General features: G+C 36.4%; 19 protein-coding genes, 1 long non-coding RNA gene and 1 pseudogene across 34 annotated transcripts in view; 11 read left to right on the top strand and 10 right to left on the bottom strand.

The window, feature by feature from the left end:
- Window positions 1–1965: 1965 nt before the first annotated feature.
- On the top strand, window positions 1966–7937 carry LOC111783923 (annotated as a pseudogene).
- Window positions 7938–10524: 2587 nt separating this feature from the next.
- LOC111783921 lies at window positions 10525–14272 on the top strand. The gene is made up of 6 exons (XM_023664733.1): window positions 10525–11225; window positions 11299–11446; window positions 11530–11706; window positions 11793–11876; window positions 13302–13383; window positions 13510–14272. Exons 1-6 carry the CDS (start codon window positions 10864–10866, stop codon window positions 13965–13967), a joined length of 1311 nt encoding a protein of 436 aa, XP_023520501.1. The 5' UTR covers window positions 10525–10863; the 3' UTR covers window positions 13968–14272.
- A 3613-nt stretch (window positions 14273–17885) lies between these two features.
- Window positions 17886–18891, top strand: LOC111783920. Its single transcript, XM_023664732.1, has 2 exons — window positions 17886–18173; window positions 18263–18891. The coding sequence occupies exons 1-2, from the start codon at window positions 18054–18056 to the stop codon at window positions 18386–18388; spliced, it is 246 nt and encodes an 81-aa protein (XP_023520500.1). The 5' UTR covers window positions 17886–18053; the 3' UTR covers window positions 18389–18891.
- A 1944-nt stretch (window positions 18892–20835) lies between these two features.
- LOC111783918 (granule-bound starch synthase 1, chloroplastic/amyloplastic-like) lies at window positions 20836–25100 on the top strand. 2 transcript variants are annotated; one of them, XM_023664728.1, is made up of 15 exons: window positions 20836–20890; window positions 21316–21445; window positions 21556–21795; window positions 21874–21954; window positions 22042–22140; window positions 22228–22317; window positions 22850–22913; window positions 23016–23116; window positions 23194–23303; window positions 23392–23635; window positions 23712–23888; window positions 23971–24162; window positions 24257–24343; window positions 24427–24555; window positions 24644–25100. In XM_023664728.1, the coding sequence occupies exons 2-15, from the start codon at window positions 21323–21325 to the stop codon at window positions 24758–24760; spliced, it is 1854 nt and encodes a 617-aa protein (XP_023520496.1). In that variant the 5' UTR covers window positions 20836–20890; window positions 21316–21322; the 3' UTR covers window positions 24761–25100. The 2 variants fall into 2 exon arrangements, with proteins under 2 accessions (XP_023520496.1, XP_023520497.1); XM_023664729.1 differs by having other exon boundaries at window positions 20875–20897.
- Window positions 25101–26850: 1750 nt separating this feature from the next.
- Window positions 26851–30217, top strand: LOC111783919 (glucan endo-1,3-beta-glucosidase 11-like). 4 transcript variants are annotated; one of them, XR_002813446.1, is made up of 4 exons: window positions 26851–27150; window positions 27261–28363; window positions 29212–29420; window positions 30077–30217. XR_002813446.1 is itself a non-coding variant. In XM_023664731.1 (3 exons), the coding sequence occupies exons 1-3, from the start codon at window positions 27090–27092 to the stop codon at window positions 29281–29283; spliced, it is 1236 nt and encodes a 411-aa protein (XP_023520499.1). In that variant the 5' UTR covers window positions 26851–27089; the 3' UTR covers window positions 29284–29590. The 4 variants fall into 4 exon arrangements, 1 of the variants encoding a protein (XP_023520499.1); XR_002813447.1 differs by having other exon boundaries at window positions 29912–30217; XR_002813445.1 differs by having other exon boundaries at window positions 29841–30217.
- A 664-nt stretch (window positions 30218–30881) lies between these two features.
- Window positions 30882–42967, bottom strand: LOC111783917 (ubiquitin carboxyl-terminal hydrolase 9-like). Of its 2 annotated transcripts, none has more exons than XM_023664726.1 (13): window positions 42477–42967; window positions 41839–42093; window positions 40357–40501; window positions 38826–38885; window positions 38630–38728; window positions 35729–36106; window positions 35469–35609; window positions 34235–34405; window positions 33675–33932; window positions 33440–33588; window positions 32151–32696; window positions 31772–32042; window positions 30882–31494 (listed from the first exon to the last, which is right to left on the bottom strand). In XM_023664726.1, exons 1-13 carry the CDS (start codon window positions 42629–42631, stop codon window positions 31378–31380), a joined length of 2745 nt encoding a protein of 914 aa, XP_023520494.1. In that variant the 5' UTR covers window positions 42632–42967; the 3' UTR covers window positions 30882–31377. The 2 variants fall into 2 exon arrangements, with proteins under 2 accessions (XP_023520494.1, XP_023520495.1); XM_023664727.1 differs by having other exon boundaries at window positions 38630–38725; window positions 42477–42631.
- A 2086-nt stretch (window positions 42968–45053) lies between these two features.
- On the bottom strand, window positions 45054–48783 carry LOC111783963 (alcohol dehydrogenase-like 4). The gene is made up of 10 exons (XM_023664787.1): window positions 48696–48783; window positions 48479–48615; window positions 48357–48406; window positions 47934–48268; window positions 46860–46942; window positions 46696–46771; window positions 46495–46556; window positions 46301–46396; window positions 45330–45491; window positions 45054–45263 (listed from the first exon to the last, which is right to left on the bottom strand). Exons 1-10 carry the CDS (start codon window positions 48760–48762, stop codon window positions 45153–45155), a joined length of 1179 nt encoding a protein of 392 aa, XP_023520555.1. The 5' UTR covers window positions 48763–48783; the 3' UTR covers window positions 45054–45152.
- Window positions 48784–58593: 9810 nt separating this feature from the next.
- Window positions 58594–60128, top strand: LOC111783961 (NAC domain-containing protein 12-like). Its single transcript, XM_023664785.1, has 3 exons — window positions 58594–58909; window positions 58999–59267; window positions 59341–60128. The coding sequence occupies exons 1-3, from the start codon at window positions 58723–58725 to the stop codon at window positions 60028–60030; spliced, it is 1146 nt and encodes a 381-aa protein (XP_023520553.1). The 5' UTR covers window positions 58594–58722; the 3' UTR covers window positions 60031–60128.
- A 5778-nt stretch (window positions 60129–65906) lies between these two features.
- Window positions 65907–67740, bottom strand: LOC111783959 (uncharacterized protein At5g39865-like). Its single transcript, XM_023664780.1, has 2 exons — window positions 67140–67740; window positions 65907–66550 (listed from the first exon to the last, which is right to left on the bottom strand). Exons 1-2 carry the CDS (start codon window positions 67733–67735, stop codon window positions 66034–66036), a joined length of 1113 nt encoding a protein of 370 aa, XP_023520548.1. The 5' UTR covers window positions 67736–67740; the 3' UTR covers window positions 65907–66033.
- Window positions 67741–68967: 1227 nt separating this feature from the next.
- On the bottom strand, window positions 68968–74025 carry LOC111783915 (protein BRANCHLESS TRICHOME-like). Its single transcript, XM_023664725.1, has 3 exons — window positions 73808–74025; window positions 70677–71053; window positions 68968–69509 (listed from the first exon to the last, which is right to left on the bottom strand). Exons 1-3 carry the CDS (start codon window positions 73856–73858, stop codon window positions 69050–69052), a joined length of 888 nt encoding a protein of 295 aa, XP_023520493.1. The 5' UTR covers window positions 73859–74025; the 3' UTR covers window positions 68968–69049.
- Window positions 74026–83173: 9148 nt separating this feature from the next.
- LOC111783927 (probable lysophospholipase BODYGUARD 3) lies at window positions 83174–86636 on the top strand. The gene is made up of 4 exons (XM_023664737.1): window positions 83174–83994; window positions 84803–85131; window positions 85469–85668; window positions 86311–86636. The coding sequence occupies exons 1-4, from the start codon at window positions 83427–83429 to the stop codon at window positions 86633–86635; spliced, it is 1422 nt and encodes a 473-aa protein (XP_023520505.1). The 5' UTR covers window positions 83174–83426; the 3' UTR covers window position 86636.
- Window positions 86637–94434: 7798 nt separating this feature from the next.
- On the bottom strand, window positions 94435–96556 carry LOC111783976 (methionine gamma-lyase-like). The gene is made up of 4 exons (XM_023664797.1): window positions 96011–96556; window positions 95167–95371; window positions 94665–95072; window positions 94435–94583 (listed from the first exon to the last, which is right to left on the bottom strand). The coding sequence occupies exons 1-4, from the start codon at window positions 96554–96556 to the stop codon at window positions 94435–94437; spliced, it is 1308 nt and encodes a 435-aa protein (XP_023520565.1).
- Window positions 96557–99235: 2679 nt separating this feature from the next.
- On the bottom strand, window positions 99236–99824 carry LOC111783942. The gene has a single exon (XM_023664765.1). The coding sequence runs from the start codon at window positions 99810–99812 to the stop codon at window positions 99348–99350; it is 465 nt and encodes a 154-aa protein (XP_023520533.1). The 5' UTR covers window positions 99813–99824; the 3' UTR covers window positions 99236–99347.
- A 603-nt stretch (window positions 99825–100427) lies between these two features.
- On the top strand, window positions 100428–101643 carry LOC111783941. Its single transcript, XM_023664764.1, has one exon. The coding sequence runs from the start codon at window positions 100779–100781 to the stop codon at window positions 101523–101525; it is 747 nt and encodes a 248-aa protein (XP_023520532.1). The 5' UTR covers window positions 100428–100778; the 3' UTR covers window positions 101526–101643.
- A 1636-nt stretch (window positions 101644–103279) lies between these two features.
- LOC111783939 (serine/threonine-protein kinase WNK8-like) lies at window positions 103280–107304 on the bottom strand. The gene is made up of 7 exons (XM_023664763.1): window positions 106692–107304; window positions 106298–106335; window positions 105927–106154; window positions 105611–105831; window positions 105362–105519; window positions 104266–104674; window positions 103280–104164 (listed from the first exon to the last, which is right to left on the bottom strand). The coding sequence occupies exons 1-7, from the start codon at window positions 106779–106781 to the stop codon at window positions 103470–103472; spliced, it is 1839 nt and encodes a 612-aa protein (XP_023520531.1). The 5' UTR covers window positions 106782–107304; the 3' UTR covers window positions 103280–103469.
- Window positions 107305–108767: 1463 nt separating this feature from the next.
- Window positions 108768–114982, bottom strand: LOC111783952 (plant UBX domain-containing protein 10). The gene is made up of 4 exons (XM_023664773.1): window positions 113996–114982; window positions 110065–110235; window positions 109720–109923; window positions 108768–109239 (listed from the first exon to the last, which is right to left on the bottom strand). Exons 1-4 carry the CDS (start codon window positions 114815–114817, stop codon window positions 109009–109011), a joined length of 1428 nt encoding a protein of 475 aa, XP_023520541.1. The 5' UTR covers window positions 114818–114982; the 3' UTR covers window positions 108768–109008.
- Window positions 114983–115846: 864 nt separating this feature from the next.
- On the top strand, window positions 115847–119710 carry LOC111783970 (BTB/POZ domain-containing protein At3g05675). The gene is made up of 2 exons (XM_023664793.1): window positions 115847–116030; window positions 118282–119710. The coding sequence occupies exon 2, from the start codon at window positions 118688–118690 to the stop codon at window positions 119573–119575; it is 888 nt and encodes a 295-aa protein (XP_023520561.1). The 5' UTR covers window positions 115847–116030; window positions 118282–118687; the 3' UTR covers window positions 119576–119710.
- A 1665-nt stretch (window positions 119711–121375) lies between these two features.
- LOC111783955 (dof zinc finger protein DOF4.6-like) lies at window positions 121376–122716 on the bottom strand. The gene is made up of 2 exons (XM_023664777.1): window positions 122529–122716; window positions 121376–122300 (listed from the first exon to the last, which is right to left on the bottom strand). The coding sequence occupies exons 1-2, from the start codon at window positions 122550–122552 to the stop codon at window positions 121590–121592; spliced, it is 735 nt and encodes a 244-aa protein (XP_023520545.1). The 5' UTR covers window positions 122553–122716; the 3' UTR covers window positions 121376–121589.
- Window positions 122717–126914: 4198 nt separating this feature from the next.
- LOC111783949 lies at window positions 126915–131588 on the top strand. Its single transcript, XM_023664772.1, has 8 exons — window positions 126915–127154; window positions 127475–128691; window positions 128787–128877; window positions 128965–129122; window positions 129219–129270; window positions 130277–130356; window positions 130437–130530; window positions 130617–131588. Exons 2-8 carry the CDS (start codon window positions 127498–127500, stop codon window positions 131195–131197), a joined length of 2250 nt encoding a protein of 749 aa, XP_023520540.1. The 5' UTR covers window positions 126915–127154; window positions 127475–127497; the 3' UTR covers window positions 131198–131588.
- A 3050-nt stretch (window positions 131589–134638) lies between these two features.
- Window positions 134639–135430, top strand: LOC111783943 (transcription repressor MYB5-like). The gene is made up of 3 exons (XM_023664766.1): window positions 134639–134945; window positions 135017–135363; window positions 135398–135430. The coding sequence occupies exons 1-3, from the start codon at window positions 134810–134812 to the stop codon at window positions 135428–135430; spliced, it is 516 nt and encodes a 171-aa protein (XP_023520534.1). The 5' UTR covers window positions 134639–134809.
- An 83-nt stretch (window positions 135431–135513) lies between these two features.
- The window catches only part of LOC111783950, a 4274-nt gene continuing 874 nt past the window's right edge, over window positions 135514–138913 (bottom strand). Inside the window, exons 1-9 of one of the 10 annotated variants that reach the window (XR_002813449.1) lie at window positions 138316–138484; window positions 138099–138196; window positions 137813–137896; window positions 137444–137525; window positions 137265–137361; window positions 137035–137130; window positions 136155–136466; window positions 135911–136058; window positions 135514–135594 (exon numbers count right to left, since the gene is read on the bottom strand). This is a non-coding gene — a long non-coding RNA (uncharacterized LOC111783950). Of the gene's footprint in view, window positions 135595–135910; window positions 136059–136154; window positions 136467–137034; window positions 137362–137443; window positions 137526–137812; window positions 137897–138098; window positions 138197–138266; window positions 138485–138913 lie in introns of those variants that run through there. The other 9 variants (XR_002813450.1, XR_002813451.1, XR_002813454.1 and 6 more) reach the window with 9 other exon arrangements.

Here is a 138913-nt window from a genome sequence, read left to right as displayed (position 1 = left end):
GTCATGTTGTGAACCATACTATGTTTGGTCCGATGAAGGAGGAATAGGTAACCACACACCAAGGAGAACAAACGGGTCAAATTGCGGTGTGGATAGTTTGAGTACGAGTCTGGTTGTGGGTCGTAGGGCAATTCTTTTGGTTCGTATAGATTCCGTCAAAGTCAAAGTGTATGGATAAAGTCATCGTTCAATAATCAAAGTCAACAGTCAATGGGGACAGTCAACAAGCAATTTTGTCAAAGTCAACTATCCATAGAAAATTTGATTAAAGGAATTAGACTATTTCAAGAAATTTTGACTAGTCTAGTCTCGTCTCAACTCGAATCTCCTAGTTTAGGTCGAGTTTATTTCTTCCTTTTGATTATGGTTCGATGTTTTTAGCTCGAATTGGGCTGTTTTCAATTGTTTTGTAGTTGATTTTAACGATACTAATAATTATGAGAAGTGCTAAACAATTAAAGTAGTTACAACGGTAATCAAGGTAAGTAAATTCACTATTAAGACGTTATATACTTATCCCTGGTTGGATGAACTATTTGCTATATGTTATACCATGATACTATTCTCGTATGAATGCTCGTTATGATTTTATTAGCCATGCGACTGATGTTAACGTTTCTATGTAAAGACAAACACTACCTATGATTTTAAATCATGCATGTATGCTATTCACGAGGTTCATGTGAACGTTTTATGAAATGAAATGATTACAATAATACATCATGAGTTACAACGTACGTTTTCTTGTCTATGAGACCCCATGTATATGTACGATCATGATAAGATGAGTTTATATAAATTTGACGATATGACCATTCTATGCTTTCGTGACGATATAATCATAACTATGGCGATTTGATCATAATGGAGATTAGCGATATGACCTTTCCATGCTTTCGTGATAATATGGTCAGAATTATGGATCACTTACAGATTATTTTATAAAATTTAACATTTTTCAAAACATTTTATTTTCAATTAAGAACAAAAGCATCCTAAGCGAGTGACGTTGTTTACTACACATGCCATGAGTAGTCACATTATAGAGTTAGCTTTCCGATAGTTTTCACGTCTAATTGTGTCATTTAAGAAATTATTGTGCTTGCATTTAAAACGGAGCAGGTAAAAAAATAATTTAAGAATTATTTGTGAGATTTAACCAACTGGAGGGGTTAAATTGAAATTTAATCCAAATTATAGAGACCAAATCGAAACTTTTAAAATTATAGGGAGAGGGACTCGGATTCATTGAAGTTGCTACCATCGGAGAAACCAAATTAAAATGTTAACTTACATACTGTCGATGTTTCAAAAGTTTTATTATATTTATTTTATTTTTAATTAAAAAACACTTTCAAACGTATTTAAAAAGTTAAAAAATATATTTATTTTAGTATATTGATGAAATTGTTACCATCGAGCGAGGCAGATAAACGGTCTATATTCATATCGACGATATGAACATTTTTTTTTAATGAAGATTAAAGATTTTAATACTATTTTTAAAATTATAAAAGTATTTTTTAAGTGTTATTTTTTTAACTTTTTAAAAAAGTCAAAATATATTAATTATATTTTTTTAAAATTAAATAATATTTTTAAAACATTATTAAAAATCATAGATATTTTTGAAATAAATTATTAATAGTTTTCATTTGGAAGCATCTTTATAAGTTTTTAATTTTTTAATTTTTTTGGGAAGTGTAAGAATATTATTAAATGTTGAATTGTATTTAAAAATATACTGTTTTGGATTATTATTATTATTATTTTATTAATTTAGTGTAAAAGTATATATTAAAATTGACATTAAATTAATTTTTTTTTTTTGGGTAATGTCTATTTTTGTGTAAAGTATATATACTTGAATTTATTGTAATTTAACGCTATCAAATAAATGTTTGAAAATAGAGTTGAAAGCAGCCTAAAAGATGCTAAGAAAAAGACCCCAAAATCAAGAGCTATTCATCTGCTGCTGCTGCTTCAGATACTGCTCGACCTTGACGGCTACGGGCAGATGGGGCCTGGCAGAGGTACCCGAGTCCAATTCTTTTTGAATTATACCATTCTTTTAAGATTCCCCATGAGCCAGCGATTCAAAGAATGCCCAGAACAGCTCAAAACAGAAGAGAACAGCAAAAGGATAACCATTCTTCAATTCCCCATTTTGGGATGCCAATCCCAATTCTCTGTCTCCTTAGGACACTCATTTTGTTCATTCTTTGATGGGTTCACTTCGTTTATTCTTTCTGGCGTTTTTAATCTTCAGAGAATAGCTTAGAGGCGCTTTGTTGAGCTTTGAAAGCTTCTGGGCTCTAATGGGTCTGAGCAGACCTCACAAGGTTGCCAATGGTTTCTCTCCCAGATGGGTTTTTCTATTTTGCATTGCTAGCTTCTTCTTGGGTGTTTTTGTTGTCCACAGGTACTTTTTCTTTTGTCGTTTTTGTGTCTGAGATCTTGTACTGAATGGTATCGTCTTGTTGGGTTTTGCCATTTTCAATTTGGATAGTGGGTTATGTTCTTGAGTGGATAGTGGATTATTTTCCTGTAGGTAGTGAAGCATGCTTATTGTTGAATCTGATATTGGATGTCTACTTACTGAGAAGAAATGCATGAAAATGGGGAACTTTTGTTCTGTTTTACAGGCTTAAATCCTTCCAAATTTGGTCCATAGGACAGATCTGCAATGTGGTTTCTTTTCTTTTTTTTTTTTTTTTCTTTTGCTTGNTAGTGTGATATTCCACGTTGGTTGGGGAGGATAATGAAACATTTTTCATAAGGGTGTGGAAACCTTGTTACTGAAGTGGATTGTGAGATCTCACATCGGTTGGGGAGGAGAACGAAGCACTCTTTATAAGAATGTGGAAATCTCTCCCTTCCAAATGCGTTTTAAAAACTTGGAGAAGCTCGGAAAGAAAAGCCCAAAGATAACAATGTCTACTAGCGGTGGGCTTGGGCTGTTACAAATGGTATCAGAGCTAGACACCGGACGGTGTGCTAGCCAGGACATTGAGTGTTGAAGGGGGTGGACACCGGACAGTGTGCCAGCAAGGACGCTGGGCCTCGAGGGGGGGTGGATTGTGAGATCCCACATCGATTGGAGAGGGCTGTTACAAATGGTATCAGAGCCAGACATCGGATAGTGTGCTAGCGAGGACACTGAGCCCTGAAGGGGGTGGACACCGGGCAGTGTGTCAGCAAGGACGTTGGTCCTCGAAGGGGGGGTGGATTGTGAGATCCCACATCGATTGGAGAGGTCTGTTACAAATGGTATCAGAGCCAGACATCGGATAGTGTGCTAGCGAGGACACTGAGCCCTGAAGGGGGTGGACACCGGGCAGTGTGTCAGCAAGGACGTTGGTTCTCGAAGGGGGGGGTGGATTGTGAGATCCCACATCGATTGGAGAGGTGAACNCTGTTACAAATGGTATCAGAGCCAGACATCGGATAGTGTGCTAGCGAGGACACTGAGCCCTGAAGGGGGTGGACACCGGGCAGTGTGTCAGCAAGGACGTTGGTCCTCGAAGGGGGGGTGGATTGTGAGATCCCACATCGATTGGAGAGGTGAACGAAACATTCTTTATGAGAATGTGCAAACCTCTCCCTAGTAGACGTGTTTGGAGAAAGGAAAGCCCACATCAATTGGAGAGAAGAACGAGTGCCAGCAAGGATGCTGGCCCCAAAAGGGGTAGAGTATGATTGGAGAGAGGAACGAGTGCCAGTGAGGACACTAGCCCCATAGGGGTAGATTGTTTTAAAAATCGTGAGGGGAAACCTGTAAGGGAGAGTCGCTGGCCCCAAAGTGGTAGATTTTTTTAAAAACCTTGAGGGGAAAGTCCAAAGAGAACAATTTCTCTAGCGGTGGGGTTGGACGGAATAAAACGAGTTCCCTGTGCTCTATACTTGGCTAGATTTGTTGTGCTCTATACCATGCATTTAGGTGTATAAGTTGGTAGATTAATTTTCGTTTTCTAATATTTGTGTTACAGGTTTTGGGGTGTGCCTGATCCTGTTGAAGAAACAGATGAGGAGGTATCTATAGACAAAGTCCAATAAAAAACATCTCAGCCCATTGTTAACTGTGAGACGAAGGCGAGTGACATAAATGTTACAAATTAACTTCACTACAATATCTTGACGACTGTGTTCATATTACAGGAAGCCTCCCTACAAGCTGATATTCTTTCTCAAGTATCGCAGACCCATGATGTTATCATGTGAGTTTTAGTCTCTTGCTTTCAAAACGTACTTTCTTCATTCTCTATATTCTCTTTTAGTGTACGTACTTGAAGTCATCAATACAGATCATTTAGCCAATATTCCTCCGTGCATTTTCTCTCTCTTGTTCTTTATGTTCATTTAAATTGAGTGTGTGCGTTGTTGTGCGATCTTAACGATATTGTCCATCCTACATTTGAAGTATGTTATGAGATGAGTTTTTCAGGACATTAGACAAAACAATCTCATCATTGGAGGTGCAGCTAGCTACAGCTAGAGCTTCTAAAGCAGACAATGATGAAGGATCTCCTATAATTACAGAGCTCGGAATCGAGAATTTGAAGGAGCGGCCGAAGGTTTTCTTTGTTATGGGAATCATTACGGCCTTCAGCAGTCGAAAGCGTAGAGACTCGATTAGAGAAACATGGATGCCTCGAGGTTCAAACATAACATTGTCATTCTGTTGCTATGTTTTCTGATTTTGGATCAAACTTGTTCCTTGTGACACATGGTTTTGTTTCATTTAGGTGAAGATTTAAGGAAGCTAGAGGTCGAGAAGGGAATTATAATACGCTTTGTCATTGGACATAGGTAGAGTTTTCAATAATGCATGAGTTTTCTTTATTGTAAACTCTTGTGTTTCGTAATCTAATAGTTAATTCTGTATGCTATGGTTCTTAGTGCAACTCCTGGTGGCGTATTGGATCGTGCGGTTGATGCAGAGGAGGCACAACACAAGGATTTTCTAAGACTGGTATGTAACTGTTAGTATTATGATACAAATAGCGCATAGGTGGCGTGACAGCCCAAGTCCAAGCCCACCGCTAGTAGGTATGGTCTTTTTTGGATTTTTCCTTTCGAGTTTTCCCTCAAGATTTTGTAAAACGCGTCGGCTAGGGAGAGACTTCCACACCCTTATAAAGAATACTCTTGTTTTGTAAAACACGTCTGCTAAGGAGAGGTTTTGACACCCTTATAAAGAATACTTCGATCTTCTCCCCAATTGATGTGGGATCTCACAGTCCACCCCGTTCAGGGCCTAGCTTTCTTGCTGACACTCGTTTCTCTCATCAATCAATGTGGAATCTCACAATCCACCCCCCTTCGGGGCTCAGTGCCCTTGTTGGCACACTGTTCGGTGTCCTCCCCCTCTTCAGGGCCCAGTGTCCTCGCTTGCACACCGCTCGGTTTCTATCTCCGATATCGTTTGTAACGGCCCAAGCCTACTGCTAGCAGATATTGTATTCTTTGGGCTTCCCCTCAAGGTTTTTAAAACGTGTTTGCGAGGGAGAGGTTTCCACACCCTTATAAAGAATACTTCGTTCTTCTCCCTAACCGATGTGGGATCTCACAATCCACTCCCCTTCAGGGCCCAACGTTCTCCCTGACACATTGCTCGGTGTCCATCCCCTTTTGGGGCTCAGCGTCCTCACTTGCACTCCGCATGGTGTCTAACTCCGATACCATTTGTGATGGCTCAAGCATACCGCTAGCAGATATTGTCCTTTTTGAGTTTTTTCTTTTGGGCTTCCCTTCAAGGTTTTTAAGACGTGTTTGCTAGAGAGAGGTTTTCATACCCTTATAAATAATACTTCGTTCTCCTCCCCAACCGATGCGGGATCTCACAATCCACCCCTTTTAGGGTCCAATGTTCTCGTTGACACATTGCTCGGTGTCCACCCCCCTTTGGGGTTCAGCGTCCTCGCTTGCACACTGTCTGGTGTCTAGCTCCGATACCAATTGTAATAACTCAAACCCACCGCTAGTAGATATTGTCCTCTTTGAGCTTTTCCTTCTAGGCTTCCCCTCAAGGTTTTTAAAACGCGTCTACTAGGGAGAGGTTTCCACACCCCTATGAAGAATGCTTCGTTCTCCTCCCCCACCGATGTAGAATCTCACAATTTACTCTCAGAGACTTGCACAAGGCTTGATAAAGCCATGAACCATTCTATTTTCTCGACACGTATTCGCAAATAACCAGCTCGTCATCACTACCTTCTTCGTCGAGGAAAGCTCCCTTTCTCAGCTAGTCCTTTTTTCCCCTAATATGGGGGGTGGGGGTTGGGAAACAGAGACACTTTGAGGGAGTGATTTGTACCAAATGTTATTCAACCCTTCTCAACCAGAGCTTCAAAAAAACAGCAACCACCACATGTACACCATAATGTGCCAGCTTCTCTTATTCTTGATATAACACTAACACATAGCTAATATCTGCTTCAAGGCATATCTATATCCAAAACTAAAGTAGCTAATATGTACTTTGATTTGCTGCATTCTTTGTTAGATAAACCTCTAAACTTGGGTTGTTTTCTTACAGAACCACATAGAAGGATATCATGAATTATCCTCCAAAACCCAAATATACTTTTCAACAGCAGTTGCTAAATGGGATGCAGATTTCTTCATCAAAGTTGATGACGATGTTCATATAAATCTTGGTTAGCATTCTCACATTCTAGGATTATTGCCTCTATACCTAAATTGATTGTGAAAATCACAGGTATGGTTGGTTCTACCTTGGCTCGTCATAGATCGAAACCACGTGTTTATATTGGTTGCATGAAGTCGGGTCCAGTTCTTGTTCAAAAGTAAGCAAATTAGACAATATATACTCGTAAATGTTACGTCCTTCGAACGTTACGCCGTAAAATCTTTGCAGAGAGGAAAAGTATCATGAACCTGAATACTGGAAATTTGGTGAGGAAGGCAATAAGTATTTTAGGCATGCAACTGGGCAAATTTATGGCATCTCCAAAGATTTAGCTACCTACATTTCAGTTAATAGGTAAGTCCGTTTAGACACGGCATGTAATAGCCCAACCCGACCTACCACTAGCCGATATTGTTCTCTCTGGGCTTTCTTTCAAAGTTTTTAGAACGCGTCTGCTAGGGAGAGGTTTCCACGTTCTTATAAAGAATGGTTTGTTCCCCTCTCCAACCGATGTGAGATCTCATAATCCATCCTTTTGGGGCCCAACGTCCTTACTAGCACTCATTCCCCTCTCCAAACGAGGTGGGATCTCACAATTCCACACCCTTATAAGGACGTGGAAACCTCTCCGTAGGAGAGGGGTTTTAAAAACTTTAAAGAGAACTTTCTCTTGGCATTTTAATAATTATCTGTCAGAATTTGCTTCTTCTTCTTGTAGGCCCATACTACATAGATATGCAAATGAAGATGTTTCCTTAGGTTCATGGTTCATTGGTCTTGATGTCGAACACATCGATGATAAGAGCCTTTGCTGTGGCACTCCACTCGGTAAGACAACGACCATTCCCTTCACCACCGTCTCATCGTGTCGAAATACGCTTTGTTTTGATTCACATTTCATGGATGCAGACTGTGAATGGAAGGCTGAAGCTGGGAATCCCTGTGGTGCATCATTCGATTGGAGTTGCAGTGGCATCTGCAAATCAGTGGAGAGAATGGAGGAGGTTCATCAAAGGTGTGGGGAAGGTGAAGAGGCAATCTGGCACACCAGTTTCTAGAAAGCCTTTGAATTTGATATCTCCATCTTAGTCTGTGTATATCATCGTTACAAGGCAATGGGTATTGATTAACTTTGGAGGAGGTACCATCTCCCACTGCATTCATATGCCTGCCTTTGAAAGTGTGTGATTCATGGAATCTGGGCTATGTGTTCATTCTGAGTATGGAAATTTGTTGTGTTCTATTATAGAAACATAATAATTTTTAAAATCATGTGTTCATATGATTCCTTTTCTTCTTTTTGTTTTTTTAACAATGTCAAATGTTTCACCAAAATTTGACCAAATATGTTACAGTCTTTGTTCTTGTAATCAGTGCATGCCATTCAAAGTGACAGACTTAGTGTTGTTCATTCTCTTTAATGAATCATTTTTTAAAAAAATTCAAATTATGGTAATTTGTTAGGTTTTATTAATTTAAAATTCTATGATTTTTTTTTTTAACAAAATTAATTATTTACTTTTCTTTTAAAATGGGTATAAGAAAATTTAATAGAAATTAAAATGTATCGGTTAGAATTAAGAGTAACGGAGCAGAGAAATATAGAGAAATTTCTCAACTAAAGGGATTGAAACATGAATTATATTCTTTGTCCCCGTCCCTAACCAATCCTTCGCCCCAAATATATATATATATACATGTAAGAAATTTGATCTCTGAAAATTTACGGTAAGGAATCTTCATTCCAATTTTCAAAAAAATAAATGAAAAATTTACGAGAATTGAGATAGAAAAGATTTCTCGTCTCCCATTTCGTAAACGTCTCTAATTGAAAGTGGTCATCTAGCTAGAACGAAAACCGAGAAAAAAAAACGTGTAAAAAATCAAAATAGTGGTCGGTAGTACATTTTCTTTTTGGATTGTGACCTTTTGTTATGATTGTTATGAGTTATATATTCAACAATGAATGGACATTTGGAGAAGTTTTATAAGCTACTTTTAAAAAAGTATTTCAATTTTCATCGACTTCCAAACTAAAAATCTATGACTAAGATTCAAAAGTTTATTAGGTCGGTCGGGTATTACCACCTGTTTCGATGAGATCGTAACTTACTTTAACTATGATTAAATGGCTTACCGCTAGCAAATATTGTCAGTTCTTTTCGCTTCCAGGTTTCTCTTAAAATTTTAAAACACGTCTATTAGGGAGAGGTTTCCACATCCATATAAAGAACGTTTCGTTCCCCTCTAACCCTAATCAATTTTTGTCATCGTTCGAGTTAACTCTTTAAATAAAATGTACTTACTCAATCTACGATACAAAAATCGTGATTCTTTATATATTTAATTATTCATGACTTATAATTGTACGTGTTTAATAAGTCTCTAAATATTAAAAAAATATCTAATAAATCCCTAAACTTTTAAATTTGTATTTAAATCTTACGGACATATTCAATATTTTTCTAAATTTATAAAATCTATTAAATACAAAAGTGAAAGTTTAACGATACATTATTAAATATAAATTTTCAGTCTACACTTTTAATTTATTCATTAATGAATTGAAAATATTGGATTTTAAAAAGATTTTATTTGAATTAATATTTCTAATAGATTTTTCGTGTACAAATAAAGACGACACCTACCTTATATACGTACGTAAATTGACATTTGGCAGAAATGTATGAATATATTGAGTAAGAAGATTACTTTCCATTTAAGCTAGGTGGGGGAGGGAGACGTTTTTCCCGTGACCTAAAGAGGAATAGAGACATTGAATAAGTGAACTTTTCCCGAGACTAATACTTTGAACAAGGAAATAATTCTCGGTGGGAAACTTGAAATCTCTATCCTGATTCTCACAATATTTAATGAAAAAAATTGGCTGAATTATAATATGAAAAGAAAAGTTATCGTTAGTTCTACTTTGCATCGAGCTGATATCAACGATCTTCGTTATACAATGTATCTTGTTCTTAACCGATTAAAGGCGAAACTTTAATTATTTAAAAGAAAGTAAGACGTTGAAATTCTATTTTATTATGAATTTATCTACTCAAAGTTAATTTGGCAAGTTCTTTTACGTTACAAATTATTATTTCTCACGATTCATAAAAATTTGGTCTTTTTTTTTCCCTTTTAAAAGTATAAACAAAAAAACAATACTCACCCCAATTATGGATCACAACACACGTGTTTTTTCGTGCAAAAAAAGAAAAAAAAATTGTTTTGATAATGTTGGTGTTCTACGAATGTAGACTTTTGGTTAGATAAACTAAATAACTCGAACCCAACAGTTGAGATAAGCTCATATGAGAGATACTTCATGTTTACAACGAGCTCATACGGGCTAACTTAACCAAAAATATGACTCTTATGTTATAGATGAGCTGACCAAGCCTTGACGAAGATAAGAGTAATAGTCTATGACCTACGAGAGTCCTATGTAGGCTTTAAAACTCTTAGATATGTATATATCGATATTTTTTAAAATTGTTTCTCGTAAATTACGTGCTTTTAATGTGTTCTTAATCTTATTTAATTATCTATGATTTATATATACATATATCAAATCGATCTTTGTTCATTAACCTTAAGGATTCAAAGGACAAAGTTTAGTCTGTTGGATGATTGAAGTCCTACATCGGCTAATTNCTGAAAAAAGGGGTATTCAGTTCTTAATTTTAGCAAAAATAATTTAGTTTCCTCCTTAATCTTTTGATTATCAGAGAAAAAAACAACCCATCTTTATTAACGCCCCAAAAACTCACTAATTCGACTCGTAATTATGGTCAAATTTTCAGGGAGTTGAAAAAGGGAGAAGAAATTTAGTTTGAAACGTGGAATTTGGGCATTTTAATGGCGTTTTGGAGAAAGACCCACCATACCCACCTGCCCTTTCAGCCTAAGTTCGGCCAAAATCCTTCACTCTTTTGGGGATTTTGAGAGAACCCTTTATTTAAGTCACGAGAGAGACCCCAACTTTGTGTAATAACCAGAGGAATTCTTCTGGTTCTTACGACTTCGCCGCCTATCATCGCTGGATTCTTATCCATTTCTGATGCGCCTCTGCTGAAAACGAGGCAAAAGGGGAAGAACTATATCCGAATCCCGGTATTCTTTCGTGTTCTTCAGTTCTTTGATTCTCTGTTGGGTTCTTTCGATTCCATTCGCTTTTTGTGTTTGTGGGTCATTTGATTTTGGTGGGGATGATGGCGGTGGACTCGTTCTTGTTGGAGTCGGCGGGGCCTCCCACTGCCTACGATTCAGTGTTCATGATTTTGATGTTTGTTGCTCGTTTGTGGGTGGGGATTATTGTGGGAGTGCTTGTGGGATGGATTTGGAAGCCCAAATGGGTGGATTCCCATAAGGGTTTGTTCATTTCGTCCCAGTTGAAGGATAATCTGCCGACATCTTGCTTCGTGGGATCAATTTCTAGTTTGAATTCCTTGAACATTCTGCCTAAATGCTTGAATTTGACGTCAAATTGTGGAGATGAACAAGAAGAACAAGAAGAACAAGAAGAACAAGAAGAACAAGAAGAACAAGAAGTTGTAGCTTCTATCTCCAGGTTTGTTGCTTAAACTCTTCCATAGGATGAAGAACAAGTTATGATGATTTCTAATACAAATTGTTAACCACAGTTCATCAGCACCAGCTGAGCTAACGGAGGAGGATTTTAAGTATTTGTACAAGCTTGTTGAGGAGAAAGATGGAGGGCCGTCATGGATTCAGATGATGGATCGTTCTACCTCTACCATGAGCTATCAAGCATGGCGGAGAGACCCTGAGGTAGCTAGCTCAGCTATCCATTGTTACTGTATTGTTCTTGTGTTTTATAGTCCTTATGGTGTTGTTTACTGTTGTTTTGGCAGAGGGGGCCGCCGCAGTACCGAAGTCGAACGATTTTTGAGGATGCGACGGCTGAGATGGTGAGGGATCTGTTTTGGGATGATGAATTTAGAATGAAATGGGATGATATGCTTATAAGTGCTCGAACATTGGAGCAATGTCCGACCACAGGGAACATGACTGTCCACTGGGTGCGCAAGGTGAGTGAAGTTCCATTCTTGTCTCTGTGTTTGTTTAACATCATGTGTATGGTTTTCTCATTGATTTGTTGTTGTTGTTCCTGCAGTTCCCTTTCTTCTGCAGCGATCGAGACTACACGATCGGACGAAGAATCTGGGAGTCGGGACAGTCGTATTACTGTGTGACGAAGGTAAGACATACTGTGCCTGTCTACCCATTTCTCCATGTTCATCTTTTCTTCGGATCTTCCATTGAAATTTTGTTGAAGTTTGGTATTTTTATATGTTTTAGGCTTCAGTCTATTGCACTTAATCATAAACTTCACAAGTTCCGGGTAATTCTTCCATGTGAGATCCCAGTCGATAGGGGAGGAGTACAAAATATTCCTTACAAGGGTGTAGAAATCTCTCCCTAGTAGACATGTTTTAAAACTAGGAGGATAAGGCTAATCGAGAGCCCTTGGACTGTTACAAATGGTATCATAGACATACATAAAGTGTTGTGCCAGCGAGGATGCTGGCTCAAAGGGAGTGGATTGTGAGATCTCATATCGATTTGAGAAGGGAATAGAGCACAAAAGAAAAAGGAGTCGGGACTCGATTAAGGGGAGGCGTACTCATCGATTTGAGAAGGGAATAGAGAACAAAAGAAAAAGAAGTCGAGCCTCGATTAAGGGGAGGCGTACTTTGTTCGAGGGGAGGTGTTGGATGATCAAAGTCCCACATCGGCTAATTTAAGAAATGATCGTGAATTTATAATCAAAGAATATTCTCTCCATTGGCATTAGGCCTTTTGGGAAGCCCAGAGTAAAGCTATGAGAGTTATACTGAAAGTGAACAATATCATACTATTATAGCGAGTCATGGTATCAGAGTCATGCCCATAAACTTAGTCGTGCCAATAGATTTTCCTCAAATGTCGAACAAATGACTCCAAAAGAAAAGGAGTCGAGCCTTATAAGGGAGTGGATTGTGGGATTGTGAGATCTCATATCTGTTTGAGAAGGAAGCAAAACATTACTTATAAAGGTGTAGAAACTTTTCCCTTGTGGGATTGTGAGATCTCATATCTGTTTGAGAAGGAAGCAAAACATTACTTATAAGGGTGTAGAAACTTTTTCCCAGTGATGCGTTTTAAAATCATGCGGCTAGCGGCAGGCCAAATTAGACAAATTTGCTAGAAGTAGGCTTAAAANAAGCTTAAAACCAGGCATCAATGCTTGTGTCAACGAAGACGCTGGTCCTCAACGGGTGGACAATATTTACTGATGGTGGCACCATCTAGGATGGTCGCAATGGTCAACTTTTCAAGCCACTTGTCTATAGAAATTATGATTATTTTGAAACTATTGGATGTTCAAAAGTTGGAAATAATATCTATCTTGGTTTAATGTTGATTCAGAGCNAGGCTTAAAACCAGGCATCGATGCTTGTGTCAACGAAGACGCTGGTCCTCAACGGGTGGACAATATTTACTGACGGTGGCACCATCTAGGATGGATGGTCACAATGGTCAACTTTTCAAGCCACTTGTCTATAGAAATTAGGATTATTTTGAAACTATTGGATGTTCAAAGGTTGGAAATAATATCTATCTTGGTTTAATGTTGATTCAGAGCGTACCTTGTTCCTTGATACCAAGACAGAAGAAGCCAAAACGAGTTGACCTTTACTATTCAAGTTGGTGCATCCGTGCAGGTAGAGCCAAGTTCATAGTCTTCTTATTTATTTTACTGCGTTGGTCATGGTTGAATTCTTCCCCCCTTGACATTCACGTCTCCTAGACAACTAAACATCTGTTTCTCTGCTGCTCTATGGAAACAGCTGAATCTAGAAGGGGCAACGGCGAGCTGAGTGCGTGCGAGGTGATACTATTTCACTACGAAGACATGGGTATCCCATGGGAAATTGCAAAGCTGGGGATCAGGCAAGGGATGTGGGGAGCCGTCAAGAAGATCGATCCCGCTTTACGTGCGTATCAGAAGCATAGAGCTTCCGAAGCGCCGCTTTCAAACTGTGCTGTGATGGCTAATATCAACACAAAGATGAGTTCAGAGTATGTGATGAGATGCTCAGAAGATGCATCTGATAATGATGATGGTTCCTCAGAGGTCAGAAGTTTGGAGCAGCCCTCTGAGAAACCAGCAGCAGGGAAGAACTTGCCAAAGCTTATTATGGTGGGCGGAGCGATCGCCCTGGCCTGCAGCCTCGATCATGGCCTCTTAACCAAAGCGGTCGTGTTCGGAGTCGCCCGAAGATGTTTGAACATTGCAAAGAGATGATCAGTACAACAAATCTCATAATCAGATTCAGCTTAGCATTGTTTTCATGAGTGACACACAAAGAGAAAGCCCTTTGAAGGTGGTAAATTTGGTTTTGGAATTTCCCCTTTTGAGTTGTAAAAAGAAGCTTTAGATTGTAGGGAAGGAGAGAAGATTGAACATAGATTTAGGCCTCATATAAACCCTCAATTCTCTGTTCTTCTTACTCGGATGGGGGGAGTGTTTATGGAATAAATAGTGGAAATTAAGAAGCTATCTTGTTTTATTGCCATCCTTTTTAGAATATAGTTTTGGATTAAAGCTAATCGTGATAAATTGGTTCTTGTAATTTGGGCAAGGAATAAAATAAAGTGTTCAACCTCGTAATCTGGAAATAAAATAAAACTTTAAAGTTAGATTTTATAATGAGTGAGTTCTTAATAATTCCATAAAAGGAGATGAAAAACATGAAGAACAAGGAAGAAGGAGAAGAGTAATTAATTTCATATCGAAATTCCAAAAAAAACCAAACGCGGAACGGAATCAATCATCTAATTCCGTGTAACAGACGAAGGAAGAACAAGAAAGCACTCTGTATTTTGATTCACATACTAGAATCCCTAAATCTCGTATAACCTAATTTAAACCCTAAAATTGAAAGAATCAAAAGAATTTCCTAAAATTGAAAGAATCAGAAGAATAGAGTAAGATATAATAACAGAATCACGATCAGAGGAGACCTCAATTTGGGACGAGAGTCTCAAAGCAATTGAGGCCATCGAGCTCCAGAGCGAATCTCGGCTTCATCGACGAGTTCTTGGACTTGGCTACGGCGTTAGCTTCATCCTTCTTTCCCGGCATCGACTTCACAGGAGCGGAAGAGGCAGAACCACCGCCGCCGGTGTTGGGAGTGAAGGAAGGGACAGAAGTAGAAGCCGTAACGAACTTTCCGATGAGGATCTCGGCGGCGAAGGCATCGAAGAAACTGAACATGGAATTCATCTTGGAATTGATGCGGCGGTTGATTGCTGGATCGGCGGTGGTTTGGTTGTGGAGAAGGGAGGGAGGGCGGAGGGGCTTATAAAGGGAACAAAGCGGGAGTTTCCTTCCCTTTTCTGGATTCCAAATTCCCAGAGGTTTCTTGAAGCCGCGGATTTCATTCTATCTTATTTTGTTTTTAAATTTAGCGTATGGGGTCCGTCAACTTAAGACCGAAGACTTCCAAATACCCCGAATTTATTCTTTCCTTTAATTATTTTCTTTTCCTTTTCTATAAAATTAGATATTTAATTTTAAATTTTATTAAAAATAGAAGACTAAATTTAAATATTAAAAAATATAAAATAAAGTTAATTGAATGAAAATGCCGTTTTATTAGAGTTTATAATATAAGTTAAATTGATAGGTTAATTCGATATTAATTAATTTGTAACATTTAGAACCATTTAACACAAAAAATAAATAAATTTATATTTGATTAAATTGATAAAAAAAAAAAAAAAACTTTTATATTTTACCCTTTTAAATTTAAACTTTTAAAATTTCAATTAACATCTTTAAACTTTAAAAAAATATATATATTTTCGCTAATTTTAAGGAGAAACTTTCAAATGTTTTAAACTTTAAAAAATAACTAATTTTGTAATTTTAAGTTTTCAAAATTTTAATTAATATTTTAAATTTTTTTAAAATTTCAAAAACACAATTAATTTTCTAAAAAAGTTTCAAAAAATTTCATCTCTTTATTATTTCAAAAATATTGATGAAATTTTAAAAATAATTTAAAAATAGAGATAATTAATATACCGTATTTTTAAAACAACACTAAAAATTAAATATTAACCATCTTTATCTAAAATATTATCATTAATTTTAGATAAAAAAGATGGTTTTATTAAATTTTTAAAAATTAGGGGTATTTTTTTATTATTATTAATTTAAGCTTTGTAATTTAACTGGAAAATCTATTTATTTGTGGAAAAGATAAAAAGAAATATTAAAAAAGAAAGAAGAAAAGGTTGGTCGTTGGAAATTGGGCGGCGGTGAGGTGACTCATGTGGTCCCGCAGCTTGCATTGAACGGTGACCGAACCCTCGCGAACAGACTAGAATATCGCGTAACGATGGGGTCCACGCTAAAGTAAGTTCGGGTCAACCAACGCAATCGATTCACATTTCAATACTTAGACCCATTCAATTTAATCAAATCTAATCTAAATTTTTTATTTTAAATTAAAATTAAAATAAATAAATATTTTAACCGTGATTAAATATTTTTTTAAAAATTAAATTAAAATTATTAAATTATTTATTAAAATTTTATTTTATAATCTCATTTTTGAAATGTGGGTGACATGTCGTAGCTTTATGAGCATCAATCATATCATATGTTTTGATAATAACGAACTTTTTAATTTTGTGTTGATTTTAATGCTTCAAAGTATTCATCCAAATCTCGAAAAGACAACGTGGAAGCAAAAGCCAATGTGACATTGACAAATGGCACCTTGAAAATGAGTTTTTTTTTTTATTTTTTTAATAAAGTTTTCTTAGCATTATCGAGGTAAATTTTTTGAGAATGTCCATATTTTATTAAACCTGATCCCATACAATCGTACACAAATAAATGTGATCTCCTACATTAGTTAGAGAGGAGAACAAAACACCATTTATAAGAATGTGGAAACCTTCCCCCTAGCAAACACGCTTTAAAGCTTTGAGGGAAAGCCCAAAGAGGACAATTTCTGCTAGCGGTGGATCTGGACTGTTACAAATAGTATCAAACCCAGACACCGAACGATCTACCAGCATTCTCGTTGTTCCTCAAAGGAGGTAGACGTGAGGCAGTGTGCCAGTAAAGACGCTGGCTCTGAAGGGGGTGGATTGTGATGTCTCACATTGGTTGGGGCAAAGAAAAAGAGAGGAAAAATCGCCAGTAAGGACGCTGGCCCTGAACGGGTTGGATTGATATAAAAAACTATATTTCTAAATTATTTTTCATGAAACTAATAATGAATTTAACATGTTAACTATTTAGGTCATTCTTTTTTTTTTCCTTTTCCATAAATATATTATCATCTCCAAATTATTTCCTAAAATCTGGTCGGCTTTAATGGGGACCGACCGTCGGGGACCAAACCGGTCTGCCGAAACCATACGTTAAACGTGTTTCCAATCACAAATCTCAACCCCTTGCCGTTGTCCCTGGTCCCACCACTTTCAGCATCACTCAAGCATCTTCAGAGATTTTATTGCCTACTGTCATTCGTACCGTGTTACCACGGTGGGACCCGCTTAACGTCCCATCCAACAGCTGCGGTGCCGTCAACGTCAACTTCAACAGAACAAACGGTGTTAATTTATTTTCCTTTTAAATTACCATTTTATCCTTGCCATTTGTTTATATTTTCAATTTATTTTATTGAAATTTCAACTCTGAATTTATAATATTTTTTTTCACGTAATATTACACGCCATGATATGAGTGGAAAAATTGAAATTTGATGTTAAATCTCAATTTATTATAATTAATTTAAAAATATGTTGAACGGATGAGGATTATTGTATGTGAGTCCCACATTGATTAATTTAGTGGACGATCATAAATTTATAAGTGAGGAATATTATCTCATCGGCACCAGAGGTGCCGTGAAAGCTCATAAATTTAAAAATTTGAAAGAAAAAAAATGAATAAATTAAAAAAAAAAATCGAAACTTGGCACAAACCGACCAAATTGGCCAACTATGTTTTGTATTTTTTTTTTCTTTTTTTTATTGTATAAATATGGAGCGCCACGTCGGCAAGCGGGGTCCACGAGATACGAAGTGAATGGACAGCGTAGAATGAGGTAGCTGGAAAACAAAGCGAAGGAGCGGATCTTAAATCCAAATTCAATTTCGTTAAATGCGAAATTTCCGAACACACATAAATACACGCGAGACTCGAAGAATATAACAACAAATCCCTCCATCCCATTTTCAGCGCTCTGAGGTCAATATTCCGCGGCGTCTTCTAAATTTCATCTCCGATTCTCTTCCCCATTCCCCCCAAATCCGCCGAGATCCGGCGACTGTCGTCGGATTTCCTCACCGTCCGCTCCGACGAATCATGAAAGGCTCCTGCACGTTACTCGCTTCGGTCCTCGCCGCTTCGACCATGGCTTTCTCCTCCTCTTCGTCCTCCTCTAATGAAGATCGTGACCTCGCTCTTAATCCTCCCTCTCGAGAGGTAAAATCTTAATCGCTTTCGACTTCGAATGTTCCATTTTCAATTCTATTGTCCCGATCGGTTTTTGATCTGCTGTATTGTGTTTTTAGGGCTTCGTTTCGGAATCCGGTTCTAACAGAGGTTGCGGTTCGGATGCGTCAGCGGAGAAGGAGAAATTTGCGCCGAGGTTCGATGGATTGAGGTTCATTGAGACTTTGGTAACTGCTCATAGATAATCCAATCCCTAAGGAGCCTGTTCTCGTTCTTTCTTATGATCTTCTTTTTGTCATATTAATTTTTCGGATCGTGTCCTGTTTTACATGATTGTTAGGAACAGAAATTTTGTTCTTACATTGTGGAGTGATTTTACTGACTAAAAATCAAGAGATTTTGTGCGAGTTCCTCTTGTTTGTGACGGAGTCTCATTGTTGTAGAATTGCAATCCATTGTTGAACCGTCTGTCTGTGTGCGAATATTAAGAACAATTCTCAGAAGTATATGCATCCGTATAAGTTAGTTATTGAAATTAGCGGTTCGTCTTGGATTCTCCTTCGCTGTCAAAGCTTTAGATGAAGACAAAATTGGTAAAATGAAAGCAGAAGCATGAGGAATCATCAAATCCATTGATGCCTTTCGAACAACTCATTGTTGGTGTGTGTCTGTGTGATGATGACGATGAATTCTCGGGAGCTGATTGCAATAATATATAATATTTAAATGTCAAATGTTATTGTTTGATTACATCCATAGTTTGATATATTTGAATTACGTATTTGATAATTTGATCCCTTTTGTTTCTAGAATAATTTAAGTGAAAAATTAACTATTTAGTTTAAAAGTTTTAAATGAGTCAACTAAGTTTTTTTAAAAAAAATTAGAACCTAAATGAAGAATAATTTCATTTTGGAACTCGATTCTCTTTGTGGAGATTTTGGTTTCCATTCGATCTCGAATTTTGTAACTATGAAGATATTAACTATTAGTGTGTATCATGATCATGACATGACCTTAAAAAGTGCAATTGTGATTGAGTAAGCACCTTTGATCTCGACATGTTCACTGCTGCAAAAGTGCAAAACAAACAAAATTTTGATCGATCTAGTAAGATTTTGATTGAGTAAACACTTTTTGTGTGTTTATTCTTTATCTTAAAAGACGGAGACAAAATGGTAAAGTTGAATCCTTTATATAGAAATTAAATATTCCACAATGTTTATGACGTTATTAATAAATTATTTAAATTTCAACTTTGTGTTTAATATATACATATGTGTATATATATATATATATATAACACTCGTTCAAGAAATAAAAAAAGTCGTCAATGGTACCTCTATCGAAAATGACCCAAAAATAGTTTGAGAGTGAAACAGTTTTTTTTCTTACTTAAAACGTGTGTAGATTTCATCAAATTTGAACATTTTTCACAAAACCAAAACCATTAGAAAACTATGTCTGTGACGTTAATTCATTCATGTGACTGTTTGAAAATTTTGCTTCCGGCACCATTAAATAATAATAATAAAAAATGTTTTTATTTTTATTTATAGAAAGCAATTATAATTATAAAAACAAAATTTTAAATTAATTTAAATATTAAAAATTGATTATAGCTATGGTAATAACGAATTAACATGCATTTATGTTGGTAATTTCCAAAATGCTAAGAATCTTTTTCCATCAAATATCACTTAAAAGAGGAAAGTTTCTTAAGGAAGTAAATTAAAAATAATAAATGTTATTTAATAACGGTGCTTAAAAGTTATTTTTTAAACCAAATTTTGCTTTTCTAAATATAGGAAACTACCTGAATTAAATACTTAATATTCCAAATTTGTATTTTTTTAATTAAATTTTGATAATATAAAATATTGTTAACTTCAAGATAATTCAATTAATTTAGTCATTAAATCTGATATTAATATTTTTTTTTATTATTTATACATTATCTCAATTTAATACTCGACTCAACCATACGACCGAATTCATAAGAATGAATAAGGTACGGAATGAACAGACAAACTAATAACATAAGATTTAAGAATAAATTAAGAACGACGAACAAACTGCTTACTGAATATTTTTATATTGTTCNTTTTTTAATATTTTCGACAAATCTTTATTGGTATATTTTTTAAAAAATTTTAGAAATATATTCTCCATGAATTTTTATGCTTATTGAATTAATTTTTATTATAATTAAGTATTTAAATTTAAGAGTATTGAAAATGGAAGAATTAAATTTGGATGAAATTTTAGTGATTAAAATGATATTTTAAATAATGAAATTTCTTTTTGTTAATTCTTACACGTGGGAATGAAGTGGGACTTTGCTCGTGAATTCTCCACCGTTCATTCACCAATCATCGTAGTAATAATAATATTAATATTAAATAATTAAGCAAACTGACAATAACTAAAAATGAATAATAATAATAAAAACTCACAGAAAATCTTAAAGCGCGTGTCCATTCCTCTTATATTATTACGTCCCATCAGTGGGACCCTTTCCTTGGCCTTAAACGACATCGTCTTGGCCCGAATAGCTCCACAACCACCGATGCCGCGGGCCCACACTTCACACGTGCCAACCCATTTTTGAGGAGCCTGGCCTCGCCTCGCACGCATGACCTCTTCAATCTTCGCCACGTGTCTGCTCCTGAAAATCCTATAAATTCCCGTCGTCCTCTACAGATCTGCAGTGTCCGTTGCTTTCTTGCGGCTGGAGTTCATCGCCGGTGAGTGGTCGGACTTCTTCTTCTTCCCTAATTTTTGGCATTTTGCTTTTGAATGATTTCTTTTGTAATGCTTGCTAGTTTTTGTTGAGGCGTTTGAGTTTCTTTTCTGAATCTGCTCTGATTCTGCGTTTTTNTTTGGCATTTTGCTTTTGAATGATTTCTTTTGTAATGCTTGCTGGTTTTGGTTGAGGCGTTTGAGTTTCTTTTCTGAAGCAGCTCTGATTCTGCGTTTTCGTTGTGTTTTCTTCTTGATCATTTCTTGNGTTTCTTTTCTGAATCTGCTCTGATTCTGCGTTTTTGTTGTGTTTTCTTCTTGATCATTTCTTGATTTGTTTGTATGGATTCTTAATCTCAATATTTTTCTTGCTTTGTGTGACCGATCATTGTATGGATTTTTGTTTGTTGTTTTGAATGCTGGTTTTTAGATCAACAATGGCGTCAATGGGAGCGGTGACTGTTTCCAATTTTGTGTCGAGGAGCTCCCTCATCTCTAGTCATGGGGCTACAGGCTCAGAGACCAAAACGAGCCTGTCGCAGGTCGGACTGAAGTACCGTNAGCGGTGACTGTTTCCAATTTTGTGTCGAGGAGCTCCCTCATCGCTAGTCATGGGGCTACAGGCTCAGAGACCAAAACGAGCCTGTCGCAGGTTGGACTGAAGTACCGAGTAGAAACTCACAAGGGGTTGAAATCCTTGAACAATTTGGATGTGCTACGGAAGAAAACCCCTGCTGCAAGTGCTATTTGCAGGAGTGCCAGTAGGGGAACTGATGGACTCGGTAGAACTGCTGCGAAAATTGTGTGTGAACAAGGGATGAACATAGTGCTTGTGGCTGCTGAAGTTACTCCATGGAGCAAAACTGGTGGGCTGGGTGATGTTCTTGGAGGATTGCCTCCAGCATTGGCTGTAAGTGATGCTTCTCGCCTTATTTTCAGATGCAATTTCGTCATAATTTTCTGCTACAGCCTGATTTTTGCTTTGTAGGCTAGAGGACATCGTGTCATGACGATAGCTCCTCGCTATGACCAGTACAAAGATTCTTGGGACACTGATGTAACAGCCGAGGTAAATAAATTCATCTATGAAAAATGATCATCTATTGTGGGGAGGAGCGAAGGAACAATTTCGTAACATTTTCATGAACATGACCAGGTAAAAGTTGGGGATCAAATGTTTACTATACGGTTTTTCCATTGCTACAAACGAGGAGTTGATCGAGTATTTGTTGATCACCCAATATTTCTTCAAAAGGTAATGCGAATTCCATAACCAAAGTGTGTATACATTGTTCTTATGCGAGATCCTTCTTCTGATGCTCTACATTGTGGATCTCAACAGGTTTGGGGCAAAACTAAGTCTAAACTATATGGGCCTAATGCGGGAGTGGATTATGAGGACAATCAGTTGCGGTTTAGCCTGTTGTGTCAGGTGACTAATCTTGTTATGTTTCAATATGATTGTTCTTGTTCATGCTGTGCTATTCATTGGCATCAAATCAATATAGAGACAGTCAATGGAACTCTGTAATCTAGTTAGTTCGTTTTTATTGAGTGCCATTTTGTTACATCGAGAAGTTTCTTTGGTAAATGTCATTTACCCGTCATCCAGAAATGCCAAATGACATTTATAAGTAGTTTATGAACAAAAAAACCCAATTTGCTTGTATTTCACTTACTTCGATTGAGCAATGTTGAGGATTCTTGGGGAAGGAGTCCCACATCAGCTAGTCAAGGGGTTGATCATGAGTTTATAAGGTAAGGAATACATCTCCATTGGTACGAGGCCTTTTGGGAAAACCAAAAGCAAAACCATGAGAGCTTATGGTCAAAGTGGACAGTATCATACCATTGTGGAGATTCGTAGTTTCTAACAATCAATTGATTAATATCCTCCTAATGACATGGTTTCTAGTTTTCGACATCGATTTTTTGTTTGACCATCGCATGTCTGTGCTCATCAGGCTGCTCTGTTGGCGCCTTTGGTTCTAAATTTGAACAGCAGCAAGTTCTTTTCAGGACCATATGGTATGCATTCGCTTTCTTTCCCTCAGTAGTCTCAAATTGATAGTTACTAGTTAATGGCTAACGCACAGAGAAAATGTAAATGTGGTTTGCTACTCATTGCAGGGGAGGATGTTGTATTCGTTGCCAATGATTGGCACACAGCTCTTCTTCCATGCTACTTGAAAACCATGTATCAAGCAAAGGGTATTTATAAAAGTGCCAAGGTTGGTTTTGTGCCGAATGGTTCTGTTTAATTCAGTAGACATGAGCTGATATTGTACTCTTAAATGCTAACAAACAGGTTGCTTTCTGCATTCACAATATTGCTTATCAAGGCAGATTTGCTTTCTCAGACTTTTCCCTTCTGAATCTGCCTGATCAATTCAAGAGTTCCTTTGACTTTACTGATGGGTTAGTGCCTCAGTTACTTGTCCATTTGATCTGCATCCCCGAAGATATTATTTTCCCATTGTGTGTTCTTAGAAATCTTGGTTTCTAGGTATGAAAAGCCTGTGAAGGGAAGAAAAATCAACTGGATGAAGGCTGGAATATTGGAATCTGACAGTGTTTTCACTGTTAGTCCATATTATGCCCAGGAACTTGTTTCGGGAATTGATCGGGGTGTTGAATTGCATACCATTCTTCGTTTGACGACCGTTACGGGTATATTGAATGGCATGGATGTTCAGGAGTGGAACCCTACAACTGACAAATACATTCCCATCAAGTTCAATGCTGAAACCGTAAGCTAACTGACAGAGTTCATATTTTGGTTCTCAATTGATTGAAGAAATTTCTTAGCTAGATCTTCATTTTCAGGTTGAGGAAGGAAAAGCGCTTCTGAAAGAAGCTCTTCAAGCGGAAGTTGGGTTGCCCGTTGACAGGAACATCCCTTTGGTAGGATTTATTGGTAGACTCGAAGAGCAAAAGGGATCTGATATCCTATCAGCAGCTATTCCAATGTTCATTAATGAAGATGTTCAATTGGTGGTTCTAGTGAGTATATGTTAGCTTATTTCTTTTTCCAAAACGACTGTTGTAGTTGGTTGAAAGTTGATATCCATTTTCTTTCTGCTAGGGAACTGGCAAGAAGTATTTAGAGCGACAACTTGAAGAGCTAGAGATAAAATATCCTGACAAAGCTAGAGGGGTGGCAAAGTTCAACGTTCCTTTAGCACATCTCATAAATGCAGCTGCTGATTTCTTGATGATTCCAAGTCGATTCGAACCCTGTGGTCTCATCCAGTTGCAAGCTATGCCTTACGGAACCGTAAGTCGCCACTTTCTGATAGCTAGTAGCTCAACTGGTTAAGGCATACACCCTATCACTTCATATATTTCAATTTCATATATTTCAATTTCAGATTCCCTTGGTAAGCACAACTGGTGGTCTCGCCGACACTGTTATCGACGGTTATACAGGTCTCCAAATGGGCGCGTTCAGCGTTGAAGTAAGTACGGATAGTTTCAAATCCGCTTCATATAATTGTTTGGGTTCCTTTTGTGATTAGAGTTGGGTGGTTGTGTTTGCCAGTGTGAAACTGTTGCTCCAGCTGATGCAGCAGCAATTGCTAAAACTGTCGTAAGAGCTCTATCACTCTTCAGCACCGCTGCCCACAAAGATATGATACAGAACTGTATGGCTCAAGATTTCTCATGGAAGGTAAGTACCCTTTCTCATCATACTGACCGCGCCATAGCTTCTTATTTGGCGATTCAACTGAAACGGAACGATGTCGATTCCTATGCAGGGTCCAGCTAAACTATGGGAAGAATCTCTGTTGGGATTGGGAGTCGATAACAGCCAACCTGGACGAGAAGGGGAGGAAATCGCTCCTCTCGCCAAGGAAAACGTTGCCACTCCTTGAGTCAGATATAAGTTTTCCCAGTTTCTCTTAGTTTATGTTGATTGCTAATGAAGAAGGAAGCACAGAAGCTGTTGATATCCAGCTTCCAGCAGGAGCAGGCAGGTGGGGCCACTTTTCAAGTGATGGCTGCTGCTCCTCCTCGGACATGACACGATTGAGAGGTAGAGAACCCTGTGATTGTGTATGTCCGTCTAGGAAAACTACATCTACAGCTTCTGTTTTTTTGCTTTTGATCTCTTAGTTTTGTCCTTCAGCCACCCTCTCCTGCAAAGGCAAATATTACACTACTGAGTTGTTTGTTTCTAAAATCTCGTGCAAAGGAATTCTATCACAATGCTAATCACTATAATAATACCACCAAATTGACAATTTTGTGGCGCGTAAAAATGATCTACGAGCTCTTTCGAGTGAAACTCGAAAGCCCAAAAACTAAAATCACATGTTTTCCTCCTCCAACTGAGGTGAGATTTCACAATCAATCTCCATTAAGGTTCAGCATCCGTTGGTATGCTGCCTAGTGTCATCTTGTTTGCTTTTTGCTCGTTACATATCGTTGTCACCCTTACGATTTTGAGGCTACACATTACTAGGAATGTCTCGTTCTCTTCCCTAACTTAAGTGGGATAATTTCGATTGTTACGTTACTATGAGCATCACCGGCTCTAATAGCCATTCCACTCTTGAAGTTTGATACAAATATAGTGACTTCCAAAAGGAATAATGCTTTATTGGGCCAATCTACAATGAAAAAGAGAGAATATGTGCAAAATTTCACGTGGGATGAGAATCATTAAAACATAGGGTTATTAAATTCTAAGGAATTTTTTACTTTCCTTCAAATTCAAACTCTATTTATGTCACTAATTTTAGCATATATTAAAGTTACATACACAAATATTATGTCAAATAGTAACCGTATCTAATTAAGAATTTAGTCATTGAATTTCTGTCCCAAAATGTAAGGGGGTGATCTCGTAGTTTTTGGTCTGTGAAGATACGTTGTTAGGTGCTCCGTTTTACTTTTCCATTGAGGCCAAACCTAAACCTGTACTCGAGAGATAGCTGTCCATGTTATGTGCTCTGTTTTACTTTTCCATTGAGGCCAAATCTAAACCTGTATTCGAGAGATAGCTGTCCATATACTAATAAGGGATGTATGGATTATCGAGAAAAGAGGAACCGAGGTAGTCCCCCGGACCCCGAATCCCACGAGTGAATAGAAAGTGAACATACTACTCCATTCAAAATTTAGGGTTTCAAGAAACCTAAAATTTAATTTTATAACTATTAAATTAATTAATTTAGTTTTTTTTTAGATTAAGATGGCTAATTTAACCTAATATTAATAATAAAAATAATAATTTTGTTTATAGTGTGACTAAAAACAAAACCTTTTGTTGATGGATCGATATAATTAGTCTTTTTTTTTGTAATTTTTTTTAGTAAAAATTAAAATAATTATTACCAAACTTTTAACAAATGAAAGTAGCACGTGAAGATGTTTGTTTCAATCACATTAGAAGAAAAAAAAACATTATAATAATTTTTTAAAAAAACTATTTTTTTAATGGACAATTTAAGTTTTAATATAAATTTCAATATTACGATATTAATACATATATATTTTATTCATATTTATAGTGAGCATGATGATGCAAGAATTTGTGTAGGTGTGGGAACGAGAATATAACCTCATTCTCGGGTACCCTTTAGCTAAAGGAAAAAAATCTCGATTTTTCATTTAAACAGGGTTGTATACTGTGTGGAGACGAGAATATAATCCCATTCTCGGGTACCCTTTAGCTAAAAGAAAAAAATCTNAGACGAGAATATAATCCCATTCTCGGGTACCCTTTAGCTAAAAGAAAAAAATCTCAATTTTCCATTTAAACGGGGTTGTGTAGGTGTGGGGACGGGAATAACCCGACAAACTGTAGTTGGACAATTGAGTATTTTTTCAGGTATTTTAATTAATGAAAATAATAAAATGGAAAATAAGAAATGATATATATATATATATATATAAAAGTTTTATTAAAAAATGTATAGAGCGAATAGATACTCACACTTTTTTTCTCTTTTTATTTTTCCTTTTTCCGCTTTTTTACTTTACGCCGTCCATCTCAACGTTCTACAAAATGACCACTCCCGCACGGCTCTTCCCCTTGCTTCCGCCCCTCACTCAGCTCGCCGTTCACACTCAAACCAGACGCCGGCCGGCAATCGCCTCTCCGACGGCTCCAGATCACTCCACAGTCTCACTCTTCAGTGCGGTGATTCGCTTTTTCGGACTTCGAATTTCACCTAGGCTATTGAAACTTCAAGCTCCATGGAGCTGAGAAGGTTCGGATTCGAACAATGCAGTTCGTGCATTCTGTTTCTGGTTTCAGGTAATATGGAATTGTGCTTTTTTCTTGGTTTAATATTGTGGATTATTGTGGAATTCTGGAGTGTTGTGAAGGTTTGTGAAATTCTAGCTTGAGATTGTGATTTTGTGAAGGTTTGTTGTTGCTGCCTGTTATGGTGAGTTCTGTTGGAGTGAACTATGGTCAGATAGCGAACAATCTTCCTACTCCGGAGAATGTAATCCCGCTGGTGAAATCAATTGGAGCTACGAAGGTGAAGCTGTACGATGCGAGTCCGAAGGTTCTTCGCGCATTTGCTAATACGAGCGTGGAGTTTATAGTCGGACTTGGAAACGAGTATTTGGCCAAAATGAAGAATACGGCGTGTGCTCAAGAGTGGGTGAAGAATAATGTTCAAGCGTACTTGCCTGGCACTAAAATCACTTCAATCTTCGTCGGAAATGAGGTATTAACCTTCAATGACACTTCTCTTAATGATAATTTACTACCGGCGATGCAGAGCGTGCACACGGCGCTCGTAAATCTAGGGCTAGATAAGCAGGTGGCTGTGACGACAGCGCATTCTTTGGCAATACTTGAAACTTCATATCCGCCTTCCGCCGGAATCTTCCGGAATGATTTAGTTGATTGTTTGGTACCAATCTTGGATTTCCAAGTCAAGATCGGCTCCCCGTTCTTGATCAATGCGTACCCTTACTTCGCGTACAAGGCGAATCCGAAGCAGGTTTCGCTTGATTTCGTCCTCTTCCAACCGAACCAAGGGGTTTTAGATCCCGGTTCGAATCTTCGCTACGACAACATGTTGTTCGCACAGATCGACGCGGTTTACTCTGCTCTCGACGCTGTTGGTTACAAGAAACTTCCTGTTCACATCTCGGAGACCGGATGGCCGTCGAAGGGAGATGACGACGAGGCCGGTGCGACCCCGGAGAATGCAAAGAAGTACAATGGGAACCTTCTCAAGTACATCTGCCAGAAGAAGGGAACGCCATTGAGGCCGAGCTCGGACCTCAACATTTATGTTTTTGCTTTATTCAATGAGAATATGAAGCCTGGACCAACTTCGGAGAGGAATTATGGGCTCTTTAAGCCTGACGGTACGCCGGTGTATCAGCTCGGATTTTCCCATACCGACGACGTTGGAAACGGGACTCATGGCAGTTCCAGCGCGCAGCCTTCGCCGTCGGGATCTCCCACTACCTCCTCAACTGGTTATTTGGCCATTTCCTCCGCCACGGTAAAAATTTTCCGTTACCTTTGTTGTTTTAATGATTATTGCATCTTTTTTGCTTGATTTGCGTGTTTGGTTCATAAAGTGACAGAGATAGAAACAAATATTGGGTTAAGAAAATGGGCTATTACAGTTTCTATCTCGTAAGCCATACATCTGGGGGTGCACAATTGTCAGCCATGCTTCATCCAATCTATAAAGTGAAATGGGTTTATTTCTCAATCTTTCCCGAAAATTCAGGGGAGATTGAAATTTTCTTGTCATTGGAAACTGATAAAAATGGGAGAATGAATTAGAAAGAGTTGAGTTGGGGGGCATCTCTGTGATTGATCAATAGTGGGAGCACAGGCCCAATCTTCATTCATTGGATTCTCATCAGTTGATTTTGAGGCCATTCTAACATTTTAATTTGAGCCATATGCATATTCCTATTCCTTGTGTAGTCCACAACAAAAATTCCTGTTTTATTTTCATTTTTTACCTTGAAAGCACGAGAGAAATGGGTATAATTTAGCACAATTTAGCACTTATTAAAATTCTTAAAAGTCGAATGGTACTTTCTTTAAAAAAAAACATTCCAATTTGATTTGGGAGCTCAAGCTTTCAAGCTCAGTAGGCTGTTAAATGAGCTTTAGTTCAAACTTTTATACTAGGATCCTTGTAGGCGATGCCATTTTGGAGATGCCCACCTATCTTAAGGGCTCAAATTTCCCCCTTTTCCTGATGCATGTTGAAATTTTACTTGCAAGTGATTTGATACATTTGAGTAAATTCCTGTGATATAAAATCATTGATGGATCTGTTTGAATTCCTGTTTATGGAGACTGAGAAACAGCGGTGGTTTTTGGTGGCAGGAGAGAAGCCATTGGCTTGGTTCCTTCTCAGCGAGCCTGTTTCTGATGCTGTTCAAGTTGCTGCTACTTTGAATTTAGGAGATGATTTGTTTTTCAGTATATTTTTCCGAAAGATGCTTTGGATTTTATTTCATTTATCAGAATCAGCCTTTAAAAGCAAATTGGAAGATGCCAAAGAGAATAAGAGGCAGCGTCGGACTTGGGAAAAGGTAAAAATTCTGTTCCTTTCCTTGTACGCGACTTCCTTCTCTTTTATTTCTCTGCCTTCCTTTTTCCCATTCTTTTGTATGTGACCATAACGAAAGTTATTCGGCTTCTCTTTTACTCCGAACAAAAGTTGGAAATTATGAATGCAAACCATTCTTTTTAGTATCTAAAACAGATAAAATCTTCAGTCCTGTTCAATTTTTATAGAACAATGCTCTCCCTGTAGGCCATTTAGTCATAATTTTTGGCAAGAAATCATGAAAAATCAGGAAGAAGAAAGGAAAAAAAGAAAAAAGAAAGAGAACCCTATTCACCATACATTTTTCTTTTCAGGTTTGTGTGATTTATATCTTCTTTGATTGTTTATGTAAGATGATGAGTTGCCTAAAAATGAAGATTTGATAATGGAAAACTTTTTGTAGGGATTATTAGGATCTTATTTTACAATGTAAAAGCAACAATATCATTGAAAGTTTCTTGAATTTACCAATAGTCACTTAATGGAGTGGGGGTTGAAGAACTGACAGGGCCATGTGACAAAAGAAAAAGCTCAGCTTGGAATTTTTATCATTTCCTTTTTTGTATGCATTCCATTTCATATTCTGAGCTGGATCTGATCTGTTAATCTCTTCTTCTTTTTTCATCCTGCTTTTTACAGGGAGATTACAGTGCTTTAGTAATTAATAGTTTTGTATGTGAATTGAGTTCGTGGATGGACATAATATCTGGTGGATGGATGATCCAAACTTGTTCTTTGTAATCCCATTTGCTAATGAAATTTTATTAATTTGCAATTTTAGTTTTTGAATTTTTCTAAATTTTACATTCTTGTTCCAAATTTATTGCATCTCTGTATCTTGCTCCATTGTTGCAGATGGAGAATAAACTTACATATTTTTTCTCATCTCACTCAATTCCTTTCCCTATTTTTTTTTTCTGGTTGAGCTCGATGATGCATCATTATCATCATGAGTATGAAACGGTCGTGAGGCAATAGTCGACAAAGATACGGGGCCAAAAAGACAGTGAATATACATGTAGGTCAATTGTCATATAGAGACACGTCACATATACATATAAATCAAACTTATAAACTACAGCAAAACACTCATCTAATGAACCAAACCGATCGACCATATACATGTACATGTAGGTCAATTGTCTCTCGGTTCGGTTGAAGCAAAACAATCCAACCCGATAACTATCCTGTCAAAGAAAAACCTAAGGATACTTCCTACTCAAAAGTGAAGGCTCCACTAATCATATTGCTCATAAAGTTCATAAACAAGAAATTTAGAACAGAAATAATATTCAGAAGTTCAGAAAGGACTAAAATTGTCATTCAAAATGATAACAAGGGTAATGGGTTAGCACAAATCAGAGGGTTAGTACAGATATTTAGCATTACACTAAAAGTATCCTTGATGACATGACAGAGGCGCCTATAGCAACACTATGACATGTGATGCATGAAAAGTTGGGAATTTCAGGCTTTTCCAAATTAAATTAATCAGTAACAATAGGAGCATGTAGAAGTAACAACAGAAAGTGGCCAGCAGCCACCATGGGAACAGCTAACAAACAAATGAATGGCAACTGCCACTTCGCCTCTAGAGGCAAGCTTTGCTACAATCTACACTACCCACCTAATCACACAACAAAATTTCTCTCAAAAAGTTAATGAATAGACGAGTATTTTTAATAAAATTAATCCAGTTTTGATGATCAAATTGTATACGCTGCTGAAAACCAGACTATTTTTATGTACCTCCAACTGTAGAATTCCACGTTTCTTCTGCAAAATCAGATCTATTCTATTTCTTTCCCCTTAGTTTGGCCTGATTAATGCTTAAACCATGAAAAACTAAGCTTCCTTTTAGCCGCCGGAATGAAGCTGAAACACCACAATCCAGAGTCGTTGCCTCTTCTAGTAGAGGACTTGTGGAGCTTTGTTCCAAGTCAATTTTCAACTCTTTGATAGAACAACAAATAAGCAGCCGATGTCTTTATCTCTTCTTCGCCAACTGGGGAAACATGACTGTCATCGAAGTGGTACCATCTCTTCTCATCGATTAACTGCACATATGAATAACAAAGATCTGAGACCATTATACAAAAATATCGAAAATCAATTCTTGATGGTTTGGTTAGACAATTTAAAATGGGACTAGATTTACTGTTCCAGTAACCGAGACCAGACAAGTAGAGTAGCTTAGATGATGGATTCATCAACAAAAAAGAAAAGAAAAGAAAAGAAAAGAAAAAGGAGAACTCGGGCCATGAATCTTGTCTTGCAGAGTCCAAGTAGTCAGTCCATGTTCGGGGATACATAGAAAGAATTTAAATTCCATACCTTTGCGTATGCAGTGTAGTGACCACCGCCAAGACCACCATAATGGTTGCTAATGGCATATAGGTTGTACAAGTAAGACTTCCCATCATTGCTTTTGACATATTTACTCAAATCAAGATTGTGAATAGGGAAATCCACAAAGGTGTCGAGCTTGTTTTTGAGATATCTGCTGTATGAAAAACGTTTCAAGTGAAAAACAATAATCTCTGGCAACTTCCACAAGTCTAACTTCTTTGTAGCCTGTCTATGCTCCTTGCACCTAGGGCAGTACCTGCGCAAGAGGAAATTTAAGATGTGAGTAAGACAAACTAGAATATTAGTAGAGCCACAATATATCTTGGATATACAAAATAAGATAAACTAAGGGGCATCAACCTACCACATATCATCAGGACCTAAAGGCTCTTCAGTAAGGAAGGCTTCCAAGCAAGAAAATAAAGATATTGCTTCCTGCCGCGTTTTCTTCATGAACCTTGTCTGGTGAACGGGAGGAAGATCCTTGATGTAGCTCACATCATATAATTCATGTTCTCTGTCGGTCCAATCCAAGAAAACCTTTATAAGTGGACCATACTTTATAGCAGAATCCTTGTCAATTGGCTTGCAGCTCAAACCCCTATCATCTGTTAAAAGAAGTTGAAAGGATGGCTCTTTCTCAGATGATGTTTCCTCTTCTTCAATGTCAATTGACTGGGAAACAGACCGAGGACTGCAGTTGGCTGGTTCATCATTCATTTCAGAAACGAAGCCATTTTCTTTGCTACTATGAGCTTTAGTTGAAGAGTACGTTCTTTTCAAAGGAACGAGGATCTTAGACACAGCTGCATTAATGTCGGCTCCACTACGGAACTCTTCTCCCAAATATGTGACTAGAGGAGTTCCAAAAAGCTTTCTCTCCATTCCCTTCAGGCGGTCAGTTGAGCATCTACAGACCAAGTGCCACATTAACAACATTCAGGAAAAATGAAAACAAATAATATGGAATGAAAAAACAACTAACTGATAAGTACCGATGTATTTTCTACCATATGAGAACTTGAATTGGACACAAAAATTAATACTGAGCACATTCACTTTCTTGTTTGAAACACCAAAAATAATAAAAGGAGCACCAAATGATAACTTCAAAGCTGGCTGTACCACACACTAGAAGAATGAGGAAACATTGAGCCACTTATTAACGTGATTTCATTTCAGAGGAATGAACTTATATCCTGCAATTGGAGCAGTCTCCACTTGAAGCAATCAATATAAGATCATTTGCAATTAGATGAACTCTTTGGTCTACCTCATCTGGGGGTTGGTTATTAATATGCAATCTTTCGTGGTGGTGGGTTTACTCTTCCCTCTGCCCAAGGCATTATGTTCTTCTCCATCGAATCATTGATGAGTAATTGTTTCTCATCACTTGAAAAATAAAAAAATAAATGTTTAACCAAAACCAGAGAAAAAAAAAAACTTGAGGCAGACACTGAACTGCAAAAAGGAGTAAGCAAACATCATGAACTTGAATAGAGTCTAGAGCGTCCGATTGCAGGTAGTCCAGCTAAAGTGGGCTTAAAGATGATGTGGCTTATTTAATAATCCCAGATTCAATATGCCTAAAATTCATACTTCATAACCAAACACGCAGACAACTACAGATTAGAAACTTAAAAGAAAGCATACCTTTCCAGCGATCTGTGAATGATCTCGAGCTTTGGTCTTCCAGACTCCCTTTTTGGAAGGCGATATGCAACTAGATACTCTTCATCTTTAATAGAAGTCACAGATTCAAGAGGGTTATCAAAATATTTGTAAATACGGTGATCATAAACCTGACAATGAAAAATTCAGAAATAAGAAGTTTTACTACAATAGAAGAAATAAGAATGCAGAAACCAGATGAATATCATATGCTTACCTCTGCAAGCAGAAGATTTTCATCAATCGTCAAGCAGCATGCAATAGTCAATGCAAGGGTGAGATCTTTGATACAACCATGTCTTTGCACTGTCACAGTGTATGGCATTGGAAGACCACTACCGTCACCATAGAACACAGTCACTGTCACACTGCGAGTGACAGTTGAAGGTAGCGGCAATGATAAATACATAAATGGATCAAAAGTAATTGAGATTTTTCCACATACTGGACAAACCAATGTCGACTTATATTGACCCTGTGAGTTTAACCAGTTGTAAATTATTAGAATATAAATTAAATCATTTAAATCTTAACTAAATAGACCAAACCAGAAACAAACTTAAGACATCCCACCAATCTCTACTAAATTAATAATACAGCATGTAAATGACTTTAATCAAAATAAAAAAGGATAATGTTACTTACGAGAATGAACATGAAAACTTCTTCACACAATTAACATTTATACAACATGGAACTACCTACAGTAATTAACATAGAAACAGTGCCAGGCAGGATGATATGCAATGAGATTCAAATATATCAAAAGCCACTTACTTGACAAACATCTACAATCAAAGAATCATTTCGTGCTCTATGGTATCTCCAACACTCATCTGCAACTTCTGCATCTGGACGACCATCATAATCCTTTGTTTCAAAATAAGGCTTCCGTTTAACACGATTCAAATCTTCATGCAGTCCATCCAGTAAGAAGGCAAGAAGTTCCTGTAGACAGGCATCTTATCTAGGTTTAATGATATAAATGAAACCAGATTGACCAAATTCAACATTTTGAAAGAGAAATTATTAAAAAAGTAACCATTGTCCCTTTCATATCTCTTTCATCTCATTTTTCCTAATCACAATATCAGCAGAACACTAAAGTTGATTAATTACGCATAGAATTTGTGTTAAGAGTTTTGCAAACAAAATGACAACTTCAAAAAATAAAGAAAGAAAATGGACATTCTGAAAGTATGGAGACTAAAATAGACAAAAACTGAATGTATAGGAATAAAAATAGGATTTAAAACGTACTTTGTAATATTAGGACTGATTTAAATATATTTAACTTTTATGCCAGATCATCGTTTAAATGTTCACTCAAAAAGCACAATACAACTATATATTCAAACTAGTCATTCTAAAGCATAAGCCATACAGAAGGACAAAATTGTGGGGTTTTGTAGTAAAGCAGAAAGTGAGTTCAAGCCTGAGAAGGGTGACAGAATATATTTTTTCAAAACACTATATACTTGAAAATCATTTCTTTTAAGCATATAAATATTTCAAATTGTAAGATCTCTTTTACGAAGTTTCTAAAAGGACGATCAAAAGAAAAAGGAATAAAAGATGTATTTAGATGACAGAAGAAAAACAAGACAAAGAGAAGAAAAGATAAGAAAACAGCATTCATACATGTCCCAATTGAGATCGCATCATCAAATACTAAGCTTGATAGTTAAAATCTCGTCAGAGGATGGTAGCTTATTGTCCAAGTACCAGAAATGACATAATTAATTCTAAAAGCTTATCAAAACTGTCACCTCAGTATCTTTCTACATTTATCTTAGCATCTGAAGCTCTAATTGCCATTACGTGAATGAAATAAAGCATATGGAGCTTCCAAAAGCTATACAATTATTCACAACTACAGTATCTTAAGAAATTGTTCGATAAATTCAGCTGTTCACAACTAAAGGAAACAATAGAGCATAAAGAGATCACTTAGGAAATGAGAAAGACCATGTAAGATAAAAGAATACTACAGATATGTTATGGTACTAACTTGGGAATCATGCTGGTTATAACCACTGAACTGAGGAGCAAAACGAGCCAACTTCCCCTTAAATGCACGTGGTGCAATTGTGGTCTGTCCCAGCGACCATAATTTCCTCAACAAGTCCCCAAAAGCAATGGCTAACTCTCCCTGCAGAAGCATTGAATATACCCACAAGATCAACAAAACCTTACACAACAAAAATAAGCAAAGAATGACTAAACACATATTTTAGAAAAGGAAGATTGAAAACAAGAAAAGACACCTACGTGCATTCCCAACGGATTATCTGCATTGATCTCTTCAGAATAATCTTGTAAAAAATACTCTACAAGAGGTGGCGTGTGAACTAAACATTGAAGGGCACTGTTCATGAAACATGTATTTCCTAAATTCTGCAACCCTGCCAAACCACCCTTCTCTCTTTTCTTTGCAGTATTACTAAGATCACTTCTGTCATCCATGTCAGAAACTGATGAGCTCAAAGAACTTCCCTGATAACCATAACTGGATGAATGTCCATTTGACATCACTGGCCCCCCTGCAATTGACAGAGATGATCTTGAAGGTTCAAGAGCTACCAAAGCTAACTCATTTCGAGTGGCATCCATGCCAGTCTGAGTAGGTCCATCAACTTCAAGGAGGATCTGCAGAGGAGGGTGTACAACTACATGAGAATAGATAATTTTAAAATGAACAACTCGAATAAAGTGAATGTGAAACCTATGTTCTCAGATGCATTGCTGATGTATAATGTAATATTTCATAATGGAAAAGAAAGAACAAGAAAACTTAGAAGTACATGAAATGGGTATATGCTTGATATCCTCAACAGAAAACAAACAAGACAATGTAATATCTCCTCTTGCTTGCTCTCCAAAATTCGACTCTCCCAATATGGATGCTACTTTCTGGTGGTTCAATGATTCAGGATCCTATCCTCATAGTCCCTCTCCAGCTTCCTTACAACCAAGGATTAGCTGTATATTCTTCCTCATCAATTGTGCAAGGTGACTTGGAGTCTCAAAATTTCTAAGATATAAAGTCATCATATGGACTCTCCTCCATTGAGCCTTGAACAACAGCAGATGTCATTCGCAAGAGCCATCCACACATGCTCTCATCTCCAAACAATGTGTTCTCTTCATAAACAGCAATGATGACTATTTCTACATTGTCTCTACAGTATAAAGGGTTGGAATAAGTGGCTGGGTTGTCTTCGAGGCTAAGTGGCGCTTTCCTAAAAGCACTAAAGCTGCAGTCTGAGCAACTTCTTTGCCTGCTTCCATAGTTAGCATCTTATGTAGGGATGGCTATGTTTGGAAGATCTAGATTAAAAGGCATAGAAGAACTTTTAAGATGTTTTAACAACTAGGACATGCAGGTTATGAGGGTTCATTATACTCATGACTTCTACCCTTTCTAGTTATTTGTCTTCCTGCAGTCCAGAGGTTGGTGGGGCCCAGTTTTAGTTAGTGTCCTTCGCTTGTACTTCCATTATCTTAATGAAAAGTTGGATCATACATAAAAAATAATAAAATGACTACACTGTAGTCTATGATTATTGTCGATTGTAGACAACTTTTTGTAATCCCTTGTCCTGGTGGTTATCCCTCAGCTTTTGTACTACATCTCACTTATTATCAACAGTTTATTTCTTAAAAAAGAAACACCTTGTAAATTCAGGAAAATGAAGAGGCCACAAAAGGAATCATACCCTATATGCTCTCAAAATCACCATGCTTGTTTTTTAATTTATTCCACTCTTCTCCTTCCAAATGAAAGAGAGAGTTCGTCCGATATTGTATACAAAGAGAGGGTAATGGATGATATGTTGTAAATATTAGCCTTTGAACTTTCACTCTGCAAATATTTGAGGTGAAAAAAACACATCATGGTCGCAATCAACAATGCCACTAAAGGTAAATTTTACCGTTTCAAACACTTGTTCTTTCCATATCAACTAACTAAACACATAAGTTAGATCCTAACAGTGTTCAAATGTTATTCAGGAATTTACAAGAATAAGATACCCAAATGGTCGATTATCCAAATTTTGAACATAAAAAATAAGCATCTGATAGATAACAAAGATGACAGATGGTGTATGATAGACACAATCAAAGACACCCAAAGCAATACCTTACAAGAAACACAAGGTTTAATTATGCATTCACCCTACAAAAATGTACACATTCACCCAGAACCAATAAACAGAATATTCAATTCACAAAGCCCAGCCACTCAGAACTTCGCTTCAAAGATCAAAGTCACTCTTCATGGACTCAAGCTTCCACCAAAACACACTACACAATTGTCAATTTCATGTTCAAGCCATATAGGCTTATATATGGGGCCACAAGCTCCAATCAGTTACAACTCCGATGTAGGAAGAGGGCAACTAATTCTCCTAAAAATTGCATTTCATAGGAATATCCATCTTTTACTCACCAAAGAACATGCTGCTCATGGCATACCACAAAAAATGGACCCAAGCTTTCTAATAAACCCACCAGAAATTTAAGTGATGTACCACATTCAAATTTCATGATCTTCACTACCATTCACGCTTTCTAATAAAAACCAACATTCAAGAAAGAATAATGGTGTCTAGCATGAATGGTAAAAGTAATCAGCTTAACAAGGAGTAAATGTTTCCTTAAAATTTCATGATCTTCACTACCATTCACGCTTTCTAATAAAAACCAACATTCAAGAAAGAATAATGGTGTGTAGCATGAATGGTAAAAGTAATCAGCTTAACAAGGAGTAAATATTTCCTTAAAATTTCATGATCTTCACTACCATTCAGGCTTTCTAATAAAAGCCAACATTCAAGAAAGAATAATGGTGTGTAGCATGAATGGTAAAAGTAATCAGCTTAACAAGGAGTAAATATTTCCTTAAAATTTCATGATCTTCACTACCATTCAGGCTTTCTAATAAAAGCCAACATTCAAGAAAGAATAATGGTGTCTAGCATGAATGGTAAAAGTAATCAGCTTAACAAGGAGTAAATGTTTCCTTAAAATAGCCACTCATAAGGATTGAACGCAACGTAGAAAATGAAAGCAAGAAAGAGTTATCTTTTATCCATACACACTCCCCAAAGCTAATCCTTCTTGGATCAATGCCCATACACTAAATACATTGATAGAATAAGTACTCACATGTTGATCCATCTGCAAGTTTAGTTCTTCGAGGGTTTGGCTTGTCGCATCCAATACTGATTGTTTATGCTGGTTGAAGTAATCCCATATACACGCCTGCTAGTTGCCCAAAAGCAGTGATCCAAATTAGCTGTAAGAGATAATACTAACATCTTTCCGTTTCTACAAAGAAATGTAAAGGAAGAAGCTCAAAAACCTTTTCCTGCTTTATTCCTTTAAGTGCAAACACCTTCTCACGAAGATCAAATACGGTGGCCTGAAAAGCAGAAAGTGAGTAAAAAGAATTCTGCAATTGCTAATAGTATACATGCAGAGAAGAGTAAGACAAATATGCACATTAAATAAATACGAGGACACACAAGCCAGACTTGATCTGAGACCTAATTAAAGTCTGAAACATCAAAAGTCTATTATAACTGCTGTCTCTCATAGGAGTTTTTTTCATGTACTCTAATCTTACTCGTGATGAAATGAAATGTTAACGCAAATATCACAATCTATTTTCATCAGGAGAAAGCATTGCATTAACAAAATTAACTCATGGTCTCAAAAGACCATAGTAACAATTACAATCCACAATGCTTCTGGAGCTAAAAGAAGAAAGCACAAGCTTGTAACCCTAAACGATTAGATGAGAACAAAGTATGCCCAGAAATCAATCAAATACATTCCGGGAAAACAGAAATCATATATAAATTAACAGTAAAATGGACAACATTATCTTTCGTGTGATAAAATCTTATATTCCACCAGTGAGGTTGAAAAACTTTCTGGAATCAGAAGACCATATTAACATAATAAAGGCACACAAGTAAGGAAAAAGATACGGTAAAAAAGACGTTATATCTTATAAAAAGAGGCCAGTAAGTTTTATTTAAAAACAAAGAAACATGAGCACAAGCACAGTACAGCGACACACCATTTTTTTAAATGAAGGAGTCAAACACGTCGGAGACACATTATCTTTTTTTTTAATATTATTTAGATTATTAAAAGATCCAACCCAAAATACTTAAAGATTTAAATGGTGCATAAAACTCTAGTCATATGAGCCCACTAAAATCCATAAAAGACAGAAGTAAAATATCCCATTAAAAGGCCACAAAAATAAAATTTATTAAAAAGTTTCTGACTAAATTATATTTTTTTAAAAACTAACCTATCCCTAATCCTTTACCCTCCCCCACCCCCACAATCTTCTTTTCATCCACAGCCCACTTTCATTCGATCTTCCTCCCTCTCCGATGAACTTCACCGCTTCTCTCCAGCACTGTTGCCACCAATTGCTTGATAGGTTCGGGTTTTTGATGTGTCCATGTGTGTGAATGCGTGTCCGAAATTTTTTTAAACGAAAGAACAAAAAAAGAAAGAGGCACGTATTTTAGCGTTGTATCTGTGTCCCAACACATGCCTGACATAGACAATCTGTCCTTCCTAGGGGGAGCTGAAGATGGATTAAAGACCATGTTCCAATTCAAAATTTAGTATGTGCTGTTTATTTAATTAGTATTGGGATTACATGGTCTAAAATTCACAAATACTTCTTTATCAACCAAGTTTTGGATCCTCATGCAGAATAAAAGATAAATCAGAAAAAAAAAAATGAATATAGCTGCATTTCTTTTTAATTGAGATCAAATAAATACTAATAAGGATAGAATCTTACGACCACCATGCACCATCCAAGTTTTTAATGAATCAAAGGATATGTAAAATATGAAGAATACCTTCTTGCTCAATCGTATGATACATTCACTTCCATCTCTGGAATCAATCAATTTTAGACAAAGTAGATAAACCTCCACAAAAAAATTCTTTTGAGTGACACCTTGGGATATCAACTTTCTTGGTAACGGTGGCCCCCCTTTGTACCTAATGTAACAAAATACGTATGTTACAACAACTCTAGCTTCCAAATTAGTTTTGGGTGAGGAAATCATGTTCATAACAATAAGACAAACACACATACAACTTTAATTCCATAGAAAATTGTAATATAAAACAGTTCCATTTCAAGAAGCAATGTACAAGTAGAGTACATAAAAGAATAAAGAAACAAAATCAAACAAGAGATAAATTAGGAATTGTAGAAAGTGAAATTTGGTAGTTGCAAAAAAGAAAAAAAGAACATCTTAATCGTATGAATATCCAAAATCTTCAACCGTGATAATAGTATCAAAAGGCACTCAATCCAACCTCTAGTGCTTGGTAAAGACACTCAAATTACCTTGGTGGATTTCTTTAAACTAAAAGGCCATATTGAGAACTACTCAGTAATCCAGACTGGAAAAGGTTGACATACTTCCTTTTGAATGATAGGCAGGAAATCAGCTTTTATGTAATTTCCGGGGAGAAAAATACCTCTGTTTTTTATGCTTAGAATGAAGACATCAAGACAAATGGGTGACTCAGTGCAAAGAGAAATCTTGGTGAAGGGAAGACAAAAGATGAGTCTATTACACATGATTGATGGTCTCCTGGTAGAAGGGGAAAATGAAAAATTCTGAAAATTACATCCCCTGCGTACATAAGCATTAATCTTTATTTCAGGAACTAAAACTTATCCATCATCCCCTAAGGTTCTTTTGTATGAATTAAGCAAGCTGAGAAGTCCAAAGAAGGTGGATACTTTGACTTGGATTCTTTTTCTGAAAGGATATAACGCAGCANTTTTTTTTTTTTTTTTTTTTTTTTTTTTTTTTTTTTTCTGGGAAACTACATTACTATAGGTTTCAAGCCATTGTGTTTTGTGAATAAGGGCAGGGGTGGTTCAGTCACAACTACTTTCTTCAGCGTCCATACAGTAGAAAATGGTGAGATCACTTGTTTCAATGTTTGAGATGTGTTAGATGCTTGATTTATCAACCTAAGGCAGTGTCCTTACTCCCTCAGTTGTTGTGTAAGCATGGACTCAAAAGGATAGCATACAATACTAAGGAAACAGTATATTTCTAAAACATCATACAACTTCTCAGGATGCGGCAACATCTAGTTCATTTTGCAATCAAATTCCTAATGCAACTAATAAAATTACAGAAGTTTGGTTGCTACTTTTCGGTTCAACCAGGCTCATATTTCAAGTATATAGATTATACAAAGAACCATAGAAAAATATAAATAGGACTTGAAGCATGTTGCCTTAAAGATTAATTCTTGATAGAGGGAAGAAGAGGCAACACAAGAACAAATAGTATGAGTGGACATCTTACCAATCATACAGTTTTTCCCAAACTGCACTGGGAACCAAAACATAATCCCGTCGTTCCTCCAAAAATCTTTTTAGCTCTAAATCATTATTCTCAGAATCACTTCCATTAACGACTATATCTGAATTGTCAATAGGACCGGGCCTTTCTACCACGTTTGAAGGAACCATATTACAGTGTTGGGAATCAGAAGAATGATCTTTGCTAGGAAATTCTTCAGTAGGCTGTCCAACATATAACTGCCATCTTCTAAACCACCTGCATGTACAACAAAGTGAACATTTCTTGCATTCCAATGAATCTTTACAATCTACGTGTACAAGAGTTCATTCAAGTAAATCTCAGAGAAAAACAAGATCTCCCAGGATAAAGAAATCGGACATGATAGGAATTCCCCATAAACATATCAAACATTAACACGCTAGGTACGCATTGAAAAGTGCAGATACGTAAAGCAAGGGCATATTTTTGGACTAGGCTTGAAGAAACGAAGCTCATGAAACACAGCACCGTAGTAAAAAAGTCAAAATTGAACCAAACCAATTTCCAAAACCCACCACGAAATCTTAAAATCCCCCCATCAACAAACTCCTATATTATAATACATTACTACAAGCCACGAAAGGCAGAAGAAGCAATACCGATTAGAAACAACATAGTAGAGATTGCCTTCTTGCAAATTAGACTCGGATTCCTTCCCCAGGTCGGTGACGATCCGATTCTCGACATCTGGTGGGAGTGGCAGGCAGCTTGATCCGCCGTTTTCCATCATAAAACCGGAAGCAGGAACGGTCATGATCAATTCCGCAGGAAGATCCGGAAAAGGTAGGAATCGGAGGAAGAGAGTCCAGATATGGTCAAAGTTGTTGAGAAAAAACGATTTTGAATTGTGAATGGGGAACGAAACAGAATGAAAAGAAAAATGGAAGAAAAAGGAAAGAGATGGCAGACGAAAAGAAAAAAAAAGTATGGATCAAGCGGAATGGTAGGAAGATAAGCTCCGATCTCAGTGCAGAGTTCGAGGGATACGAGAAAAATGGGCGAAAATGGAAGAAAGAGCAAGAAGAAAGGGATATTCGAAGGAACCCTAGCCTAGATTGCAGGGGAAGGTGGGTGAGGAGTCGAGGGGCCGAACTGGAAAATAATAATTATTATTAATAATAAATAATAAATAAATAAATAAATATTGAAATCTCAACCGTCATTTTCAACCATAATTTGTGCATGAATCTCATTTCAATTTGGCCTAAATATTATGTGGATTATTCCCTACCTTTTAATTATATTCCTTTCATTCCAAATTTTTTAGAAAACTTTCATCTGTCTCTCACTGAAACGTGGTTAAGGTCGATACGTGTAATTGGGACCTAAATTATTCTACATCGAGTGATTGTATCGCGGAAACCACTACCTTAACTCTTGATAGTAAGATACACATAGATACTGTGAAATCCTACCTCAATTGGAAAGAGGAACGAGTGTAAGCGAGGATGCTGGTGGCAAATAAGATGAATTGTGAGATTCCACGTCAGTCGGAGAGGGGAATGAAGCATTCTTTATAAAGGTGTGGAAACATCTCCCTAAGAGACAGCGTTTTAAAAACCTTGAGAGGGAGCCCAAAGAGAAAGCCCAAAAGAAGACAACATCTGCTAGCGGTGGGCTTGGGATATTACAAATGGTATCAGAGAATGCTAAGTCCTGAAGGGGGTGGACACCAAGCGGTGTGCCAATGAGAACGCTAAACCCTGAAGGGGGTGGACATTGGGTGGTATGCCACGAGGACACTGGGCCTAGAAGGGGGTGGACTGTGAGATGAAAGAGAAAGCCCAAAGAGGAGAATATCTGCTGGTGGGTGGGCTTAGGCTACTCCAAATGGTATCATAGAACGCTAAGCCTCAAAGGGGGATGGACACCAAGCGGTGTGCTAACGAGGACGTTGAACCCTGAAGGGGGTGGACACTAGGCGGTGTGCTACGAAGATGCTGAGCCCAGAAGAGGTGGACTGTGAGATCTCATGTCGTTAGAGATTACGAAACTTAATTGAATTATTAATTTAATACCGACAAGATCCTATCATATTTATTCGAATAACACATGGACTAAATAAGATGCAAATAAGTCTTCAATTACATAATAAAATAATTAATATATTAATTACAAATAGTATAGAGTTAAATTTTCAATATGCTTTAAATTGCATTTAATATCATTTTTTTCTTTTTGAAATATATTATTAATAATATAATTTTGACAAACCATTAAGTATCATAAAAGTGAAGTCATATGTTTGATAGTTTTGTTTATATTTAAATTGGATAAGTTTATTCTTTATTATCAATTTATTGTACAAAATCACTATAACGATCCATGTCTAAGATAAGGGTTAAAATTCGGAATCCAAATTTAGCATTTGATGGGTCCAATATTTCCGTGCAACATGGTCACGTTACCTACTACAGACCAACACGAGTTTTATGCATGCTTTGTCCTCACAGGAGGCCATCTAACGTAAATTTGTTCAATGTAAAACACGCTTAACCATAGAGTTCTATGATTGAGTCACCGAAAAGAAGAGTACATATTATTGGTATAGTTAGTAACTTTCATTTCTGGGCCCAAGACACGTGGCACACCACCCAGTGTCCACCCCCTTCAAGGTCCAATGTCCTCGTTGGCACACCGCCTGGTGTCCACTCCCTTTGGGACTTAGTGTCCTCGTTGGCATACGGCCAGAAACCTATATCTAATACCATTTATAATACCTCAAGCCCACCGTTAGCAAATATTGTCCTCTTTAGGCTATTACTGTCGGCTTCCTCTCAAGGTTTTTAAAACACGTTTGCTATGGAGATGTTCCCCTCTTCAACTAACGTGGGATCTCACAATCCACCCTCTTTGCCACCAGCGTCCTTGCGTATACTCGTTCCTTTCCTTTTTATGTTCTAGTCATCTTATTATCAGGATCTCTCTCGTTCAGATGTAGTATCGGTTTATTCATGTACCATTCCTTTACTCAGCTGTCACAATCACGATTTTATTGGATGACAAAATTGTAATGTATATTTAATGAATATAAGTGTCGTTTTTTGGACTGAGTTCTTAGCTCACTGAATACCCATATACAAAGAATTACTCGAGATTGAACGAACGGTCAATTCTATGCGTATAATCATTCAGCATAGCTTAACGGACCTAAATAGAAAAAAAAATTGCAAATATTTATTGAATATTATCAGCGGTATATGTCTAAAGAGATCCATAAGAGCAAATTATAAAGCGATCGCGTTTCAAATTAAAAAAATACATCACGACATAGCTTAAAATTGCAAAACACATCGTAGAGATTTTCCATCGATAAGTAGCTGAAACGCGTCGTTTATCTGGTGAAAGGGAAGTTGATGTGTTATGAATTCATCCAATTTGACCACCTGATACAAAGGTGAAGAAGTTAGTATTATTGTGTTAAGGCAAAGAGAGGAGAGTTCTTGAGTTACCCCTTTGATGCATTGCTTAGCAAAGTGAGGCATGTGAGTCCTGCCTTTGAACCCTCCAAAAACGGAAGCCACCACCTTACGCCCACTGAACAGCTCCATGGGATGAAGTGGTAGCATTTTTGGGCTTGTATGAACTCCCAACATCACCGTCGTTCCCCATCCCTAATCAAAACGTCGAACCAAATTCATTTGTTAAACTTGTGTTTGTGACTGTCAATCTAAGCACAACTCAATTCAATGAGGTATATACTCGTTATGTTATCGTTGAACTCGAGAAAAAGAAGAAAGTTAGGTACCCGATTTCGTTTTCATTCGAAGCACCCTCGTCTAACATCAATATTATCGACTATCGACTAGACCGACAAGGTTGGAACTAGTTCATTGTGATCATGGATGTCTCTCTATCCATCACTTACTTTTTCTTATTCCCACCCGTATTTTAACTAGAATCAAACTCCTCACCACTAATGTGAGATCCCACATCGGTTGGAGAGGGTAACAAGTGCTAACGAGGACGCTAGGCTCTGAACGGGGTGGATTGTGAGATCCCACGTTGATGGGAGAGGACAACGAAACATTTTTTATAAGGGTGTGAAAACCACTTCCTAGCACGCATTTTAAAACCTTGACGGAAAGCCTGAGAGTAAAGCCCAAAGAAGCAGCTAGTGTTGGGCTTGGGTTGTTACAACAAAAGTCAACAAGATTGTAGCGGTCATTGCCCCTTGGATCTTCCCTCACATGAGACTTACTTTTAAGAGTCGAGTTCGTAGTTTTTATGATGGTGGTCACTCGATCTCGAATAATTTAGTTATTTATTGTAACGCAACACACGATTTTGGACATGTATGACAATTTTCTAGCGTTGATTGAAACAGAAACTTAATCGACAGTGTAAATTGCTACACTCGTTCAAGTATGAGGTTTAAATTGATTGAATGAAAAATTTGAAGTTAAATGGTAATGTTACTTACAATGTGAGTAGACAAGAAGGCCGTGCGCAAAATCTCTCCATTCCCGACACATTCAAAGCTGTAATCCACACCTCCGTCTGTTTTTTCTATAATTATCTACGATCAAGAATATAAAAAAAAAAAAATTGAAAATTTGAAAATTTGAACCCAAATGAAAATTTGAAGGAATTTGTGGGGATACCACCAATACCGACCTCATGAACAGGGTTGTCGGAGTCTCTAGGGTTTATAAAGTCGGTGATTCCGAATTGCTTTCCTATATAAATATAAGTTGCTTTTAGGTTAAATTAATAAAAATACTCGTAAGTTTTATACTTTGTCCAAAAGTACCAACGATAATTAAAAATAATTATCAACGATAGACTTGAGTAAAAGAGTAAAAGAAAGGAAATTACCAACGATAGACTTGAGTGGGTTGATATCGACGCCGATGATTTTAGAAGCACCACGGGCTCGTGCTCCTTCAGCCACCTACAAAGCCAACCACCACAACAAGTTACAAAAAATAGCTCCAATTCGACTCTACCATCGAACCATTCCACACAAGAGAATTACTTACCGCAAGTCCTACTGCTCCCAATCCAAAAATCGCCACCGTCGAGCCAGCTTCCACGTTCACCGTATTCCATGCCGCTCCCACTCCTATTTCCATCGTTTACATAACACATTAATTATCATTTTAATTGTCTTAAATACGTTCTCCCACCTATTTATGAATCTAACAAGCTTTATCGTCTCTATCCCTATCACCTATTATCCTCAATTTCACAATTTTTTTTTTTTTTTTAAAGGAATTGCCACAAGAAATTTTTTTATATTTTATTTATTGAATTCATTTTCACTCGTAATAAAATTATTAAAAAAAAAACTAAATAAATGATATGTAAAGAAAATATTATAAGATATCATAATAAAAACCATAATATTCCATAAGAAAAAAATATATAATTATAATATTTAAAAAAACATATCTAAAAAAAAAACATTGACAATTATTGAGCAGAAAACGACAAAAAGGTTTTTTTTTTCTGACACACCATGTTCTCTTATTAATTTTGTGTGTGTTTGTTGTTTTTTTTTTTNTTTTTTTTTTTTTTTTTTTTTTTTTTTGTTCGTATGAAAAAGTAAGAATTAAAAATTCGAATAAATTAAACCTATTATTAAAATCCAATTTTTATTTATTTTCTAAATTTTGTATGAAATTGTCAAAGTCGTCTCTCATATTTTTAGTATTCTTTATTTGTATTTAATGGATTCAAACTTCTTGATTAAATTATTCCGTAATTTTTAAAAATATGATTACTAACAAAATTGATTTAATATTAAATTATTATTTTAATCAACCCATTTAAATGATTGTTATTTAAAAATTGACATTTCATTTTAAAATAGAATAAATGGACCTAAAATTTTGAATTACCATTTTACGGGACAACAAAGTAAGATATTCATATGACTCGAGAATCCGATCAATAGAACTATTTAACCCAAATTATAAAATATTAAATTGAATTATATTTTTTAGATTTGAGTTAAGTTGAATTTTTAAAAAATTAAAAATTTGGGTCGATCGTAGTTGGCAATAAGAAATTAATGAATTAAAAAAAAATTATATTGTAATTTAATTACGTACCAGTAGAAAGGCCACAGCTTAGCAAGGTCATCTTCTTCATGGGAGCTTCGGAGTCAATCTTAACGACACAGGCGGATTCCAACACCGTGAACTCGCTGAAAGTGGACGTATTTAGGAAGTGAAAAATCGGCAGCCGCCGCTCGTCCGCCGTGGTGAACCGGGTTTTACCGTCGTGGGTCATCGTTCTTTTCATCGGATTCACTCCCATAACCTCGCAAGCGTTCGTTTTCGGGTTCTTGCAACACCGGCACGTGCCACACTCCCCGTGGAATAGCGGAATCACGTGATCTCCGGCCGCCACCTCCGTCACGCCCTCCCCCACACTCTCCACAATTCTGCATTAATTAATTCTTTTATTAGAAAAATAAATAAATAAATAATTTATTGAAAAATAAAAAATAGGATTTGAAATTATATAATGACCCGGCAGCTTCATGGCCGAATATACGAGGGTAAGCCCTTTGGGATTCATTCTGCAATTTCAAATAATTCAAGGGCTAATTAGCAAAAGGACTAAAAAATAAATAATTTAAATTCTTTTTTACCTCTCCTTTCCAAGCGCTGAGATCCGTGTGACAAATGGAAGTGAAGAGGATTTTGACTCGGACCTCCGTTTTCTGTGGCGGGTCGACCCGGACTTGTTCGATGACGAGCGGCTCCCCCGGACCCCAAGCCACGGCGGCTACAAGAAAACAAAAACCAAACAATTACGGCGGAGAGAGAGAGAGAGAGACGGCGGCGGCCGCGGCGGCTGTTTATTACCTTTGCAGATGATGACTCTTCCAGCGGTGTCGCCGGAGCAGCCGTTGATCGGAGAAACCGCCTCCATTTGTTTGTTTCTTTTGGGAAATGAAAGTGGCAGACTGTTTCATTTATCTCATTTATCTATTTAGAGAAGTTTGACTTTAAATAAGAGGAAAAAAATTATTATTATTTTGATTTTAATCAATTTAGTTATATAATTTTATATTTTTTAAAAATTTAAATTTATTTTATGCAGATAAATATATTAGATTATCCATGTATCACTATAATATATAATACAAATATTAGGTAAATTCAGAATATATGTCTTTTTTATAGGGAGTAAAAGATTTATCTTTAAATTAAGTGATTTTTTTAAAAATAATTTTTAAAAATTTAGAGAATAAAATAAATATTTTAAAATAAAAAAAATAAAAAATAGGAGCTAGACCGTAAGGAGGCATAAGAAATTGAATGGGCGGTGACCCAACGGTTTAGTAGGCTCTTTAAAGTTGGTGGTGGACCCGCTTGTAGATCGAATGAATGAAAATAGCTTATATTTAAAATTTAGGCGGCATAATTTCTTAAATATACACGTTTTGATGTTTAAGTTAAAAAGAACGAAAATCGGGCTTATATTAGGTCCTATGAGTCAAAGTCATGCATGATGAAGATCGAGGTTGAAATTGGGCTAAGAGGCTCAATTTCCTTTATGGGTTCATCGATTTCAAGCATATGTCTAGGTCAAGGTAGGGATTAGGCCTAGATCTACCTTTCCTATGTCTTTTGTGAGGGCTCCCCATAAAGTTCAGATGGCGAAAAAGAACGAGTTTCTCTAGAAAATTAGTATTGCTATTGGCAAGTTAGGGCTCCTCAAATCATGGATGACATACCCTCCGTTTAACATAATGAGCTCTTCGGTCTCATGTCGATGTGAGGGTTTGGGTGAGAGGCCAATTCTCTTTCTTCGCACGACTCAATTACCTCCTATTCAGCTTCAAAGTTCAAATTCATACCCTAACCAAAACACGTTGCAACTCGTAGTGCGTTGTTTTTTTTTTCTCCGTCGTAAAATAGTAACATAAAAGGAAAGGAAATTATTTTCCAAAAATGGTAGGCAATATCATAAAGTTGACAGATGAAATATATAGGAAGCGGACCATATGTTCAAATACATTCATGAAAAATGGACCAAATATTCAATGATTCAAATTTTTTTCTTTTTTCTTTTTTATAATTCTGGTCTCATTTTAGCTTAAAATTTTTAGTTTTTTTTATTCCCAGAATTAAACATAGAATTGCTTAAAATTTAAACGAGCTACCAGAAAAAAAAAATAAAAAAGTGTAACTTGTTGGTATAGACAGTGACTATCAAGACTAAACTCCAAAGCTTATCGGGAGAGAAAAATAAAAATCAACGAGACCCATTAACCAAAATTCCGAGAAACACAACGCACCAAAATGGATCCAAAGAGGACGAACCCTCGAATCAGCGACAAATAAAATTAGAGTAAGGTTAAAAAATTTACTAAAAAACATGAAAGATTTTGCAATAATATAATAGAATGAACGTAACCTTAAAACATATTATATAATTTTTTTTTGTTTGGAAATTACATGAAAATTTATATTTTTCATCATTAAAATTTTCAAAAATTAGTCAACGAAATTATATAATAATTGAAGTTGTTTGTTTCCAAGGATTGTTTGTGTTTTATACGCATATTGAAGATAATAAAAAATTTCACAATTTAGTCAAACTTATCCACCTTATATTATAAATAAGAATATCATATTATTGATAAAAAAAATATTTTAAAATTAAATATATATATATATATATATATATATATATTTTGTGGATCTCTCGGTTTAAATAAGATTAAATTAAACTTTCATAAATTTCAACGATATCCTTAAACTTTTAAAAAATAAAAAATTTAAATATATATTTACGGTTAGTTTTGGATTGAAACTCTTAATACACTTTATTTTACGAATACTTTTAATGATGTTTTAAAAATATCATTTTTAACTTTAAAAAGTTTCATTAATATCCATTATCTTTTAAAATAAAATTTAAAAATACGTTAGTATTATGTTTAAAATTACGGACGTGCAAAGACCGAAGTATGTGCTACTCTTATTTTTCAGGTAAGGATAAGACACCTCTGTACAGATGATGACGTCCCAAAAAAGGAAAAAAAAAGCCCAACATAAGGCCCACTTATTGTTTGAGAGGAAAAAAAGGCCCAAAATGAGAAGCCCACTAACATTGATGTAAGAGTTGGAAAGTGAGATATTGCCTCCCCCACTAAATCTATAATATGGAACATTTCAAAATGCCAACTCACACCTGTCTCTATCTTTTATTTTCTTTTTCATTTTCACCTAATTTTTTTTATTCTTTTTTTTTATATATCTAGTCGGGTAGGCTCGACTGTAGCTCTGAAAAAATATCTACGAATTCTTCTTTACAAGAACAACCCTAACTGGTTTAGTGATGTCTCTGCTATTGGATGAAAGTGTCCCACATCGGTTAAGTTTAGGGTATGACTCTGATACCATATTAGGTTGAATGACACTGTCATCAGTAGGGTAAAACTAACCTATCTCACGACGGTCTAATCCTAGCTCATGTTCCCTATCATTGTGAAGCAGAATTCACCAGTGTTGGATTGTTCACCCACCAATAGGGAACGTAAGCTGAGATTAGACCGTCGTGAGACAGGATTCTTGTGCACACTGTTTTTCAGCCAAAAGACCGACCCTCCTCCCGAAAGCTTCGTGGGGACTACTTTACGACGACGGACGACCGCCTGTTGATCTTGACCTACAGAAAGAAGGGAATCAATGTTTTGATTCCAGAGTCAAATTGGGGAGACAACTCGTTCAAGGCTTTGACCTACTGATGACAGTGTCATTCAACCTAACATGGTATCAGAACCATGCCCTAAACTTAACCATGTCAATAGATTGGTAAATCCTCAAATGTTGAACAAAGTATTGTGAGCCTCGAAGGCATAGTAAAAAAGTGACCAGAGAAGACTCCAAAGGAGCCGAGCCTCGATTAAGGGGAGGCATACTTTGTTTGAAGGGAGGTGTAGGATGAAAGTGTCCCACATCGGTTAATTTAGGGAATGATCATAGATTTATAATAAAAGAATACACTCTCCATTGGTGTAAGATCTTTCGGAGAAAATCCAAAACAAAACCATGAGAGTTTATGCTCAGAGTGAACAATATCCTACCATTGTGTACAGTCGTGTTCATTCTAACATCCACAACTTTGCTGAATATATATATATATATATATATTTAAAATATTTTAACGAACGGGTTAAAAATAAAAATTTATTTTTATTTGTTCCTCGTATAATGAAAAATTATTATATTAACCATAGGTTAAAGATTGATATTGATTAGATAATTATTTTTACTTGGGAGATAACGTAAGAATTTATTTGAATTTTCATCTCTAAACTGGCACAGTAAAAAAGTGAAAGTTAGGTGAGAAAAATAAAGAAGGCAATGGAAAAATTAGATGTGTGGTCAATGATGGACACATGGTAACAAATAACAATAAAATAAAAATAAAAATACGACGGCGTTTGACTAATGTTTTTCTCATTTCAATATTTAATAATTTTAAAAATTAGTTTTAAAACCTTTTATTTTATTTTATTTTAAAAGTTTTAATAATATTTTTTAAGTTTTTTTTTTTTTAAAATATATTTAGTTATTTATTTATTTATTTAAAAAATACTCATGATTTTGATAAATTACAATAACATATTGTATCCAATTTCAACCTCCTCATCTACATTTCCTACCTAACTTTCCTTTTTAATACATTTTTTTTTAATATTAGAAAATATATAATAAATTATTAATTTAAATTAAGTGTTCGAACTTTAAATTTTGTGTTTATTAGGTCATTGACTCATGGAACCTTTTTCGGTCACCACCCACGATACGATTATTCCAAATCAAACACGCTTAATTATGAAGTTTTCTGTGTAACGGCCTAAGCCCACTGCTAGCAGATATTGTCCTCTATGCGCTTTTCTTTTCGGGCTTTCTCTTAGTTTTTAAAGTGCATATGCTAGGGAGAATGTTTTGTTTTACTCTCTGACTGATGTGGGATCTGTCATTGATTGAAGAGAGAAACGAGTGCTAGCGAGGATGTTGGGTCCCGAACGAAGAAAGATAGTGAGATCCCACATTGTGAATCCCACTTTTATTTCTTTTAGGTCTTTTTTAGTTATCTTATCCTTAAGATCACTCTCATCCGGATGTAATCTCGGTTAATTCATGTACCTCTCATTTACCTCGGTGTCACATTTTTTTTTAAATGTTAAGGGACTAAATAGATATAAACTCAAAAGTTTAGTGATCTATTAGACATATTTTAAAGCTGAGAGACCAAATAGAAATAAACCATAAAATTTAAGGCCAAACAAAATTTAGTAAATAAATTAATCAAAATCGTATAAATTTAAAGAATTTTTTAACGTTAAAATGAATATCACTCAATTAATATAAAATGAGTGATATTTTTTTAACAAAATATTTGAGGTTCGAATCAGTCCGACAATATTTTCTCATGAAATGACGTAAATGCCCTCTCTCTTAATTTTCACTCAATTTCCCCCTTATTTTTATAAATAATTTGAGGCCATTTTAGTAATTTAGAGTGGTTAATATTACATTTGACATTAAGATTTTCAAAATATTTTATAAATTCAGAAAAATATGATTTTGGTACCAAAAAATTATTGGATCATATTCCATTAAGAAAAAAAAAATTATTGTATCATATTTAAATAACTATATAATATTTAAAAAATTATTGAATTGATCTATTTAATAAAATTTTGCATGATAGCAAATAAAAGATGTGACATCAATTATTTTGTTTCATATTTATAATATCAATGCATATGTAGTTAAATAAATACTCTTTTACCTTAAATTTTACATAATTAGTTAAATATCTTAATAATTGAGTATGTATCTTTCAATAATTATTTAGTGTATGATTCGTGTATAATTCAATAATTACACAAACTATTAATTTATTTTTCAAGTACGTATATATATAAATACGTGTATATATATATATATATATATATAAAATAAAGAGTGAGTAAGAACAAAACATGTTAAAATGACACGTATTGATAAAATATTTGTAATAGCTAAAGTTCACAGCAAGTAGATATTGTCTGATTTAGCCCGTTATATATCGCAATCAGCCTCCTGGTTTTAAAACGCGTATACTAAGGAGAGATTTTCACACCCTTGTAAGGAATGTTTCGTTTCATTTTTCAACTGATGTGGGATCTCATAGTATTTATGTCACAGGAGAATACCCACTGTTTAAATTGTGGGGATAGTCATCACTATTTGAATCAGTTCGGGATCTCACAGTATTCATGTCACAAGGAGAATACCCATTATTTGAATTGTGGGGTTAGTCATCACTGTTTGAATTCGGGATCTCACAGCATACATGTCACAAGGAGAATACCCATTGTTTGAATTGTGGATAGTCATCACTGTTTGAATCGGTTCGGGATCTCATAGTATTCATGTCACAAGGAGAATACCCACGGTTTAAATTGTGGGGATAGTCATCACTGTTTGAATCAGTTCGGGATCTCACAATATTCATGTCATAAGGAGAATACCCACTCTTTGAATTGTGGGGATAGTCATCACTGTTTGAATCAGTTCGAGATCTCGCAGTATACATGTCACAAGGAGAATACCCATTATTTGAATTGTGGGGATAGTCATCACTGTTTGAATTCGGGATCTCACAGTATACATGTCACAAGGAGAATACACATTGTTTGAATTGTTGGGATAGTCATCACTGTTTGAATCAGTTTGGGATTTCATAGTATTCATGTCACAAGGAGAATACCCACTGTTTAAGTTGTCGGGATAACCATCACTGTTTGAATCAGTTCAAGCCAAGTAGGTTACGTATTCATGTCTTAGAAAAGGGAATGCTCGAAAAAGATTTTGAATCATTAACCGAAAAACTAGAAATTAATCCAAATTAGGCCCTAATTAAAGTAGAGAAAAGGGGATTATGGATCCAAAAAGTATAATATAAAAAAAAACATAATCTCTCAATTAATATGAAAATGAAAATATGTTTACGTCACAACAAACGTCACCCAAAATTCCACAAATAAATTGAATTATAAAAAGAGAAGCATATTAATGGAAATAAAGAGAGAAATTATAAAATAAAAAATAAAATAAAATGAAAAATTGTGTACTAAATATTGGAGGTTAGTGAGAATTAGTTGGTGGGTCAATTTGCCGCCCAAACTCCATCATTAATTTCCAGAATTTTAATTTTATAAATATAAATGTTTTTAATTTAATAATCATTACACTTTAAGACATAAATTTGCTGTCTCATAACAGAAACAATCTTAAATAAACACATTATTTGTTTAAGAAAATCTTTGCCCTCGACCTGCTCTTGTTGTGAGTGCCCAACTTTTTCCTTTGTGCGTTCAAATTTTGAATCATGTTTTTCGGATTCTCAACCGTTCGAGTTATCGAAAATATAGGGACTAAACTTGATTATTATCGGTTCATTGATCGGTTCATTAGGACGAGTTCGGATGATATGAGAGGACGGCTACTACTTCCTTATTACCATTTAGACAATCTCGATATAATCAATTTTGTTGTTCTTATAATGGTTGTCAAAAACTATATCTTTACACTTTGCGACCCTTTTCGAGTATCTGCTTATGCAAGACCTCGTAGAACATAGAACAATGAAGTAATGTATTTTTATTAGCTTCGATCTTCAGTGGGTCGAAGACAAATCAACTTGTTTGTTTATGTTACATGTTGTGGAACTTCAACGTTAACGTTTTCTAGATCTAGGAAAGGTTGTTTTGGTTTGGGAAGTGACGTTGAGACTCAGTCAAGACTCATTTAGCTCATCTGAACTCATCTACATTATGAGAGTCTTATTTTAGGTTGTGATTATCTAGGGTTCCCCTACGTCCAAATAATCTAGCTATACTTCTCCCTATCATCGTTTCAAATTATATATACATACATACAGAGATTGTCAATCGAGATAGTTCACTATTAGAGATTAGTTGGCGACTCCCTATCAGTCCACGTATAGTACAATAATGATATTCATGAAGGAACGATCTTCATATCTACCAACTACTACGATATTATGTAGACTTGTGCCAACCGAGAGAAATTCAGTATAAGAGGATAATTGGAGACACTCTAACCATCCTACCCTAACCGGATAACAGTGCATATCATAACAATAAAAATCAAGCAATAATCTCCCACATTAACGTCGGTGAACATTTTTAAACAACAAAATCCATCATTTCGCCACAGTTTACCACGACTCGGGCGTGGTTTTTTCATTTTTTTTTCTCTTTGCTGACGGCCAATAAAAACGATCGTCGAAGCTTCTGTTTTTTTTTTTCAATCTTTTAATTTGAACATTACAAAAATAGAAAAATACATACATAGGTATAGTGATTTTAGTATTTATTATTTGATGTGTATTATTAATGTGTTTCAATTATGTTGAGTGGTTATTGAATTAATGTATTAAAAACTTTGGTACATTATGAATATATAAAATGTTGTGTTTTTAAAATGAAATATTATTAGATTTAATTAAAAATTAGAAATTACCCATTAAATTTTTTTAAAAACAAATATATATATTAAAAATGGGAAAAAGTGGTCACGTAGAATCCGACGTCCCGAGTTCCCTACGACTGCTCCAATTTCTGCAAAAATAAACGGAACATTTCACGAGAATTGAAATTGAAATAGGAGGCGGAGTAGGAACGGGAAACGCTTTCCTGCCCTCCACCCTGCTCCGTATTCCTCTCGAGTTTATAATAATAAACGCTATAACTTTTTACGTGATTCCTCTAGTAAAAACTTGAGTTACTAAAGTTATTCTCCAACAAAAATAAGGTAAAAAGTACAAATTTTGAGGTAGTGTCATTTCCAATAATGACTTCGGCATACACGTAATTGACAACAACCTAGGATGTCATAGCTCACCAAATTAAATGTCGTAAGGATAAGAAAATAAAACGACATTACATTCAGTTGAGTGGTTCATGTGATTCTTAATTTCAACAAAAAGATAAAGCTTAGATTTCATTTATGTGAAAACTTAGATTTATAATCTTAAACCTAAGCTAAAGCTAAGACCCTATAAAGTAATGCCTAACTAATGTCCCCTCCGTCCAATATTATCTTTGCATGCATACGACACGAAAAATCGAAAGCGATATAAGTATCTGACACGAAAAAGAAAGAGTCTGATCCTTAGAAAACTGTATCAGAGTGAGCATAACTCAGCTATAATTAACCCGTTTAGTCTCACGACTTTTAATTTTATGTCTATTTGGTCTCTAAACTTTAAAAAATGATTAACAAATTTTTAAATTTTTAATTTTGTGTCGGATAAATCTCTGATTATTTTTATTTTCTATCTGATAGATCCGTTTCAACTCAAAGGAAAAGATTAATTTAATAATTTTAGACGAGAAATAAAATTTTTAGAGACCTATTATATATTTTTAAAATTAAAAATTTATAGACCTATTTTAAATAATTTTATAATGACTTTGAAATTCTTATTTTTTTTTTAATTTTTTTTTTTATAAATTAGAAGTCATTTTCAAAAATTATGATCCCAAATGATTTGATTTTTTGATTCTTTTTGTCTTTAAAAAACATCTATACAAATCAGCAAATATTATATTATTAATTATATTTCTAACTTCGTGTAATTACTTGTTTTGAATTTAGATTTGACATGTTAATTGTCCCGATATTTTTATGTAATATAGACACGTTAGCAACTTGTCTTGAAATACTTATAAGAGTGAAGTTTTTCCGATCGGCACATGTTTTTTTAATTTCATTATGTGGGTTCATATCAGGTAGGGCTCGACCCTATAGCTACCAACTCTAGTACATATACGAACTTTCTAAATCTAGACCGTTCATTACTAGATATTAGTTAGCCACGCACTACTCGTTCTAACTTCATACAATAATCACGACCTTTGTCCCTATATATTTTTACTCACGATACAATTATATATACATATATTTTATTATCATTTTTAACTACTCGGAGTCAATTATTTAAAATAAATAATANTTTAAAAAAAAAAAAAAAAAAAAAGCATTTTAGGTTTTAATTTTCCTTCACACATCTGTTTGATAGCTCAGTGGCTCCGACCCCATCATCCCTCCTTTTGCCTCTCCTTTGTCTTTCAAGGTGGTTGCATTTTCATCTTTTTATTTTTTAAAAATAATAATAATAATAAAAAAAAAAAAAAAAAAAAAAATCTCTTTATTGAGAAAGTGGTTGTTTTTGGTGTGGCTTTCAAATAGATTTTTAAGGTCAAAGGTCATGGTTTCGATTGAGCCCTTTCTTCTAACCCTTTTCTTCCTTCTAATCGACCCTAGTTTTGATCTCACAATCCACTCCCTTAGAGGCTCAGCATCTTCGTTGACACACCGTCTAATGTCTTGCTCTGCTGTAAAGGCCCATTACGATTGTCATCAGTCTCACTGTTCTAAGACACGTCTATTAAAAAGAGACTTTCATATCCTTATAAGGGATACTTCGTTTTTTCTCTCCAATCGAGCGTTCTCACTGACACACTGTCTAGTGTTTATAAGGACTAAATTGTAATTTAATTATTGAATATTATGTGGGGTGTGTGCGTATAATTTTAGGTGGTTGGCTGTTCTTGAAGCTAATAGGCTCAATACCCTAAGTACACTAATGCCCTATCAGACATAAAAAAATGTAACCCTTTTCATCAATTTCAGGGCCTTACCATCCTCCACTTGACACCTCTCTCTCTCTCATTATAAATTATCATTGCTTCATTACCCTTTACGCTCAGCTTTGCCCTTAAAAAAACCCACCTTTTCTCTCTCTCTCTCTCCACCGTCTCCACAGCTTTTCCGGCGGTTGTTTTTTGCTTTCATGGCGGAGCACGACATGACACTGTCGGTCAACGGTCACTCTCAAGTTCCTCCGGGCTTCCGTTTCCACCCCACTGAAGAGGAGCTTCTACATTATTACCTTAGGAAGAAGGTTGCCTTTCAAAAGATTGATCTTGATGTCATTCGTGATGTTGATCTTAACAAGCTCGAGCCTTGGGATATTCAAGGTTTCATTTTTATTTATTTTTTTTTTGTCTTTTTAATGTTCTTCTCGTTTCGTGTTTCGATTTCATTTTTTTTTTTTCGTTTCGTGTAGAGAAATGCAAGATCGGATCCACCCCACAAAACGATTGGTACTTCTTTAGCCATAAGGATAAGAAGTATCCAACTGGAACTCGCACGAATCGTGCTACGGCGGTTGGATTCTGGAAAGCCACTGGTCGTGATAAGATTATTTACACTGGATCTAAACGAATTGGGTTGAGAAAAACTTTAGTCTTTTATAAAGGACGAGCCCCTCATGGCCAAAAGTCTGATTGGATTATGCATGAATACCGTCTAGACGACTGTGACCGTGACAACAATGTAAGCTAGTAATGCAAATATTTGATCTCGTTGTATCGAATGAGAATGTTGTCATTCATTTATGCTTCTACAGATTTGTAACTCGATTGGAGAGCCACAAGTGTCGGAGGACGGGTGGGTCGTATGTCGAATTTTCAAAAAGAAGAGCTACCAAAAGTGCGTAGATAGCCCGAAGGCAAGTGGGTCGGATTCCGATGTTCGTTTACTAAACGCGAACAACGATGGAGTTTTGGATCAAATACTTCATTATATGGGAAGAACATGCAAGCTAGAAATGGAGTCATTTTCCAATATCAACTACAACAACCAATCTTCAAGATTAATACTCAATTCAAAGAACAACATAGAAGATCAACAACAAAAAGTTGACAAATCATTCATGCATCTACCAAGGCTAGATAGCCCCACAACCGTCCCTTCAATAGTCTCCCACCACCAACTCGAAACGACACCGTTCGACTACAACATCATCTTCAACCACGAGATGCTTTTAGAACCAACAGAGCCAATGCCAGAGCTCGTCCACGACCGACCTATGGTCAAGCTCGACAACTGGGTTGCCCTTGACCGACTTGTCGCATCCCAACTGAACGGTCACAACGAAAGATCCATCGAAGACGGAGAACACGAACACGAACAACAACATCATCATATGCAAGTATCGAGCAGAGGATTGGGATATGGGCATGAGAATGATATCTGGGGCTTCACGAAGTCAGCGTCTCCCTCATCATTAGACCCACTATCCCATTTCTCCGTTTAATTAGCCTTAGTGTATATCAAAATATCCATATTTATATATGCATCTATGTATTCCTAATAAGTTCTTCTCCATATTTATACACTGCCCAACTTTTCCGAGCTCGTACGGATTAACCTTATAAGTTGCAATTTGGTCGGGTTTAGCCAAATTTCTATAGTTCTCGTCGTTACCACCCTTATTTTTTCGTATTAGTTGACGATATCAGGTGTTCGGGTAAATACAATAGTTTATAGACGATTCATCTGATGCATCGAAACCCTAAAAATAAAAACGATATCCAAATTATACTTCGAAATTTATGTAATTATTGAGTTAAATTTTGAAGATTGAAGGATAATTAGGGGAAAAATGGAGTGTGGTAGCTGTGTGAAGAGTGAGTCAATGGGTGAAATGAAGTGGGGAAAGCTAATGGTCCAAAGCCGATTAATTCGTAACTAAATTGACGAGTTTGACACATCAATCATAGCATCGCGTTGACTTTATTGCCGACTTTGTGGGACCCAGATTTCGGATACCGACAAATGAGAAGCTGACGTGGTATCCTCTTATTCGCAGGTTGTCATTCCTATGTGTGTACAGTTGGCGACAACGTGTGCAGCGGTGGGGTCCACTGGAAGGTGTCTACCAGAAAAAAAAAATGTTTTATTTTTTTTTTCGTTTTATTTTTTAATTTTTTTAATTTTTTATTTCCCTCATCAAAATAATAATAATAAAAAAAGGCGATTGCCTTTTGGAAAATCAGGTACGAATTTGAAACTGATTGTGAAGCCTTTTTTTTTTTTTTTTTTTTTAAAAAAATAAAATTATTATTATAATTTCATCCCTCTAACTTTTTTTTAATCTCAAAATAAGTTTATTTGCAAATACTACACTTCCATGTTTAGAATCATTCATGCTTGACATGATTGATCTTACTTGTGTAGTGATTCAAATCTCAAACAAATGTTCTTGCGTCGAGATATTTGATCAATAAGGTAATCTGAATCTTAATTTACCTTGAGGTGATTTTCTTAAAACTGTTAGAATCGATACCAGTTGTTAGCTCTGATACTAATTGTTAGGATTGCTCAACAACGCACACACTCGATCAAGATGAACACAAAGAACGAGAGAGAAAATACAAAGAGGAATATTGACTAAAGGTTTTATATTGGTGACTTCAGTTATTGTACAACAACAGAGAATATTGAGAGCCGGTATATATATATANTAAAGGTTTTATATTGATGACTTCAGTTATTGTACAACAACAGAGAATACAGAAGAAAGAATCTTGAGAGCCGGTATATATATATGGTTTCAATTTACTAAATATATCTTTCAAAGATTTAAACCTACGAGTCTACCGAATATACCTCTGTCAAATCTTTACCAAATATTTACCATATATATGTCTATCAGATCTTTACAAGTTATCTTCCAAATATATCTCTACCAGATAGAGAGACTCCATATCCGAACAAAAATCCTTCTCATTCGAATGTGGTATCGGTTCATTCATATACTTCTCATTTACCGACTCGAATACAACTGAACTTGATGAATAAAAGATATATATTTTTTAAATTTAGATATCGCATATACTTTAATGATTAAGTTGGCCCTACAATCTAAACCAATTCAATGCCTTATATAAACCTCTAACCCTTTGATAAACATAGCTTAACAAACTTCTTGACCTAACATAACCCTTTGCTCTTTATTCTTTGTCAACACAATCACCTCCTACCTTCTAAAACATCAACTTAAATGTTGTTTAGACATAAAAACGATATAAACCATAAAAGTTTACGAACCCAACTTTCGATAGACCCATTATTAGAGATATCTACGAGACGGAGCAAGATGAGGAAGCCTGCCACAGCCACAGCCACATGTTACAATCATCATCTCGCACAAAATTTCATTGATTTTTGCGAATATCATGTTCCTAGTCAATTCAATAATGTCTATCAACATAATGTTTTATCTCGTTTAGACAAAGATTCTCTACTCCGTTTGAGACCGATCCCTACGGTCAAATAGATATCTCTATCTGTCTATTCTCATTCGTCTCGTTTTGAATGAATCTACGTAGGTTAAATGAACATTTCTACCCGTGATAAACGCTGTGTAAAATTAATCCAAACAAGATAACTGAAAATAATTTTTAAAAATTATCGAATTGATTCAAAGTCATTCAAGAACACACGACACAATTATGTCAAAGATTTAGACGTTCATGGAGAGGTTAGAAGATCAATTCGAAAGCTCAAAATTAAGAGTTATCGTAAACCTATAAAGTAATAGTTAAAAAGGAAAAAGAATATATTGATTATCCCTAGAGATTACTCATGTAGAGTGACTATTTTTTTCTTTTCCTTCTAGAAAAACAAAGACTTGGTTTCATCATTATTTTTGGTATATTGAGATATGGCCCTCTCAAATGTTGTGCTATAAATGATAGGACATATGAAGAACATCCTTAACTTTTAAGGATGTTTTTTTGGATGGAAGATTCTCGATAAAAGTAGAAAATGATGTGTTCGAACTCCTCCTATAATGTCTTTTCTTTCTAAATTAATATCAATTTTCAACCGTTCGAACATTTTATAAATTTTCAAGCTCACAAGGAAAGGAGAACGTTGATATAACATACAGAAGACTCGCATACCACCACCATAAATGCAACAATTCGAACATTTTTTTTGCCCTAATTTTAATCAAAATGCACATTTTGATTTCATGAAGAAAATTTGAATGGAGTTATCAATTAGATTATTAGGGTTTATATTTGAAAAATTGTTCGTGATTTTGAAATTAACACAAGTTTCAATCAATTATACTATTGGTATTAAATGGGTACCAATTTGAACAAATGACCTCATGTTTTTATATGATATTAAACTATCACATGATTAATCAATTAGTCCCTAGAATTAGAGTTTAGTAGTATTTCGGTCTCAATTGTCGATTTTTCGTGGCTATTTTGTGACAGTAGAGCTAACACAAGCTGGCGTGACATTATTTATTACTTTTTTGTATTGAGGTGATAGGAACTAAGAGACATCAATCATGCAGTATACTTCAATGGAGATGTGAAGAAAATGCTGTGAAATTATCAAAACATATTTCAATTCATGTCACGTTGAAAAATAATGAAACTTCATTGTTATAAATTTTGGGTGGATTACGGTTTAGAGTAATTTAGAGTTATTGTATTTCATTAATGTATTTTAAGACTTTATTTATTTTAAAGTTACATTTACATAGTGGCTCATTATGACCATAAAGTATGAATGTTACAAACTCTTGAAATGTCTGATGTAAAGTCAAAGAGTTTCATTTTGAGGCTGTATAAAGTCATGTATGTTGTATTTGTAAGAGACTTGGAAAATATAGTAAAAGAAGCATTCTTTTAGCCAATGATTAAGTTTCTTTGCAATTCGGTGTAGTTTAGGTTCGCATGTAGAATCATTCAAGCTCAACATGATCAATCTTGCTTTGTGGAGTGATTCGAATCTCAAACAAGTGTTCTTGTCATGAGATATTTGATCAACAAGAATCATTCAAACTACATATGATCGATCTTGCTTGTAGAGTGATTCGAATTTGAAACAAGTGTTCTTGCCTTGTGATATTCGATCGGTAATTCGAATCTTACTCGCCTTGTAGTGATTCCATATCACGAGGTCTCATTGTCGGCTTTCTATGACTTTTAGCGTGTTCTGCTTGGANACGTGCACCTTTTTAACATCTTATTCCATTTGTTCTTATAATTTTTTTTTAGTTTTGTTCGTTTTTCTATTGTGAGCTTTCGTATGATTGAACTAAATGAGTTCGAAAACGTTTTGTTTAGCGGAGAAAGAAGTTTAAATGAAGAGTGTAATTGAAGCTATCCTTGTTCATTTGATGGGTTGTTTTCAACTTCTCAAGAAAGTAATTGATGATATTAGTAGGGAAATTTCATGTTTTTGGTGGGGTTCGTTACACACTTATAACAAAATTCATTGGCTTACTTGGGAAACCCTTTTTTATCTCCCAAAAAAACATGTTTGTGAGATGCGTTTTAGAGTGTGGAAATCTCTCCCTAGCATACACGTTTTAAAAATCTTGAGGGAAAACTCGAAAGAGAAAGGTCAAAGAGGACAATATCTATTGGCGGTATGCTTGGACTGTTATAAAAACCAAAAAGAAAATGGCTACCAAACGACTATAAACTTTTACAATACTCATTTTAGTTCTTGCACTTAAAAAGAAAATAACAATTTGGTCCATGCACTATTATTTAACCATTTAATATGTAACGACTCATGCCCAGAATTCGAAATTTGGATTCGGTACCTGATCACCCAGATATTCTCTTGCATCCCTTGTGACATTGTTACGTTGCTTACTATTTCTTCTAAAAGTGAAGATTATCCCCATAAATCAACCTATGTCATTTGAGCATGTTTTGTCCTTACTTACATGCATTCTACGAAAATTCCTAGGATGTTACCCAATATAGAATTGCTCCAAATAAAACATTAGGGGCGGTGACTTTCAATTCTTTTAAGCCTTTCTTAGTCATGCTCTCGTTCATCCTACTTCTTATAAGCCTTAACTTCTAATTATTGATTGAGCCTTATTTTATTTGCTAATGAATTGACTAATTATCAATAATTGATTACTATTACTCTAAACTTTATTTTAAATATCGTTTAATGATTAATATTTTTATCTTCGAAAAGTAAGTTTGGTTACGACAACCTAATTTGATGTTGATGAGGATGATATATATGTATTTTTTTTTTCTCTTCGTTGGAATTATTTTTATAAGTTTGAGCCAAAACTTTAGCTACGACCGCCTATAAGGGGTTTACTTCACAAGGCCTTCGCTAATGAAAAGCTACAATATTTCCGTTTTACAGTGTAACGACTCAGATCCACCGCCAGCAGAAATTGTCTTTTTTGGGCTTCTTCGGGGCCCAACGTCCTCGCTGACACTCTTTCCTTCCTCCAATCGATGTGGGACCGCCCCCCAAATCAACCCCCCTTTGGGTCCCAACGTCCTTACTGGCATACCGCCCTGTGTCTACCCCCTTCGGGGAACAGCGAGAAGGCTGGCACATCGTCTGGTGTTTGGCTCTGATATCATTTTTAACGGCCCAAATCCACCGCTAGCCGATATTGTCCTCTTTGGGCTTTTCCTTTCGAGCTTTTCCTCAAGATTTTAAAACGCGTCTACTAGTAGAAAGTTTCCACACCTTTATGAATGGTGGTTTGTTCTCCTCCCCAACCAATGTGGGACATCACATACACAACTTAGAGATATGGGGACATCACATACACAACTTAGAGATTGACACGCAGATCTGTAGAGGATCTAGCCTCTAGTTTACTTTTTTAAGTTGAATTATTAATCAATTAAAATTTTATAGGCTTTTGATCTTTTCAAAAAAGATAGAAAGAAAGAAAAGACTTGTGATGGCTAATAATTAGGGGAAAATTTTGCTTCTAGCTCTTGACATAACGTCTCTAGATATTTTCTTTGATGGGCCGATGATAATGTCGGCCCAAGTTCTCGGTGGCTTGATCCATAATATAGCCTACGATAAGAATAGTTACTATCTATACCAACAAAATTAATTTTTTTTTGGATGAATCAGTCATAAAAACTCTAAAATCATGCATGTTTAGCTTGAAATTATGATATGAATCTAGGCATGAGGCGTTTCACACACGATTAACCCAACTCAACTCCGGTTCGAGTTAATGACCGGAAACATTTGCTAACAATTTGCTTATCATAACTTGTTCATATTCTTTCAACTTTGTTCTTAGCAGAGTTCATGACAAACAAGTATGAAGACCTTGAGGTGTTAGACAGAAAGATTGAAACCCATTTCTTTTTCATAAATCAGCAAAGAACTGACCTCAGATTTATTGTAAAAACCACAAACAGCTCTGTATCAGATTCAACAGAGATCATCATATATGTATATTAAGATTTGGAACTCAGAATGCTCACTGTTTTAGGCATCAGCTGCATATGGGGCAAAGGACAAGGCCATTTTCATTGCAATCAGGGCATTTGACAACCACAGCCTTGCCATGGCCAAGCCTTTTAAGCCCTCCTTCTTTCACTGTCATCACCAATTTACAGCTCCCATTGCACTGAAAACATGGCAGAAACCTTGCATTCCCACACCCTTCACACACCGACCCAGCTTTGATTTTTGGTAGCCCTTCAAGTAATTCACCTAAAACTCCTTCTTCTACCATTTTCAACACTTTTTCACCATTCCCTATGTACCTTCCTCTTATGAACACTCTTGGAGGAATCATGCCTTCTTCCCCTCTCCCTTTCATCAATTCCTTTAGCTCTTCTCTGAATCCTCGATCCATCGACACGTCTCGCTCGCAGATTTGAACTCCGGTGCCTTCGATTGCCGCTCTCACGGCGTTGCATTCCTCAAAGGTCTTTCTTATCCCACGTAGGGTCGTCGTGTATACCACCACTCGATGCTCCCCGCTCGGTGGGCAGAGTACCTCAAATCTGAATAACAATATGAATAAATGATTAAACACATTGTACCCATAGCCTGCAGATTTCCACACCCTTATAAGGAATGTTTCGATCTCCTCTTTAACCAACGTGGGATCTCACAATTCACTCCCGTTCGGACTTCCCTTCAAGGTTTTAAAATGCATCTACTAGGGAGAGGTTTCGACACCCAAGAATGTTTTGTTCCACTCTCCGACTGATGTGAGATCTCACAATACTAGAGAGAAGTTTCCACACCCATATAAAGAATGTTTCGTTCCCCTTTCCAATTGATGTGAAATCTCACAATCCACCACATTTCGAGCTTTCCCTCAAGATTTTAAAACGTGCTTACTAAGGAGAAGTTTTCACACCCTTATAAGGAATGTTTGGTTCCCTCTCGAATCGTGGTGGGATCTCACAATCTACTCCTAGGGCCTACCGTTCTCACTGGCACACCGCCTGTATCCGGCAATAACATCATTTATAACAGTCAAACCCTTGTAAAAAATGTTTTGTTGTACCTCAGACCAAGGTGTGATCACACAATTATAAGTCAGCATCAGTCTAAGGTTTTGAGTTCAATTTTAGCACAACATACCTGTCGAGCAAATGCTTCACAGGGGACGGAATTGTCACGGGAGCGGTCAGAGCGGCTCGAGACGATGGTCGAAGGACAGCAGATTCCACGATCTGATTGGGGCAATTGGGATTGGAATTCTCCTTGTTGGAATCAAAATCCTTGAGAGCAAATTTCTTAGATTGAGAAAGAAGAGAGAATCGAAAGCTGTCAGCATCGAGGCCATCCATGAGCTCCCAGGAATTGATAACCTCCGGCTCAGATTTGGGTTCAGAGAGGGGAGTAGGAAAAACAGAGCCAAAGGTGAACCTGGGCGGCGGAGCTGGGGTGGCAGCGGAAGGTGGGTCGAGGTTAAGAAGGCCATAAGTGGTGGAAGTAAGGGAGACGATGTGGTGGGTGAGAGCGGCGGCACCCAGTTGGGGAAACTCGTCGTCGTGGTTCAGAAGATGGGAAGAAGCACAGCCCATGATTAGCGATGAATCGGAAGAGGGGTCGAAAGGGGGAGATGAAAGATTGAATTTTTGAATGAAAGAAAGGGTTTGGTTTAGGAGTTGTGGGCTTAGCACGCTAAGTTTGGGCGCTAAAATTGAATTCAAAAGAGGGTGGTGGCATCGCATGGGGGGGACGGGGAGGCCTCCGAGGAAGAGGGGTGGGGTATCTTTTTGGTCTCATAAATTGCTTTAACAATTCCAATTTTTGACCTTTACCAACTGTTTCCTGACCCCACCAAACTCTACTCTCTTCCATTTTAAAATCTCTTACCCCCAATTTTCTAAGCCTCCACCACCACGACCCCGACAACCTCCCCATTGAGACTCATGGAAGAGAGGCCTAACAAATCAGGGAACACCATGATGCACATGAGTGATTGCTATCGAGCGGTGTCGTGACTTTTCTGACTAAGAGGATGAACTAATAGTCATTCTAACTCTCTGTGCGCAGGTTTGAATCAACTTAATCCAAAAAGATTCTAACTCTCTGTGCGCAGGTTTGAATCAACTTAATCCAAAAAGTTTTTGCTTATTTAAACTCGACCTGACCCAGTTCATAAAAAAATTTCGAATCTTCAAATCTTTTGAACACTCTTATCACCAACTAAGCTCAATTTCTTTTCTTTTGTCTTTATGAAAAGGACAAACCAAAGCCAAAAGGATTCTCCCGCGTCCTCGCTAGAATATCACTGCGCATCGCCTTGTGTCTCGCTGTAATACCATTTGTAATAGGCAAAACTCATCACTAGCAAATAGATCTCACAATCCACTCCTCTTGAGGGGCCCAACATCCTCGCTGGCATATCATTGCACATCACCCTGTGTCTGCCTCTAATATCATTTGTAATAATCCAAGCCCACTCCCTTGGGGCCCAACGTCCTCGCTGGCACATGCCGCAAGGAATGTTTTGTTCCTTTCTCCAAACGACGTGGGATCTCACAATCCACTTCCCTTGGGGGCCAACGTCTTTGCTGGCATATCGTTGCACATCGCCTTGTGTTTGGCTTTGATACAATTTGTAACAGCCAAAGCCCACTCCTAGCACATAGATCTCATAATCCACTCCTCTTGGGAGCCCAACATACTTGCTGGCATATCAACACATATAGCCGTGTGTCTGGCTCTAATACCAATTGTAATAGGTGAAACTCGCTGCCAACAAATATTGTCTTTTTGGAACTTTCCCTTTCGAGCTTCCACTCAAGGTTTTCAAATGCTTATGCTATCGAGAGGTTTCCGCACCCTTATAGGGAATGTTCTATTCCTCTCTCCAACCGATATGAGATCTTATGAGAAGACTCGAACCTTTAACTTATTAGTCAATGACGTATGTCATCGAATTAAGTTAAGCTTACCGTTAACATATTAATCCACCCGAGGTCTAGATTGATTTATTTATGGAAATAGACTAATTATTTCAATAAGAGAGATGAAGTAAATTAGGTAATAAAGAGGTTGTTGGATCTGACAGACCCTTCTTTTTGTTTCAGAAGAACTCTAAGCTGAGCCTTTTGACACTCCAATTTCGCATCTGAATCTCTACTCTTCGACCCTTTTGTTCGAACCACTCGCCGGAACTCCACAAACCCTTTAATTCCTCTCACAATATGAGGATTAATATTTTCCACCTCCGGCGACCCACTTGTCGGAGCTGCCACCGCCGGAATCTCCATTTTACAGGATAATCTCTGCTCTCCCACGACGGCGTCCAATGCTGTTGATTCTGCCGGTGAAGATCCGTCGCCGACAGCATTGTTGTTGATGGAACTCGCCGAGGAATTGTCAGCCGCCGTCTGTTTTAGTTTGCCTGATTCTATCTCTGAAAGCATGTCTTCGAACACGATCTTGACCTCTGCAAGCTTCATTTGAACTCTCTCCTCTCGTAATACCTCAGACAACCTTCAATTTCAAATCAAAAGGAAATCAAGGATTCCATGGTTATTTAAGCATTACAATAAATAAATCATTTATTAGGGAAGCGGTTCTTGTCACCGAACGACTAGTTTTTCAAAATGGTCATTCTTATCGGTAGATATAGGTATCGAGTCACCAACTACTAAATAAACGGTCTTAGTCTTGTTTTTAGTAGTTCAGAAGAATCAACCCTAGCCCGATTGCCTTGTAGACAGACAAATATTTCAGATTAAATAGAGGAAATTTTATGTCACTCTACGTCACATCAACTAACACACTCAAACAGTTCGTTGTAATGGTCCAAGCCTAATGTGTCTACCAGAAACAAAGGTTCTTCACACTTTTATGATGAGAAATGTTTCGTTCCCTTCTCTAATCGGTTTTTACACTCTTATAAGGAATGATTCGTACCCCTCTCTACTAATGTGAACCTATCTAATCAGTTTTCACACTCTTATAAAGAATGCGTTGTACCCCTCTCTATCGATGTGAGGATATCTAATTGGTTTTCACACTTTTATAAGAAATGCTTTGTACCCCTCTCCACCGTGTGAGCCTACCGCGTCTATTAGAGACAGAGGTACCAATGTATGCTTCTTACCCCTCTCTACCGATGAGCCTAACGCGTCTATCAGAGACAGAGGTATCGATGTATGCTTTATACCCTTGTCTAACCTGTGATGTATCACATTGGTTGGGGAGGAGAACAAACCAGCATTTATAAGGGCGTGGAAACCTTTCCCTAACACCTTGAGGGGAAGCCCGAAAGGAAAAGTCCAAAGATGACAATATCTGCTAGCGGTGGATCTAGGCCGTTACATAACCAATGTGAGTCTAACGCATCTACAAGAGACAGACGTACCAATGTGGGATCTCGATCATATTTATTTAATTATTCTACCAGAGATAGGTTTCCATACCCTTGCAAGAAATGTTTTGTTCCACTGTTCAATCAAGGTTGGATCTCACAATTCACCCCGAGAAGTTTTCACACCCTTATAAGAAATTTCACGTACTCTTCTCTAACCGATGTCGGATCTCAGAGTTGTTTATTCATTTATTTAGACTAGATTTATTTAATAACCCTAAGTTTTTGATCTAGAAAAAAAAAAAAAAAAAAAAGAAAAAAGCAAAATTAAATTATGAACGAACCTTAGCATCTTCCTCTCATCTTCAATCTTCTTCTTCATCAAATCAATCTTGGTTTCATGTAAAGAAACCTCACGTGAAAGCTGTTGACACAGTAATTCCATGGCTTCCCTTTGTTTCCTCTCTTCATCGAGCTCCTTAGCCAACCTCTTGGCCAAAGACTCAAGCTTTTTACGAGCCTTGCGCTCATACCGAAGCTCAGTCTTGAGCTCCACGATGTGGCTACGAGCAAGATCGAGCTCAGAGTCCATTCGCTTCTTAGTAGGAACCAGATCGCAAAAGGAAGAAGAAGAAGCTAACTTCAAGCAATAAAACTGAAGGTGCTTGTTAATGGCGGATTTATGAGGCGTTTGGCGATGAGAAGGGCTAATATAAAATGGGTTTTCGTAAAGTTTCCAGCTTGGACAAGTATCGTCCTTCATCATCATCATCTTGATCTGTTGTTGTTGTTCTTCTTCTTTGAAAATTGTGAAGACAGTGAAGAAAGGTAATGGGTTGTGGTGGTGGTGGTGGTGGTGGTGGTGGTGGTGGTAGGTCCTTTGCTCATGAATTTTGCTTTTGGGAGTGTGAGATTTGGGAAAAGGAAATAATGGCTTCACTGTCACAGACAGCTCCTCCTTATTAATTACAGCAAGAGGTAGGTTTTTTTTTTTTTAAAAAAAATCTCTCTTGATAATTTGTATCCTTGCCCTACGCGTAATCATTAACCACGGTTTGGTTTAAGATTTTGTTTAAAATATTAGTAAGATGTTTGAGAATGAAACGAGAAAGCTGTTTCGTTTAGGTTTCAAATCTCATGGATTGTTGAATTTATATGTAATAGTCTAAGTGCATAGGTAAGAGATATTGTTCTCTGTAGGTTTTCTCTTATGGGTGTCTACTGGTGACACTGGGTGGTGTGCTAGTGAAGATGTTGAGTCTTGACAGGGGTGGACACTGGGAGGTGTGCCAGCGAGAATGTTGAAACTGTGGACACTAGACGATGTGCTAGCGAGAACGCTCGTCTTGAAGGTGGTGGACAACAGGTTGTGTGCCAGTGAGGATGGTGGATCTCGAATGGGTTGAATTGTGAGATCCTACATCGATTGGAGAGAGGAGCGAATACCAGCATGGACGTTAGACCCTGAAAAAGGTGAATTGTGAGACCCTACATCGATTGGAGAGAGGGACAAGTGCTAGCGAGGACGTTGGACCCCAAAAGGGGTGAATTGTTAAATCCTATATCGATTGGAGAGAGAAATGAGTGTCAGCAAGGACGCTAGAAGAGAGGTGGATTGTGAGATCCCACATCAGTTGGAGAGAGAAACTAAACATTCTTTATAACGGCGTGGAAACCTCTCTTAGCATAGACATTTTAAAAACTTTGAAAGGAAGCCCAGAAAAAATAATATCTACTAACCCGAGTTTAAGCTATAAACAAAAATTACTGAGGTTCGAGGACAAAAAGGCTACACTTGAGGAAATGGGCCTTTTTGGGCTAGTATGCATAACTCGAATGGACCTCACAACCTATATGGGCTTTTATACTCCCTCCCCATCATAGGGCCTTACTTCTATTTCAACTAACCTATCTCGGATTCATCGGACTCTTTTTTTATCTCAATAATTAGGTTATCATATAACTCCGGTAAGCACTTTTAAATCATTGATATCACGTGACCTAACTTTTTAAAGTGTTTTCACAATGATAGGTGAAACGCAACCCTTTGAATAATTCAGAACTAGGGTATATATGGATCTTGTCTTGTAGGATAGTTCACTACTAGGAATTAGTTGACGGATCTTTAGTATTCCCTATATAGTCACGTGGGAGCGGCTCTTGTGCCTACCAACTATTTTGATATTGTGTAGATCACTGTCCCTTTATTACGAGTAGGCACAAGAGTAGCTCCTACGTGATTTACTACAACAGTCTTATGACCATATATCATCCAACCCAGAGATAGTTCGCTGTTAAAGGCTAACTCACAACTATTTAATAGTCTCTATNGAATGCGTTGTACCCCTCTCTATCGATGTGAGGATATCTAATTGGTTTTCACACTTTTATAAGAAATGCTTTGTACCCCTCTCCACCGTGTGAGCCTACCGCGTCTATTAGAGACAGAGGTACCAATGTATGCTTCTTACCCCTCTCTACCGATGAGCCTAACGCGTCTATCAGAGACAGAGGTATCGATGTATGCTTTATACCCTTGTCTAACCTGTGATGTATCACATTGGTTGGGGAGGAGAACAAACCAGCATTTATAAGGGCGTGGAAACCTTTCCCTAACACCTTGAGGGGAAGCCCGAAAGGAAAAGTCCAAAGATGACAATATCTGCTAGCGGTGGATCTAGGCCGTTACATAACCAATGTGAGTCTAACGCATCTACAAGAGACAGACGTACCAATGTGGGATCTCGATCATATTTATTTAATTATTCTACCAGAGATAGGTTTCCATACCCTTGCAAGAAATGTTTTGTTCCACTGTTCAATCAAGGTTGGATCTCACAATTCACCCCGAGAAGTTTTCACACCCTTATAAGAAATTTCACGTACTCTTCTCTAACCGATGTCGGATCTCAGAGTTGTTTATTCATTTATTTAGACTAGATTTATTTAATNTAAATAATTAAATAAATAAATAAAGAAAAAGAAAAAGAAAAATTAAATTATGAACGAACCTTAGCATCTTCCTCTCATCTTCAATCTTCTTCTTCATCAAATCAATCTTGGTTTCATGTAAAGAAACCTCACGTGAAAGCTGTTGACACAGTAATTCCATGGCTTCCCTTTGTTTCCTCTCTTCATCGAGCTCCTTAGCCAACCTCTTGGCCAAAGACTCAAGCTTTTTACGAGCCTTGCGCTCATACCGAAGCTCAGTCTTGAGCTCCACGATGTGGCTACGAGCAAGATCGAGCTCAGAGTCCATTCGCTTCTTAGTAGGAACCAGATCGCAAAAGGAAGAAGAAGAAGCTAACTTCAAGCAATAAAACTGAAGGTGCTTGTTAATGGCGGATTTATGAGGCGTTTGGCGATGAGAAGGGCTAATATAAAATGGGTTTTCGTAAAGTTTCCAGCTTGGACAAGTATCGTCCTTCATCATCATCATCTTGATCTGTTGTTGTTGTTCNCTAATATAAAATGGGTTTTCGTAAAGTTTCCAGCTTGGACAAGAATCGTCCTTCATCATCATCATCTTGATCTGTTGTTGTTGTTCTTCTTCTTTGAAAATTGTGAAGACAGTGAAGAAAGGTAATGGGTTGTGGTGGTGGTGGTGGTGGTGGTGGTGGTGGTGGTAGGTCCTTTGCTCATGAATTTTGCTTTTGGGAGTGTGAGATTTGGGAAAAGGAAATAATGGCTTCACTGTCACAGACAGCTCCTCCTTATTAATTACAGCAAGAGGTAGGTTTTTTTTTTTTTAAAAAAAATCTCTCTTGATAATTTGTATCCTTGCCCTACGCGTAATCATTAACCACGGTTTGGTTTAAGATTTTGTTTAAAATATTAGTAAGATGTTTGAGAATGAAACGAGAAAGCTGTTTCGTTTAGGTTTCAAATCTCATGGATTGTTGAATTTATATGTAATAGTCTAAGTGCATAGGTAAGAGATATTGTTCTCTGTAGGTTTTCTCTTATGGGTGTCTACTGGTGACACTGGGTGGTGTGCTAGTGAAGATGTTGAGTCTTGACAGGGGTGGACACTGGGAGGTGTGCCAGCGAGAATGTTGAAACTGTGGACACTAGACGATGTGCTAGCGAGAACGCTCGTCTTGAAGGTGGTGGACAACAGGTTGTGTGCCAGTGAGGATGGTGGATCTCGAATGGGTTGAATTGTGAGATCCTACATCGATTGGAGAGAGGAGCGAATACCAGCATGGACGTTAGACCCTGAAAAAGGTGAATTGTGAGACCCTACATCGATTGGAGAGAGGGACAAGTGCTAGCGAGGACGTTGGACCCCAAAAGGGGTGAATTGTTAAATCCTATATCGATTGGAGAGAGAAATGAGTGTCAGCAAGGACGCTAGAAGAGAGGTGGATTGTGAGATCCCACATCAGTTGGAGAGAGAAACTAAACATTCTTTATAACGGCGTGGAAACCTCTCTTAGCATAGACATTTTAAAAACTTTGAAAGGAAGCCCAGAAAAAATAATATCTACTAACCCGAGTTTAAGCTATAAACAAAAATTACTGAGGTTCGAGGACAAAAAGGCTACACTTGAGGAAATGGGCCTTTTTGGGCTAGTATGCATAACTCGAATGGACCTCACAACCTATATGGGCTTTTATACTCCCTCCCCATCATAGGGCCTTACTTCTATTTCAACTAACCTATCTCGGATTCATCGGACTCTTTTTTTATCTCAATAATTAGGTTATCATATAACTCCGGTAAGCACTTTTAAATCATTGATATCACGTGACCTAACTTTTTAAAGTGTTTTCACAATGATAGGTGAAACGCAACCCTTTGAATAATTCAGAACTAGGGTATATATGGATCTTGTCTTGTAGGATAGTTCACTACTAGGAATTAGTTGACGGATCTTTAGTATTCCCTATATAGTCACGTGGGAGCGGCTCTTGTGCCTACCAACTATTTTGATATTGTGTAGATCACTGTCCCTTTATTACGAGTAGGCACAAGAGTAGCTCCTACGTGATTTACTACAACAGTCTTATGACCATATATCATCCAACCCAGAGATAGTTCGCTGTTAAAGGCTAACTCACAACTATTTAATAGTCTCTATTATATTAATAGTGGAAGTGACCAATGTGCCTTTGTCGAATATTACGATGATATGTGAACCTTTATCCCTCGAAAAATGCCAACCTAACAACCTTGGATTGGAGGATATCACTCGAAGGAAAAACTTAAGAGAATTTACTCATATTCCAGCAAGATCCTTTAAACTTTCTCGACAGTTTCTCCTTTAAATTGGTTCCACAAATCTCTTGCCCATCCTTAAATGAACCAAAATTCCTAGTTAATTTGATCAGTTTTTCAATTTCCTCGTCCCTCAATTTTTAACCTAGTTTTCGAGCGACTAATCATACTTAATCCAAAATCCATTATTAACCCATTTTATCATAAATAATTAAATTCAACTTTGTGCACGAAGAAAACATTTTTATATTATGATTAAATTATCGGTCATAAATTAATAAGTTCATAATATTAATTTTGATATATAAACTATAAATATTCAAAACGTTTTATGTATAAAAAAAATAATAATTGTGTTTGAAATGGATAGAGATATCTATTTATTCCATCTCATCCATATGAATATATAATTTCTTTTAGAACTCCAATAATATTAAAATATATAATTTTTTTTTTTTAACTATACAATAATATTAAAATTTAATCTTTAAAGATTATATTAGTAAAACATTATAATATTAATTTACTCACGACCAGCAATTAACTAATTTTGTGGTTTTTTAATTTTGTTAAAATACGACAAAACATATTATAATTGATATGCTTGACGTTTCTTTTATTAAATGCTTATGTTTTTTTTTCAATAACATACTAAATTCATATAAAACATTTTTTTTTCAATATTATTTAATAGGTAGTCGTACTTTTAATTTTATATTTAATAAATCAGTTCAAAATTTTTATAAAAAAAATAATTAGTCAATTACATATAATTAATTTTTATTTCTTACCCTAATCTAAATTTTCAATTTGGTGTCTAATCGATTATTGAGTGATTGAATTTTAATATTGAAAACTGAAATTTAATCCAACTCATTATTTCTTTTTAATTTTCAATTTATTTACTTATTTTAATATAATTTTATTTCTCTTATTGATATTTAAAAGAATTTGAATAAATTAAAAAAATAAAAATAAAATCTCGTTTAATAATCCTTTAATTTTTAGTTTTCGATATTTAAAATTTGTGTAGTTTTCTCAAATTTTTTTTTAAAAAATATTTGAATTCTCACCAAATTTAAAAATTTTGATTTTTTTAGAATTTAATTCATTCAAATATTTACCTATTTATACAATAAATAGTCAACTTAAATATATAAAAATACAACTTATAATCATTTATAATTATTTCTTGAACTTCAAAAATAAAAATAATTATAACTTATACATAATATTAATTTTGAGATATAAATAACACACGTTCAAAATAAATAAATAAATAAATAATATATATATTTGTAATTTGGATATAAGAGAAAATTAAAATATTTGGAGTATTTATTAGATTATTTACCTCAACTGATTCCTTAACCTCATCAAAATCGACATATCTGATGAGACGACAAGACGTTTGGATAAATAACGTGATGAAGCATACCTATATCTCTAGGAGCTATTCTGTCTAATTATGTTAAAAACGCTTTCGAATACGTCTTTTTGGAACCAATTTTAAATCTCTTTTTCCTTTTGAGGTATCTTTTCCCATCCCCAAAATTTGCATGTATCATGTTATTCATTAATTGAATCTAATTCTATGTTATCGAGATTGAGCTAAAATTTAAAGTGATTTCAGAATACGTTTTTACGTAACAAAATTTTCTTTCTGAACCGTCAAGTGTACGACTTCTTAGAATTTAGAGGTAAATTACTTATTTAACCTTGTTTTACTATATAAATAATTTGATTCTCTTTTCTTTTATGGTTACTATCTTAAAAATAAAATTTTATATAAACTTTTAAAAATAAATTGGAATGGGTCTGGTTGAACCTAATTTAGTTTTTGGGATTCACAAAACACCTCAACTTATAAAATTTTCATTTATTTGAATCTAATCGAATCCAATCTAAATAAATTCATAACCAAACTCAAACCGTACGAATTGAATGGACAGATCGAATGTAATTTTTTCAAACACACAATTAAGAGTCATGTGAGCGTGGCTAGAAATCCTGAACAAATGGCTAACTACAACCTAACACCCAAGAATTGCAGAGCCACACGTTGTTGATAGACATCCATGTGCTTTTGACCAATATCCCTCCTCTATGGTGATTTAATTAATTTTAGGTAAACAATAGATTAGAGGTCAGAATTGATTAATCATTTATTATGATTGTCATATCAAGATCTTACGTGCTCAATATCGTTTTATTTTTAGAGAAATTGTTATTTCTTGTATTATATAGAGTTGTTTCCGTTTTAATGAATGTACGATTATATGGTTGTTTTCGTAACGAAAGAAAAACATCGTTGTTTCCGTTTTAATGAATGTACGATTATATGGTTGTTTTCGTAACGAAAGAAAAACATCGAATATGCAAGTCCATAAATGCATGGGTATCAATTTAAACATCTTAAGCTTATTTTGTCTTTTAAAGATGCCAAATCCAAAGTCAAAAGCTTTTACGTGTTCATACATTATTCTGAACTAACTATTACTAGAGATGTGTACCGGTGGAACGGTTACGAAAATTTTCAAATTTTCATTTTTTTTAGGGATTGGGGCGAGAATTCTCTGCGAGAAATTTGCTGTTCTACCAACATAAATTTTAATATTACAATATAGTGTTTAACAGTAGAATGGTATGATATTATCCACTTTAGCATAAACTCTCATGTTTTTGTTTTGGGACTTGTCCAAAACGCTTCATACCATATAGAAATGTATTTCCTAAATTAGCGGACTGCCTCCTAACAATCCTTGACAGAGCAAACTCAAAGAGGATAATATCTGCTTTTGTTACCGTCTTCGGACAAACCCAAAAAGGACAATATCTGCTTTTGTTACCGTCATGCTACATACTGAATAATACTTCCCACTAACCGACCGATACAGTTTTCATGATCAGTAGACACCACTCTCAGAAAACTATTTGTTTTGTTTTTTTATTAAAAAAAAAAAAAAAAAAAAGCAAGACCATCTCTTTTCTCACCTTTTGATGGTAGCCCATCATAGAGATAAAAAGAAGATGCCAATCTTTTGTCTAGGTACACACTTTAGTGTTGGTGCCAAATTTTGGACAATGATCTTGACAACACTAAGAAGAAATAGCTATGATTTGGGCAACCAAAAATTTAACTCCTTTTAATTTGGCTAATGTGTTTAATAATTTGATAAAGAAATAAGGTCGGAGTAGCTCGTGAGATTGAGAGAATGTTTACTTTAAAAAGTATATTTCTTTTGGTGAAAAAACGTCTTAAACATTAAAAAAAAATCATTTCAAACGCACTCTAATCATCAGTGTTTACCGATAAAAGTGACCATAAGTCGTAGATGCAAGACTGTAATGTTTTGTAATGGTTGGATTTAGAAATTTAAACTAACCATCATTATAAATGTCAAATATTCTTAATCTTCATAATAATCTGGTATCGTAGGGTTGGTTTGTAACTCTACTTCAATTCGTTTGGTTAACCAACCTGATTTTTTTTTTTTCGATTTTTTAAAAATTCAACCCGACCCAAATCATAAAATAAAAAAAAAAAAATCTAATCCAACCCAAATTTGGACATCCCTAAAATCAAAGCTAAAACCAAAATCGATCGTTGAGCTCCTTTTTGTATAGATCGATCAGAGTGTGTGTTTTGGAATGCTTATCACCTAATAGAAGTAGTTGATATCATCACTGCCAAAGAACGGGTTGATGGAGATAAGACTATTAACTTTTCCATCAACATTTGTTAGCCTTACGTCTATCATTTATACTGTAGTTTTGAACTGTGTTCGTGTTGGTCCATAACTTTAATGTATTTTACACGTGATGGATAAGTCTTTATAGATTTAGTTAGGTCAAGTTTCCACTTGCATAAACCATGATGAATATATATCAATAATCGAAAGTGAAACCAATCATGGATATGATATTGAAATTTTGATAAATAAAAAAGTTAATCGAAACTCATAAGCTTTACATTTTAGGTTAATCTATGACTTAGCATGGAATTAGAACACGAGGTTGTATATTCAAACTGCTATAACGTCATTTCTTCCAAATTAATATTACTTTCTTCTCGAGCACCTTCTACAAATTTTAAAGCCTATAAATAAGGAGAAATATTAAAATATTGATATAATTAAGTTAAAATTAACCGAAAAATAATATGCTCTTTAGAATAAGACAAAAGTATTTTGCACGTGAAACAAAAATGAAGAACGTCCAAAATAAAAAATAATATCATTGACAAGATTCATTATGCATCAATATTACTCGGAAATAATTCAAAAAACGGTCTCCTCTTCTAATGATTATGTCGGGCGAAGAAAATATTGAAATTAATTTTTTTTTTAAAATTAAATTTAAGAGAAAAAAAAAACACTAAGAAAACTTACTTTTATGTATTTTATTTACTGAATTAAGTTAATATTAGTATTTTTTACCGTAGAAAGGAAAGAAATTTAATAAAAATTACCCAAGTATGCTATGAACATGATTGACTCAAAGTGGTTGTAATCATGATCAAGTCCTGTCACTAAAGTGGTCACTTTAGATGTTATGTCAATAGGCTAAGGGTGGAGGGACCAATAGTAAGATTCCCTCGACACCATTATTTTATATTTTCTTATTCTTTTAGGCACGAAAAGATTATGAGTTTATATTCTGACACTAACACAAACGGGTTCAAATTAAATCACTAATTAAACTAAATTTAATTGACGAGACCTCCAACTCTAATACCTAGAGATGTCCATTTAAACTAGAAATGAAAGAAAGAGCAGAGATATCTCCTAGAATTTTTCGTAGAGAATTCCCGCTCTCGTCCCCACAAAAGTAAATGAGGAATTCCACAGAGATGAGACTGAAATAGGAGGTGGTTCCTTGTCCCCGTCTCCGTCTCCATCCTACCTCGTAGATATCTCTATTGATACCATATTTAATCAACTATATAGCAGTGTCTCCATTGATACTATATGAGAGTACCTCGTAGATATCTCTTAGATGAAATAAGTGTTCTTAAGTTTTATTTTAAAAAGCTAAATGGGGATCAAAAAGATTAGAAAAATAATTGTTAGACTGATACGTCATAGTGGCACGATGCACGAAAAGAACCATCATGTTGATGGGGTTCGAGTGGTTTGGAAAAGTTTCCATTCTAATATCATGTTTCAAATCATTGTGTTTTGAAAATAATATTAGTGGTTGAAAAAATAGTATTTTCTATTTATGAACAATTTTGTGAAATTTTATTACAACCCAAAATTATGTCCATATGGATAATTGTAGCTTTTCAAAAAAAGGAAAGAGAAGAGAATGGTACTCGCTGGCGATGAAAAGTATTTTCAACTAATCATATCGTAGTAACTCCACTGTTGGGGTCGGTAAATGCAAGCACATACAATATAGGGTTTTGCTTTCCCGTTCAGACAAGGTTGGATAGGGTTTTGCTTTCCCGTTCAGACAAGGTTGGATATGCAGTACTTCTATACACATATCTCACGCACGTGCATATAGACCCACAGGCGGGCTTGTATATATACCCTTGATCCTAGCTCGTCGAACCAGCGTACTCTCATGCTACCAGACACCACAAAGTGAAAAAACCTGCATAATATCATGACATACATAAATATTGTAAGATACACGTTCATACTAATCATAACAAGGAAGCATCTCTATGCATATGACACACGTAAATGCATGAGATTCTCATAGTTCAAAATCATAGCATAAGTTTAAGTGCAAGTCAAATCTCCCTTCATAATAACATAATGAGCCGATGAAACGTGCTAATACAGTTCTTGTCGTGTTTTTCATACTTAATATGATTTACACGACGTGGTGGGTAGAGGTTTACGCATCATGAGTATGACATAATCACATTATAGCATACTAACATAACTTAGAACCGACCCATCAGATGTTAAAGAACTTGAGACTTGACGGTGGTGAAGACGACATGTAAGGGTGTGTGGAGGAAGTCATGTGGGGTATGCAGCTCGCATTTAATAGCAGAGGTTTGGAAAATAACTATTTACTCACTTACTAACACCAATTGTGAACAATTTGGATTTATTCTCTTCCTTTCATTCCATTTGGCTAGAATTTTTATGGTTCATTCTTTCAATTTTGAGAGTTATGGTATTAATCTAATAAAAAGAACCTGAACTACTCGACCCAAACCATGAAGATTGAGTTAGGTTGGATATTTTTCGGTTTGAGTTGAGTTGGATTTTTAAAAAATAAAAAATTTAGTTTGGTTTGTATGTTAGACTAACTCGACTAACTCGACCAACTCAAATATAGTGTTTACAGTCCCATTCTTCAGGGCTTTTAAAAATATTTGACATTTGCAACAGATGTTAGTGATGAGCGGTGACTTTTGAATATTTTATTATTAATGTGACATGTACCGTGGTTAAGTAGAACATTTTTGAAATAATTGAACAAATGCATAGAGGGTTAGGTTAGGTTGAATCGTTTGTGTCATCCGTTCAACCAACATGAAATTTCGAGTTGATCTATGGGTTCATCCGAAAATTTTCTCTCGACACATGTAATGTGAGAAAATAAAACATTTTTTTTTATAAAGGTATGAAAACCTTTTATTAACCGACACGTTTTAAAAACATTGAGAGGGAAAACTAAAAGATGACAATATCTGTTAGCTGTGGGCGATGAGCTGGGGCTGTTACATATAACACGGATCGAAAACGGATGGAGAATTTTGCTTATATAAAGGGGAGGGGTTTGTACTTGATGTGCTAAAGTTGTATCCATTTGGGCAAGGAGAATTTGTTTGCCCTCTTGTCTTCCCCAATAGGAAGTTCAACTACCACCCACCTTCTTTTTCCTTTGCCCAACAGATGGCGTTAAATGAAACAATGAATTCATTATTATTTCATCTGCTATCTGCTACTCTCTGACTATTTCATCCCTCTCTCTCTCCCCCACAAACAAAAAAAGTTCAAATTTTTACAAATCAAATGATCAAATCACGAACAGAAAGGTAACCCCTTTTAATATCTCTTCAAAAAATGATACCAATCTCATGTTCTTCAATGGCCAAAACAGCCAAATGGGTATTGATTTCAATCGCCCATTTCACAAACGAAGCCCTCAGCATTATTGTCTTCAATCTTCTCGACCTCATTGATTTTGGGTTGTGTTTTGTTTANATATTTGACATTTGCAACAGATGTTAGTGATGAGCGGTGACTTTTGAATATTTTATTATTAATGTGACATGTACCGTGGTTAAGTAGAACATTTTTGAAATAATTGAACAAATGCATAGAGGGTTAGGTTAGGTTGAATCGTTTGTGTCATCCGTTCAACCAACATGAAATTTCGAGTTGATCTATGGGTTCATCCGAAAATTTTCTCTCGACACATGTAATGTGAGAAAATAAAACATTTTTTTTTATAAAGGTATGAAAACCTTTTATTAACCGACACGTTTTAAAAACATTGAGAGGGAAAACTAAAAGATGACAATATCTGTTAGCTGTGGGCGATGAGCTGGGGCTGTTACATATAACACGGATCGAAAACGGATGGAGAATTTTGCTTATATAAAGGGGAGGGGTTTGTACTTGATGTGCTAAAGTTGTATCCATTTGGGCAAGGAGAATTTGTTTGCCCTCTTGTCTTCCCCAATAGGAAGTTCAACTACCACCCACCTTCTTTTTCCTTTGCCCAACAGATGGCGTTAAATGAAACAATGAATTCATTATTATTTCATCTGCTATCTGCTACTCTCTGACTATTTCATCCCTCTCTCTCTCCCCCACAAACAAAAAAAGTTCAAATTTTTACAAATCAAATGATCAAATCACGAACAGAAAGGTAACCCCTTTTAATATCTCTTCAAAAAATGATACCAATCTCATGTTCTTCAATGGCCAAAACAGCCAAATGGGTATTGATTTCAATCGCCCATTTCACAAACGAAGCCCTCAGCATTATTGTCTTCAATCTTCTCGACCTCATTGATTTTGGGTTGTGTTTTGTTTATAAAGTGGCTGATTTCTTGTTTGAATCCGAGTGGAAGGCTTGTTATTGTTGTTCCCATAAAGAGGCAATTTCAAGTAGCGATGGTAATAAGATTTTGGTGTCTGAAAAGGCGTTGTCTTTGTCCACTAAGCTGCAGCTGGAGGAAGTTTCTGATACTCTTTATACTCGTCCTTCTTTGCTCACTGAGCTGTCTAAGGTTGCTGTGGCTGAGCTCCGCCGCCTTAAAGTTAAGCCTTTTGTTGTTGGGTCGGCCGGGAAAGCGGCTGTTGGATCCACTTTTGCGGTGAACTCTACCGTTGTTGAGATGCTTAAAGAGAAGATCAATGTCGGGCAGAATCCTAGGTGGTCGGAATGTGATTGTAAACGTTGTACTTCTTGTTGTTCGTCATCCAAACAATCCCTATTCGTTCGTTCTCAAGGGCCCCAAGGTAATTTTTTTTTTGGTTGCTTAGATTTTATGATTTTATTTCTCCGTTTTTGTTTTGATTCGAGATTTGACTAATTATGAGATCCCGCGTCGATTGGGGAGGAGAACGAAACACTGTTTATAAGGATGTGGAAACATTTTTCTCTTAGACGTGTTTTAAAAACGTTGAGAGAAGTTTGAAAGGGAAAGCCCCTAAGAGGAAGCGCAAAAGGAAAAGCCTAGAGAAGACGATCACCCTTTAGAAGGGTGTGGAAACATCTCTCTATCAGACGCGTTTTAAAACATTGAGAGGAAACCCGAAAGAGAAAGTCAAAAGAAGACGAAACACCCTTTGTAAGAGTGTGGAAACATCTCTGTATCAGACACGTTTTAAAAACCTTGGGGGAAGTCCGAAAGGGAAAACCTAATGACAGATGCGTTTTAAAAACGTTGAGAGAAACCCAAAAGAGAAAGCCCAAAGAAGACGAAATACCCTTTATAAGTGGAAGCCCGTAAAGGAAAACCTCCTAACAGATGCGTTTTAAAAACTTTGAGAGAAAGCCCGAAAAGGAAGTCCAAAGAAAATGAAACACCCTTTATAATGGTGTGAAGACCTTTTTCTAGCGGATGAGTTTTAAAAACCTAGAGGGAAAGTCCAAAAGAAAAACCCCGGATAGAAGCGTTTTAAAAATCTCGTGGGAAATCCCGAGAGGGAAAATGTAAAGATGACAAATGAAAATTAAAAGTGATTAACCTAACCATTTAATCCTAATTACCAATGAATGCACATTCAAGCGTTGAAATATGATTCAAGAATTGATGGCTTTCAGATAACCCACGTGAAGACGTACTGTTCATTCATGGCTTCCTTTCTTCATCTACATTCTGGACAGAAACCCTGTTTCCCAACTTCTCCGCGTCGGCCAACTCGACGTATCGGTTCCTTGCTGTCGATCTGCTCGGGTTCGGTCTGAGCCCAAGGCCGACTGATTCACTCTACACATTGAAAGAGCATGTCGACATGATCGAAACCTCGGTTCTTGAGGCGTATAAAGTTAAGTCCTTTCACATCGTTGCTCATTCCCTCGGCTGCATTTTGGCCTTGGCTTTAGCCGTCAAGCATCCTACCTCTGTCAAGTCGTTAACGTTGCTCGCACCGGTACGTTTCAAACTCTTGTAATGTCATTTTCATTAATATTGGTGGTTCTTTGTTTGACCGTATTGAATTCAAACTCATGCAACTTCGTTTTCATCCTTTTGCAATCGATATCTAACATCCCTTATTTGATCGTCTTCCGTTTTCAAAACTCTTCTTATTTGTGTCATTTTCTTCCGTACTTTTTGTAAATATCATTTTTTTCTCTAATCATCGTGTGTTCGTTATTTTCTCTCAAGTTAACACTGATAGTCATTTATCGACCCTACAAACACAAATAATTGATTAAATGTACAATAATCTATCAAGTTAAGTTTTTGAATTGAATGGTGGGTTGCAGCCGTATTATCCAATACCGAAAGGAGAAGAGCCGAGCCAATACGTGATGAGGAAGGTGGCGCCCCGACGGGTGTGGCCACCAATAGCACTAGGGTCATCGATCGCTTGCTGGTACGAGCACATCTCGAGGACGGTGTGCCTAATCATATGCAAAAATCATCGCTTTTGGGAATTTCTAACCAAATTTGTCACAAGAAACAGGTATTTTCTTCTCATTTTTTCTTACCAAACTTCAAACCTCTTGATTTTTCTTCTCTGTTTTAGAATATGAAACCCAACCATAATTCGGAGTCTTAAAAAAAAAAAAAAAAAAAAAAATTAGTTAAACCCCCTTTGACAATTGTTTTGAATTTGATTTTGATCTCGTTTTCGGTCTACAATTTAGCTACGCTCGGGTTCAAGTTTCTTAATGAACATACAACATTTCTCACCTCCACTCAGTCCAAGTCAACCAAATTTATATCTCTAGTGGGTCCGGGTCAACGAAACTTTTAACTGATGCACTATTATATCTACTTTTCAATCCTTCGAACAAAATTTGCAGAAGTTCTGACTCGTCAGCAAGTACCCTTACATTAAATTCGAGTTATTGCATTTATTTGGTTTACTCAAAATATTAAAAATAAAATAGAAAATAAAAATTTGAGCACATTTATTATATCTACTGTATAAAAATAAAAAAAAACCAATGGTTTAATTTTGTAATTAGAAACATTATTTTAAATAGTTATTTACAAATAAATGGATTTAATTCAATAAACCCTTTAAAATAGTGATTTAAAGAAATTTAATTTAATTTAATTTAATTTAATTTAATTTAATTATTTTTTTTTTATATTTTAGGATAGAGTCATTTTTGGTGGAGGGATTCTTCGCCCACACGCACAACGCCGCGTGGCACACACTGCACAATGTCATATGCGGCACCGGTGGGAAGATCGATAGGTATTTGGACGAAGTCCGTGAGCAGGTGAACTGTCAGGTGAACATAATCCACGGCGGCGACGACGACGTGGTTCCGGTGGAATGCAGCTACAACGTGAAGGCGCGTGTGCCGAGGGCGCGTGTGAATGTGGTGCAAAACAAAGATCATATTACAATCGTCATCGGAAGACGACAGGCCTTTGCTAGAGAGCTTGAGGAAATTTGGAGCAACGCGCAGTCTTAAATTTAAATAATTACTGTTATTATTAATTTATATNTGGTTTTTTTTTTTTTTTAAATAGATTAAAAATTTAAATAACCTAAAAAAAAAAGGTTTATATAGTTTTTATGTAATCCTTATTGTTTTTATTTTCCTCCTGGTAATATTTCAATTAAATATGTAAATTCAACGTTATAAATGTCGGCTCAATATAATCTTGTCTCTAGCTTTGTTCGTTGACATATACTGGTTATAGCAATGCAGTCAACGTATCATACTATTTAGTAGGAACGGAAGACTGACGTGTAAAGAGACTTTGTCGACGTGAGGTATACTCGAAGAAGTTAAAAAGGTGGAATACATCTCGACACTTATGCCAATGCAGGTGTAATAGTCGAATCCCACCGCTAACAAATATTGTCTACTTTGGCCTGTTACGCATCACCATCAGTCTCACGGTTTTAAAACACGTGTACTTTGGCCTGACGATGTTTCCTCATTCTGATACATTTAGTTTGGTCGAGTGAACGTTTCTCCCGACCAAAGCTAACATATCAAAAAGTTTTTCTCTAAACGACTTCATTGAATATATATCAATATAAATCCAAAAGCAACATTAAATGTAAATATAACTAATAAATAAATAGCCAACGTAATACTATAAGTAAAATAATATAGCAATTATTTCATTTAATGTTTACTTATGTTGCACTCAATAGTTATGGAATTATATTTCCATAATTATTTACAAACTTATCCAACAAAAAAAAATTATAAATTTAATAGTTTAAATATAAGATTTATTTTTTAAACGTTATATATGATAATAGGTCTCTGGCTTCGTCCCCCTTCTTATTTAATTTCTCGTAAAATTTTCTATTTATTTTTGTGGGACCGAAACAGATATTCTCTGCAAGGATTTGTTGGAATTGGGTTTCTCGTTTGAATTTCTCTCCGGCGCGAAGAGGAGTCAATTTAGCGGGAGTGGAGCAGAGTCGTAGTAGGAGATGGGAACGAGAAAATTAATCTCGTATCCATTCCTATTTAGCTAACGGGAAAAAATCTATTTTCACTTTCTACCCATTTTGTGTTGAAATGGGAATTCTCCATCCTGTTCGGGAACAAATTCATGTTTATCCATAACTTTTATATCGAGTTTCAATTCAATTTAATAAATGCCACCAATATAATAAAAATCAATTAATAATGGAAAGAAAAATAATAATAAAGTATGCATGGAATAATTAAATGAAAAACGTGGGAAAAAGTACTCTAATGAGTAAAATAATTAAAAAGAAAACGTAATTTAATGGGAAAAAAAAAATTGAATGCACATAATCAAATTGGGACCCACGTGGGATATAAATTTTTAATATAAAACAATAAAATATTTAAGTTGAGTTATTTATTTAAATTTATTGTTTTTAATAAAAATAAAATATTAATACGTAAATAGTTCTAATTATTTTTAAAAATTAACTAGAAAATAAATAATTAAAAAATAAATATGAAATTAAAATAAATATGTTGTTAATAAAGAAAATATATTTTTATAAAATTAATACAATTCACAAAATTTTCATTTCAAATAAATTATCGAACTGATATAACGTTAATCCGTGTACGTATATATAAGTATATGTATATGTATATATATGTGTATGTATATATATATATATAATGACTATTTTACCCCTATTTAGAAATTTTAACATAAAATTTAGAAGAAATGATTATTATTAGAGGGTTGTGTTTCTATTCTTTTGGGCCCTTTTTCAAGCCCATTTTACTCTTTTGGGCCCAATAGTCCTTGTTAGTAAAGCCCAAAAAATTATTTACTTTCTACTTTAGGATAATGTTATTTTTCATTATATATTGTGAAGAATAAAATATTAGAAATACCTTTTTTTTTTTTCATGCAAGCTAGCGAGTTTAAATTTTACGAACGAACTTAGATTTTATTCATTAGAATTTCGGATCATTGTGTCCATCGTGAAGCTCATAGCTATCTTGTGTGTTCATTTCTAGCATGAGTCGCCTCACATATCGATCGTTACACTGTAGCATTTTGTCTTAGACGACATTGGATCTAACTTTTAGGTCGATGTTATTTGAAACCAAATTCGATATGAACTATGCAAAAACACAACCAAACATAAACAAGAACAAAGACATCATTAACACACATTATATAGTTTTCTTACTAGAAATATTTTATTTTATTTTTTATATTACATGAATTAGATTGGATTAGGTTAAAAAATCTTTTGAACCAACCCTACAACTTTCTATTAAGGACATGGGTTAAATTTGGTTAGGTTGAAAATATCTTTTACACAATTTCGGATTGGTTCAGTTTGATGACCCAAATAACGTCAGCCCAGTATCGGAAGGTTAAGGAAGTTGGTGACTTGATGACAAGGGAGCCAGCGACCGAAGCCTCGGTGAACGGCGGTCGTAACTATAACGGTCCTAAGGTAGCGAAATTCCTTGTCGAGTAAGTTTCGACCCGCACGAAAGGCGTAACGATCTAGGCACTGGGAGAGAGGCTCGATGAAATAGACATGTATGTGAAGATGTGGACTACTTGCACCTCGACAGAAAGACCCTATGAAGCTTGAGTATTCCATAGGATTGGCTATGGGGAATAAAGCTTACAACTCAACCTAACTCAACTCTCTATTTTTAGGATGAGTTGTTGGGTTATTTTTTATTTTATTATTATTTAGAAAGTCCTACTTATCCATCCTACATAGTACTTTAATAACCAAAATTTTATCAAACGTTCACAAGTCACAACACATTAACATCGATTACAAACGTCAAATATTCGTAATCTTTACGAAAATCTAAAAAGTAGAGTAGGATAGGGTTGGATGGTAACCCTATTTCGAGTTGGTTGGATTGACGTGATAAAAAAAATGTCAACTCGCGAACTGACTCAAGTTTTCGATTTTCCAAAAATTCAGCTCAATCCAAACTAATAAAAAAAAAGAAATCTAACCCAACCTAATTTTTATGGTTTGAGTTGGGTACTCCGAGCAACCCTTTTCGCTCCGCTTAGTACTATCCCCCCGTAGGGGTATTTTAGTGATAGGTTCTATAGGAACTAGACGATCCTATTTGATCAAATACCTAGCGACAAACTCCTATCTTCCTTTCATTACAGTATTTCTAAACAAGTTCTCGGATAACAACCCTAAAAGTTTTCTTATTGATGATAGTGACGCATCGAGCTCACGGGTTATAAAGGAAGATTGTCTTTGAATTGGGACGAAACATAAAACCGAACTCGTTTTCGAGCCATTCCCACGATGACCTAAGGATTAGGTCAAAATGGGGTCAGGTTGTTGTGTTTTTCAATGTCAAAGTGTTGAGTTTTTTTGGAAAATTTCTCCATACTTTAATGGTCAAAAGCAAATAGTTATGGGTAATTGGTGTCTATTGTGAAGTTCTTAGGGTCATTTTGGCAAAACCCAAAGCTCACACCTTTGGTTGAGTGATGAACATTATGGTAAAAGTTGAAGCCCAATTCTTTGAACTTACAAACGTATGAATATGATGCGAAGATGAACACAAAGATGTGTAAGAAGAAGATGAGAGAGGAAGAGCCATGGGGGGTCTGAGTGCCCCTCGAATCCCCCGCTGCCAACTGAAAGCCCACTGAACGAGGCTTTGGTTTGCCTTTTTTATGAATAATTTGTGTACACTTACCCCAAAGTGTTCCACACAACCCTCTTCAAAATGTATGCTTCTTTTTGGGGTTTGCTCGTTTTTCAATCACCATTATCAACTATTATTATGATCATACGGGTTAGAATGTGATTAGGTCATCATGATTTTGTTGGGAGAAATAGGATTTAGAGCATAAAGTGAATTGGGATTCTATAGATTGAGGTGTTCGTGAGTTGGGTTGGGTCGGATTGTAACGTTTTTTAGATCTAACTCAATTGTTCGAGATGCCCAAATTACCTGTGGGCACTTACTCCTTTCTCTAATTGCCGTGATATCTCACAATTCACCCTCTTTCGAGGCTCAGCGTCTTTAAATGATATCATTTGTAACAGCCTAAGCCCACTGAGATTCACTCCCTTCGGGATTTTTAGCCCAAATTACCCACTGACACTTATTCTTTTCTCCAATCGACGTGGGATCTCATAATCCACCCTTTTGGGACTCAGCGTCCTCGCTCACAAAAATAATATCATTTGTAACAATCCAAGTCTACCGAGATCCACTCCCTTCAAGTTTTCAACCCAAATTACCCGCTGACACTCATTCCTTTCTCCAATGACGTGGGATCTCACAATCCACCTCCTTTCGGGGCTTAACGTCATCGCTGACAAAAATGATATCATTTGTAATAGCTCAATCCCACCGCTAGTAGATATTGTCCGTTTTGGGCTTTCTTTTCGAGTTTCTCCTTAAGATTTTCAAAACCCGTCTGCTAAAAAAAGGTTTCCACACCCTTATAAAAAAAATGTTTCGTTCCACCCTCCAACCGAGGTGGAATCTCACAGTGTATACGAAGGACGGTAGCGATTTGAAAGGAAGGTACAAGATGGGATTTGAGAGTGAAAAAAGGGCTATAAATTTGAGTGATGGGTTGTTTTTTTGGAACCCAAAAAACCGAGTTTTTGTAGGTACCCATTTGTCCTTTTCACTTTAAAGTTCTATCCTTTTACTCATTTCAATCTTTCATCTTCTCGAACACGCATTTCTCACACTCCCCTTTATCTCCCTCTTCCACCCTTTCTCTCTCTAATTCTCTCCATTTCTCTGCGTTTTGTGAAGAAAAAGAGGGCCAAAGAAGCAATTTTGTTTGAGGGGAACGTTGTCTGGCTCGAGGCCACTTAGAAACAATAAGTATCCTCGGACCAGGCTTCATTCCCCCCACAAATTTTGCTTCAATTCCGATGTTCTTCGTGGGGTTCTTCATTTTGTTCTTCTCGATCTAACAGGTAAAGTTCAAATCTTTTGTGTTCTTCAATCTTGGATTCACTTTTTTTTTAGTGAAAAACAAAATGGGTTTTTGAAAAAGATTGGATTTAGATAGAGATTCGGTTTGAGGCAGAAGCAGATTGGCGTAATGATGTTTATTTTGACTGTCTTTTTTAGATCTCTTTTCTGACGAATGAGTGAAAAAATCATCATTACATGAATCAATGTTGTGTGAAATAGAGAGAGAAAAAGATCTAAACTTTACATTCATGCCTTTCAGAATCTTCTTTGTCTCATTCTCATTCATATTGTTCTTCAAGTTCATTTTTTTTTTTTTTTTTTCATTTTAAAGATTCAAAGATTTTGCTTAGATCCTTGTCATTGAAGGAATTTTTGTGATAATTGAATAAGAATTAACTTGTTTTTTATTTTGAGACTTAATTTTGGTGTGAAATCCCACTTCGATTGTGGAGTAAACGAAACAGTGTGGAAATCTTTTTTTAGTAGACGCGTTCTAAAATTATTGAATGGAAGACGNGAAATCTTTTTTTAGTAGACGCGTTCTAAAATTATTGAATGGAAGACGGAAGGGAAAGCTCAGAGAGGACAATATCTGCTAGTGGTGGGCTTTGGTCGTTACAAATGATATCAGAGCTAGACACTGGGGCGATGTGTTAACGAGGAGGCTGAGCCACGAAGAGGGGTGGACATGAGACAATGTGCTAGCAAGGACGCTGGACCCCGAAGATGGGTGGATTTGGTGAGGTCCCACATCGATTAGAGAAAAAAATGAGTGTCAGCGAGGACACTGGGCCTCAGTGGAGGGTGGATTGTGAGATTCCACATCGGTTGGGACGCTGGGTCTCGACGGAGAGTGGATTGTGAGATCCCACATCGGTTGGGACGTTGGGCCTCGGAGGAGGGTGGATTGTGAGATCCCACATCGGTTGAGATGAGAACGAAACACCCTTTATAGTGTTATGGTGTGTAAATCTCTCCTTAAGAGACAGAGAAACACCCTTTACAAGGGTGTGAAAATCTCTCACTAACAGACAAGAGAACAATATTTACTAGCGATGAGCTTGTATCGTGGAAGTTTACCCTCTTAGAAAGCTAAGAAACAAGAAGGTGAGGAGGAGAGAGAGAGAGAGAGAAAGGGGAAGAGGGTGATGGGTGAGAACAGTGGAGTGTGTCTCATTGTGTCATCAAGTTTTGAAACTGAGACATTATGGCTTTTTCACATAAATGTTTACAATTACTGTCTTTTCTCTCTCTTCTTTTTTCTGTGAAATCTGAATCGTTTGTGTTAAATAAGAGAAGTCAACATCACCCATTACACACCATGCATACTCCCCAAGCTATGCTGTTGCTATCATTTGTGTTCTTCTTTTGCCTCACCTTCACCTTTTCACAACTAAAAATTAAACTTGATTGTGAGGGTGGGAGTGTTTTTGGATCCAACAACTCAATCAAGAATGTTTTGGTGAAGATACAAATAAGAATGTGCATCTCAAGAGCGAGTATACGTATCGTTATCCGCCTCACCGTTTTAAAACGCATCTGTTAGGGAGAAGTTTACACACCCTTGTCTGGAATGTTTTATTTTCCTCCTCAACCGATGTGGGATCTCACAGTACTAGAGTTGAATAAAAAGGTATGATATAACAGCCTTTTCGCTTCACGAGCATTTGAGATTTCCTGTAAACTCTCGTGATGTGGTAAAAGAGATTTCACTTGTAGATAAAAGCTCAAGCTCATTGCAAGCCGATATTGTTCTCTTTGTATTTTTTCCCAGCCTCTCAAGATTCTGAAACGAGTCCACTAAAGAGAGGTTTTCACACCTTTATAAGGAATGTTTTATTTTCCTCTCTAATTAATGCGGGATCTCACAACTATCTGCCATGAAAATGATCGAGGACTTTTCAATACAAGACTAAAAGACGACCGTATTATTGCACATCCTACCTAAACTATGGTAGGAAAGTGCCATCAACCTTGAAAAATGGAGATCCTAATCGAGAATCGAACTATCGACATTTAAGATAGTAATTAATGTTTACCATATATTACGATGTAGTCTAGGCCCTATGTTCACGGTTGCTATATTTGCAAATTATAGGGACGTTTTAGCAATTTTATTTATTTATTTATTTATCTTGAAAATGGTCTTTTCCACTTTAAAATCAATGGTTCTAAAAAAAAGATAAAAAAAAAATTATTTGATTTCTTGGATCCTTTTGAAAAGTGTTATATTATGGAACTGTTTTGAATCTTTCTCGTTATTCTCAATCACTAGAAGATCAATCCAATTGTGCTTTATAATTAAGTAAACAATCAACTTTATATTGAATAATTAAACGTCGGAATTTCTCGTAATTTCTTACGATATAGGAAAATGACCAAAATATCCTCATACTATCTTCACTTCTTCATAGTTGTTGTCGCTCATCGCCGACAAACACTACTATCTCACCGTCCATCATAATGTTTTATATACAAATTTGAAATTTGAGGACGGAGAAAACATTACGAAAGTATCGAAAACAACTCAATTTAGGTAGTTCACGAGAACTAAGAACACTCAAATCTTTGTTTCATTTCAATCGACACATCTAAAACAACGAGTGTTTATGTAAAACGACAGGCTTGTTCTTTCTAAGACACTTTAACAACCTTAAGACACATCTAAAACAACAGGCTTGTTCTTTCCAACCCACTTTAACAACCTTAAAACACATCTAAAACAACATGCTTGTTCTTTCTAAGACACTTTAACAACCTTAAAACACATCTAAAACAACATGCTTGTTCTTTCCAACGCACTTTAACAACCTTAAAACATGAAACTGATCAGTTTTACTTATCTAACAGAGCTGAATCCTTCAAATATTCAGCTTTAGTAATGCCTTCTCCAATTGGCTCCATTTCTGCTCTAGGGTTCCAACATATCCAACAGACATCCTAATCAATCCCGGAGAAATCCCCGCGAGCTCCTTCTCCTCGACGTTCATCTCGCTACTCGTGCTACTACCTATCGAAAATACGAACAAATAATTAAAATATGAACTCGTTAGGTTAGACTTTTGAGTTGATTGAATTGACTTGACTCTACCTGAGCACGACATGAGGGTCTCGAAGTAGCCCAAGCTTACAGCTAAGAGACCGAAATGAGTATGGTTTTGAAGGAGATTCATGAGTCTATTGGCTCGCTCTTCGGTCCCCATGTCGATGCATAGAACTCCGCCGTAGCCGTAGTCTTTGTTGGCTATGGAGCTTAGAAGATGGTGGTCAGGGTGATCTTTGAGGCCAGGGTATATGACTTTGAGGCCAAGATTCTTCATTCTTTGAGCAAAAACTAAAGCCCTGTGGGAGTGCTCTTTCATTCGGAGGGCTAAATGAGGGACTCTTTGAGAGAGTTCTGATGCAACTTTGGCGTTCATTGTTGGCCCAAGAAGCATTAGGGTGCCTTGGTGAAGGTCCATCATGGAATTCACTAATTTTTTCGACCCACAAACCGCACCTAAGAAGAACGGCGACGTGAGATCTCACAATTATGATTAGGTAAATAAAATTTTTCGAAATCATGTTTAGCGACTAAATAACATGTATTATACCGGCAATTATGTCGGCTCCGCCGCTGATGAACTTGGAGCAGCTATGAACCACGACGTCAGCACCGAGCCTCGTCGGTGAGATTATCATTGGCGAGAATGTATTATCGACCACCACTGTCACTCCCTTCTCATGCGCCATCCGACTGAGCTCGGGGACGTTTGCCACTGTCAGTGTCGGGTTTGCCACCGTCTCGAAATACAACACCTAGATTTAGAATAAAAATAAAAGATTAAATTTATCGTAGTCTATTTACTTATGACTTTGGGTTAATTTAGCATCTTAGGAGAGTTAGAACTTAGACGTAAAATAATCTATCAATAATAAATATTTATGAGCATAGACTCTTTCTATGACATTTTTCTTTATAAGGGCGTGGAAACTTCTTCTCCCACGCGTTTTAAATTTTTTGAGGGGAAGCCTGAAAGGAAAAGTTCAAATAGGACAATATCTGCTAGCGGTAGGTTTGAGTCGTTAGAAGTGATATCAGAGCTAGACACCAGGTGATGTACCAGTGAGGTGGCTGAGCCCCGAAGGAGGTGGACATGAGACGGTGTGCCAACAAGGACGTTGGACCGTGCATTGGTGGGTCCCACATCGATTGGAAAAGGGAACAAATGTCAGCGAGGATGTTGGACCCTCCTAAGCCGAAGCTTTTTAAAAACCTTGAGTAAAAGTCGAAAGAGGACAATATCGGCTAGTAGTGGACTTGGACCGTTACACAGTTAATTGATTTATTCGCCTAAAATATTAAGAAAAATAATCAAGTTTATGATTAATTACAATTTTGTTAGAAATTAAAAAAAAAAAAAAGAAAAAAAAAAAAGAAATTTATTCAAGGTGTACCTTCGTCTTGCCCTTCACCATGGCATCTCGAACCATGGCATGGTCCTTGACATCCACAAACGACGTCGTAATGTTGCAGACCCTCGGCAGGAAATGGGAGAGCAACGCATGAGTGCCGCCATAGAGCGTCCTGGATGCAACAATATGGCCACCGGAGCTGACAAGCTGCAGCAAAACAGATGAAACAGCCGCCATCCCACTGGACGTGCAATACGCCGCCTCAGTCCCTTCCAGCGCCGCCATCGCTCGTCCAAGGGCCATCACGGTCGGGTTGAAATGGCGGCTGTAGATGAAGAAGTCTTGTTCCAGACCCAACTCCCCTTCGAACATCTTACGCATCATCTCCGCTTCCATCACCGTGAACGTTATCGAGTTTTCGATTGATAGGTTCACACCGCCATGCTCTCCAAACTCCGGCCGGGCCGCTGCCAGAGAAGCAGCTGGATCCTCCTCCCCCTCCGGCCGCCATGTCACGGTCGGTGGCGGCGGTGGAGCTGTGGGCTTCAACTTCTTGTTCTTGTCCCACCACATTTTTACTTCAGCCATTGATAAGAGCTTTTTTCTTTGAAGGGTTTTGAATTTGTAGGGCTATTTATAGGGGAGAGGAGATTGTTAATTAGTTTAATTAATTTGATTAACTCAATAATTAAATTAATTGTTGATTAGGGATAAATTTTGACCATCACCCTTTTAGATGCCTTATTAATTTTGATATATATATATATATATATATATATATAAATCACGTTCAGCTAGATATATATATACACACACGTTTAGCTAATAAAGATAAATCTCTCCCTACTGCTATAGTAAATTTAATTTACTATAGTTAAAAGTATCTATTATTAATAGTAAATTAAATTTATTAAAAACATTCCACTTGCGTTGGTTTAAAAAGAAAATTATATTTGAAAATTAGATAGAGGCAGGTTATTAAATTTTAACCGAATTTAATAACAATTAATGTAATTAATTGAATTCATTAAACAAACTAATTAGATTTTAAAGTAAAAAAAGCTCACTATTTGACAAAAAGTTGAAAGTTCAAATGCTTATTTGATACTTTTAATTGTATTTGGGATAATCGGTCACTTCCGTGTAAGGTAGGACTGTTTGGATAATAATAGAATTGTTTGGAGCGTTAATGGTGCAACTAGTTCGTTTAATCCGTAACGGTCTAAACTTTCACATTTATAAACAACAAAATGTAACTCAACTATATAATTACTCATAAACCCGATACCAACTTTAAGTGTTTGAGCTCTAATTTTTGCTCGAGTCACCGCCACGTTGTTCCATATCCTAATTTTCGTCTAACAGTCCAACATATTTGAACGTTAAGAATAATTTTTAAAACATTATATTTTTTAAAATAAGGGATTAAATTTATAATTTAATCAAATTAAAAAATACTATACTATCATATTAAATTTATAATGTGAACCATTTGTAAGAGACTTATAATATTATGGCAAGTTGGTGTGAATGCATGTGGGATGAACAGTCTTTGGATATTAGGTGATGAGTTTGGTGAGTGCCAATCCTTGCTACATATAATATTTTAGTGCAATTCGTTGTATCGGTTACATTTAGTCGTTTTTGTTTCATTTACTTTTAAATTTTTGTCTAATAGATTCTATCGTGGTATAGTTTTTAAAATGAGAGACTTACTCGTACTGAAATGATCGTTTTAAGTCTAATAGCGAGAAGGTTGTCTCATCGGTCGATTGAGATTTGGAGAGTGTGTCCACAGAACGTTAAGCAACTCTTCAGTCTAGAATCCTTTCAGACCCTTTCAATTTGGTCCTTAGTTTTTGTTAACGACTTTTAGGTGTGTTCGAGAATGACAAAAGTGTTCTATGCTCAAGTTGAAACTCGAATGTTGCATTTTAGTAAGGTCTCGGAGTAGTTTCTCTTGTACTATTTTTCATATATCAAAACCTAATGAGTCGTTTAGTGTCTCAATTGTCGTGCCTTAGTCTTATTGTATAAAACTTTCATATCTCAAATCTCTATTAAGATTTTTTCAATCGAGACTCGTGTTATAATAGTCAAAACCCACCACTAGCAGATATTGTCTACTTTAGCTTGTTACATATCGCCATCAGCCTCACGGTTTTTAAAAAGCATCTATTAGGGGAGAGGTCTCCACGCCCTTATAAGATATGTTTTGTTCCCCTCTCCAATCGAGGTGGGATCTCACAATCCACCCGGGCCCAACATCGTTGTTGGCACACTGCCCGGTGACTAGCTCTAATACCATTGTAACGCCCCTAATTTTCTTATATCATATGTAACAGTCCAAGTTTACCACTAACAGATATTGTCCGTTTTAGCCCGTTTACGTATCGTCGTTGAGAGATCTACACACTCATATAAAATATGTTTCGTTCCTTAATTCAACCGAGGTGAGATCTCATAATTTACCCTCTACTTGATTGAAAGTAAAAGTATATCGAACTGGAATTAGTTACATGATGAAAAGACAAACAGAGGATTGTTGACAAGAATGTTTTTTTATTTAGTACCAAAGTGACAAGAATAGTTAAATTTCCAATTAATATTAATTTTGCATGGTCTTTTTATAATAATAATTCTGTTTTTTCCCTTGTTTATGAATATTGCAAATTAACCGAAAAAAATATATATCGCTTTAATTTGTCGTATTTAATTACAATTTGGTCCCTATAATTTTAAAATTTTCATTTTTAGTCCTATAGTTTGGTCAAATTCATGAACCTTGCATGTCCTATCATTTTGAAGACATGATACCTTTTCTATTTGTATGATATCGAGTGTATATTTTTCAATTTAGTTAAAATGAATATTCTCGATAGTTAAAATATTTTATACCTTCTTATAAGGTTGAAAATGTAACGGCCCAGATCCACCGCTAGCCGATGTTGTCTTCTTTCGGTTTTCCATTTTAGGTTTCCCCTCAAGACTTTAAAATGCGTACGCTAGAAGAAGGTTTCCACACCCTTTTAAAGGTTAGTTGGGAGGGTGTGAGACTGAAGATCTGAAGGTCACGTGTTCGATCCATGTTCATCGCACCTCAATCAAGTTGCATAACCTGACTATTCAATCTAAAATTAGTGATTATTCGGGAGGAGAACAAACCCGGAGAACGAACCACTCTTTAGAAGGGTGTGGAATTCATCCCTTCCCGTAACAGTGGATCTGGGTCGTGAACAAAACTATGCTTGTAAGTCGGATTATGAACTAAATTGAAACGTTATATCGTAATTAACCTTAATTAAACAAAATTAAACCAAACTTATTTAGTAATATAAAACAGCAAGAAAAGAAATTCAACAATTAATGCAACGAAAAATCATTCCTCAACCTTCTCCAAATACTTGTTCTTCTCTTCATCCACCATGAACGCAGTAACAGGATAAGATTTTCCAATCCCCATTGGAGTTTTAAAGCAAATCTTCTTCCCCTTAGGATCATCAATACTCATCTCCGAAATCGGAACCCACAAAAGTAGCTGCTTCGTCTTCACCCCCGTCATCTTCTTCATCTTCAACTTTTCCACGTACGCAGTCACCTCCGTCGCGTACGCAACTCTCGAGTTCGTCGTCTCGAAGAAATGCTCGTAGGGCTTCTTTTGTTTCATCCAAATGAACCCTGTCTCCTTCACAATCCCACATTCCTCGAGCTCCTGCAACGGCATCACGCCGCTCGGGAACCCTAGTTCCTTTAACAGCTCCACCGATTTTCGGTAGCATTCTTCGGGCCCGTAGGCAATTTCTGCTCCGGCTCGCTCGTCTTGTCGGGGATTGACCATCGCCATTGATGAGTGTCGAGAATTAATGAGAAGGGTTTGCAGGGTTTAGGGTTTTATATGTGTGTGGGGTGGTGGGTGGGTGGAGGTTGAGCTAAAATGGTTCTTTCTTTCTTCAAGGAGTTGTTGAACAACAAATTGGTGTTTTTTTTAAGTATTTAGGTTAAATGTTTACCTAATTAAACCAATATATGTTCTATAATAAAAATAATTATTGTATTTATCGGGATTGTTCGACAAATTAAAATTAAGGGGTTCGAAAAACTCGATAACTCGAAATTTTTTATCAATTCAACCCTATCAATTCAACCCGACTCATACGATTCGAGTTGGGTTATAATTTATTATATTAATACAATTAATTGTTCAATAATAATTATTTAATAATAACCCATTTATTTATTTAAAATTATACTTGCATTCATTTTTATTGACAAAAAAAAAAATTATTAAATTAGTATAATTAAGTATTTGGTGATTTTATTAATCAACAAATTTATAATTATATTAATAATAATCAATTGATTAATTATGATCACTTTAACAAATACATCAAAAAAAGGAAAGAATGTCTATTGGTACGAACCCTAGGTGGACTCATACCATTGTAGAGGTTCGTATTTTGTTCGAGGGCTTTAAAGATAGGGTCGAGCCAGGATGAAGGAGGTTATTTGCAACACACTTAGGGTTGACGGTTAAGGTTCGATCAAACATCCAAAATCAACGGCTTACAATATAGTTACACAAGAAACATGTACACCGGAAAGCAGCAGAATTTGGCGCGTCGAAATTTGTCCGTTTGTCCATGTCAGCAGCATCGAACCCGTGTGCTCGCACCCCTTGGTTGAACCCCAAACCAGCGGAATTTTTCTCGCCGCCTCCCCTGTTTTCCCTCCGTTCCTTATAATCTCTCAAATTTTGGCTTCATTCTTACAATCGAATCAAGCTTCAATTCATCACAATCTCGAAATTTCAATGTGCAGGTCGACGGATTACCGGAATCTCGGCGGCGATCGCCTCAAAATCAAGGCATTCTTTGTTCGATTTTCGCATCTGGAAGCCCTAGATCCACCACCGGAGTCGCTCACTCTGTTCTTCCTCCCTCGCATTGACGAGGCCAGCCTTGAAATCGATGGGCTTAAGATCCGGCCGGACTCGCCAGCGTTTGTCTCTCTTCATCGAGTCCTCTTGCGGTCGTCGAGGATGAGGAAGGATGTGGTGTTCGGGAGTAGAGAGCGAGTTCGAGCGAGCGAAGGCGCGCAGTTCGTGGTGTGCTTGAGGGAGAAGAAAGTCGTGCAAGGTGTTTTCAGGAAGAGCGACGATGGAGAGTGGAGAATGGACTGTAAATGCGCGCTTGAATCTAGTATCGCCGGAGCGGCGGGCGCGAGGGCGGAGGTTTGCGTGGATCTCGAAGGAGAGGTGGCGATGTTTGAGAAGGTGGTTCTGGAAGTGAGAAGGAGGAAGAAGAGAGGGTTCTGTGGACTGGAGGAGATTCCGGAGGGACGAGAAGTGGATGGTGATTGCGATGGATGTGGTTGTTGTTGTGGAGAGGACGGAGAGGGCGACGGCGGTGAAGACGGCGGAGAGAATGGGGTGGAGATGGAAGTAGAGGGGGACCAATGGGCCGTGGATTTGGGCATTTGGGCCGTGTGTTTCGGAGTTGGATCCTTAGTCTTGTGGGCCGCTCAATCCAAAACACTGAGACGCAAACGAATTTTTTGAAGCATTCGCAATTTTTTTTTTTTTTTTTTAAAGTTAAATAATTATAGAAAATGCCACTCAATTTTGTATATTTTGTGTAAATATCTCAACAATGCTCTTAAAATAATAAAAATAAATACGTTTACCTTACAAATAATTAATTAAAAAATTTAAAAGTAATCTTATATTAATCTTTGAAAAAAAATAAAATAACAATGCTCGTAAACTTTTCCGACATTGCCCTTTTTCGGCTTACCCTTTTGGAGTCTCCGTTAATGTTTTTACAACACGTGTGTTAGTATCTCATAATCCATCCTCTTTCAGGTTTTTTTAGACTTTCCTTTTCCGACTTTCCCTCAAAAATTTTAAAATCAGTTTGTTAGAGAGAGGTTTTCACACCCTTGTAAAAGATTCTTTTGTTCTCCTCTCCAATGGGATTTCACAATTCAGCCCTCCTCTCTCGAGGCCCTACGTCTTCGCTAACACTTGTTCTCTTCTCCAATCGATGTGGGACCTCTCAATCCACCCTCGTTCGAGGCCTAGCGTCCTTGCTGGCACACTGCCTCATGTCCACCCCCTTTAAGGATCAACCTCATTGCTGGCACGCTAGCACTCGTTCTCTTCTCCAATCGATGTGGGACTTCCCAATCCACCCCCTTTCGGGGCCTAGCGTCCTTGCTTGGACACTGCCCTCTTCGAGGTTCAACCTCCTCGCTGGCACATCGCTCGGTGTCTGGCTCTAATACCAACTATAACAATCCAAACCCATCACTAGTAAATATTTTTCTACTTGGGTTTTTTTTTTTCGGACTTCCGCTCAAAGTTTTTAAAACGCGTCTGTTAGGGAGAAATTTTCACAAAAAGACGCTCGGCCCTCTCACTTCAATTTTGAAACATTTTCCACACAAAACAAGACCTATTTTGCAGTAGTTTAATCAAATTTCTAGCTTAAAGAAGGCCTATTTTGTGGTACTCCCATGAATACAAGAACAGCATCCAATACACCAGAGAGAGAGAACCCAGAAAAAAACGCCCCATAGTCATCCAAGTGATGTAGTTTACAGCGGTGGCCGGAGGCATATACAGCCAGTGGCCCCAATCAGAACAGCCATGTTCATAACTTTGATCCACTCATGCTGTGGAAACGCCTTGATAGCTAGCCATACAAGAAACAACCAATTTATATCATCTATCTGTCACGCCATATCAAATCAACCAATATTTATTAATTTATGTATTATCGACATAAAAATCTTTAAAGTTTAAAGATAAAACGAAATAAATACTAATACGGTTCGAAGACTAAATCATCGTTCCAACCCTCAATAACACGACGATAGCAGAAAGAAAGAGCAACAAAGGCAACACCATAGTTAAAACAAAAGTAGTATTAAAAACTTCCCTCATCTCTCGTGAGCAGCAGAATCAAGTTCAAAATTGGTTCATTCTCCTTTCTCGTGTAGATCATAACCTCTCCACCACACCAGTTTCCAAGACACCTTCCTGTGGATCAAATCATTTTCAAACCTTTAGTTAATGTTCTAAAATTCTGATACAAAGTTCATCATATGATTCATGTTTCGTTTCTATTCGAATTTCGGCATATCCCTGCTTAGGTTGCTTTTTCATGACCGTCATCTCTGTCTCTCCTTCTACCTGTTGAAGGCTCGAATTCCATCGATTCATGATCATTTATTCGGTCGATATTTCTACTACATTCATGAGGTACATACATAGCCCAACAACAGTATGCAAAGCGTGTTGTTGGCTAGAGATTCAATAACGTTTTATAAGGATCTTTTCGAATCGACGACTTTAAAGGACTTAGTTGGATATAGAATGCAAAGAATAGCAGTCAGTCAGTGGTTTAGAGAAAAAAAATGAAAAGAAAAGTTACCATTCTGCAAGCAAGAGTTTGCCAAGAAAGAAAAGAGAATTTGCAAATCCAAAGGAAAAAGGAAGGCTTCAAAAAGCAGGAGCTTTCTTCTTTGACATCCACCTCTTCTTCGCACTCTCTATTGCTTCCTCTCTCATTCTTGACAGTTCACAAAGGCACTGATGGTACTGCAAGTCAATGGCATCAATCTCCATCTTCAGTTCATCTTGGTGATCTCTTTCTTCCAGAGAAAGACTTGAAAAGTTCGACGAACTCATTTCTTTCGACATTCCCGAGCAGGAGGAGATTAGAGATGGGTTTGCAAAATCGATCATCGTCGAAATAGATCCAACAGCATCGAAATCCATTGTTCCTTTTCCTGTGCTGTAATCTGAGATAGTTGAGTGATTGAAGTCGAGTGATGCACACGAAATGATCGACTGCAGGTTTTCTTGATCTTCCACCTTGGTGAAATGCGTCCGGTTGTTCCCTGCACCACCCACCATGGGAGATGATAGTACCATCTCAGAGAAGAAAGGAGGAATGAAGGTCTTGTCCTCTTGAGTTTCACTTTCAGAAGAACTGTGTGTAGTGTTTTGTCCGTGATAATAGTTTGGACATGGTTTCGAGTCGGGAACAAACTTGGCAATTAATTCATCGATTAATTTCGCTATGACAGTCGCGTCTTCATTCGACAGTTCGAGTTGTTCAACCATCTCCAAAGCAATAGCCAATGAAGTATCAGAGTCGAGATAGAAGGCAAAATGGATATTCTTAGATTTACCTATATGAAAAGAGATGTTCGAGTTATCATGAAGAATATAAACACATTCACTATAGAATAAACACCTTAAGGAGATTAAGAAAGAATCGAGCGAAAGTTACCGCATAGTTCAGCAATGCGCAAATGGAACGAAATTGTATTATGATCAGTCATGTCCCCTTTCAGCGTCAATTCATTAGTCTCGGTGAGCCTCTGAAGTTCGAGAGTTGAAAACTGAGAAATGTCGTTATCGCTTTTGACAGATGAGACCACTGAGCCTGAGAATTTGCTGCAGTTATGGTCTGTGTCCATTGAATGAGAAGCTAGCACAGGAGGATTTTCAGATTTGAACTGCTCATTCGATAACCTTAAAGGTTCAAAACTATGCTCCTTGGGACTTTCAGTTGCAAGGAATGGATCTTTCAAGAGTTCACTTGCAGGTAGTCTCATGGGTGCTGGAACCAGACACTTCTCTATGAACTGCTTAACTTGGGGATCCAGCACTTTTTCGAGGGAAGCAGGCTTTATACCCTGCAAGAAAGAAGAAATGATTTCAGGACCTCCATTTGATAGTGTAACCGCTCAAGTCCATCGCAAGCCGATATTGTTCTTTTTGGAATTTCCATTTCGGGCTTCCCCTCAAAGTTTTTAAAACACGTCTGCTAGGGGAAAGTTTTCACACCCTTATAAGGAATGCTTCGTTCCCCTCTCCAACCGATGTGGGATCTCAGAATCCACCCCCCTTGAGGACCTAGCATCCTCGCTGGCACACCGTCCGGTGTCTGGCTCTGATACCATTTGTAACAGCCCAAGCCCACCGCAAGCAAATATTGTCCTCTTTGGACTTTCCCTTTCAGACTTCCCCTCAAGGTTTTTAAAACGTGTAGGCTAGGGAAAGGTTTCCACACCCTTATAAGGAATGCTTCGTTCCCCTCTCCAACCGATGTGGATCTCACAATCCACCCCCTTGAGGGCCCAATGTCCTCGTTGGCACACCGTTCGATGTCTAGCTATGATACCATTTGTAACAGCCCAAGCCCACCGCAAGCAAATATTGTTCTCTTTAGGCTTTCCCTCAAGATTTTTAAAACGCATCTGCTAAGGAGAGGTTTCACACCCTTCTAAGGAATGCTTCGTTTCCCTCTCCAACCGATGTGAGATCTCACAAATAGAAACATTTAACGGACATAATCTGGTAGAAGTAAATCATTTACTTACCGAAGTAACCTTCTTGAATATTTGGGCAGAATTTTTGCACTCACTATATGGATATTCACAAGTCACAATTTCCAACATGCACATGCCAAAAGAATAGATATCAACAAGCTCATTATACTCCTCATCATAAAGTTCTGGAGCCATGAACTCTGGAGTGCCTGAATAATAATCACATCTCAAATATCAGATGAATCCTAGAGTTCTATCCCCACAACAAAAAGAAATCGAGCTAGAAAACGAAATTATTACCAATTACACTTCGAGCAGTAGGCTGCTGCATGACAATCGCCAAACCGAGATCTCCAATTTTAACATCTCCCGTATTTCCATTGACAAATATATTATCACATTTCAAATCCCTATGAATAATTGGAGGGTTGTGACCATGTAAATACGTCAAACCTCGCAGAATCTGCCTCGCCCAATTCTTGAAGGCTTTCAAGTCAACTTTCCTATGCTTCCTTCGATATCTAAATTGCAAACAATACCATAAACGAATAAACAACTCGTTGAATGCAGTAAAATGATTCCAAAAACAAAAAGAAGACTACTCTTAGGAACTTACTGCCTCAAACTCCCAGAAGTGAACAATTCTGTAATCATGTTGATAGTCTTGTTCTTATCATCAACCCAATAGCAATAGAATTTGATTATATTTTCATGTTTCAACGACTTCAGCAGATGAACCTCAGAATATAATCTCTGAAGCTGTTCTGGTGACTGCAAAACATCTTCAATGTCAACTTGGCTCCAAGCAACTTCGATTCCACCGACTTCGTCGAATGCTCTGTATCTGATGACAACAAAAAGAGCCCTCAAGTCAAGTAACACACCCAAAACATCCATTACACCCACAAAAACCATCTCACAATAATGAAGAAACTAGAAAAGAAAAGGTAATAAAAGAACAGAGATTGATAGACATCAGAAACATACACTGTCTTGAATGCCCCTTTACCCAAAATCTCATCGTACTGAAAAATAAAAGAAGTCTAAATGAGGATTAAATCACAAAGCCAAATAGAATGAACTACAAAAGGTAAAGAACACATCTGAAACATTAGTCGATCATGAACTATTGGCGATAAAACTACTAATCCACAATTACAAGTTTGGTAATTATGCCCAAATTGAAAGCAATTCAATCCCTAAATTCAGATGATTCGTATATTAAAATTAAAAATTAACCAAAACAGTGAAGGAAACAATGTCAAAAATAGAAAATTGATATAAGGAATGGGGTTTTTCTAAAAAAGAACTGTTGTATCCCAGTCGCTAGGGCAATAAGAATATGCAAACGAAATCTAAGATGAGAATTAAAAAGAAATACCCGAATGTATCGTCCTGTTGGATCCTTCTCTACAATCTCACGATCATCAGCCTCGGAGTTCCCAGACATCAAATCCGAACCGCAACTCATCGTAAATCAGAAAGACGAAGAAAAAGAAACAGAAATCGAGAAAAAGAGAAGGCGATAAAATCCAGAACGCAAACAGCAGATAGTCAGATAACGACGATCAAACGAGAAAGGTGTTCAGAGAAGGCCTCGGAAGCCACATCAAATGCAGACAGAGAAAGAAATTGGCGACCCATAAACAATTTCATCGCAGATAGCAATTGAAGACTAGAAATTCGAGGAACGGAACTCCTCCACATGAAGATAATCAATCGAAACCCAAGCTCGACCATTTAAGCATCCGCATAACTCCTGTTTTCCCCAAACCCAAATCAAAATGAAACCCTAAATTGGATTGTGAGAGTAGAAATTACGCGATTGAAAAGGAGAACCCAACTCAGAGATGGAATACGATTCGTTGAATCGTTGAAAGTCCTCGTTCTGTTCTGTCCCGATTAAACTGTACAAAAGGAAAACACTGAATTTAGCTCCGCCACCGTCCGTTTAGCTTTCGATTGACTCTATTTTTACGATTACCAGATAGTTGATAAACATCATTGTTTTTCTTTTCTTTTATATATATATATATTTCCCTTCTTTTTTTAGGTGAAAGAATATACTTATCTTTTTACCTTTTAAAATTAGAATGATTTAAGAATTATTTTTGTTAATCTATTAATTATCTTTACCCGCTCTAATCTGATTCAATAAATATTCGTTTTTTCATAGGCTAGGTTCAACCTCTGTTTTATGTGTTACAAGCTGACTCGAGTGAGAAAGAATCATTTGGAGATTTGAGAGTGAATGTTTTCAAGGTTGAAGTGGAGTATGAGGTTGTCGTTAAATAACACTTAATTAATAATTTCTTTGAATATTTTATTTATTATTTTAATTTCATAACTTATCGTAGTGGGCATTTGAACGGTGACCGGTGACTGAGAGTTACTTCTCAATCATTGCTGTCATTTGAAGGATAGTGGGAAATTACCAAACTTGCCAAATTCTTTTATTTGATCTTAAGAGATTCTAGTCTTTTCTCTCGATTCATTCTAGTCTTTGATTTAAACGTTTTTGCTTTAAAATTTGATTGTTAGGCTGAGAATTAGGGTTGTATTATCTATCATATTATAATAATTAGTTATGGAATATATTTTATCCGTGTTCAGTTAATATTTTATCCTAGGATTTGGTTGGTATTTTATTTTATGTTATGATTAGGATTTTGTTAGTAGTATATTTTATCCGATTTGGTTAATATTATATTTTATTTTATTTTCAAGATTTAGTGAGTGGAATATTTTTTTAGGTATTAATCGATAGTTTGTATCTTATTTAAACATTAATGAAGATTACACTTCCGATCCCACCTCTCTCATTCTTAACATATCACTACTTCGGTTATGATTTCTTTACTTTTATTACTTCTATTAAAATAAAAAGGCTAAATTATATAAAATAAAATAAATCTCTCATGAGTTAACACGGTCAGAGTCCTACTACATATAAAGAAAGATATATTGAGAATTTTGGTCATATTTTCGAGAACAATAGGTGAAACGAAAGAAATAAAACATGAGTGTTACTAAATTTATAGAGATAATCAAGAATTAGTTGATTGTTTTTGCGGTTCAAATTAGTTTAAGGTTTTCCATGATCGAAAATGATATTTCTTTATTGGTCGTTTTTGTATTCAGTTATTTATCATTTTAAAAAAGTCGTTTTTGTATTCAGTTATTTATCATTTTAAAAAAGAGCTTTTAAAATTGCGTGGTATCTGACCGTTTGAGTCCTATCTATTGGTTGAGAAAATTGGTGCAAGAATTGGACGAATTTATAAGAAAAATAAGAGTATTTATATCGAGTCTACATCGTACAAAGTCTTCGACTACGAGGGAAACCCTCTACGAGACCTACACGATAGCTGCTTAGGTGTCGTTGACTAGTTGGATTTTAAAGTTTAAATAGCAGATATTCAGAGAAAGAACACAATCAAGCTAAAACACATGATCATAGGCAGAATAGCGCTGAGAGCTCAAATATGACCCAAAATCTAAAATTACACAGAAATATTAAGACAATTATTCGTTACCACCATTTTAAATTATACTAAATATGCATCTACTATAAACCTGAAACATTAATACTGTCAACAAAGGGGATCTAATCAGAATAAAGTAAGGTACAATAAAATATATGTCTCACAGGTTTCATCTTCAACTATATTCGACCGTTCTACCATCGGTTCGAGACTTTATGAGGTTAGCTCCACAAAAAGACTGGCCTGAGGGTGCAGTCCAGCTTCTTTCAAGGATAAGGAGAGCTTCTCGGTGCCATAAACAACTCGAGGGAAGTTTGAAACCAGATTATAACCATCAGCCTCCAAACAACCCAAGGAATCGACGTAGTCATAGAGAGTTTGGATCGATGCGCTACTGTGGAACCTCCTTTCCTTGCGTTCTCCAGTAGGGAACCGCACCAACACCTGGTTGAATAAATAATTCAAGACGATTGGTTAGGTTCTCCCTTTATCAGAGAAGAATGAAAGAGGGGAGAGGTGAGAAAACTCCATCAAGTTGAAAGATAAAATGTGTTCAATAGTTAAAAATGATATGAGCTACTATAAATTTCCACATTGGGTATGAACATAGCATTTGAGGATGAAAAATGCATCATGCTTAACATATGCAAGTCGGACAGAAAGTGGTGTTTCCAGTAGTGGAACGTGTAAGAACCTTGCCCGGAAGGGGCACTCCTGTTTTATACTAACTAACAAAAGCAGGTAACTAATAAAAGAAGATGTTCCATTTTCATGAATCCAGCTAATATAGTGACAAGATCATAACTATTTAAGCCAATTCGATTATTAGCTTAGACAATATTCTATTCGGGGGGGTCTTTTGTTGTCTATATGCACACCACTTCTCCTATAAAAAGAAAATAGAAAAAAAATAGAACACATTACTTGTGTAACATTAGGTCCTTTGTCAGGTTCAGCACCAAGTGACATTGCTTTCTCCTGCCGCATTCTGGCTAAAGCAGCCTCTCTTTCTGCAGCTTCACGAGCAGCTCTCTCACGAGCTTCTTCTTCCTCTTTCCTCTTCCTCTCAGCTTCAGCGGCTTCTCTTTCCAGACGCTCTTGCTCCTCTCTCCTTTGTCGTTCCCTGGCCTGATAAATCCGCAGCAAGAGATCAGATTAACATAAAATTTGAAGAGACAACATGAAAACTCCAGTTCGTAAGACATATGGGAGGACGAGAAAACTATGAAATTTAGACAGACATGAAACCGAAGTCAGAAAGTAGCATACTTGATCTGCTTCAAGGGCCGCTCTGTAAGCAGCATCTTGTTCCTCCCTTAATCGCACGTTATTTCTTCTTTCTTCTGCATCAAGCCTTGCTGAAACCAGAACAGGAGAACTTTCTTCAAGAACTCTCTGTAGAATCACTAGCATTTCTTCAGCAGTTTTTGGTCCCTCGACCTGATATAAGAGAAAAAGAGGCCAATAAAGAAAAAGAAAGTCTGATGGCCAAATCAAAATAAAATGGAAAGCCTATTAAAACTGCTTATCAAATCCAAGGTTATAATGCCTTGGAGATGCTATGTTACCAAATGCTGAAGTTCTAAAACGTGCTGGACCTGATTAATAAACAAAATCCATAATGTCCATTGAACTTGGAAGAATTGAGGTTGTCAAAAGAACATCTCCTTTCCAAGTTTACCACTAAAGAACATCCTTTTTTTCTTCTTGTCCCCTACCAAATTCAAGAATGAATCAACAGCAAGAACTCTTAATTTAGCAGTCTCACTTGTTCAGAAATTGGGCACAGAAGTAAATCGTCCTCTTAGGTCAAATATTGTTTTAATTTCATAGAATTCCCACCCAAGTTCATCCTTCTTTACTTCCAAAATTGGGTTCAAAGTTTATCCCTTCATTCTTTTGTTTGCAACTTTTGATACAAAACCAAGAGTTCACCTTCAAGTCCTTATCATTTATCAAGCTTCTTCCATCTGAATCAAACACCTCCAAATGAAAGTTTTGTATTCATCTGCTCCTCTAAATCATTTCCTTTGCATTCTAGTTCCAGTAGACTTCCTCTTCAACTACAATACTTTGTGGCTGCACTTCGAGCTAAACTCTAATTTTCAAATTTCATAAAGATCAATTCTTCCAACTCATCCAATCTTTTAAAGTCTTGGTCAAAATACTATTTCAGTCTCTATACCTTGAGTCTTATTCCATTTTAGTCCCTATACTTCAAATGCTTACAATAAATCTTAAAGTTAGTCTTTATAGTGTTAGTTTGAAATTGAATTTTATCAAAATTGGTTAAATACTAATAATTTCCATACAAGAAAAGACACCGTGTGAATATGTTTCCAAAATCTATAGAGAGAGAGCTAAAAGAGACCATTTTTTTAAGGAAAATTTAACAAAAAACCATCGGAATATATCTCAGATTTATTGGAAGTAGGAGGATTAAATTTGGTCACTTAAAAGTACCAGGACTGAAATTTAATCCTAAAGGACCAAAAGGATCATTTAATCTAGTGTTTTCTATAGTTGTATAGTTGGTTGAAAAAAGGTTCTCAAACTCCTCTTCTTCTCAGGATCTCTTTTTTTTTTTTTTTTTTTTTTTTTTTTTTTTTTTTTNTTTTTTTTTTTTTTTTTTTTTTTTTTCCATTTGCTTCACCACAAACCTTTTACATGGCCATCCTTATAGATTAGTTTATTTCCACTACTATCACAGCTTGCCCATCATTTCAAAAAAATTAAAGTGATGAAGCCATGTATTTTGAATTAAAATCACAAAACTTTTCAGCCATGTAAGTCCAGAGGTGGAGATCTACAAAAACCACTTGCATATTCACGAAAATCTATATATGAGTCAAGACAACTCTATCAAAAGTTGGATCAAGAAAAATGAGCTGATTAAAATCCTGCATAGCACCGTTGCCTCATAATTTCTCCCAAGACAACATGGAAATATGAAGGCTTCCACACATATCCTAACAAAAAGCCCACAGCCACCAAGGTCCTCCAGCTCTCCCTAGAATCATTTTCGTACACAAACCTGAATGGTTGAAAATGCCAATAAGCCAAAAACAAAAGTCCTTAACCAAGAGGAAGGGACTTTAATGGGTAATCCATAAGCTTAGAACACTTGACCAAGAGGAGGACTTAACGGACAAGGGAAAAAAACGTTCTGCCAGATCAGTCAGCAGTGTTATTTCAAAGGATTGGAATGCTACCAAAGGCAGCCCACTCCCCACCTCGGAGTTCCATTTAATACTGATTAACAGTATCCTCTGTTCCTAAGCACTCCTTAATATTGATTAACAGTTCCATTTAATACTGATTCCAATAATGAAGTCGGGACTTTAAGGATAACATGTTCAATGAGAATCCTCTATTCCTAAGCTCCCGAATGTTCCAACTGAGAATAAGCATGGAGACCCAAAATTCTACCCTTGCTTGGGAACTTCTTCTTGAGATAATTCCTGGAACAATAGAGATATAGCAACTCTTTGATGCCACTAATTTTCCTTTTAGACATGCTTTCCTTCCTTTTCATGGATGATCTAGAAATAATCTATCCATTAATCTTATCCACTCAATCAGCTTCTTCTGTAAAAGAGTTCCCAAGAAGGAATCCTAACGTATTTGGCAATTTCAAGCATTTTGAAGGTTAGAAAAAACTTAATTGGGAGGGGTGAGAAATTAACGTATAGAGTTCTAGAGCTATTGTGAAAAAAACTTCCACCAACACCACTCCACCCCCTTCAAATGAAGGTTGAAAAATCCTTGTTAACAACTTTTATAGTTCATGTTTTCCTCTTAATTTAAAAATAAACAAATATACACATCAGAACACAATCAAATAAGGAGTAACTGAAGCTTCAAATAACAGAATACCCAATTCAGAATTGATTGTACCCTCACAAAAATCTGCTTGACCATCACATTCATCTATATGCTTTCTAGGTGTCATTGTCATTCACGTTCAGTGTTTCGAGGAAATATTTCAACACTCACATTCTCCACAATTGTGCCAATAACAATAATGGCACAGACTATTGAGCAAGTTATGTTAACTTGGATGAGTGCCACGTTCCATTTGCTCTTGAAAAAAGGGAAATTTTAGACAGCAATTGATTTGATCACATGCCTCTTTAAAAGATCAGTATGGTAATTAAAATACGGACAAAAACCCTTCAAAACTCATGAAGTAAAACTTCAAAGCCTTCTTTTTAAAACATCATACATTTGACTTATCTTCCTTTCAATTATAGTAAATAAGATTAAGAAGTAACGAAGAATCCACCAAATGGCAGCCAAAAATGTCCCAGGGTTTGAACTGCCATGTAGAACACAGAAAGAGGGGGAGAGAGATGAATAACAAAATAAAATTCACTCTTATTTGTTAACCAGAAATCATCCAATCTCCCAATGCTAACCAAATTTGCAGGGGCACTATTACTTAATAATATTCGATAGTTAAAACACATAAGAAAATTGACGAATCAAATGAGCAGTTAGTTCCACATGGTTTCAAACACTGACCACTGACTGACAAAAGCCCATACAAGTTCAATTGCACCAGACATATAAATACTCTCTTCAATTGTATGGCTAATAGCAATCTCAGGCATGAAAACAAATTTCCAAATGGAAAGGTCATTTAGAATGTGGATGTCAAAATCACATGCGAGAATTTAATCTGACCAATAGATACTCAAGTAAGCTTCAATATAACATAACTATAATGTTTGAGGCTTCCATATTCCAGTGTTAATATGCATAAAGAAACTGGCCGGTTACTCTCCCCCTAAACATGAACAGCTTTCTCTATTGATTCTTGGTGCCCATCCCTTAAGAAAACAGTGGGGAGTTCTTCGGTTGTCGCCTGTTAGACTTTTTTGGCGCTTGTGACTTAAAAGGAAGAAAAAATCTTCAACAAGAAAGAAGCTGTCTTTGATTTTTATTTGATTTCTCCTCTTACTTGTGTAGATTTTATGGCCATTTTGCAACTACAACCTAAGTAATGGTCACTTGAAGATCTTTTCTTGATGTTCCTTGTTTTGGGGATTGGCATTCCACCCCTTTCAGTAATTTTATTTATTCAATGAAATTTGTTTCTCATAAAAATGAACTACTCGAAAACTACACATGATACTTCTAGTAATGAAATTGAGAAGTCGATGTTCGAAGAACAAACAGCAAAGAACAAATAAAATACCTGCTGAAGCAATGCGATCCTTTGATTTGTAGCTGCCATAACCACGGCACAAAATGGGTATCTCGATGCTTTCAAGCTATTACTCATCTTAAAACCTTCACTAGCGCGAATACTCCCTCCCCACGAAACAAAATTCTCATTCACAAACGCTGCAATAGTCTCCGAACACAAGGTCCTACCGCAGAACAATGGGGTATCCGGATGATCAGGAGAGTGCAGGTAAACAAACAAGAGCTTAAACGCATTTCTCGAACGTTGCAACGCGTCCATGAACCCTTCCCCCACAAAATTCGGTCTAGTCGTCCCATAATCCCTCTCAAACGCCGACACAAAATCAATAGCCTCCGATGCTGCAGCAGACACAGAAACCAACCGAGCCGACGACTCAGCGTTCTGGCCAGAACCAGACCCTAACCCGATCACTCCAAGAGAATACGAAAGAATCCCACCAGCAGCCCATAATCCCAAACCAACAGCACCCGAAACAAGCCCTAAACTACCAGAAATCACAGAAATCGGAAGTGTAATGATTTTCCAAGCCAAACTCGGGGCCGGAGCGGCATTTTCTTGCTGTTCCGGTCTGTCGAGGATTTGGCGCGTCGCAGGGTCAAAATGATCGTCGCCGCCACCACCACCACCACCATCGACGGCGGCGGAAGCAGAGGATTCCGAATTGGTGGAAGTAAAAGAAGAAACAGCCCGTTCAAGGTCCCAACCGTGAGCAGCAAGGATTTCAGTGCAGATTTCGGGATCTTCTAAGCCTGTAATCGCTTGGAAATAGGCTAATTTATCAGCAACATCAACCATATCCGGCAAGGACATAAATGAATGGAAGAATTCCGGGGCTCTCTTTGATTCGTCTCCTATCTGATTCTTCAGAGATTGATCGGACTTGAATCTTCACCCTCGCGATCAATCCACATAAATGACTCAAATGGTTTTTCAATATTTGGGAAGTAGATAGAAACTCCAGGGATCTCCAAGCGATCGAATTTTTCATCTGACGATAATGCCACTGCCGGTCTTTCAAATTACCAACTTTTGCCATTCTTTGTCGGCCGACCGGCGAGGGGTATGGTCGTCATTTTCTCACTGCCGAAACGCGTCCAAGTCAAACCATTTTGTTATTTATTTATTTTATTTATTCTCACAAAATTTCACAATTTACTGAAAATTTAAATTTACAAAAATAATTTACCATAATTAGAAGTTCGAGTCCTAATAAATAAATAAATAAATATATATATATATATATATAAATAAATTTTAATTTTTTTTTATATATTTTTTTATTAACTTGAATTTATTAAACATTAAATTAAAATTCAATAATTTACTATGTTAACTCCGAGTCTAGGCTGACATTTTAGGCATCAGCATTGGTGGCTAAGATTATTCGTTCTCGCTCGAGTTGGAATCATATAGGGTTCTACCATAAACGCGTAGATTTTTGAGTTTTCACCATGGGTTACTATTCTTCCAAATCATACAAAATTGGTCGATGGCTAGAAGGTAGGTCTGATGGCAAGGGCGAAGATCGTTATTTTTCGATAGAATGAACTTCCTTTTCTAGTTGATTGGTCTATAAACCCGAGCAACAATCATTCAGCTTTAGTTCTATAATGCGGAGAGCATCGCTTAGTGGGAATTACATTACAAGGCGGCCCTTGAGACTCATCCGTCACAAGAACTTAGTCAACAACACGTACCTTTAGAGGTCAAAAGGCCCCTACTGTTGATGGGCAATCCAACGATGGGCTCAAGTTAATGGATCTATTAAATATAACACCAAATTTTATGAAATTAAAATATATATATATATATATTAAAAATTGAGATATTTTAGAAAAGATCATGAAAGTCTCCGTTTTCTCCAATGAGGGCACAGGCAGTTCTTATTCTTTTCTGTGTGGAATGATAATCCACAACGAATCCATAGACTGAAGCTGTAAATTCTCGATTTCAATTCAATCGATTATCTTCCTTCTTCTAAATCTCAAAGCAAAATTTGCAGACATGGAAGAGAATTAGAACGGTACTTTGTTTTATTACTTCTTCCTTTTTCCCCTTGAGCGCATCAATGTCTCTGTTGTTGATTTACTGTGATTTTGTTCTACTGTTTCTGCTTTTTATTTGGATGTTTTTTTTTTATTTCGTTTTATCCGTTCTCAAGATTTTCCATTAGCATTTGCATATTGATTTTCGAATCTCTCTTGCGGATAGCAGTTAGCCTCTTCCAAGGCGCGAGGTTCAGTTGCTGTTTTCAAGTAAAAAATTATATTGGTTTAAATCAGGATCTTTGCACTTCCGTTGATTTGAACGTTTTGTAATTATTCTACCCTAATTATTCGATTTGTCTGTGGAATTGGTGGTTTTAAGTTGTTAATTTTTGTTGTTCTGATATTATAGCAGTTGTTCACATGTATGTACTCCATTTAATTATTTCAGCAGCTTTGTGTGTTTACTTTATGTTGGTTTATGCATGTAATTTCTATTGCTTTATGGGTAAATCTCGCGGGTTTGTCTGTGTTATTGTTGCTGCTTTATGACGACCATTGAAGTTCTAGACTAATTCAACATAGCTTTTGGTTGGAAATTGTTGCAATTATACTGTTTCCATAGCTTAAATGAAGTGAATTTCATTGTTTTGAGTTAGTCCCTTCTGTTACTGCAATTATCATTAAAATGCTGTACATATTCATGCCTTCGATTTTTCTCGGAAATTGCTGCCATGTACACTGTTTGGATACATTGCTTGAAGGAAGTGAAATTCATAGTATGAAATTAGTACTTTATGATACCGGGGTAGGTTTTGTTGAGGATTGTCCCACATTGGCTAATTTAAGAAATGATCGTGGGTTTATAAGCAAGGAATAGTATCTCCATTGGTATGAGAGCTTATATGCTCAAAGTGGACAATATCATACCATTGTAGAGATCTGTGATTCCAAACTGGTTTCTATTGTCAAATGGCTGTAAACTACTGTCAATAGAGGTATTCACTTGCTTTTATAATTTCTTACATTCATCAAATGGGGAGACTCATCCCTGTCGGATGCGATTTTATAAGGTTGGGTTTGTTGGATTTATAAAGCCGCCTAAATCAATTTCGGTTTATCCTTACCTCTAATTGGACTATGCAATCTGTGGATAGCCACTTACACATGCATGCACACACACATGTACATAACAATTTGCTCAAGTTTATTTGGCATAGAATTTTTCTTCAATCTAGTTAAATCTTAATATTAGTTTTTTTTTGTTCAAACAAGATGGTGGAAGTTTAAACTTTTGACCTTTAAGAGAGGTTTATGTTAGGAATCACGACTGTCCACAATGGTATGAAATTCTCAACTTTGAGCAGAAGTTTTCATAGTTCTACTTTTGGTTTCCCTAAAAGACCTCATACCAATGTAGATGTATTTTTTACTTATAAACCTATGATCAACCCCTTAACTAGTTGATGTGGGACTCCCTCACAACAATCCTCAACAATCCTCCCTTTGAACAAAATACACCATAGAGCCTTCCTTGAGGCCTATAGAGCCCTCGAACAGTCTCCCCTTAATTGAGGCTCAACTCCTTTCTCTGGAGCCCTCGAACAAAATACACCATTTGTTCGACACTTGAGTCACTTTTAAGGGCATGGCTAAGTTATGTATATATATGTGCCCATGTGAGTTAATCGTGTGTGTACACGTGAAAAATCTTAATATTTGACGCAAAGAAGTTTTCTTCTGTGTAATCTTTATATTACCATACTTAATTTATTGGTGAAGCTTAAAGTGAATGCAAAAGTAATGTATTTCTCAAAAAAAGATTATATACTATTGATATTTTTGTATTATCAGAATTCACTTCTATAACACTTGAAGACAAGGTTTAAAAGGGTAGTGTGAATTGCTAATACATTCTCTGTATGCAATAAGTTCCCCAAGATTTAAAAGTAAGTTCTTGCAGACCGTTTCTTCTTTGAAATGAATGACTAATTACTTTATGTACTGATAACAACTCTGAACTTAATTCTTCTAGATCCTGCTTTATTTTATTTTATTATAAATGAGGGCTGTTAGTCTTTGTATGCGATCATGGTGCCATTGGTCAAATTGATATTTATAATAAGCAGCTGATTTATTAAGTATCCTTTACCAAATGTATTATGGAATTGTTCAACTTGAATCTTGATGATTATGCTCAATTGTTTGTAGCTCAAAAGAGATTCTATTGTTGGCTTGCACAGACAAGTAAACTGACGTATAAAATCCTATTTTCTGCACTTTTTTCAGTTTTTCTGGTTGATATTAGCCACTTGATTGTAGCTGAAAGGTTTTATAAGTTTTATAAACTGCGCATAACATGGATATTGCCCTGCTCCTTGAAGAGGGCAGAGCTGAAGCATCCAGCTACTGTGAACTTAACTGCTATAGTTGTTGCAACAAAAGAGTGGAGAGGAAATAGCACTCAATGTTCTTTAACCTATGAGACGGAAGTAAATTGCTAGTTGGTGAACTTTCTCAGAATTGTCTTCGGTTGTTTGAACCCTGTTTGGATTTCTGTTCTGATAATGTTCAACTGAGATTTCATCCCTCTGCAAAATGAGTTTTAGACACGTTGGGCTCTGCTTGATTCTCTATACATGTACTTGAGCATCGTCCGGATCAGATACTATCTCTGAAGCGTATATCTGAAGCGATGTCTGAAGCGATGTCGACACTGCCCAGTGTCAAATTTGCAGATTTGAGTCCCACAAAAGATGTTTTTGTTTCAGCTCTCCGCTTTGCTCTGTCAATTAACAGCCCATGTGTGCCATTTGGAGATGAGCTTCAAAGATCTGCTCAGGAACAAGTTGACTACATGGTAAGAGCAGACGCCGATACGTCGTTGGTAATAACTGACGATGAAGTAAAATCCGTGTTGAGAATGGGCCTTTCTAGAACTTGTGCATCGTTTCAGACGGATCTATCTTCACTACTTTTCGAGTCTGACCTTACATCTCAAGTCAACGAAGACAAGCTATTGAGAACACTATCTGATCTTGAATGGATATGTTCTTTACTTCCAAAGATGAATTTAATGAAAGACTTCGTTTCCAACTGGATCGAGATATCTGGGAACGTACTGAAGGTCATCGAGGACGAAAAGTTAAATTCCTTAATGTGGGGTTTGAAGGTTAAGCTGATTGAGATGACCAACAAAGCCTTGGAAGCTGTTGGCTATGGCACTGTGATTCTTCCTGCACCATACCGGTTGTCACTGCTTCAATTCTGGCTTCCATATATCAGGAAGATGAAGCCTCTGCTCGATTCAAAGTGCGTCGCAGAGACAGATTTCCGTTACAAGATGGACGACGAGCTGTGCTTGAATATCGAGGGGGCAATTGTGTCCATGGTATTGACATTGCCTTCAAATGATCAAGCAGGTATCTTGGTAGACTGGATGAAAGCAGAGGAAATGCAGTATCCTGATTTAACTGATGCTTTTGAATTATGGTGTTATAGGACCAAATCTGCAAAGCGGAGATTGGTTGAAGGTATTGATGGAGCTTGCTCTGACAATGATGATGCTGCAATCAGCTTTTGAATTGATCGCTACGACTCTGCTGGGTGGATTCAAATGTTTGTTATTCATGTAGGACATAGCAAGTTTATATGCTCAATCTTCATATGTTCCATTAATAAAACTCCCTTAAAATGAAAATTATAAACTTTTTTTTTTTTTTTTTGACATATACTGAACGAGTTAAGCTATCTTCGAGTTGATAATTTTAGCATATAGTTTAATAGATTAATGTGTGTTTCACTAGTATTTTGTGATTGGGATTAGTGTTAGTGATTAAATAGAAGCATATTTTAAGATGTGAGATCAAATAAGCGTATTATTCAAAACTTAGGGATGAGATTTATGATGTCTTTTAAAAAATTAAGCCTATTCGTTCTTGCGTTGCCAATGGCCAAGCGACATATGCTCGAGCCTCTGACCCCGGTTCAAGAAGAAAGTTTTAGAAAACAGAGACAGAGAGATTTCGAATGAGAGTTTTGGAAGCAAGAGTTGAGACGTTCTTGCATCGCCTACGGCCAAGCGACGTATGCTCGAGCCTCTGGCCTCGGTTCAAGAAAAAAGTTTTAGAAAACGGGGGTAGAAAGATTTCGAAAGAGAGTTTTGGAAGCAAGAGTTGAGACGTTCTTGCGTCGCCTACGGCCAAGCGACGTATGCTCGAGTCTCTGGCTCAGGTTCAAAAAGAAAGTTTTAGAAAACAGGTGCAGAGAGATTTCGAAAGAGAGTTTTAAAAGCGAGAGTTAAGAAATTGAAATTGGTGTTACATGCTAATGTAAGCAGAAGGCAACAAGCTTACAGAGGTCGACAACTCATCATATCCAGTACATTTTGAGACATTTTTGTCTTTGTCCAGGCGAGTGTAGACGTGATTCTGGTGAACGGTCATACACCCGCGTATTGACTCGATATGAAATGGTAAAGGCCTATCTAAAATGAAAGCATTAAAAAAGGTTTAAAACCGGCATATAACCATAGGTAACACGCCTTTTTTAACTTGAGTAACTAAACTATTTTTGCAAAAATCTTATTATTTTTGTCATTTATTATTAAATAAATGTTAAATAATTTAATATTACACGACAGATAAATTAATAAAATGGGAAGAAGACGTGTGAGGACCAATGAGCTGTTTACACATAAGCATATTAAATGAAATTGAAACCTAAAATTAAATTTAGGGTTTCAAAAACTCAGTCTAAAAGAAGTAAAACTTTAATATATATATTATCAGCAAAAGCAAACTTTAAAAAATAAAAAATAAAAAAAAATTTAAAATATATAACCAACTTTAATTCTATTATTTAATATTTATTTCATGGGCTTTTGTCTTACAATAATTATTTTTGTAGCTTTCAATCAAATATTCACCAACTTTTTTTTTAATTCATATCAATATCCTAAAATAATTTTATCCATCGAGCGACCGTCCTTTTACTTGGTACGGTCTAATTATTATTTGCTCTCATATATATAACGAGTATCTGTTGTCTTTATGTAGATATAATACCGTAGAATCTCATCTGAAATCTACTTTACGTTTCGGACTTTCCCTTAAGGTTTTAAAACATGTATGTTAAGGAGAGGTTTCGACACCTTTATAAGGAATGTTTGTTTCGTTTCCCTCTTCAATCGATGTACTTCTTAGTATTTGCATGCATGACCTTGGAGTTTTATTTATTTATGTTTTAGTACACACAAGATGGTTCCTTAATGGAATGTCATGTCCTTTTTTTATGTCCCTTTGAGAGAACAAAAATAAAAGTTAGGTCTTGTTTGTCAGAATGCATATCTATAAACAATTCTCTTACACAAAAAGAAAGAAAATAAAGGGTTTGTGAAAGTGCTCAAAAGTGAAGAGGGTTTCTAAATTGTTTTTATACATCAATTCTAGAGTTTTCGAGTTCGTCGTTTTGTCAATGATTCTTAACAAGAACATGAACACGAACACGAACAAGAACAAAGATTGGTTAATTACGCGATCGATCGACGAAAAAACGACAAGAATATGAAAATGAAGATATGATTTGGACTTGGAAATTTACCATGATCCTCCACTCAACATCCCACTCCAATACCCATTTGAATCTCCTTGTTCTTTGCCTTGCTCAACTCCATTAGACTCTCCTTGCTTCAAATCTTCAAACAATGGCAGCTGCATCGTCCTCCCGTCCCCATTGTCGACCTCGGTCGGGACGACTCCATACCCATCAAGAGAGAATCCAAGGCTTGGCTTAAATGGCTCGTGGAGATCGGGAAACCCAGTAGTGTAAACGGAGCGAGGATCAGGGACGATGGAAGGCATTGGAAGAAAACAATTCAAGTCTCTAGAGTTCTTGGTCGTCATCCCGGTGAGAAGCTCCATCGCCGAGAGGTGATTCGTCGTGACATCAATCGTCGAAGGGTTACGACCGACGACAACGGTCTCGGAAGAGACGGAATTAGGGTTTTGTGGGAGATCAAGAATTTTGTTTTGTGAAGAAGGTCTCTTGTTCTTCCTTGAGCCACCTCCAACAGGAATGTTTCTTAAGGAACCACCTTCAGTCCAATACCTTTTACATGTCTTGCAAAAGTATCTTGGTTGTGTGAGGCTATAGTTATTGTAATAACAAAACTTTGTATTGCTTGAATTACACCTTGGACAATTCAAAGCTTGTTCCTTTTGGGGTCTAATTTTTCTCTCTAAACTTGAAACTCCTTGTTTTGGGTAAGTGTTTGCCACAATTTCTTCAATGGGTTTCATCAAAATCTCCTAAAAAGTTCAAATTTTGCACACATAAACAACAAGAACATCAAAAGATACACAAAAAAGGGCCAATTTTGTTGAAGAAAGTATCAATTTTGCACACATAAACAAGAAGAACATCAAAAGATACACAAAAAAGAGCCAAATTTGTTGAAGAAAGTATCAATTTTGAGATGAAACCAAAACCCCATGAAGAAAAATTAGAACTTTAAGAAGAAGAAGAAGAAGAAATACCTGTGGCCATTGAGAAGTATCCATGGAAATGAAGAAATTTGAAGAAAAGCTTGAAAAAGAAGGTTTCCAGATGGTTCATGTGGAACTTCTGGCCTATCAATTGCTCAAACCTCTTCTTTTCATCAGCTCACACTCAAACACAAGAGAGAGAAAGAGGAGAGAGTTTTATTCTTTATTCTTTATTATATGTTAAAATTATATTCTATATTTCCCAAGAGTTTACAATAATTGTATACTTAGACTTAGTGGGAATATTTGTCTACATGTAAAGAAATATGAAACTTAGTGTGGGTGGGTTGGTGGATCGGTTAGTGCCCATGACCATGCCTAGTCCGTTTCTCGATCGTTGCACGGTTGGATGTATGAGAAATAAACTGTAACGGCTCAAGCTCACTGTTAATATTGTTCTCCTAAATGTTTTTAAAACGTGTCATGTTTTGTTCCCCCTCTTCCACCAATGTGATTGAGGGCCCAGCATTCTCGCTGGCACACCGCCCGGTGTCACAATAAACATCATGTTTTGTTCCCCTCTTCCACCAATGTGATTGAGGGCCCAGCATTCTCGCTGGCACACTGCCCGGTGTCAATCTTTGATACCATTTGTAACAATAAACATCTTTCGTTATCTCACCATCAGTCTCCTAACCGTCATCTGTAATCCATTTAATTCTCAATTCTAATAGCATTCTCGCTGGCACACTGCTCGGTGTCAGTCTTTGATACCATTTGTAACAATAAACATCTTTCGTTATCTCACCGTCAGTCTCCTAACCGTCACCGTCATCTGTAATCCATTTATTTGAGCTCTTCCAGAAGGCCTCACACTAATGGAGACAGTATTCTTTGATTATAAACTCATGATCATTTTCTAAATTAGCCAAGGTGGGACTTTCATCATCCAAGAATGAGTACATTTAATTGATACATTAATTGTTTAAATTTATTGAACATTATATTATAATAATTGGAAACAAAGATATTAAGTATAATTATAATTTCATTAATATGGACTTAAATAATTAGATTAAATAATCATATTGAACTTATTTTTATTTTTATTTTTTTCGCTGTTGGCATTGGCTTCACCTTCACTCAACCGCAGAAATGCAATCATATTTTTAACGGTGTATGATTGCGATCCCCCTAATGCCATGGCGTAATCATAGCCATTCATTTTTATTTACATGGGCCCCTCCAAGCACGCTTGCCCACGTGCCACTCTCTGTCAGATGATATATAATCAAATAATCAAATAATCGCTTCCCTGTGTGCAATTTTGTGTTTTTGTGGGCCTTGAATTATATTTATGGCAAATTGGGGGACTATCTTGTAATTACGTAAATAACCAATACTTTTCTGTTTCTGATATCCCACGTCGATTGGAGAGACAAACAAGTGCCAGCAAAGACGCTTCCTCCTCCATTTTAAGTGGGTTGAACAGGTGAATTGAGCAACTCAACCGAGTAAGTTGGGTCGTCCCGTTGTTTTTTTAAATTATTTTAAAAAATTATATTTATCCACGATACATCATATATTAGTAATTAAAATATCATAATGTTTAAATATCAAATATTTATAAATCACAACGACATCACCGACATCAATTACAAATTAGGACTCAGTTTGGTTGAATTGTAACCCATTTTTTCGAGTTGACTAGAAAAAAAATTCAACTCGTGAATTAAATTAAATTTTTTATTTTTTAAAGTTCGACCCAATTCAAATCGAAAAAATATAACTTAATCCAACTTTTTGGTTTAGAGTTTGAGTTATATGCGTTTGGACGAAAGTCTCATATCCGCTAATCATGAGTTTATAATCAAAGAATGCTATCTTAATTAGTACGAGACATTTTGGGAAGCGCAAAACGAAGTCATGAGAGTTTATGCTCAAAGTAGATAATATCATAAAATTGAGTAGAGTCGTGTTTGTCTAACCATATGAACACATAAATATTTATTTTTTTTTTATATAAATTAAATCGAGTTGAACGTTCCTATCTTATGAAGTCACGTGACTAGGCTGTTGTCAAACGTGGACCGCATGTGCTAGTGCGTCACACGTCAGCAGTCGCCACCGAAAATTAAAAAAAACCCAAAAGATTAAAAATTAAAAAAGATAATCGATATGCTTTGTGTGTGTGAATTATTCCTTATCGCAAATATTCCCATTAAAATATGAAAAAAAAAAATCCAGTGCGGCAATTTTTATTTAATTTAGGTCAAACAGATTGTGATGGGAGCCGATGGGAATATCACAGCCGTTGATTCACGAGGAACATGATAGATTAGACTAGACTAGATTAGACTAGATTTTTCCCATATGGGACCCACCAAATCTAGTGATGAATTTTTCTTGTCCACCGAAAGTGGACATTCTACCGATTATATTTATTCGAATAAAATAAATATTAAACAGGTGAATGTGAATTTAAGCATAGCTCAACCTCAGTAAATAATATATAATATTTTATAATATTTTATCAAATAAAAAATATGAAATTGAACCAAGGATAATATTGTAATTTTGTCCATGGACGTAACATATTTATAACGTGTGAGAGTGACAACTCTGTAATTTTGTTCATAACAATTACGACAATATTAATGGACATAACATGCTCGTCCCATAACGTGTGAGAGTGATTCCTCAACCGACCGGCTTGTTGACTTCTCTAGTTTGACCATTCACAATTTACTATTGAAATAAATATTAGAAAAAATTTAAATATCTTATATTTTTGAAATTGTGAAAAAATAATTGTTTTTGTGAGATATAAATTAAAATTTTATGTCTAATAAATTTTAATATAAATTTCTTGTTAAATTGTGATTGGGCCACAAACATGGCCCGAGCATGGCCTGCTTGGTAAATGGGCTGGACCCGAACCCAACCCATAAAGAAGGATTTTAAAATTTTTACCAACATTTAATGCAGATCTAAAAATAGCAAAATATAATTTCTTTAAAATCTTAAAATTAAATTTAGTAAATGACTGAAATACCCCAATCTAAAAGGTGGTCTAATACCTATATAAAATATAAATAAATGTCCAAATGACCGACTTATATTTTTGTACTGGACCACACTTGTCGACCTCTAATCAAGCTACGAGTACAAGTAGGTAGAGCGGCTAGGACCGATAAAGATTTGATGACGGACCATTAGTGAGTTGATCATACACATCTTTGAACTGTACGAGCACGTCTTCTGTCACTCTCCATCGTGCTTACGACTTTTTCCCCAATCCAACTAGCCCTGGCTCCAGCAAACCGAGGAAGCGTGGAAGGACTTTATCGATGGGTTAAATTTGTACTAGGGTCAATGTGTGGTTAAGTTTACCAAAGGGTTGATGACTTTTATTTTTGTGGGTCAACTATGAATTATAAGATATTCAAATCAAAGAAGATTTCCAATGCAATTTAGGGTAGAACCCACTAGATGAAGTTGACCATTATTTTCTCCCCCTTTTCTCCTTATTTCTATGCACCATTTTTTAATTATAATTTTATTTTTTTAATTTATTATTATTATTATTATTATTTGGCATAAATTCTCTTATTTAAAAAGAAAAAAAAAAAGAAAATAATAATTTAATTCCATAAAATATCAAATAATAGAGATGCCTTTCTACATAAAACAATTAGTAAATTACAGAAAGAAAATAAAAATAAAAATTAGACTTATCCTTTTAGACTATTAAGCTATTTGTTGAATTTCTTCTGATATTCAATAAATAATAAATAAATAAATTCAAATCGGTTGTAAATATTATCGAGATATATATAATTATTAGGGGTGGATACGAAAAAAAAAATGAAAAATTAAAAAGATTTATATTAAATTCGCTCGTGACATTTTCACCTTTTTTTTTTAATATTAAAAAAACGTTCCACTAATGTTGAATTTACCCTAAAGTCGGGTTGTAATCGATAAGGAAAGATCTTAGAAAACGGGAATAAAATTAAAAAAAAAGTGTGGATAGCAACCTCAGAAGTGGTTGAACCATTCAATTGGAGGCATCGTTCAACCATAAAATAAATATACCCACTTTTAAATTTTATTATTTTTTTTAAATTATTTTTTAATATATAAAAAATAATATAAGATTAATTAGAATTGAGCTAGGTTCATATTGACATATTCACCATTTGTAATAAAGCAAAGTACTAACAAGAGATTACACTGAAGATTCTAAAGTAAATAAGAATTTTGATGGATTTTTATTATAAAAGTTAATGAATTGACGATACGAGCATGACTAAACTACTTTGTAATCTTCACGAACACGTTGATTATCAGTGTTAGGATCCATTATTATTGATAACTCGACCCATCATCCAAAGGATGTGTTGATGGAAGAAGTATAGTAGAGTTTAATTTTGACCAAAAAAGAAGAAGAAAGAGCGGCTTGAAATTCCGTGTACTAAGATTCTCCACAAACCTCACCTTCAGCTTCCATTAGTCTTAATTGTTGTCACAGCCTGTGGCATCCAAGCGCTTTGCTTACAGTTAATATCAACGCACACTATTCTTTGCCTCCGCATCTGGTAACTCCGCCGGTGAGAAGAGTCCAAAAAGAGCAGGACTCCCAGATGGGTTTGACCCGAGTTCTGGGCTGACCCAGTAAGAACAATCGCTTCCTTTTCTCCATCATTCCTTACCCATTTCAGTATTTTTTTTTTCTCTAATTCCTCTTTTTCTTCTGTAATTTCTTTGGTTTTGATTCTGGGGTTTCTGTTTTTTGGTCAATTTTGTGGACTGATTTGATGTTCCTGCTTTGATTATATTGATGATGCCTTTGTGACCGTGGATCTTACGGTTTTCATTATGTTGTTGTAAATTTTTGTGAATTCTTGAAAACGATGATCTATAGTTGATTGTTGAGCGTGTGCGACGGTTCAAACGGGTGGGTTCTGATTTGGTGTTTACCTATCAAATTTTAGTCAGGATTCCATGGATTTGAGCGATGAGGGCTAATAAGAGAGAAGAACTGATGGATTTGATCTTCAGTGAGGAGGAATTTGAACGATTCTACGATACTCGTGAGGAGATCTCCTCTGTGTCTGACTGGGGATCTGATTGCTCTGAGATTTGTAGTACAAGTTTTGGGGATGATAAGGATGTTCTTGAAAATTTAAGCTATAGGGGATGGATGAGAGACCTGGAAACTGTTTATGAGCGCAGAGACAAGTTCTTCAAATGGATGGGTTTGGATTTGGATCAAAATTTTGGAATCAGAGATGAAGAGGAAGGTGATTCGTGTCGAAGGGTTCATCGGGACAGAATTCGGGAAGATCGTGGAACGGTGTTGAGACTTTCCGGTTCTGTTGGGGAGTTCTCTTCAAGTCTTACAATGTCTTCCATGTTAAATGAGGCTCCTGAATCATCAGGAAATGTTGCTGTGGAGGAGAATTGTACTATTAGGAATTTGGACAATGGGACTGAGTTTATTGTGGATAGTTTCAATGAAGATGGAGCGTTGAGCGTGTTACGGGAAGTTGGTTCGAACCGATCCTTTAGTTTTGATGAGTTCGAGAGAAACATTGGGCAGTCTCCCTTGGTTCGGAAACTCTTTCGGAAAAACGTTGAAAAGGTTGGACCTATAGTCAATGCCAGGAAAGAAGCGAAGATGGGTTGGCTGAGAAAATTGGGTACGGTTGCTTGTATAGTCGACAATGGGGAGGGTGCAACGAAGAGCAGTGTTTTCAATTCTTCGTCTAAGACGGGGATACAACAAGTTCGTGTTCATCCATATAAAAAGAACTCCAAGGAATTATCATCCCTTTTTGTAGGACAAGAATTCGACGCACATAAAGGGTCGATTTCTACAATGAAGTTCAGTTTTGATGGACGATACTTGGCTACTGCTGGTGAAGATGGCATTGTGCGTGTATGGCAAGTGAGTGAGGACGTGAAATTCGATAATTTCGACATTCACGATGTTGATCCATCCTCTTTATACTTCTCAATGAATCACTCGTCCAAATTAGAACCCTTGGATGTGCCAAATGAGACTGTAGGCAAGGCGAAAGTGAAGAGATCATCAAGCACGGCATGTGTAATTTTCCCACCAAAGCTATTTAGAATATTGGAGAAACCTCTGCACGAGTTCTCGGGACACGGTGGCGAGATCTTGGATCTATCTTGGTCAAAGAAAGGGGTCGGTATAATTTATATCTTCAGGATGTATGCTTATGGTTGCCATGAATACCTCTAATGCTCTTGAAATGGCCACTAATTTTGTGTTCTATGCAGCTTCTGCTATCATCTTCTGTCGATAAGACAGTACGTCTTTGGCAGCTGGGACGTGACACGTGCCTAAGAGTTTACTGTCATAATAACTATGGTAGACTTCTTCGGACATACGTATATCTGTGTTTGTTGAATGCTTGATTTCGCATTAATATTGATGATTCATTTGCATCGTTTGCAGTAACGTGTGTTAGTTTCAACCCTCAAGATGAAAATCACTTCATAAGTGGCTCGATCGATGGTAAAGTTCGGATCTGGGAAGTTCTTGCTTGTCAAGTGGTTGATTATATTGATATCCGTGAGATTGTAAGCGCGGTCTGTTACAGACCGGATGGAAAGGTTTGATATAGTTTTGTCATCTTCGTGTTCTTTTGTTTGTCGAACCCATCCCGGTTTGTGTTATATTTCCTTCCTTCTTATTTTACCTGTTTGTAGGGAGGAATCGTGGGATCCATGACCGGAAACTGCCATTTCTATAACATTATAGGTACGCGTACTAATTCGATTTTTCTTTCTCTTTATGTTGTGTTATTATTCTTTTAATTAATATAATCTACTTGATATGCATAGAACTCCTTGGAAATGCTATAAGGTTTGCCTCTAGTTCCAATTTATTTGTGTAGTGATATGGCTTTCTTAGTTGCAAGACGAGTTGATTGAGTGTCATAAATCAGTGTGAGATCCCACATCAATTGGTGAGGGGAACGAAACATTTCTTATAAGGGTGTGGAAACCTCTCTCTAGTGGACGCGTTTTCAAACCTTGAGTGGAAGCCCTAAAGAGGACAATATCTGCTAGCGTTGGGCTTGGGCTGTTACAAATGGTATCAGAGCTAGACACCGGGCGGTGTGCCAACGAGAACGTTGGGCCCCAAGGAGGGAGGATTTTGAGATCCCACGTCGGGTGGAGAGGGGGACAAAACATTTCTTATAAGGGTGTGGAAACCTCTCCCTAATAGACGCGTTTTAAAACCTTGAGGGGAAGTCTCATAGAGGATAGTATCTGCTAGCGGTGGGCTTGGGCTGTTACAAATGGCATAAGAGCCAGACACCGGACGGTGTGCCAGCGAGAACGCAGGGCTCCCAAGGGAGATAGATTGTGAGATCCCACATTTGTTGGAGAGGGGAACGGAACATTTCTTATAAGGGTGTGAAAACCTCCCCATAATGGGCGCGTTTTAAAACCTTGAGGGGAAGCCCCAAAAAAGATAATATCTGTTAGTGTTGGGCTTGGGCTGTTACAATTAGATAGGTTAAACAGTGAGCCAAATTTACTTTTGGAAAAATTGCACAAACCATCCCTAAACTATAGTGTTTGTTACAATCACACCCCTGAACTCTTAATTTGATCGATCGCCCTCTGAACTATGAGATTTGCTGCAATAACAAGCGTAACCTTTTAATTTGATTGATCACTCTAGTCGTTTGTGCTATTGCAATCAGCCTCTTCGGTTAGTATTGATGTTGAGTTTATTTAATATTTTATGGATTCAGATAATCGATTGGAGCTCGATGCTCAGATATGCTTAAACGGGAAAAAGAAGTCGCCCGGGAACAGAATAATTGGCTTTGAGGTATTTATGTGGGCATCCAACAGTCTTCCCAGCATATCGATTTGGTTCGCTTTTGTATTAATACTATTTTGTTTTTACAGTTTTCGCCTAGCGACCCGAGCAAACTAATGGTTTGTTCTGTCGATTCACCGGTTCATATAATTTCTGAGGGCGACGTCATTTGCAAATTCAAGGGTATGCCAATGGTTTCCTCTTTCGGGTTAATGCCAACGAAGAACGAAACAGAATCGTTAACTTTCTTCCCCTGTTTCTCTTGTTAGGTCTTAGAAATGGTGGAAACAAGATGTCTGCTTCTTTTACATCTGATGGAAAGCATATTGTTTCAGCCAGTGAAGAAAATGTCTATGTTTGGAACTATAATTGTAAGGACAAAGCATCTCGGAAAAAGAAAATTTGGTCGTCCGAAAGTTTCTTCTCTCGTAGCGCGGCAATAGCCATACCTTGGTCTGGTGTGAAAATCACGCCCGAACCGCCTTTGTCCCCGACACAAGTTTGCAACACAGCAGGAAGTATCCTCGAAATGGAGCCGAAGTATCCCGATGACAATGGTGATAGAGAACACAAGGTTCCATCATCTTCACCGGATTGCTTCTCTCTAAGTCGCACGCTATTTCCCGAGTTGCTCAAAGGAACTGCAACTTGGCCAGAGGAAAAACTCCATGATTCTAGCTCAATAACCACCCCTTCCCCTTCAATGTGCAAGACTGAGTTCAAGCTTTTGAAGAATGCTTGCCAGAGCATGCTTAGCTCTCCGCATATGTGGGGTCTCGTGATCGTAACCGCTGGATGGGACGGACGAATCAGAACATTTCTCAACTACGGTTTGCCTATTCGGTTATGACTCAATTCTCTTGAACCACTTAGTTAAGGGGAGTTCATGAATCATGAACCACCCTCAATATATCGTTCCGACCTGACTGAACCATCTTGTTTCTATGATTTAGTTAAACATCCCGTGCAGGTCTTCGATATTATCGGTATAGTACAGGTTTAATTATATGATTACATGATTCTTTTATTTGTGAAGGCTGTGGGAGCCTGGTTTCAGGAAATAGAAAGAAGAAAATAGGTATTAGGTACTCAAAAGGGGCAATGGTCCTTCCATTATATGTGTATAATAGAGGCATCTATCTGGTGGGGCTTTTGGCTCTTGCTGTCGCTAAATTTGGATATCTGTGAGTTTATATTTCCATTCAATGAAGGAAATTGATTGTCCTTGGCTTTGATTATGACATTGATCTGCTGCTGTTCTGTTCTGTTCTGGTCTGGTCTGGTCTGGGATATGTCTAAGAACTTCATTTTATCAGTCAACCAGCTTGCTTTCTAATTGACTGTGATACTCAAAAGACATTTATATATTGCTTGGAACTCGTACTCAAACCTTTCTTGTAGGGTTGTCCACGGTGTTCAAACTCTTAGTATGCAGCCATGTAGGGTCTCCACTTTGACCAAGGATCCTACCTCGGTTGGAGAGGGGATCGAAACATTTCTTATAAGGATGTGAAAATCTCTTCTTAGTCGACGCGTTTTAAAATCTTAAGGAGAAGCCTAGAAGGGAAAGTCTAAAGAAGACTATTAGCTAGCGGTGAGTTTGGGCGGTTACAAATGGTATTATTGCCAAACACAGGCTGGTGTGTCAGCGAAGACGTTGGGCCTCAAGAGGGGTGGATTATGAGATTAAGATATCCCACGTCGGTTGGAGAGAGGAACAAAACATTGCTTATACGGATGTGAAAACCTCTTCCTACTAGACGTGTTTCAAAATCTTGAGTGGTAGCCCAGAAGAAAAAGCCCAAAGAAGACAATATTTGTTAGCGGTATCAGAGCCAGACACCGGCCGATGTATCAGTGAGGAAACTGGGCCTCAAGAGATGGATTGTGAGATCCCACCTCGGTTGAAGAGGGGAATGAAACATTCCTGGTAAGGGTGTGGAAACCTTTCCTAGTAGATGCGTTTTAAAATCGTGAGGCTAAGACAATACATAATGGGCTAAAGTGGACAATATCTATTAGCGGTGGGGTTAGGAAATTACACAAACACTCGAACCATTTTTCGTCCATGAGAGAGCGGATTCAAATGGCTTAATCTCCCCAAAGTTGTATAGAGAAAATAAGAAAATTACTATAAAATCAGGTGCTGAAAATAGAAAAGTATCTGATATGGTTTAGGGTTTGAGATAGCATTAAATTGAAAGTGTAATGCAGGCAGCTGTCAAGAGCATAGGGGTGGGTGGTTCAGCTTTGCCTTTCAACATACCCTACACAAATAATGCACATCCCCTTCTCTTCTCCAAATCAATTTCCAATTCACTTTCCATTGTTATGACCACATTATTGTTGTGTAGGGTAGGTTGCAATCCAAGGGATACCCTTAAATTTCGCCCGTTCATAGGTCGTTTTTGCCATTTTTTTCTTGTCTTTTTAAGCTCAACATCACGTAAGATAGGGTTAAGAAATTCAAATCTGACCCTTTAGTTAAGGGTATGTACCCTAAACTACTAAGAAACTTGAATCTCTCACCTCTTAGTCAATGGTTTATATATCCTAAATTATTAAAAAACTCAAACCTCTAACCTCTTAGTCGATGGTATATACCATAAACTAGCTGAGTTATGCTCAAGTTCCGTGAATAAATTTTTAAATATATATTTTTAAATATGTATTTAGTGAAGGTTAGGGCTAGGTTTTGGGGGTTTGTTTGGTAAATTTTTGTGATTTTTAAATTTAGTTTTGGTGAGGTATTAATTGTGACATTTATTCTTGATTTAATCAAAATTGAATTTTTGTGGTAAAATAATTTTACCTCTTCTAATTTTCCAACTTTATTTTTTATGTTGGTATTGGTGGAAAAAGAAATAGGAGAAAAAATGTGCAATTTTTCTAAATATAAGAATATATTACTTTTTCTTTTTTANGCGGATTCAAATGGCTTAATCTCCCCAAAGTTGTATAGAGAAAATAAGAAAATTACTATAAAATCAGGTGCTGAAAATAGAAAAGTATCTGATATGGTTTAGGGTTTGAGATAGCATTAAATTGAAAGTGTAATGCAGGCAGCTGTCAAGAGCATAGGGGTGGGTGGTTCAGCTTTGCCTTTCAACATACCCTACACAAATAATGCACATCCCCTTCTCTTCTCCAAATCAATTTCCAATTCACTTTCCATTGTTATGACCACATTATTGTTGTGTAGGGTAGGTTGCAATCCAAGGGATACCCTTAAATTTCGCCCGTTCATAGGTCGTTTTTGCCATTTTTTTCTTGTCTTTTTAAGCTCAACATCACGTAAGATAGGGTTAAGAAATTCAAATCTGACCCTTTAGTTAAGGGTATGTACCCTAAACTACTAAGAAACTTGAATCTCTCACCTCTTAGTCAATGGTTTATATATCCTAAATTATTAAAAAACTCAAACCTCTAACCTCTTAGTCGATGGTATATACCATAAACTAGCTGAGTTATGCTCAAGTTCCGTGAATAAATTTTTAAATATATATTTTTAAATATGTATTTAGTGAAGGTTAGGGCTAGGTTTTGGGGGTTTGTTTGGTAAATTTTTGTGATTTTTAAATTTAGTTTTGGTGAGGTATTAATTGTGACATTTATTCTTGATTTAATCAAAATTGAATTTTTGTGGTAAAATAATTTTACCTCTTCTAATTTTCCAACTTTATTTTTTATGTTGGTATTGGTGGAAAAAGAAATAGGAGAAAAAATGTGCAATTTTTCTAAATATAAGAATATATTACTTTTTCTTTTTTAAAAAAATTACCAAAATATTCACAATTTTAAAAGTGGGGATAACTTCTATGAATCACTCAATTATTATTTAACATTTGAGATGTTATTGTTCTTTTTTTTTTTTTTTTTTTTTTANTAATTTTTAATAAATCTTAAATTTAGTCTTAATTATTAATTTATTTATAAAAAAAAAAACTATTCTTTTATAAATTTTGAAAGAAAATGTATTTAGATATTGTATTTTTTATACAAGAAAATTATTATTATTATTATTATTATTATTTTATAAATTATGATAAAAATTATCTTAATATCGATTAAATTTAAGATTTACTAAAAGTATAAAAAATAAATTTAAAAAAATTAAAAATTTAGAAACTAAAATTACACGGAATTTGAAGACATGTAACCAAAATATTTGAAATTAAATAAACTCCAAATTAAATACGATTAAGGTTTAATTAAATATTTAGTAAGTAACTACCACTATATAGGATACTCGAAATAACATTATAAATTGAGATCCAATTGCCGAACACAAACAAAAACACTGAAGAAACAAAACGAAACTCTATTTCTCGTTGCACCATTGTTTTCAAATTTCTATTTTAGATCACCGATCAAACTCGCTCAGGTTCTTCCCCTTTTTCAATTCTTTCTCTATAAAAAAGAGAGTATATTGTGTAGCTCCACAGCTCTCACTCTCTAAGAAATGGGAAGAACATCATCATGTTGTTCCAAAGGAGGCTTACACAAAGGGCCATGGACTGCTAGAGAAGATGCATTGCTTGTCAGCTATATTCAACAACATGGTGAAGGCCATTGGAGAGCCTTGCCAAAGAAAGCTGGTGAGTTCTTCAATCTTTTCTTCTCCATTCATGGAGTTGTTTCTTAAAACGCTCTCTATGAATGAATTTAGGTTTGCTTCGATGTGGAAAGAGTTGCAGATTGAGATGGATGAACTATCTTCGACCCGACATTAAACGTGGCAACATAACCCCCGACGAGGATGACTTGATTATAAAACTACACACTTTACTTGGCAACAGGTGGTCTCTCATTGCCGGTAGGCTTCCGGGGCGAACCGATAATGAGATAAAAAACTACTGGAATTCCCATCTAAGCAAAAAGTTGGCAATAACCAAAGACAATGCAGGAGAGGCAAAGAAGGAGAAGATCATCACTACAAACTCTGCAAATGGAGAGACATCAGATAGTAGAAAACCGGCCCGAGTTTCGAACGGCGATAACTCGAGCAGTGGCATGGCAAGCGGGCTACCTTTTTCGTCGGGAAATCAAGGAGGTGGCGGCGAGACTGATCGGTTGGCTGTGAATGGAGGAGGAGAGATTGAGAAGCTGAAAGGAAGGGAAGAAATGGAAGAAAGTGGGGATATTTTTGGTGGGTGTGAAGTTTTCTATGAAGGGTCGTGGAATTGTTCTGAAAATGGAGAGAGAATTGAAGAGGTTGAAGATGATTCTTATCAACAGCTACTCAGCCTGCAGGGAGAAGATTACATTCAGTTAGAGTCCTTCATTGATTACTTCTTAATCTGATTCTCTCTCTCCTCTTTCTCTCTCTACTGTATATTTCACTATTTTGGTTTGGTGGGTTTGAAGTTGAATGATTATTAAATATATTGCCTTCATTACAAAAAGTGGCTCTACTTTCTATTATAAGTGCGTTGCAGTATCTTTGGGTTATTTTAGTAAGGGTTACTGTTCAGAGAGTTCGTGGCCAGTTGCACTGTGGTAGATTTCCAATGGTCTACTCTAAATCGAGTATCAAATATAAATGAATTATAAATATCGTTACCGGCAACCAGACAACGAGTCATCAGTGTCAACCCAAGCATGACTCATAACTCGACTGGTTAAGACACGTGCTCTTGATCAAATGAGCCATCCATGACTTGATTTGACCCTCCAAATCAATGTGTGAACGGTTTAACTCTAGACTTCTTCTGTACACATTTTCAAGGAGTTAAATAATTCATGCATGATGCAATGCCAGACATGAAGACAGAATTCAAAAGGGCCATAAATCACCCCAGACTGACCTTCGAGCTTGATGATGTGAAGTAGGATTCTTACTCTGTGTTACAATGACTCGCTCAACGATCCCTCCGAGGCATCCAGTTTTGTCGATCGACAAATATCCATCGATACATGCCTGCCCCTTCGAATTGGTGAAAATACAATCCTGCCCCAACCACCACCAAGATCAGCAAGCGCTTAATCTCCTTGTTCCTCTCCTCCCTCTTCTCCATCTTCATCAAGAGTTTCAGTTTCCATGACATCAGAATCATATGTATCGGGATCCACTTCTTGGTATGGAACAATATCTTGTGTGTTCAACTTTATTAGATCCTCTGCCATGGGCAAAGTAAGGATAATATGCGAAGGTGTCTCAGATCCATATATTTTATTAAACACTGAGGGTGCAACCAGATTCTTCATAAGAGCATTCAAGATCTACAATAAAAGATGGAAATTTTTCCCCACAAAATCTCTTTTACTTTCTTTTTAAAAGAACTCGACATATAGAACTGAATGAATCTACGTCGTCTAATAAACTTCTTGAATATTAATCATAATTAAGCATACAAGACATAACAAAGTAATATTTGATATACTCATTTTATGTGTTCAGATACTACCCCTTTAGATGATCATTAGGCATTCACTATCACACAGACTTAACACTGAGTGGTATATCTCAGGTATTTCGAGCCACTAGAAAAATAAGAGGTGGGTGCAAGATCCAAAAGCGAGAGGGCAAATTGTCGGTCACGAAAAGCAAACAGAGAAATTGAACAAATGAACATTGCAACTTCTCTTGTTAAAAAATGATCAAATATCCATGTTAAGCATAAGATAACATACAGCTGACAACATGAATGCTTAAGAAACAGGGGATTGAATGCTAAGAAGAGGAACCTTGTAAGCTCATTGCGTAGATGTCCTCTCCAACCACTGAACAAAATGGCAATACTTCCCAGAATTCTCTAATGGACATTTTCCATCATGAGGACACTGATTAGAAAGATAGAAGCAAGTACAGAATATTAAGCAGATTAGTACCGAGGAAAAAATTATACATATATCAAAAAAGGTAAGTAGGGGTGGAGTATTTCAAAATTATAAAACCAAGAGAACAGAGAAAGAACCTGTTATACTCACAGGAGCAACTACATATGCACCGCATTTTTGAGTTACTAAGTCCTTAGAAGACATATTCTTGTTGTTTTCAGATTTATACCATTTCTATATATCAGGAGAAAACGTGATCATTAATGAGTAAAAAAAGATCCACTGTCAAATAGATGCAATAAAAATATCAACATACCCTTTTTTTCCATCCATAATATATTAGATCGGATTCGAGATATGATATTAGATCCATGAGGTGTTCTAGGTTCAACCAAGACCTAAATCACGTTCACATTTCGTAAATTACATGAAGAAAAATTACACTAAAGACTGCAAAGGCCAAAACAGAACCAGTGAAACAGGATGTAGGCTTGCAAGAAATAAAGTTTTGGAAAAGAAATTCCTGCAATTTATGGTACTTCAAGGTTGTAATATGTATGGCAAGAAAACGATCGCCAGAAATTCTTCTTGTTACTTATAGATTAAATATACAGTCATATTATAAAAGAACAACAAGTATCAGAAAAAAGTTGGTATGCTTGATGCCCAAAGCTAAAAATTTTACCAGAACATCTTTCGTGAGATTCCAAAGCTGGCGTACAGTGGTTACCCTGTCCTTCAATGACGGTATCTCTCCAAGTGCATAAGACTTGATCCCACAGATATAAGATGAAACATCGATTAGTACTCTGATCTACCAAGCTACATTACCAGATTTTTTCATGCTTGCAGTGATTTCAGAGATATAAACAAAAGAAAAGGGAAAAGAACAAAAGGCAGGAGCCAGGAGCTTCTTGCAAAGAAAAATGTTCCAAAACATACTGGTAAAGTATTTCGAAAGAGTTACTTACAGCAATAACAAGGTCATGTTCTCTCTCTCACTTACTAATATCTTTGTTAAGCGCCTGAATGCTGTCATAACCATGAATAAGTGGCAAGTTCTTTAGGCCTAAAACAAATACAATGCGTAAATTTTGATGTATTTATAAGAAGAAAAACAAGTGTTCTACAATAAGTACCGGTTCACAATTACAAATTGCAGCAAGAAAATGGAAAATTCCTCAATACCCTGTATCAAACTCCGCCCAGCACGTTGCATTGATTGTTATGGTTCTACTATATTAACTTTCTCTATAGAATGGGGCCAGATCTGTCAGAGCTCTAAAAAAATGAATTAGATCATAATTGTGATGTCCCACATTGGTTGGGGAGAAGAACAAACCACCATTTATAAGAGTGTGGGAACCTTCCCCTAGCGTCGTTTTAAAGCCTTGAGGGGAAGCCCGAAAGGGAAAGCCCAAAGAGGACAATATCTGCTAGCGGTGGATTTGGGCCGTTACAAACGGTATCAGAGCCAGACACCGGACGATGTGCCAGCCTTCTCGCTGTTCCCCGAAGGGGGGTAGACACGAGGCGGTGTGCTAGTAAGGACGCTGGGCCCAAAAGGGGGGTGGATTTGGGGGCGGTCCCTCATCAATTGGAGGAAGGAAAGAGTGCCAGCGAGGACACTGGGCCCCGAAGGGGTGGATTGTGATGTCCCACATTGGTTGGGGAGGATAACAAACCACCATTTAGAAGGGTGTGGAAACCTTCCCCAAGCAGATGTTTTTTAAAGCCCTGAGGAGAAAGGGAAAGCCCAAAGAGGACAATATCTGCTAGTTCAGGG

The sequence above is a fragment of the Cucurbita pepo genome, unplaced genomic scaffold, assembly GCF_002806865.2.
Source record: "Cucurbita pepo subsp. pepo cultivar mu-cu-16 unplaced genomic scaffold, ASM280686v2 Cp4.1_scaffold000134, whole genome shotgun sequence".
NCBI classification, from domain to species: Eukaryota; Viridiplantae; Streptophyta; class Magnoliopsida; order Cucurbitales; family Cucurbitaceae; genus Cucurbita; species Cucurbita pepo.
Note: the sequence above shows the minus strand (reverse complement) of the source record. Positions and strands in the feature narration are given on the sequence as shown.

Coding starts and splice junctions, on each gene's coding strand:
- LOC111783939 (XM_023664763.1), bottom strand. CDS start 106,781: ATGAGTTGCGGTTCGGATTTGATGTCTGGGAACTCCGAGGCTGATGAT. Junction 106,155..106,297: donor AAAGGGGCATTCAAGACAGT/GTATGTTTCTGA, acceptor TGTTGTCATCAG/ATACAGAGCATTCGACGAAG. Junction 104,675..105,361: donor TATTCAAGAAGGTTACTTCG/GTAAGTAAATGA, acceptor TCTTTCTTGCAG/GGTATAAAGCCTGCTTCCCT.
- LOC111783920 (XM_023664732.1), top strand. CDS start 18,054: ATGAAAGGCTCCTGCACGTTACTCGCTTCGGTCCTCGCCGCTTCGACC. Junction 18,174..18,262: donor TTAATCCTCCCTCTCGAGAG/GTAAAATCTTAA, acceptor TTGTGTTTTTAG/GGCTTCGTTTCGGAATCCGG.
- LOC111783959 (XM_023664780.1), bottom strand. CDS start 67,735: ATGCGATGCCACCACCCTCTTTTGAATTCAATTTTAGCGCCCAAACTT. Junction 66,551..67,139: donor GTGAAGCATTTGCTCGACAG/GTATGTTGTGCT, acceptor ATTGTTATTCAG/ATTTGAGGTACTCTGCCCAC.
- LOC111783921 (XM_023664733.1), top strand. CDS start 10,864: ATGATGGCGGTGGACTCGTTCTTGTTGGAGTCGGCGGGGCCTCCCACT. Junction 11,226..11,298: donor GTTGTAGCTTCTATCTCCAG/GTTTGTTGCTTA, acceptor TGTTAACCACAG/TTCATCAGCACCAGCTGAGC. Junction 11,707..11,792: donor CTGTCCACTGGGTGCGCAAG/GTGAGTGAAGTT, acceptor TTGTTCCTGCAG/TTCCCTTTCTTCTGCAGCGA.
- LOC111783970 (XM_023664793.1), top strand. CDS start 118,688: ATGTCTGAAGCGATGTCGACACTGCCCAGTGTCAAATTTGCAGATTTG.
- LOC111783927 (XM_023664737.1), top strand. CDS start 83,427: ATGATACCAATCTCATGTTCTTCAATGGCCAAAACAGCCAAATGGGTA. Junction 85,132..85,468: donor CGTTAACGTTGCTCGCACCG/GTACGTTTCAAA, acceptor GGTGGGTTGCAG/CCGTATTATCCAATACCGAA. Junction 85,669..86,310: donor AAATTTGTCACAAGAAACAG/GTATTTTCTTCT, acceptor TTTATATTTTAG/GATAGAGTCATTTTTGGTGG.
- LOC111783941 (XM_023664764.1), top strand. CDS start 100,779: ATGTGCAGGTCGACGGATTACCGGAATCTCGGCGGCGATCGCCTCAAA.
- LOC111783918 (XM_023664728.1), top strand. CDS start 21,323: ATGGCGTCAATGGGAGCGGTGACTGTTTCCAATTTTGTGTCGAGGAGC. Junction 21,955..22,041: donor ACACTGATGTAACAGCCGAG/GTAAATAAATTC, acceptor GAACATGACCAG/GTAAAAGTTGGGGATCAAAT. Junction 24,163..24,256: donor AAGCTATGCCTTACGGAACC/GTAAGTCGCCAC, acceptor TTTCAATTTCAG/ATTCCCTTGGTAAGCACAAC.
- LOC111783963 (XM_023664787.1), bottom strand. CDS start 48,762: ATGGAGGCGGTTTCTCCGATCAACGGCTGCTCCGGCGACACCGCTGGA. Junction 46,943..47,933: donor AAGCTGTGGCCTTTCTACTG/GTACGTAATTAA, acceptor CGATGGAAATAG/GAGTGGGAGCGGCATGGAAT. Junction 46,557..46,695: donor CCCACTCAAGTCTATCGTTG/GTAATTTCCTTT, acceptor ATATTTATATAG/GAAAGCAATTCGGAATCACC.
- LOC111783942 (XM_023664765.1), bottom strand. CDS start 99,812: ATGGCGATGGTCAATCCCCGACAAGACGAGCGAGCCGGAGCAGAAATT.
- LOC111783943 (XM_023664766.1), top strand. CDS start 134,810: ATGGGAAGAACATCATCATGTTGTTCCAAAGGAGGCTTACACAAAGGG. Junction 134,946..135,016: donor AGCCTTGCCAAAGAAAGCTG/GTGAGTTCTTCA, acceptor GAATGAATTTAG/GTTTGCTTCGATGTGGAAAG. Junction 135,364..135,397: donor ATAACTCGAGCAGTGGCATG/GCAAGCGGGCTA, acceptor CGGGAAATCAAG/GAGGTGGCGGCGAGACTGAT.
- LOC111783976 (XM_023664797.1), bottom strand. CDS start 96,556: ATGGCTGAAGTAAAAATGTGGTGGGACAAGAACAAGAAGTTGAAGCCC. Junction 95,372..96,010: donor TGGTGAAGGGCAAGACGAAG/GTACACCTTGAA, acceptor TTCTAAATCTAG/GTGTTGTATTTCGAGACGGT. Junction 94,584..94,664: donor GACCCTCATGTCGTGCTCAG/GTAGAGTCAAGT, acceptor TATTTTCGATAG/GTAGTAGCACGAGTAGCGAG.
- LOC111783961 (XM_023664785.1), top strand. CDS start 58,723: ATGGCGGAGCACGACATGACACTGTCGGTCAACGGTCACTCTCAAGTT. Junction 58,910..58,998: donor CGAGCCTTGGGATATTCAAG/GTTTCATTTTTA, acceptor CGTTTCGTGTAG/AGAAATGCAAGATCGGATCC. Junction 59,268..59,340: donor ACTGTGACCGTGACAACAAT/GTAAGCTAGTAA, acceptor ATGCTTCTACAG/ATTTGTAACTCGATTGGAGA.
- LOC111783915 (XM_023664725.1), bottom strand. CDS start 73,858: ATGATGATGATGAAGGACGATTCTTGTCCAAGCTGGAAACTTTACGAA. Junction 71,054..73,807: donor GCTGGAAACTTTACGAAAAC/CCATTTTATATT, acceptor CTTTACGAAAAC/CCATTTTATATTAGCCCTTC. Junction 69,510..70,676: donor GATGAGAGGAAGATGCTAAG/GTTCGTTCATAA, acceptor TTGAAATTGAAG/GTTGTCTGAGGTATTACGAG.
- LOC111783955 (XM_023664777.1), bottom strand. CDS start 122,552: ATGGATACTTCTCAATGGCCACAG. Junction 122,301..122,528: donor ATACTTCTCAATGGCCACAG/GTATTTCTTCTT, acceptor TGAACTTTTTAG/GAGATTTTGATGAAACCCAT.
- LOC111783919 (XM_023664731.1), top strand. CDS start 27,090: ATGGAGCTGAGAAGGTTCGGATTCGAACAATGCAGTTCGTGCATTCTG. Junction 27,151..27,260: donor CATTCTGTTTCTGGTTTCAG/GTAATATGGAAT, acceptor GATTTTGTGAAG/GTTTGTTGTTGCTGCCTGTT. Junction 28,364..29,211: donor TGGCCATTTCCTCCGCCACG/GTAAAAATTTTC, acceptor TTTTGGTGGCAG/GAGAGAAGCCATTGGCTTGG.
- LOC111783952 (XM_023664773.1), bottom strand. CDS start 114,817: ATGTCCTTGCCGGATATGGTTGATGTTGCTGATAAATTAGCCTATTTC. Junction 109,924..110,064: donor CGGCCCTTGAAGCAGATCAA/GTATGCTACTTT, acceptor CGGATTTATCAG/GCCAGGGAACGACAAAGGAG. Junction 109,240..109,719: donor AAGGACCTAATGTTACACAA/GTAATGTGTTCT, acceptor TTATTCAACCAG/GTGTTGGTGCGGTTCCCTAC.
- LOC111783917 (XM_023664726.1), bottom strand. CDS start 42,631: ATGACCGTTCCTGCTTCCGGTTTTATGATGGAAAACGGCGGATCAAGC. Junction 35,610..35,728: donor ATAATCCGTTGGGAATGCAC/GTAGGTGTCTTT, acceptor ATGCTTCTGCAG/GGAGAGTTAGCCATTGCTTT. Junction 33,589..33,674: donor AAAATCTTCTGCTTGCAGAG/GTAAGCATATGA, acceptor TTTCATTGTCAG/GTTTATGATCACCGTATTTA.
- LOC111783949 (XM_023664772.1), top strand. CDS start 127,498: ATGAGGGCTAATAAGAGAGAAGAACTGATGGATTTGATCTTCAGTGAG. Junction 129,271..130,276: donor CCATTTCTATAACATTATAG/GTACGCGTACTA, acceptor TTATGGATTCAG/ATAATCGATTGGAGCTCGAT. Junction 130,531..130,616: donor CGTCATTTGCAAATTCAAGG/GTATGCCAATGG, acceptor TTCTCTTGTTAG/GTCTTAGAAATGGTGGAAAC.